This window comes from Sinohyriopsis cumingii, chromosome 3, assembly GCF_028554795.1.
Source record: "Sinohyriopsis cumingii isolate HCF-2022 chromosome 3, ASM2855479v2, whole genome shotgun sequence".
Taxonomy (NCBI): Eukaryota; Metazoa; Mollusca; class Bivalvia; order Unionida; family Unionidae; genus Sinohyriopsis; species Sinohyriopsis cumingii.
This window is the reverse complement of record NC_142963.1, coordinates 147,860,391-148,004,569: the sequence shown is the minus strand read 5'-3', so window position 1 is coordinate 148,004,569 and position 144,179 is coordinate 147,860,391. Positions and strand designations below refer to the sequence as shown.

Here is a 144,179-nt window from a genome sequence, read left to right as displayed (position 1 = left end):
ACTACTACTTCAAAAAGCCTGCAAGGAGGGAAGATCAGGAACTATTTTCCTACAGAGCTTAAAGATACGGAACAAGGAAGGCTGCTATTGGCATACAGATCTTCAGGATGCCAAGTGCTGGACCTGACCAGATTTACAGAGGAAGAAAGGCCAAGACCAGCAGAAATTTTGCAATATCTAATAGCGAGAGGAACTAAGACGGAAAACATTCAAGGTCTGCAAAATGATGGAAGAGGTTTATACTTCTTATTTGCCAAGTGAGATATACCCCTTTACAAGAACAACCAAACAATATAAATTAAAGGAAAGGCGATGAAGATACACGCACCCCCACCACTGATAAAAGTCCTGGGAGATAAAAACGTGGAGGTCCACTTCTCTGGGATTCCGTTAGAAATCTCACTGAAAGAGTTAACAAGTAAAGTGGAAAAGAGATTCGGAGTTAAAGTCACCAGGGCCCAGATGGCGACTTACTGGGTTTTCCCCGCCGTATTCACATGGGTAAGGATCTTGACCCTAGCAGCTGAAGATGCCAAAAAGATTCAGCCATATTTCTATGTCATGGGTTTCATGATTAAATCATTGTATAGAGGGTGTGAGAACCACAGGCAATGTAATAGGTGTGGAAATATAGGTCACCTTCCAAGGGATTGCCAAAACCACAACCAAAACAGCCAGAAAACACAAGACAGCGTCCCAAAATCCTATGCGGCGGCAGCAGGAAAGACTACACAAGAACCCAAAGTTGATGAGGCCACGGAAAAAGCTGTACAACAAGTGCCAGTACCGACAGAAGACAAAATAGGAGAAATGATAAGCTCTCCTATCCAGGATAGCCTGGAAGCGAGCTCAGAAGTGCCATCACAAGATGCATCAGAAAAGTGGGAAGATGCCAGCAAAGCAAGCTCGGCAGAAAAGAAGAAGGCCAAAGCCAGAGCACGGAGAATTCTGAGAAAGAAAAAATGGAGGTAAAAGAATCAAAAATCAAAGCGAAAAACATTGTTCTATGCTACATCATAGAGGAACCGAAATTCGGAGAAGAAAAAGAAACACCGGAAAGCTGTAATATCATAGAAGAATCCATAAATCAAGAAAGATCTACATGTCCAAACTATCAGGAAACTCGGGAATCCCCCGTGCAAATGCAGAAAGATACATCAATTCCTATCATTCTAACGAAGAGGAAAAGGGCAGCCTCCACCCCCAGGACTCCCTCAGAATCAGACATAACGGAATTCATCAGAGAATCTAGAAATGAGAAAAAAAGTTCACGAGCAAGAAAGAGCAGTTTCTCTGAACAGAGACAGGAGAAAAATTAGTATAGAACAGTACAGAGAAAGAGGACTGCCCACTAAACAAACAAAATTATCTTAAATATAATTGCTTTTATAAGTCACAAGACCTTCACTTTGAAATTTACAAATTAATACATAAAGAAACTAAAATACCTGTCCATAGCCAATATGGAGGGATTGAACCTACATATCTTCACTATGGACATAAATGGAATTACAAATAAAATAGATAAAATCATAAAACAATCAAAAGGTTATGACATAATTTTAAAACAAGAAACGCACAAAATGCCTGAGCATGTGGTGAAGAAACTAGAGGAGGAATTAGACGCCTTAGTTATTACCGATAACCAACCGTCCGAAATCTTTTCCAGGGTGGCTACAATTGTTTGGCGTTCTGCCAAGGGATTAAACTTTGAACACTTAAAAACCCCAAATGAATTACAAGTTCGTTTAATTCATATTAAATTGAATAAGTGGAATGTATTTAATATATATGTACCATCTGGAAGCGTAAGTCCTAAAAAAGTAAATTTTATTATGAATGTAAATCATTATATCCAGCACTATGTTACAGACCCTTGTATATTAGGAGGAGATTTCAATTGGATACAAACAGAACTGGACAAAAGTGAACAACTTAATGAGTCAGGTAATAGGCTTCATAAATGGATTAAATTATTTACAAAGACCAATAACATAACGGATGCATACCGATGCTGTAACACAAATGTCAGGCAACATACGTACATGTATGGAAATAACAATGGAAGTAGGCTCGACATTTTCTATATCTGAGATAGCTATATTAATGTAGTTAAAAACTGCAATTTTGGATGAGCGGATTTCAGACCACAGATTGGTTAAACTTGAGATACTGATTGCAAATACAGTAAAATGGGGCTCAGGCGTATGGAAGTTGAATAATACTCACCTTTTAGATGATGATAATGCACATACCATACGCACACATATGAATAATTTTAAAACAAAATATATATAAATCCCAAAATATTGATGTTAACATTATAAACAACTATTTACAGCAAACCACGTACAAACAAATACCTATAGGAGAATGTGAAAAATGTGATATGTTTATCACCGCTGTGGAAATAATAAAAGCTATAAAAAAAATCTTGAAAAAGGGATATCTCCTGGATCCGATGGAATCACCTCGGACATCTATATTAAATTTCAGAACGAACTAGTAGATTGTTTAGAATTACTCTATAACAACATTTTACTAACTGGTGAAATGCCTAAAAGCATGAGGGAAGGAATAATTACATTATTATATAAAGGGAAAGGGGACAGGGAGGAAATAAAAAATTGGAGACCGATAACTTTATTAAACAATGATTATAAGATACTCAGTAAGATAAAAACTAATAGGATAAGGAACTGTTTAAATTTAATTATATATATATATATATATATATATATATATATATATATATATATATATATATATATATATATATATCAAAGCTGTGGTGGGGTAGGAAGGAAAGGTTTAGATAACACACTATCAATATCAGCTATAACAGAATATTTAAATATTAAAAATGAAAAGGGAGTCATGTTTCTATTCGATCAGGAGAAGGCTTTTGATCGAATAGAGCATGACTTCATATTTAAAATCTTAGAGATGTGTGGGGTTTTGGTAGAAACATTATAAATTGGATTAAATCCATATATGCTAATATTACGTCCAAAATAATTATCAACGGAGCGTTCACAGATGATATAAAAATAGAAAGATAGGTAAGGCAAGGCTGTCCTTTATAAATGTTGCTGTATGTGATAGCAATAGAATCCTTGAACATAAATATCAACCAAAACACTAATATTCAAGGAATCAAAATACCAAGTTTGAAACACGATTTTATAATCATATTACATGCAGATGACTGTATAAACTTTACCAGAGATTGATATTCCTTCAAACATTTACAGTATGAATTTCAACAATTTGGAAAAGCCTCTGGTTCCACAATTAACAACGACAAAACAGAAATTTTATTAATAGGAAACTGGAGGGGCAGCCACCCTTTCACCCCCAAACCTAATTAAAGCTCATGTGAAAGCATTAGGGATATTTTACTGAATGAACTCCACTCACAAGAACTACCGTGAGGTATTACTCAAGATAGAAAAGCAGATTTAAGCATGGTCGCACAAAAAGTTTAACTTAATGGACCGTATACAGGTTGCTAAAACATACATGTATAGTCAATTAGATTGAAGAGAAAATACATATGCAGATCCAAAGAAAACGGAGGGCTAGCCTTTCCCAACCTCAATATTAAGCAAAAAGCAATTATTTTAAATACGTTTAGTAAATTAAGTAGTTCTCCCAAGTTATAAGTATTTATATATACAGTTACTTATGCCGTTTTAATAATGATATCTATAAAAATAACAAATTAATTAAAATACTAAACCCCAGGGTCATGTAGAGAAGTTAGTGAACTGTTATACACCTACAGAGACAATACCAAAGTATGGGACAGGAAGAACAATATTTATGAAATCCTGAATGAAATAGTCTCTCAAGATAAACAAGAAATTGAATATCGCTACCCTGACTTCAACTAGAAGGCCATCTGGAAAAACTGGGCAGGTATAAGGCCAGCCTCCGTACAAGGGAGACTATACCTGCATGACAAATGGATAACGGGCGAAGTTGCCTTTATTAGACACTTCATAAATACACTGCCAAAATATAGATTATGTGGAAAATCTATAGATTCAAAAACCCACCTAATTGCCGTATGCCCTAAAAGCTCAACAGAAAGAAAGGCTCTTAAAGATAAAGTTAAGAATAAATATGGGATAATAGATAACAAACAATTACTCTACACAAATAACTATCTTGATAAAGATATATATAGAGAATTAACTTTATATATTAATTCAATCATGAAAACATTAAGAGAAGATACTGAATTCTAGCTTACAACTCCTTCAACTATTTTATTCATTAATTGCAAATTTATAGGTAACGCTATACCTGAGAGCTTTGTGTATCAATGAATAGACATACAAACAATGAACAATTAAGAACATTACGAACACAGAAACACTGTACCTCATGCAGACATACATACACGCAAAAATACAATTGCAAATACATATATCCAAGATATTAATTCTACCAATCTTTCCTCTATATATCACTATCTTACAAAGCACACACATTAAAGTAAAAAAGGTTCTATAAACCGGGAAGAAAGGTACAGATGACAACTACGTCACAGCCGAACTTCCCGAGTTACAAATGAACCAATAAATAATTGACAACTAAACAGGATGACATGCAAACAAATAGCATATGCAAATGCACACAGATGACACTGCTGATCGTGTGCTGAAAAATGGCGTTAAACCTCACAACAACAACAACATCACTACTGATCCCTGGCAAGGATCACTGTATATTAAATAAATTCCAAGACCAGCCAGGGTGGAGGAGAATCTATACACTAGAATAGGAAGGTGTACAAACCCTAGAATCAAAATTATTAAAAATGAAATTGTTCATAATTGCAATACAACATAATCATACATATTGTGGGGAAAACAAACAGACACAAAATCCTTTAACTATTCGGAACATGGGGGTCCGTCAAATGATGATAATTCTGAGACGGACCACACCAATAAAAACTAAGAAGACGATGAATTGGGGTGTGCGGGCCTTGGAGACAAAAAGCGATGGAATTGCATCGACTACCCAAGTCAACCCGGACCTACTTCCAGAAGAGGTTAATTTTAATTGGGATTTTGTCGATGTTCCGAAACCAGTACCTTCACCACCTTTTCCTTCTTTACCACATGTGGAGAATTTTAAACACAGACAGAAAGAAGAATTGGAGGAATTTATACAACAGCAAAAGGAAGTAGAACAAGCTTTTCTCCTTCAACAACAGCAAGAAGAAGAAATAAGAAGAAAACGACAGGAAGGTGCAGCTAAGAAACAAAGTAGTTGTCACGTTATAAGTAAGGAACAATAGCCAAATTGCAACATGTATATGCAAGACCCTGAGGCTAATTGGTCGCTTCATAAATGTTGCGAGAATAAGCCGACATAAAAAAGACGGAGGGGGAGCCAGTTGTGTATAACATGGCCATAGGAACTTGTTACTGGCGCCTTATTCGGCGGCGTGCAATTCACATGTAAGTGGCAGGAATTGCCAGTGTGGGCTCAAAAGAACATCAAGTGAGGGTCGTAAATCCACCCTTGACAGATTGCCGGGGAGGGGGCAATGTCTGTTACTTATGTAGACCATGGGTGAATCGAGATCCACTTGGAACTGAGCAAGGCGTGGCCACCATTGGAATCGCAAGTTTTAAATCTAGTGTCTTGATACTAAACGTCAGTAGTCGCTAAACCATCTTAAAGTAGCTCCCGTCAACAACTGTATGCATTTCTTGTTCAGCTCAGTGAACTTGTACTTGAATAACAAACTGGTCAGCAGTAGTATGGATACTTATCCTTACCGTGCCTACCTGGAAAATCTCGGAATAGACGCCATGAACATCCATCTCAATGCTTGCGTGCTATGGGAAGCTGACGAAGCGGGCGATTTTGACAAAACAGGACTTGGTGACGATCAACAAAAAAAAGCAGACACCATTGAGGGATTTGTAGAGAAAATATTAAATGGACTGAGTTTATAACTGATGGATCGTTTGCATTTGGACATGTGGTTGCAAGAGAAATATTTGCTGAACGGCGTAAATGTTCGCTTGAGCCTGAATCGCATCAGTACCGCTTTCCATTTGTTGGCTGACACTAATGCTACTACTGGTGGCAATCCCAAAAGCAAATTCGAGGACGTCAAACTCTACGTACGACGCGTGGAAGTGTTACCTAAAGTGGGAAATGACATGAGTCACACTTTGAGCAGAACGACCGCCAAGTATCCCATACGACGTGTGGAAGTGAAAACGGTCACCATTCCCGCTAACCATCATTCCATGATCGAAGATCATCTGTTCCAAGGACAGTTACCCAAACGTTTAATCCTTGGAATGGTGAACAATTCAACCTTCAACTGATCCTTCACCCAAAATCCTTTTAACTTTCAACACTTCAACGTGAAGAAAATCGAAGTCAGTCGCGATGGTAAATCCTTGTGTACCAGACCCTTCGAACCTAACTTTGAGAAGAAGAATTACTTGAGATCGTACTTGTCCCTGTACCAAGCCACCGGACAGTTAGGAACCAACACCAGTCACGGTATTACGTACGAAGATTACGCAGGAGGCTATGCTTTGTGTGCTTTTGATTTCATTCCAGACCAAGGCAGCGACGAGGAACATTTTCAGCCTATAAAATCCGACCAGATTCGTGTGGAACTTCAGTTTCCAGAAGAACTGAAAGAGACACTAAACGTCATCATGTATGCCGAATTCGATAATACCCTAGAAATCAACAGTTTGAGTGAAATCATTCTAGACTATTAGAAGACATGGAAGACTGTTATCCCTCTTTACATAGTGGATAATCTTTGGACATGAAATGTGAGGAGACCGTGGAAGGAGAACCCATAGACAAAGATGAAGATGTTATAATGATGAAGTCCCGATGGCCAGAACAAGAACAGCATTTATTCTCCTGTTTTGCTACATACCTGTCAGAAACAATTAAATATTTGATCAAGAAAGATTGCTACGGATGTCAAAAGCGATCATCCCAGTCAAATTCAATACGACAAATGTCTGATGTTGAGGCAAGAAGAAAAATTGGACGAGTATCTGGAAAAAGCTTGGAGTCTCATCACGGAAGAAGACGTGTTTCATCAGTGGTATAAAGGCTTGCGTGAATATTCTTGTCCTCCTATAACACCTCTGGAGATCGAAACTCTCTTGGACCAGCGTACGAAGTCGGAGCTAATACCCATTTACTTGCCAGACATTTTCCAAGAGAAAGTCAGAATTGCCTGTGAAGAAACAACAACACAAAAAATGGATACCTGGGAACTTTATTACTTTTTGAACAACAGTTCGTACACTGCTTCTTGGAATCCTGTCGTGTGTGATAAAGATGAACTACCGCATCGCAAACATCAAGGCCATCAAGCTTATGTCATCAACACGGACGACGGTCATCTCCCAGGAACCCACTGAGTATGGATTGCCCCCTTTGGAAGACGATATCATTGACTTTATGAGAAGAAATGCTCAGACAACACGATTCAATAATGTGAAATTGCAAGGCACAGATTCATTAGTGTGTGGACAATATGGTGTGTATTTTCTACATCAACACAGTCTGGGATATTCTTTAGAACATTTAGTCACTTATTTTGATCGTCATTCTTCTAGAAACGACGAGAAAGTAGATCGATGGTTTTGTGACCATTATGCTTATCTTTTGTTTTTAGCTAGGAAACGTAGTGTACATTAATGGCCCAATGACTTCCAACAGTGGAAATCTCAATTTCATTCACAACGTTGTCAACCTTGTCCAAAATAGATGGTTATTGAAAAAAATGTTGTTAGTTGAATTGAATTGTTAATTTTTTAAAAATTGTTAATTGTTAGTTGTAAGTTATTTGAATAAAAACGTTGTGTTTTGAGAAAATAAAATGCGTTTGTCGTTTGTTTTGCCATGGGTAACATGAACGATTTTCTTTGACTTATCTCTATCACTCACATCCACTAATTTAGCTTTCCGACTCGAAACCGTGTAGGGATGTTTTCCTTCGCGTCCGCGCTTTTACCATAAAAGCGGGGCAGTCTCCAAACAACTCGCTCAAAAGAACCCTTAGATGGATATACTCAAAAGCAGATTGGACAACATTTAATGAAACACTAAGCAAAGTAGAAACCAAAATCCTAGAAAATGACAACCAACATACCCAAAGCTAATGGTAACCAAAATAAGCAAGCTGTCCCATGGTGGAATGATTTATGCAAACAAGCCATCACTGATAAGAAAAAAGCCCTCAATAATTTCAAACGCACTAAAAACTCTATTGACTTCAGGATATATAAACAAAGGGAGGAAAACCTTAAAAACCTAATTAAAAAGGCAAAAGAAACAACTTGGCATAATTACTGCACACAAATCAAAATCACAACTAGTACCAAACAAGCCTGGGATAAGATTAGAACAATTAGAGGGAAGACCACTAACACCACCCCCAAAATAGCTGGAGCCATTACTAATAGAGAAAAAGCTGATCGAGTAGCTCAGCATTTCTCAGAAATGAGTAGTAACACCAACCACACCCCAGCATTTCAATTACATAGGGACAAAGTAGGGAAAAAAAACCCATTATAATCTCTTTAAAGACCTCGGTCCCAAAGTATCGAACCTAAATAAAGACATTGCAACTTACGAATGGGACCTAGCATTGAAAACCAAAAAGGAAACTAGCCCAGGGGAAGATCAAATAGGATACACCATATACAAAAATATCCCAGATTACTTTAAACAAACAATTATCAAATTACTAAACCAAATATGAACCTCAGGCAAACTACTCAGGCATGCAATAGTAATTCCAATACCTAAGCAAGGAAAAGACCCTAACGATATTAGCTCCTACAGACCCATTTCCCTAACAAACAACATTTGTAAGATCATGGAAACCATAGTCACCAACCGACTCAAACACCACGTAGAGAGCAATAATTTAATATCTGATAATCAATGCGGATTTAGAAACAAAAGATCCACCACGGATCAACTAATACGACTGGAAACCGCAATCAAATTAGCGTACAACTCCAGACACAAAGCTGATAGGAATTTAATTGCAGTATTTATTGACCTCGAAAAGGCATTCGACCTTTTATGGACAAAAGGCTTATTAGCAACACTCAACCACTATCCCATCACAGGTCGAATGTTTAACTTCATTGAAAACTTCCTCGCCGGACGTAAAATAACAACCAGAGTTGGCGACACCTGCTCTGAACCACACACACTTGAAAACAGTACACCACAATGGAGCGTACTCAGCCCAATCCTTTTCAACATCATGATTAATGACTTGGACACCAACTTAACAACAAAGTTAATTGAACTTTCACAATTCGCAGATGATAGTATACTATAGAGAGCAGGAAATCCCTCCAACCACAAAGTAATCAGCGAAATTCAAACAAGTTTAAACAAAATAGGGAAATGGGCTGATAAATCGGGGTTTAAATTATCCCATAAAAAAAAAACATAGCAGTGTTGTTCACCGCCAAACGTAAATCCCAAAATCAGTTTCCAAAACTTACCATCCAAAATCAAGAAATTAAATTCGTAAACGTAGCCGATTTTTAGGAATGTACGATGACTCTAACCTAAACTGGGGACACCACATAACGAACTAGTCAAAATGTGCCATAAAGACCTTAACCTCCTTACAACCTTAAAGGAACCACCTGGGAATCCAATCAAGAAACCTTACTAGCATTATATAAATCATTAATTAGATCCAAACTAGATTACGGATGCCAAATTTATAACTCGAAACCCCAAAATAACCTCAAAAAATTAGATAGCATACAAATAAAGGCCCTAATTATCTGTACTGGAACACTACCATCCACATCACTAGTAGAACTTCAAAGGCAAGAACGCACCCTCAGATATGCAACCAGGCTAACAATCAACCCTGATACGCACCCGACAAGGCTAGCAATAAATAAATGCAACAGACCTTCTAAACTAAGCCAACACAAAATATACCAGCAGGGAAACTAATACACCAACTAGCTGAACAACTTCCTATAGATAACCTTCAAGCAGAAATTACAAATCACTATGATACAGAGCCATGGAACAATATCAACCCTTCAAGTAACACCATCATTACGAAATATGGCAACAAAAATGAACAAGAACACAAATTAAAAACAATCAGTATAGAAGAAATCAACACTAAATACTGTAACTTTATTAAGATATACACTGATGGATCCAAAATAACAGAACCACCCAGAACAGCAGCAGCTTACGTAATCCCAGAACTTAACATTAAAATAAGACGAAGATTACTAACCTCTGCTCTATATACACAGCGGAATTCTGGACCATCCTTTAAGCCCTCAAATGGATTGAAGAGAACAAATTACCCCAAGCGGTAATAATAAGTGACTCGCTAAGCGTCATAAACTCAATACTTAATAACAACACTAAGTCAAGAGAAAACTATCTTAGGCAAACCAATCTATTGTTAAAAAAACTAAACAATAATAACTTACAAGTAGAATTTATGTGGATACCATCCCATATTAACATACCAGGTAACGATATGGCAGATATGACAGCTAAACAAAAATTAAACGAAACCACCCACATCAACCTAGATTATAGCATAAGTGAACTCTATAGCATATATAAAACCCTCATTAATAATAAATGGCAGGAACTATGGAACGCAAACACTCAGGGTAGGAAACTAAAAACCATCCTTAAAGAAGTCTGTAGAAACAGGAAACCACCCAAAATAAAAGGCAATGACCAACAAATCATAAATAGAATACTCACAGGCAAAACCATGCTGGCTATCAGATTCGGACAGGACATAGGACCACAACCACACAACCCCAACTGTTATCACTGCCGGGTTCTAGAAGACTGAGAACATATTTTTAACAACCGTCACACACTTTAAAAGGAAAGGGTTATGTTTAAAGACAAACAAAGTAAGATTGGATCCCCCAGCCACTTACCCAGAATTCTTGATGAACACAAACTCCAATATTAACGTAACATTCGAAAACATAATATCGTACCTAAAAGAAACAGGATTATATAAAAAGATTTAAATAACTATAAAACAAGTTTTATACTACAAATCAATAAGATAAGGAATCAAAATAAATAAGGACTAAAATACAAAACTATTAAACCCATAACCCAAGACAGGGACACAAGACAGGGAACCAGGCCAATTAAATAGGGACCGCCCAGAATAGGTAAGTTTGACGCTATTTTCAGGCTCTCGATCTAATCGACAAGGACAACTACCTGAGATAAAACACATGGCCTGGAAAACATAAATTGCAAGACTTAAAATTAAAATTAAAAAAACTTATTACAAATTTAATTACAAATTTAAAAATATTTAAAAAAATATAATAAAAAGAAATTTCTCCTACCTTAACTTCATATATCTCCTTCTCCTTGTCTCTTAAACAACATATGGCATAAAAATTAATACCTCTACGAATTATTTCACTCAAACCCAGGTGACAGCCTTGAACAAATACCTAGAATTACCAGCAGGACCCAAAAATCAGATCGTATAAGGTGGTCTTGAACCCAGACCATCAGGATCGTCCACACTCAAACAGATTAGGAACAAAGCGACCCCAAATTATGAATATATAAGGTGGTCTAAACTCCAAAGACAATCAGATCCCGAAGCACAAGGCTGCAAAACAAAAACTCTTCATTAGGAAGTATAACCCCAAATTAACACGCATAAGTTGGTCTAAAACCCAAAGACCATCAGATCCAGCAGCACAAAGCTGCAACGCAAAACAGCATTATTAGAATACTAAGACCCTAAAACCAATACCAACCAAGGTGGTCCCAAATATCCAAGACCATCAGGGCCCGCTACACAAGGTGGCAACATCAAAACCCATGACTGTCAACCTGGGAATCTATTCTTAACAAATCTAAACAGCACAGAGTTATCCTCCAAATTATGCAGGACGACACTTTTAGAAACTATACCCTGGAGCCTAGAAACGCCAAACTGTGCCACGAACCCCCTCCCGATCCATAAGCCTTTTCCTCCTCTGTCACGACCGGACATCAAACATCACGCGTGCAGTGCACGCCCCCATAGCAATATACACGAGTGCGCGTTGGGTCCAATCCCACTCGTCTCAATCAGCAAAGCAATGCAACCTAAGCAATGAGTGCGTGCTGGGTCCAATATCACTCACCTCGGCCATACATCCAGATCGCTAGGAGCTAATTAGTACCTCGATCTGACGGCCTAATTAATAAGTGTTCCATGAACACATAAAAGCCTGTGGGATGTGGCTCTCCTTCCTTTTCCCAGGAGTAATTAAAGAGCACCCTGTGCGTGCAGAAAACAGCGATATATGCTCCATTGGAGCAAAATCACTTTAATCCAACTAAGTAAGTAAGTATGTCTGACCATCCATTGTTGAGTCATCCTCCTACGAAGAAGTGCTCAAGACCAGCCAAGCTGAATGAAGCCACGTGAATTTGCATCGGGTCATGACAAGTCAGATACCGAGACCTGAAGAGATATACAATGTTAGAATGTTGAAAGTTGCTGAAGACCTGATAGAAGAGCTCTTTAGAGAGGAAATCAAGGCGGAGAAAGAAGAATGGACGGAGAAGTACAAACTTCAGAAACAACAGAGAGAGCAGCAACAAGAGCAGCAGGAACCTGACAGAGGTTTTGTCGACTGCCGTGTCGACACGAAATAGTTATCCTTCTTTTTCCGAAGAAGCAGACCCTATCCTGTGGGAAAGCAGGTCGCCAGACGAGGTCACAATCTTAGATCATAAAAGATTGCCATAGCTCCTCGTTCACACAAAAATTAGCCCTTTTCAGGACTACCCAATACTCTAGCAAAGAAATAGACATTCAATTGCCAATGGTATTTTAGTCCAAAAAAAACAGATGTGCGTCTATAAGCTATAAGCACATGATTTCTTTATCTTGGTTAGAAAGTGTGACTCTAAGTCCTTCGTTTCCGTCGCTTGTCAATTTTGTTTTTAAAATAGTGATTGTCAGCAAAAAAGTGGGTGAGTGTCTCGTGTTAATATGGATAATGTAAAATTAAACAGTGATACATGCTCCATTGGAGCTAAAATCACTTTAATCCAACTAAGTAAGTAAGTAAGTAAGATTTGGGTGTCAGGGAATGTTCTCCTTCAAGCCGTGCTTAAAGTGTTTATAGGAAAACGTCGTCACTCTGGCTACCATTGTCAACGAGACAACACTGAAGATGAGTAATCGAATCGCCAAACTCTTGGAACTTCAGATGCACATGGAGTATGCAGGAAGACTCTTGGACGAGCTGGCTATGGAGGCTGTAGCAGAGGAAGCCATAATAGAGGCAGAGGAGGAGAAGAAAAAAATGAAAGAAGAGGAGGAAAAGAACAGAGGGATCCTGCCTCGCGTAATGATGAGGCCTATATGTGAGGTGAAGCCTATGGTGACGACACCTCCACAGGCCATAGCAGCACCACAGCCAGTAGCTGCACCACAGCCACAGCCACAACCAGTACAACGTACACAGGAGGCGAGGATGCCAATTCATCCTCGAGTTAGAAATATGAGAAGACAGAGGGAAGTCTTCACTATCCCAGAGACAGAAGATTGGGGTGCTGAGGCTAATCATCAAACCTCTGCACTCCCATCTACTGCAGTCAACTGGGATAATGACTGGAGCAGAAGATGCTTTTGTGGAGCAAGACCTGGAAGGTGCCATCACTAACAGGTGGATGTGAAGTTCAGAAAAAAACCCAGCCCTTTTCAGGGCTAACCAAAACTCTAGAAAAGAGACTATTCAAATTGCCAATTACTCCTGACTCCTTACTCCTTTAATAATGTATTTGTGTGTGTGTGTGTGTGTGTGTGTGTGTGTGTGTGTGTGTGTGTGTGTGTGTGTGTGTGTGTTTATATGAGCTCAAGTACGTTTGTGTGGATAGTAGAGTGTGTGGTATTTTAACCTTCCCTTCTGTGCAGATAGTAGATTATGGTTGATTTTGCTTCTTCCCGTGTGTGGATAGTATATTTTTGTTATGTTTTGGCTTCATCGGGTGTGTGGATAGTAGATAATGTGATTAGTTATGGCACCATTCCGTGTGTGGATAGTAGATCATTGGGGTTTGTATGCGCTCATGTACGTTTGTATAGATAGTAGAGTGTGTGGTTTTTAACTTTCCTTCTGCGTGGATAGTAAATTTTGGTTATGATTTTTTTGCTCCTTCCCGTTTGCGGATAGTATATCATGGTTATGTTTTTTCTTCTTCGCGTGTGTGGATAGTATATTTTGGGTTTGTTATGCTTCTCAGCGTGTGTGAATAGTATATTTTGGTTATGTTTTTGCTTCTTTGCGTGTGTGGATAGTAGATTTTAGGTTTGTCATGCTTCTTCGCGTGTGTGGATAGTATATTTGTGGTTAGTTTTTTGTCTCCTTACCTCCGTGGATAGTAGATAATATGTCAAGAGAAAAGTAGGGATGTTTTCCTTCACGTCCATGCTTTAGATATAAAGTAAAAGCGTCCGTCATTCGCGCCATTCTACGGAATAACTGAAAAGAAGATGATGGCAGTATCAGGCTTGTTTAACAATCTGAAGGAGAGTTGGTATTGAATAATAGATGCGGAGTATGTAGTGGAAAGACTTGAAAGAGAATGGAAGTTTCCAGGCAGCTTGGACTTTGCAAACAACCTGAAAATAGCTAGGGAGAACAAAGAAGGGATGATAGAAGAAGAGGTAAAGAAGTTGAGAGGTTTCATCCAGCCTGAATATGTCAGAGTCGGAACATTGAAGCAGTCTCTTGAAATTGTTTTGAAAGTCAGGTGGGTTTTTTTTTGGATGATATATTCAATTTGACAGAGTGGGCTTTTATCAAAAGTGGACGGGACAAACTCCATAAAACCGAAGAAATTATAAAAAGGTCTTGGAAGATGAAGTCAAGAGCATTAAAGAAAAATGGGCAAAAGTTAGGAAAGAACAAGAGAACAGAAAGAAAAAAAGCATTTGAGGGAATCAACAACAACTGGACGAAAGTACAAGAGACATTTAGAGCAATAGGTCATCCAGACTGGATGCCAGAGTAGGAAGAGAAGAAGAAAGGAATTTTTGGAAATTTTAGGAGATGGATGAAGAAATGGAGAAAGTAGAAGAAGAAAAAGCACAAGAAGCCAAAGGCCCTTTTCAGGCCACTCATTTGCCTCGAAAAGAAATTGAATTTCTTGCCTAACCCCCAAACATTGTTTTTTAAAATGTTGTATATGTGTTATGTCAATATAAGTCCCACTCCTTTACTCAATACTGTGCCGTCACCTTCCCTAGTTGCTACATTGTTATCAATCTCCCCTACCGTGACGTCAGACGCTATCTTTCCCTTGAGGCTATATCGTCCCGGGGAGGTGGGGTCTGTAATGCTAATTCCCACTGAGGCTATAAATCTTGAGGCTATATCGTCCCGGGGGGCGGAGGGTCTGTAATGCTAATTCCCATTGAGGCTATGAGGTCCCACTTTACTACTAATGAAGCAATTTTGGATTGCTGCAACCAGGCTGTCTAACGGTAATTTCACCCATCCCGCACAAAACATGAAATGCAAGAATAAATATAGACTTAAATAGAGCCGCACGAAAGGCATTGTGGGTAAATGTCGGCGGAAAAAGCTTTTGTAGCATACATTTATCAATTGGTAGTCTGGCATCTGTGTGTGGTAGATGTTTATGAAGCGTTTGCAATAGTTTTTGAATAGGAAAGAAATTGTTGGATCAGGGATATTTTTTAGCTTGTGCACATAGCCAATAGCCGAGATATGGTAGATATGGTTGATGGTGCATAGTGTTTTTCAAACAGATACGAGAAAAAAAGTGCCAAATTGGTACTTGAAACCTGGAAAGTGCTGTGGAGTTTTAAAGCAGTTGAAAACTCGATGTAATGTTTCCAACTGCGCCGGTAAGATTCTACCGAAGATAGAGAAAGACCACTTTGTACTAACATGGACAATGTTACTCCCAGTCTGTTAATATAGGTAGTTCCAGGACCTGTTCTGGGATCCTCTGCACAAGGTGAGAGCTGGATGAATCTGTGCACCTGTTGGCGAGAAAGAGCATCCGAAAAATCGCTTTGAAGACCAGGGACATGACGAGCACGGAACAAAATATTGTAGTGGAGTAGGTGAGGACCTGTCGCCGAATCAAATACATAATATCGGATTCCCTGAACGAATGCTTATTGATGATACGAACTAAGGCCATGCTATCAGTATGGATATAAATACAATTGTTAGCAAGCAAAGGCCCCCATATTTGAATAGCAGTGACAACTGGGTTAAGTTCAAATATAGTAATGTTCTTCCACTCCTCATTCCAAACCCCATGAAATCATCTAGAAGCCAGAACGGCCACGTAGCCCACAGTACTAGCAGCATCAGTGAAGAGATTCCCTGTGTCTGAGTTCAACCAGCAATCTGGTAAGAAGAAAGAGCGACCACTGAAATGCTGAAGAAACCGATTCCACAAAATCAAATCAGATTTTACTGCTTTATTGAGTCGAATGCAGTGCTGGGTATGTGAAACTCCAATTGTGAGACTAATGAGTCGACGAAGGAATGCTCGTCCTGGAAGCATCACGCCACAATCAAAATTGAGGGTACCAGTTATGGACTAAAGATTATGAAGTGTAATCTTTGCTTTCTGATGACAGTTTTGTATCAGTTCATGACATGTGCCAAGTTTGTCAAGCGGTAGACGCACTTCCATTATTCCTGCATCTACTTCATAAGCTAAGAAAGTCATCACAGGGGCAGGGAGGAAGCTTTTATAGGAATGCCATTGTCTTCACAGAGCCGTAGGAAGTCGTTGAGTTTCCGCAAACATCCATCCTTAGTAGAATCTAATATGAGAAAATTATCCAAGACATGAACCACATGATGAATGACCAAGTTTTTGTTGGCTATACAGTGCAATGTCCTGCAAAAAGTTTCGAAAATATTACAGCTCGAACTGCAGCCCATCGGTGAACATTTATCAAAATAAAATTTGTTTTTCCATTGAAAACCAAGCAAAGGATATTGTGAATGCATGACTGGTATGATTCGAAAAGCACCAGCTATATCAGTTTTAGCAATAGAACACCCTTTTCCTAAGATATAGTATCTTCAACCGAGACACACTACTGACGACTTTTCTGGCGGAATATTATCATTGACAGTGTTCCTGCGGATGTGACAAGTGGTGAATGAGATGGTAAGTGCCCAGAATCTTTTGATCAATCAGGCTTAAGGGAGACATCTGCATTTTTGGAAATGGTCGAGCATAGAAGGGACCCGCAAATTTGCCGTGTCAATTCCTTTTGGAGTTTGGCGTCCACAACTTCTGGTTGTGTTTCAGCCGATGTCAAGTTGTTACAACTCGATGTCGTTAAAAGACCCACTATGACCGATGTCAATGCCCCGAGTGAAACCGTTGATTAGATAGTGTGTTGAGAGGGTGTCGAACCCCTGTAACCAGCATTAAAGGCGATGTGGTACAATTAGCGTAGGTAACGCCTTACTTAAGTTATCGGGGGAGGGGGCTTATGGGGAGCTTTCGATATCCTTTTGAAGGCGGTTTGCCCCAGATTTTGCGATCACACGAAAAATCAAAGGCTTATTTTGTAATTCCAACTTTCGGGAGTAACGTGGCATGACACTGAAAGGCTGCATTACATTATGTTTGCATGATATAAAGGGGTGGTTCCCAGAACTATTGTAACATTGGTGCTGGAATGATCAAGCCAAACCAGCTGTACAGTTTTTACCTTTGTGATAGGGGAAGCAGACCCTCTTGGAAATTTAGCTCTTGGGGAATTTTGATGTTGAGATTGTGCAATTCCTTGCAAGTCTAAAACCGACTGCAGGTACAACTCTAAGTGTGTTGTGACCCATTCGACTTCATGGCGACTGATCAGTTGACGGTACTGCTCGTCATAGTAACGCCAATTGGCTCTCTCGTTGGAAAGAGTCATTACTGTTTCCATTTATTGCAACAAACCTGCAATTGATACTGTTTTAATTTTTGCGAGAATTGCTACGAACCTATTCCAAGCAAAGAGCCAGTGAGTAAGGGAAAGAGGGTTTTTTTCTGACTAGGGACCAATTTAATTTCCGGAGAAGCCTGGTTAATATCAATCTGCATCTTAAAGGTCTCCTCACTCCTATCAGGAAGAAGCATAGCTAAATCAATGTAGTGGCCTTTCAAAATGAGCTGTTTGAACTTTATATGGATAGCAGCTGTGATCTGAGTGGATGCAATAACCAATTTAGATTGGGAACATTTATAGGGGTGCACAAAGTATCATTACCTATAAGTGTATCTCCCACCAATGCTGACGTTGCCATCTCAACGGCCTGTCCACCACCTAATGGTTCCGCTGCTGTGACGATGATTTAGCAGGTGACTGATTATCAGCATGTTGATGTATCTGTTAAAGGATGCTAAAAATGTTGGCCAATCGGTCATCCACGTGGGCCTTGATGGTGTCAGTTACCTCTCTTGATTCGTTTTGTATCGCCTCACCATCAATGGATGAAGAAGGTCCAGGAACTGGAGCTGACGAAGTCCTTCTACGCCTGACATTCCTTTTGTCCACCACCCGCTGTACCCCCTTTAAAGCTGTTCGTAGCGGAGGCGCTCTTTTGCGCGCAGTATTCATATTCTACCACCATATGTACCCCTTGGAGGCTTTTCACTGTGGAGCCGTTCGGAAAATAAAAAGCGGAAACGGAAAGCGGTATTTCCGTATTGTGTGAGTACGAGTGAAAGTGTTACACGGTGTACAAATTGCATAAGTCATGGTAACTAACACAAAATTGAGAACTGAATCGCCCAGTAGATGCAAGTGGAAAGAGATGAATATTAATGATACGATGCAGATGGAAAGAATCAAGTGGTCCGGAGCAACTTGATAAATGAGACAGTCAAGGAGAAGTACCCTCTTGGGAACTAGTAACATTAGCGTGTATGGTTGAGGTGGTTGACTCAAGTGATCTCTAATCAGCTTGATAACCGGTAGAGTGAAGTGGAAATATCTACTTCATAACTTGTAATAATAGATTCAAGTGATCTATGATCCACTTGATAACTGGTAGAGTCAAGTGGAAATATCCTCTTGATAACTTGTAAAAATAGAATCAAGTGATCTATGATGAAACTGATAACTAGAGTCAAGTGGATGTATCCACTTGATAACTTGTAATAATAGTCAAGTGATCTATGATCCCCTTGATAACTGGTAGAGTCAAGTGGAAGTATTCTCTTGATAACTTGTAATAATAGTCAAGTGATCTATGATTCAATTGATAACTGGCAGAGTCAAGTGGAAAACTTCTCTTAATAACTTGTAATAATCGAGTCAAGTGATCTATGGTGAACTTGATAACTGGTAGAGCCAAGAGCTGGCACGATAGTGTACCTTACAAAATACTAGTCTGTGCTCATGTGATCAGCCAGTTCGTCCTGTGCTCTGGACGAGAATAATTTCGATCATGCAAATAACTCAGAGGGAGGAAACTAAATTATCGCCGGGAGCTAGACACTCCTTAATAAACAAATGGTAACATTTTGATGTAAACAGACCGCCATGTTGCAGCATATATTCACTGAACTGTGTAATGCTTTTGAAACCCTTCGTGCGTGAAACTAATTACTTTTAGCTACATACAATGACGCTAAACTGAAAATGTACCGAGCCCAAAAAAGATATTAATCGCGAAGCTGTGCGGAATGGGCTTTAGGTAGCAGCGTCGAAGTTTTTCTCTTAAATCTTGTACTCAAATAATTGCTTATGTGGACATCCTTTGCTTATGTAGACATCGCTTGCTTATGTGGACACCCCAGCATTGTGGCTATTAACTTGGGAATTGTATCACTGACCAATGTATGTATCAGCCAAAGGAATAATACCCTGATCAGCATCATTCTGACGAGTTCTTTTGGCATGACTCGAATAACTCCAGAAACTGAATATTATTCAGGGATTTCAATCGCAACAGGATCTACATTCTGATCGAAGGCTTGTCAGTTAATAACTGATTAACCACAAACTTATATTCAGCTAAGTCACTGCATAGTGATAACTGAATACCCTTGATGCGTAAAGAAGCCACTCTTCCGACTGTCATGTGTCCTGACATTCAGTCTGATAGAAAATTTACACAATGGAGAGGAGCATTAACAAAGTCGAATTCAACTCTCTGAATAGAAACACGTTCACTAGAAGAAAGGCAAAAACCTGAAAACAAGGCTCTGAGAAGTTCCTGTGTCCGCTAATATCATAAAAGAGATAGGCTTGTCATAGTCGCCCAGCAAGTGATAGAGAACCTTTCAACATGAATGATGCAGGCTGGGATTTGTTTGACCCAGCAAATCGACAATTTTCAAAACATGACAATGACCTTGACCTCTAAGAAATAAGAGCATTTGGAATACCTCAGTCTTTACTCTGCTGCTTATGTTTCAATTTCTAAAAATTCCAACATGATGTGCCTTTTTCTAGCAATAAATGCATAAGAAGGAAAAAGGATTTCTGTACAGTCTCATCAGAAACTTGATTCCTAAAATTTGTACCAGATTGCATACTCGTATAAGACTGAGATATGTATTTACCAAAACAATGCTACTAATAGGAAGATTTATTGACAAATGAAACTTTGTGAGCCAAGGAATAGTCATCAGCTAAGCGAGCAGCGTTTTCTAAAATTACAACCATAGCTCTCATTGAGATAGGTCTTTATGGATGCAATTCTTGAACTCAGCCAATATGAGCTAGGATTAATGTAACCTTCTTGACTGAGCACCACCTGTCAAATAGTTATTCTTGTCCCTCGCAAATTCGACATGGGTCTGTCCAGTTTCTTTTGTATAGTTCCTACACCTTTGTTGATATGCCTCAGGTAGCAACTCATATCCCTTCAAGATACATTCGTTAACTGCATCATAATGAACACTTTGTTCAACCAACATAGAAATGTAGACTTCACAAGCTTTGCCAATCAAAACACTTTCCAATACTCTCTTGGCCATTTCAAATTTTCAGCATTTTTTCAAAATGACGAAAATATGTCTCTCCTTGTTTTCTTTAAAAGGGGGTACTAGCTTACTATTGCTGGTAACATCCAACCAGAGCTTATTTGTAAAGGGGGAGTGTATTTCGCTTGATAATTCTAATTCTTTTGGCCAAAATGGCATTTCCCTTTCTTCTTTTTCTCTCTGTGCCTGAATTTGAATCTCTTCTTTTTCTTTTTCTGCCTCGCCTCTTTGTTCAAAAGCAGTTGTCTCAATCTCTTTCCTGCTTCTTATTTGCCATTGTGAAATCTTGTTAATGTCACTAAAGATTTCTAAAAAATGTGAAATTAAATGCGAGGGAGTAAACAGATTCTGAAACAAAGTGAATTTAAATTTCAAAACCAAATTAAGTTTTCGGAAATATTTTAAATAAATTCGTATCCTGGTTGAGCCCTCAATTTTCTGTTAGGACTCTACGGTCTTAACACATTAACCTCCTGTGGTGAGTTAACGTGGCAGGAGGTAGTAGGTCATACATGATACACTAAAGTGGGTGGTATTATAGAAACCAACAAGTTTGTGAAAAACTGAACAACTACTTTTTTCTCTATAATATAAAGTAAAATTTTTTAAAAGAATTACTTTTACAGTAGTATTATGAATTAATTCCCAGATGGTCATACAAGTTCTATCACACACAAAAGAGTAGAGAGTATTCAGAAAGAATTCCAGTTTTGTTCCAAATGAATTCCAGTTTGAATATGCTGATATTCTAATACCTTGGAATAGTGTATGTGCTAGAAGTTTTGATGTATCACATTGATATAATCCAAAACGTCCTTGAATGAATTCACAATAATTCTAAAATAATAATTTGGTCTGAAAATATTAAGCACCTTGTAATTCCAAGGAATAATTTAAATAAATACATCCTCTCATAAAATCTGAACACAACATTAGGACAGACTCCACTCTGAATGTTAAGATAGGAAAGAGTAATTTCAATAGAATCAACCTTCATATAAAAACCGGACACAATTTGAGAACCAGGATGAGGGTCATAATTTCATTTCCAGAACAACCAAAGGTATAAATAATCATATATACTCCCACTACTCAGACATCTTAATTGAATGTTCCATCAAACTATAGAAAGACTTCGTTTCTAGAAACTTGCAATGTCAGAATCAAACTTTATCTTGAGAACATATTATCCGTCATCACATTAGACATGCAGGCCCAACTCCTACCCTCAGTTATGAATAAAGGTAAATTATACAATGCAGTATTGTGCTGCAGCCAACAGTGTGTCTGTCTCCAAATAAGTTTCAAAATATCTGTGCGTCTTCTTTCATTAGCACATTTGTAATTGATTCTTGTAGTCCATTTTCCTTCCATTTGCAAATTTTTGGTCAATTTTATAGTCAATCCAGTAAAAGAAATAACTGAGGTGGTCCATATAAATTGCATTTTCTTTTCCAAAGAAAATTCTGGCAAGCAAATTGTAAGATTTGTATGTAAATTACTGCACTGACACACATTTGAAGCATATTTTGGCTTCCTATATTCCTTTCAGAAGTCAAATTTCTTGAAAATCCTTCAGCGTGAGTATATTTCTCAATGTAATCTCAGGATTTAAGAATTCTAAAATTTTACTTTCCTCTTCCATTCTTTTGTGCATTTTCATGATATAGCAAACATTATTGTCTTGCAGTAAATGGATTATGGAGTGTTCCATAATTATTATCAGACATTCTCTGAGGTTTTTCATTCCGCAGTATTTTGAAAAGTCTGAACCATTGATGTCATAGCTTTATCAAAACTGTCAGTTGGAATATTTTGACTTTGTGTTTTTGTTTTTTAGCCTAACACAATTTTTAAGCACATGATAGGCTATATACACAGCAGCCAGCTACCGGCAAGCTTTCTCACATACCTACATTGGCTGAACCGCAAGACTCAAACCCATGAGGAGGGAGATAAAATGGCACTGATCCTTAAAGACAAGCGCTTTAGAACACTCGGACATGTAAGGCCCCTATTTTAACTTTAAATTCGCGATTTCATTGTCAGCAATAAAAAATATATTCTCCTTTTCAAAATGAACAGACCAATTCTATACTGCAATATGCATTACACCAAACATTATATCAAAGTCAATGTCAGTGATTTATGTGACAAATTTTAACCATAATATCAACATGATGTCAACATATTCTACATTTATTAAATCGGCCACATAATGCTGTATAAAAATAAACCCTTGTTATATCATAATGTATTACCGTACTTATCCCTCACTCACGCAAAATATTTTTCATTCATCTGATGACAAATTATATTAGTATTGGAAGCCAATGTTACTACCAAACCATTAACATCACACTTGCAAATGAAATTATAAAATCCTCTTTGGTAAGACAATCTGCACATTAAGAATGTTGTTGCTGTTGTTGTTGTGGGGTTTAAAGCCATTTTTCAGCATACTATAGGCTATGCATGGTGGCCAGTATTAATGGTGGAGGAAGAACCCAGGAAAACCCCGGGAAGAACCACTGACACAAGAGAAGCTACTGGCAAGCTTTCTCACATACTCACATTGGATGAATCCTAAACTCGAACCCTCACAGACAGAGGTGAGATGGCAGTAATCCGTAACCGAGAGTGCTTGAGACCACTCCGGGACCCCACATTAACAAAACTTGTTTCTTAATCCAGATATAACAATATGTATAACTGCCTTGAAATTGTTCACATAGACATTGGAATAACACATTTATATTTACAGTGATTGTTTGAATATAAACACCCTTGATTGATTGCAAATTAACACCCTTGATTCCTGTTATGTTAGCTGTTGTCATATCCCTGTACAAGTGGATTAGAGTTTTGTATTAGTGTACTGTGAAGTTTAGACTATATTATATTAGGCATGGATGGGTACCTGGCCTGGCCAAGTTTTGCACTGCCTAGTAAAGACTGACCTGGCCAGGTTGTTTCCTGTTGGGATCCAGGACCTGGTATCTGGCAAAATTTTCCTGTCCATCTATAGTTTATATTATTATTATTGTATCCTTAGTGTATGGGTTGGTTGTGAAAATATTAAAATGAACCAATACTACTTACCTAAAACACACATTGCTTATGTAAATACTCTTCTGCCCATCTAATTAATAAAAATAAAACAAGAAACACAAGGGCACCATGAAACTCATGAGAATTTTTAATAGACCATTTCTTCTTTTAGTTTAACATATGATTTAAAAAAACAAAAACAAACAACAACATACAAAGCACAGCCTAAAGATATTTTTTGGAGATTCTGAATAAAAAAGCAAGGTCACCGTTCACAGACACAATATTCATATAACAAAAGCAACACGATGTGACCTTTAAATCATCTTAAAATGGTACTGTAAAGGTTCTAAATGAATCAGCTGAATACCATAGAACAAGAATTCCATGGAATATTATATATCACCTGCTCTGCCACTGCACAATCCTACAATAGGCCAAAGTGGGCATGAGATCACTCACCTATCTGAGAGTTGCCTAGAAGTGATGAAATAAGGGCTAATGACCAGAAATATTGGTTATTGTGCTACAAGATGCTATTAAAAAGTCCTATCTTTAGTTACTGGGGTCATATATCATCATACATCAGTGTGATTTCTACAAAACTGAAAGGCCTACATAAAAACATGCTTCTTCAAAGTGAGTCTAATACCTGCAAATTTTCATGAGTTCTGGTTTGAGTGGTGGTGCCCATATCTGATGATGGATAGTCATCATTTAACAAATCGTAAACACCTTTAAGCCAGAATGCTATCTGTCAAATCTGAGTGAAGTCTGCTGAGCAGAGTTTGAAAAGTCCCTTAGCAGTATTTTCTATTTTTAGTAAGGGAAGCAATATTTCATGACAGATTAGCACCATTTCTATAACTCTGAAAGGTTTTTATGGTTATGGTTCAGTGTTGTTCTCACTTCCTCACATGTATGATGTCTGCATGAAGTTCAATCTGTGCATTGAAAACTGTCTAATAATGTCTTATTATTAAAAAAAAAACATTATCTATCCATCGAGCTGATTGTTCATAATATTTTCATGTCAGAATTAGTCTGCACCCATTTAGATCCAGTTTTTGGAGTGCTTTAACAGATTTGTTTTTTGAATACACAAAGATGGCTGAGATATGGAAGCTAACTGTGATTCTTTTTCACCAGTATTCACGGAAGTTTTGAAAATAAATTGAAACAATGGAACAATATTTAAAGTGATACAATACAGTGCTTCATGCACGGACATCGATGATCCAGCATTGGCAAGAAGATTTTGGAGAAAATAAAATCATGTGATGAATTTGTGAAGGCCAGAAGAGAAGCAGATGATTTCGCCAACAATATGATCATTAACATGCATGAATTTCTAGTGTATATGACCATATCAAAAGCTCACCTGGTGTTAATATACATACATTAACAAAACTTCTTTCAGAACATTAACATAATTAAAAGTTTATCAGAAATGTATTACTTAGAATGACGGGATCTTCATTTCGGATATGAAATAATAAAACCACATTGTTGCAGTGAAACTGCAGCATTCCCCGAAACATTATCAAAGTTAAACGCAACAATGCTAGATTATCCACATAAGACTCATATGCATATTCAATAACTTCATTAGCTTGCAAATTTCAATTTTACAAACTTCCAGAATCACATTCAGTTTTTATTCTGTATTGTGCATACAACATAGGAAGGTGATAGAATATCTTGTATTGCCATGTAAATATATTTAAAAAAAACTTTCATACATGTTGCTGAATTACAACAGCTCAAATTCTCACAGCTCCATAAAGGACTGGAGCTATGTTTATGCTTTGTATTGATTGTTTAAGGTTTGTCTATATATGCAGGATTAAATATAAAGGTGAACTCTGTGTACCTCTCATATATGTGAGTGCCCAGAAACTATAATACATGCATAATACAATGTACAGACCGATAATATGGTGAACTTCATGCATCTCTAATACACGCTATAGCCCTTAATGGTCAAATAAGTATACTTTTAATTATTATAATTTAATTTCCATTTGGTAGGATTTTCGTGATCCTAAATTTTCAGCATACAAAAGGATAATTACAATAATTATTAAAAAAAATTCAGTTTGATTTAAATAGCCTACGTAATTAATAAGTATGTAGATCAAAATCCTTACAAATGTCCATTATCTGTATGATGCATGATAACATTAAATATTACACATTTATTCATAATTTACAATATTACTACTTATCCAAGTTAAATCGCATTGTTACACAATCTCATTCTACACTACACTGCATATCACTTATGCTTTGATAATGGAGAAGGCATGGAAGGCAGCACTGCTATCCAATGAAAATATTTTACTTGCCCCATATACAACTCCTAGTTTCGGACATGTATCAATAAAAGCAAATATTTTATTTTTCTCTTTTTCTTAAAACAAATTAAAGCTGCATTCCGTCCCATGACAAGAGTGATCCTAGTAACACTACTCGTGATTGTGTAATACGATTGTACCTTGCCATCAATAGTGACACTTTGAGAGATCACCAAATTCAGCCTGTTTAAAATCTTGAAGAAATCCTGTTCTAGGGATCAGACATTGTCTAGTTTCCTTTATTTCAATCAGTTTTGGTGCACATTTTCTTAATACTGTTTTAGATATTCCTTGCTGGAATAACCATTAGGTCATGGTGTGCTGTTATCTTCAATACTGTATAAACCCGATTATAAGTTGGAAAGTGCACAGACCCAAATCTGTCATCATATAATGTCCCAGAAATTTGAGTCTATGCAGTTTCTTAGATGTAATCAGTAGAATAAACATCATAGACCCTGATCGGACAGTACATTATGTGACAGCAGATCAAGGTCTGAGTTATCTGAAGTTGAACTTTACTTATAAGTGAGTATATGAAGCAACTAATTTTTTTGAGGGAATGCAACTTTAAAGCAATATGATTGATGGTTAACAATCAAATAAAAATGTTACAACAGCAAACTGACGTGTGTGTATACAAAGAATACATTAAAAATCACTTCAACACCAGCAAACATTCTATTAGTAGATTCAAAACAAACTAAACACCATGGCATACAATAGCAGTACACAGATTTCATTTTATATTTTCTTCAAAAACATAAATGTACCAAACTGCAGTGTTTCAGTCACCTTTGAGATAAAAAGTGGCAAACTTGGCCATCTTCATTTGAACTCAGGCACAAGTTATCTTTAATATTACTTCTAACTGTTTCGCACTTTTGTCAAAGATGTTACATTTTAGCAGCATGCCAAGCTTATTCTCAGACAAGAAATTTTATTGGATAAACTAAGTGCAGGATTATTTCCAGATGATCACATGGTCACCATATATGGGTCTGGAGGAAAAAGAGGCGAAATAAGTCATGCATAGCAACTGGTGCAAAAATCAGAAAGACTGACTGATGGATTTTGTTCATTTTTATATAAACAATCACTGAGGAATTTGGACACGTATTAATTGTTTTGTGCATATATACAATATAAAAAGGTAAAAAAACATGTCTTGTTCATTTAGGTAATGCCAATTTTGGCACATTATAACTTTATGTAGGACTTGGTGTTTATTATGGGCATATGCTGACTGAAACACTTAAAAAAAAATCGATTTACAAACTTCTACCAAAAAGCCATTCATTAAAGTTCTGCAAACCTCACCCAAAATATATTTATTACTTGTTACTTAATATTTTTGACATATACAATTATATATATATATATATATATATATATATATATATATATATATATATATATATATATATATAGAGAGAGAGAGAGAGAGAGAGAGAGAGAGAGAGAGAGAGATGGAAGAAAATTGTGAGACCTGTTAATAATGAATATTTATTTGTTGTTGTAGGAAAACATTTTTGTTAAATATTGGGAAATAAAGATGGGAAGCACTGCTTAAATTCTGAAGGTTCCCTCCCCTTTAGGAACATCAAATGTATCAATTCAAGACGAAAAGTGTGGAGGAAGAAAGAAAATCATTAATGCTTAATATACCTTTTAAGTCACACTGCCGCATTAGTGTAACGTGGTCTGGTCAGAAATATTGCAAGTAATTAGTGATTTATTATGTGTGCACTATATCAATGCACATTCTTTTTGTTTTTGCTTTAGGTTTTGTATCAGGTTCCCTGTGCTCAACTGGTACAGTGCTCCAAGTGTAAATCACTTAAAGCGGACAGCAACAATATGATGACATCGCCATGAAAACCATTCTTCCCTGTGTCAGCATATTCATACCACTGGGACAGTGTCACTAGACTCATACAACTAGGACAATATCACTAGACTCATACCACCGGGAAAGTCTTACTAGACTCATACTACTGGGACAATATCACTAGACTCATACAAGTGGGACAATATCACTAAACTCATACCACCGGGAAAGTCTTACTAGACCCATACCACTGGGACAATATCACTACACTCATAGAAATGGGAAAATATCACTAGACTCATACAACTGGGACAATATCACTAGACTCATACCACCGGGAAAGTCTTACTAGACTCATACCAATGGGACAATATCACTACACTCATAGACATGGGAAAATATCACCATAATCATACAACTGGGACAATATCACTAGACTCATACCATCGGGAAAGTCTTGCCAGACTCATACCACTGGGACAATATCACTAGACTCATAAAACTGGGACAATATCACTAGACTCATACAACTGGGACAATATCACTAGACTCATACCACAGGGTAAGTCTTGCTAGTCTCATACCACTGGGACAACATCACTAGACTCATACAACTGGGACAATATCACTAGACTCATACCACAGGGTAAGTCATGCTAGTCTCATACCACTGGGACAACATCACTAGATTCATACAACTGGGACAATATCACTAGACTCATACAATTGGGACACTATCACTAGACTCATACAACTGGGACAATATCACTAGACTCTTACAAATGGGAAAATATCACTAGACTCATACAAATGGGACAATATCACTAGACTCATACAACTGGGACAATATCACTAGACTCATACCACAGGGTAAGTCTTGCTAGTCTCATACCACTGGGACAACATCACTAGACTCATACAACTGGGACAATATCACTAGACTCATACAACTGGGACAATATCACTAGACTCATACCACCAGGAAAGTCTTACTAGACTCATACCACTGGAACAATGTCGCTGGACTCAAACAACTGGGACAATATCACTAGACGCATACAACTGGGATAATATAAATAGACTCATACCACCGGGAAAGTCTTACTAGTCTCATACAACTGCGACAATATCACTAGACTAATGCAACTGGGACAATATCACTAGACTCATACCACCGGGAAAGTCTTACTAGACTCATACCACTGGGACAATATCACTAGACTCATACCACTGGGAAAGTCTTACTAGACTCATACCACCAGGAAAGTGTCCCTAGACTCATGCCACCAGAACAGTGTCAATAGATGCATACCAGTGGGACAAAATGTCAATAACCCTTGTAACATTTCCTGTTCAATAATACTTAAAAATGTCTTGTATTTGTCATATGATTTAAGCAAATGAAATAGTTTTTTCTTCATTATAATATGAAAAACAAAATTTGGTATTAAGTATAAACATATAGAGTATTTTGTCAAATACATAAATACATAGAATCCAATTAACCCTGCTGAAATTATTCTGTCTAAACATGGATGGGGTAGAGTATTCGCCTCGCTGTGTCATTCTTGTTTTAATGGCTGTGGCACTGAGCACATCTCAATAGGTATTTGATGGTTTCGATAAGGAAGCCTAGCCTCACACTTTTACAATACAGGCCTGTTGGTTTACTAACCCTGTTTTTAAGTTAAGAATGTGCCAGATAATCAGATCTGAAGATATGCACGTGTCAGGGCCCTCTGACCTTGCCAGATGATTAGATCTAAAGATAGCATATATCTCATCTTTAAGAGCTTGCCAGGTGGTTTGAACTGAATATGTGCACATGTTTCGGATTTACAAACTTGACAGATGATTTGAACTGAATATGTGCACATGTTTGGGATTTACAAACTTGACAGATGATTTGAACTGAATAGGTGCACATGTTTGGGATTTACAAACTTGCCAGATGATTTGAACTGAATAGGTGCACATGTTTGGGATTTACAAACTTGCCAGATGATTTGAACTGAATAGGTGCACATGTTTGGGATTTACAAACTTGCCAGGTGATTTGAACTGAATAGGTGCACATGTTTGGGATTTAGAAACTTGCCAGATGATTTGAACTGAATAGGTGCACATGTTGGGACTTTAAGACCTTGCCAGATGACCTTAACTTAATTGTGCACTTGTTTGGTCTTAAACCTTGCCAGATGATTTTAACTTAATTGTGCACATGTTTGGTCTTGAAGACCTTGCCTGAGGATTAGATCTGAAGATATGTACATGTCTAGGTCATGATCATAATATCTACCAAGCTTTAGCGCAATCCTGTACGAGTCATTGTAAGCTCTTCTTTATTCATGTATTTACAGGATTTGATCTATTGATCATAGGGAACATATCTACCAGGTTTAGGTATGACAGGCAAGAAATGAAAAAGATTTCTTGGCAAATGAAGATATTTAAAACACAATTATTATGCAACTTTGTACATTTATGATGACATATCATTGCATAAGCGCGTAAGAAAAATATTAACTAACGACATGCACATCTGTACATCTAAATGAAATGTTTTCAATGTTTTAATTAACCATATTCTTGTCAAGTGTTGAAGTGTCTTCAAAAGCACATAACAGTGAGTAAGGGATGTTCCAGTAAAACATACATGGGACCCAGAGAAGTCACTTTTAATGTCGGGAACTCACCCATAGATCCTATTTAGAATTTTCTTTTCATTTTAATATGAACTCTGTGCAATCAAAGTACACTGACATATAGTTTTAAAAAAGACTTCCTTCCCTGGGTACAATGTATGTTTGAAATTAAATTTCGAAAACATACCAGAATAAATAGTGTTCATGATACTCAACATAACCATATAACAAAATTATACAACTGTCCTTGGAATGTAATCTAAAAAAAATTATACAACTGTCCATTGAATGTAATCTAAAAAATATTATACAATTGTCCTTGGAATGTAATCTAAAAAAAATTATACAACTGTCTTTGGAATGTAATCTAAAACAATAAAGACCTGATTCCATACATCTCTTGTCAGCTTGTCAACAGTTAATATTATTGGTTGTACCTATGAAAAGTTAGTTAGACTGGAATAACTTTATCACAGGTGCCACAAACATTAGTCTCAAGGCACTGTATGGTCAGTTTTCTATCAAACTTTCATCACTAACCTTTTTTCCTGCTAACCTAAACTGGCTTTTAAACGTGAAACATTGAATTTACTCGGATGTCCATTTAAAATTTTCAGTGGATTAACTGAGATCTCTATGCTAAAATATCAATATAACTTAAGACATTGGTACTGCATTAAAATCTATGATATCTGTCCAATCATAATTAATGGAAAACAATCCATCTATATAAAAAAAGAATATCATTTAAATTTAAGGAACATTCAATCAAGCCATTTTCAAAAATTGATTTCTGAAGTTGAAATCAAGTTTCTGTAATGCCTGCAGGAATGGGTTGAAGAATAAATTGTTGTGCTCTTCCTGTAAACTATTGGATTATTTATTTTCATGACATTTAAGTGTATGTATAATGCTTATTTCATTAAACCTGTTTAAAAATTAAATGTTAAACATTTCAGTTTTGAAACAACAGTATCAGAACAATAACAGTAACCATATAATGCTTTCTTATAATTACAGGTGGTTTTTATGCTCTTATGTATGATAAGCATATATAGAAAGCAAAATGTATCATGGACTATTTATGCGGTTTCGATGTCTAGACCAGACTGATGTAGTATGATACTGATGGTGGATTAACATGGCTGCAAGAAACAGAAGGAAGAATGACAACAATACATGTGGATAAAGATAAATTTTAGCAGTTTAACTTATTACTCAGTTAAAAACAGTTAGACAGCCACTCAAGCAGGATTAAACTCATTTTATTTTAAATAGCAAAATTACTGGGGAACCAATATATCATTATTTTGAAAACAGTAACCACAAATTTCAGGATGAATCAGAACATTGTTATGTTTATTTTCAAGGAAATATTTTCTATTTTGCATTGAATTTAATTCTGAATTCAGTAACAACTATATGGAATATATATTTTCAAGCAGTTTCTTGACACTAATTAGCATAGTTATAGGTCATTTCATTCCTTTTTCTCATGTTCTCAATTCCTAATATACAATGGAGGTTTACAATGACCTGTTGATCAGACTGTTACTAAGTACCTATATGGACGTAAGTGAAGGTACAAAGCTTTATCATTGTTTATTGATGTTGACTGTAAATCTGATCCAACAACAAATGCTTCAATCATAAATAACTTTTGTCTACAGTCTTACACTTTTTTTGCCAAAAGGTCAATAAATTATAAAATTAACATGACCTTGAGCTTTTAAAAAGTGATTTTAGCTTATGTACAGCATGGACATTTGAAGAGTTCCCAGAATCCTCGTTTTTCCTTGACTGGAGGGACTTGATTCTGTGCGAAGGCCAGGAATATCTGTTCCAGACTGGTTTGATGTACTGAGTAATCATCCACAACAAACGATTCCATAGATTCTTCCTTACGAGCAAAGATGTGTCCCAGTCGAGTTTGCTGATCTGGAATCTGGAAATGGATGTAACCTTGCCTGTCATCAAAGACCTAGGCTGATGGGAAATTTTCCTTTATGAAATTGATCAAGGGATCCATGGGGACTGATTCACCTTCTGTAGCCATCTTCATTCGACAGATAAGAGAGAATCCCTGACCAAATCTGGTCTTCAGACGCTGGGTACTACCAAAGCAGACAAATTCTGCATTAACCATGATGACAATCTTACTGCAAAGGGCCTCACATTCCTCCATACTAAAAAAATATGCAAAACATTTTGGTAACATGCTGAATGCATGGATAAGACTGTGTTCTACTCAATAGACAGCTGAGGCTAATAACAAGCTATAAACATGCATAATACAAAATAAGACAATGTACTAATCAGAGCATGAACAGCATCCCTGTGATACTTTCAGAATAATGAACTATCTGTGACATCTCATTTTTTTCTCAACGCTGTGATGGAAAACAGAAACTGTCCTTTGGGATACTTTTATAACAAGTCAATAAGCTGCAGATTGTGTAAAATATGCATATAGAGATGTATTGAATATGCAGAGAATCATATGTAGAATAAGCACAAAATCTTGTGTGGAATACATACACAATCATGTTTATACTCTGCACACAATCATGTGTAGACTGCACACAATCATATGTAGACTGCACACAATCATCTGCAGACTTTGTACTCAATCATGTGTAGACTATGCACACAATCATGTGTAGACTATGCACACAATCATCTGTAGACTCTGCACACAATCATCTATAGACTCTGCACACAATCATCTGTAGACTGCACACAATCATGTGTAGACTCTGCACACAATCATGTGTAGACTCTGCACACAATCATCTATAGACTGCACACAATCATGTGTAGACTGCACACAATCATCTGTAGACTTTGCACACAATCATGTGTAGACTCTGCATACAATCATGTGTAGACTATGCACACAGTCATCTGTAGACTCTGCACACAATCATCTGTAGACTGCCCACAATCATCTGTAGACTGCACGCAATCATCTGTAGACTGCAAACAATCATGTGTAGAATATGCACACAATCATCTGTAGACTGTACACAATCATGTGTAGACTCTGCACACAATCATGTGTAGACTTTGCACAGAATTATGTGCAGACTATGAACACATTCATATGTAGACCATGCACACAATCATGTGTAGAATATTTTCACAATCATGTGTGGACTCTGCACAAAGTCATGTTTAGATTCTGCACACAATGATGTGTACACTCTGCAAACAATCATGTGTAGACTGCATACAATTATATGTAGACTATGCATACAATCATATGTAGACTATGCACACCATCTGTAGACTATGCACATGATCATGTGTTTACTGAACACAATAATGTGTAGATTTTGCACACAATCATGAGTAGACTCTGCACACAACCATGTGTATAATATTTACACAATCATCTCTAGATTCTGCACACACTCATATTAAGACTATGCACACAACCATTTGTAGACTCTGCACACAATCATGTGTAGACTATGCAAAATCATGTGATGAGTATGCACATAATAATCTGTATATTCTGCACACAATCATCTGTAGACTGCACATAATCATGTGTAGACTCTGCACACAATAATGTGTACACTTTGCACACAATCATGTGCAGAATATTTAAACAATCATGTGTAGACTCTGCACACAATCATGTGTAGACTCTGCACACAATGATCTGTAGACCCTGCACACAATGATCTGTAGAGTGCGCACAATCATTTGTAGACTATGCACACACTCATCTGAAGACTATGCACACAATCATCTGTAGACTCTGCACACAATCATCTGTTGACTGCGCATAATCATGTGTAGACTATGCACACACTCATGTGTAGACTATGCATATAATCATCTTTGGACTCTGCACACAATCATATGTAGACTGCGCACAATCAATGAAAACAAATGAATAAAAGCCTGATGCGGAAGTAAGTACTTTCAGTGAAAAGAAAAATTACATGTAGTGAAATATAAATTATGGTAAAGAATCACCATTCAGTTTTAGAAAACGTGTAGGTTGGTCACGGCGACATCTGGAAAGAGCTGAAATACCTCTGGATACTTTTTTCTACAGAATCGTGAGCAAATATCAAAACTCTCCGTCCCACAAAATCGGTATAACTGCTGCCTTATTTCCAACTTAACGCCTCTATGAGGTAACGTCTATTCATTTGGGCTCTAGAATTTGTATACTTGACTTATGTTTTAGTCAAAATATCTTTCAAAAATATATGAGATCCTGCAATTCAGGCCAGAGTTTCGGCTCATATGCCCACTCTGCGATGCGATCAACCCAATGATCTGGTGAAGTGAAAAGGAATTCCATTATACCTGCCTTTAATAAAACTAGTCTGATCCTAACGAAATACTTTTTTAATTGCATCAACACTTTCTAAAAACATTTTGCTGTACCTTTATAAGTTGATTTAATGGTTAAATGGTGTTACTGTTTGTTGAATACTTGTGAATTTAAACTTAGGTTTTTTTTTCTTTCTCCTTCAGAATCACTTTTTAAACAAATATAATTTGTATGTTGTTACATTTTGAAATTACGTGTACAATGAATATAAATAATGGTATACTAAACAGTGTTGAATTTCATATTACCCAGCTGTCTCTTGTTTCCTTTCTTTTAATTAGACAAGTAGAAAATTATTTGCATAGCCAAGGTGTGTTGTAAGTAAATAGGAATACAACAAAAAACACAATCTCCTAACGATGTAACACAAACAGTATACCATTATTCTGCTAAATGGTTCGTCAAATGCAGGAATAGGTTGCAATGAGCCTTAGGTATCTTCAAAATGGGTTTCCTACCATTTGACAAGTGTGACAAATCTAGGTTTTAATCCTTTTGAACAACATAGTGGACATATTGTTCGTAGACTACTGCAGTTATATTTCAACCAAAGATTCAGAGATTAATCGTCTTGCTTTGGATTTCAAATGCTAGTTGTCAAAGGTTTATGAACTTGTAAGAAATAATCTTCACTCTACTCAGTCAAAAATGAAATTTAGGCGTGACAGAAATACAACAGAAAGGAGTTTTCAGCCTGGTGATAGAATTCTAGCTCTCTTGCCATACCTCAAAATCCTTCTTAGGCTAATTGTTATGGTCTGTATATCGTTGAAAAGAAAGTAAGTGACTTAATTATATCATTAATTAATGGGAGGTAAAAACAAAACAATTTTGCCATATAAATCTGCTAGAGTGGTATGTCGGTATCCCTGTTAAACATTTAGTCAGTTTAGTTATACTTGTAGGTTTTAAACGATGCCATGCAATCAGACCGTAAAGATTTTGGTACCAGAAATTTTCACATCTACATCCACGAGAAACGAAGGATTTTATTATTATATGAATAAAAGCACTTGTGTTCAACACAAATAAAATCTACCATGACTATGACATTGTGGATTCTAGACCTGTAAAATAGCAACCTGATGGGATGAATCGTCTAAAGCAGAAAGTTTCAAAACAAATTTCAATATTAGCTGGAGAATAATTCACAGAACGAAGTAAAAGTTACCGTAAAGAGACACGTATTCTTGTGCTGAAGCCAGATAATACATTCCGTATGTGTACCAATTTTACAAGTGTGAACAGATTCACTTCCAATGACAAGAATTGATGACTGCATTGACTAAATTGGAAGTGCAAACTATGTGTCAAAGTTTGACCTTTTTAAATGATTATTTTCAAACTTCTCTCACAGAAAGTGTAAAGAAAATTTCGGGATTTATGGCTCCATATGTACTTTATAGGTATAAAGTGATGTCACTTTGCATTAAAGGTTTGCTTTCAACTTTCCAGCATTGAATGAACAAGATTAAATCTCATCTAGACAACTGTGACATCTGGAAAGATTACTTGAAAACCATTCGGAAATTCTTTTATCGACTCAAGGATGCAAATTTGGAAAAAAAAATTGATAGTGATTGTTTTAAATTTGTCGTGTTTGTGTTACATCTTTAGGACATATTGTGGGACACTGTGAAGTTAAACCTATAGAAGTTAAGGTGAAAGCTATCTTAGAATGGGATTATCCATCACTACAGCAAATCTATTTAGAACCATCTATGACAAATTAGGAGGTATTTATCAGCCCATGTTTGTACGAAACCATTAATGCCATACTTGCAAACGAACTCTTCTCTTTATCAAGACAGTCTTCACATCCACTAAACTTGGTTCTTTATCCAGATATATTCCATACAATACAATGTATGCCTCCCTCGACACTGTTCGCTTTGTCATTGTGGTAGCCCAAATATATATTTTAGTGTCTGTCTATAAATTAACACCCTAGACTCCTGTTCAGTTAATGCATGCTATGTTATTTCATTTCATTTTTGTTATATCCATGTAAGAGTGGGTTACAGCTTTGTACTATTGTGTCTAGAAGTTTGCGATTAATTTATATTAGTTTTGCTGTATCCCTTTTTATCTATATAATCTTTTCACAGACGACAATTAAGCAAGAGTAGTGTGGCAATAGCGACAGGTAAGTATTGCATAATTACAATTAATTTTACCCTTCCAGAAGAACTACATTTTAATAGCAGCAATTACTTATCTTTTCGCTATTGCTTAGCTGAATGTGTCAGTAAGGTGGGTAAGCTCATGGCAAACTGATCAAAAACAGAAATTAAGTGTACTCACCGCAGCGGGAGAGGTCCATTTCTATAGAATGTTCATGTCTCTGAGTAACTCGCTGTGCCGTAACATTGGGACCCAGAGATAAAATGCCTGCACTCTGTTATGCTAATGAGCGGAGGTAAAAGGAGGAAAAGGTAATATGTGAGTGCAAAAAACCGGCTTTCATGATATCCTCCATAGAGGAATGATTAAAGTAGGCCCGTGAGCTAGGAACAGCTCAAAACGCATGTGCTTTAAGTTTTAGAAAGGTGAGGTCTCGATCGGTGAGAGACTCGTAGGCTCGTTTGATCGTTTTGACAATCTACTGGGAGATAGTGTCAGCTGAAATGTCTACGGAGCCCTTAGTAAGGAGAGAGAACCGTTTCCTACTCTTTCGTTTTGCTTTGGAGACATTAAGATCGAGGCGAAGAGCAAGCATGGGGCATAAAAGTCTATTTTGATCATCCCCTGCACATATTTTTACTGAGACTGGGAATCTATATGGGTAAGGGTGTTACTGAAGGTAACTGATTTGTTGCAAGAAAACCAGGTTGGCAGATAAGGGAAATGGAGTTATAGTTCCCATTAATCCAATGGGCAAGACATGAATTTCGCTTCTTCGTCTCGCCAAGGCAAGGGCGAGAAGGAACACTGTTCTGAGTGCGAGATCCACAAAGGAAGCTTCACTCAATGATTCATAAGGTGCGTTGGTTTATAGCCAAATAACACAGGCAAGATTCCATCTGGGCACAAGCGAGCGGGAGACAAGTTTCTGAATCTCTAAAACCCTTATAAGATCGGCAAGAAGCGGATCAGAACCGATTTCTGTGCCGTGCGAGAATTAAGTGTATTGGAGATGGCAACTCAGTGGATGCTAAACATCTTTTGGTCTCAAAGAGGAACAAAAGGAAATCATAAATGGATGTTCCAGATGGGCGGACAGGATCAACGTGTTTCCTACTGCAGCAATCAGAGAAGATTCTCCACCTGCATCATAAACTTTGAATGTAGAAGCTTTCCTGGCTTGAATGATGCAACTGGTGACTTTGTCTGAAAACTTGTTCTGGCATTGAGTTGAGCAATGCGTGAAGGTGGAGACTGTCGGCTGTTCTGGAGAAGGGATCCCCGGTGTTGTGACAGAAGATACCTCCTGTGTTGTAGAGATCTGGGTCAATCTATCAAGAGGCCTAGGAGATCGTTGAACCATGGTCGCTGAGGCCACAATGGGGTAATGAGAATGATCCGTGAAGTGGAAGTTCGGACTCTTTGCAAAACTTGTGGTAGCAGTCGGGAAGGTGGGAAGGTATATGCGAATAGGCGATCCCACTGAAAGCTCAATGTATTGACTGACCATGCTTTCTGATACGGGACATGAGACAGGTAAATGGGAAGTTTGTTGTCAAGCTTAGTCGCAAACAGGCCCACTAAAGGTCTTCCCTAAAGTAAGAACTCGATTTCTGTTACTGATTGATGAAGAGACCATTCTGTGAGGATGGCTCAGTCTGTTCTGGACAGACTGTCCGCTAATACGTTCATCTTGCCCAGAATGTGGCGAACTCGGATTGTGACATACGGGTTGTCTGAAGAGACCATGACACATTTGACCCTTATTAGGTCTATGCACCCTTGCAATGCTAGAAATACTGCTTTCATTGCTAAGTTGTCGATGTGGAGGGACAATCTGATCCGAGTCCAGGAACCGTGGAGAATTATGCAATCCAGTTCTACTTGGGCTCCCCAGCCTGAATCTGACACATCTGCGAACATATAGGAATAGTGAGAGGGTGCATGCATGAGAACATCCATCAGAAATATGTCTCCATTTATCCACCAGCGCAAATGATGGTAAAAAACTGGTCCTAGCTGGATCGGGGTTATAGAGAATCTGTTTGAGGTTTCTACCTTGCCCGAAGGAGGAACTGTAGAGGACGGATATGAAGACGTCCCAAAGGAACCAATGTGGCAGAGGCGTTCAAGATTCATAGTATGGAAAGATAAAGAAGACCAGATAAAACGAGTTCCAACTTCTCAAGGTTCGATACGTGACCCATTTGTGTTATGGAGGACCAAGAATGGAACGGATCCCGATGACGGGACTCAACATGGACATGGTGAATCAGCCACTCGTCGATGTACTGAAGAATCAATGTTCCCTGTATTCAAAGGTGCCACTCCCATAATCCGGGTGAAAATTCTCTGTTTTAAAGAGATTCCGAACGGCAGAATCCGAAATTGAAAAACTTCCTGGTCTAGACTAAAACGAAGATATTTGCGGTGCGGAGGAAATATGGGGATGTGCAAATAAGCATCCTGAAAGTGGATGGAGACTACCCAGTCGGATCGACGAAGAGTGTTCCGGATTGAGGAGGTCGTCTCCATCTTAAAGGTTTCCTCCGACAGAAACTGGTTGAGCGGAGATAGATCGATAGTGATTCAAAATTTCCCGCTTTACTTGGTGACCAGGCAGATTCGGGAGTGGAAGGCGTGAGACTGATCGTTTAAAACCTCTTGACTGCCCCATTCTGCAAAAGGGTGTGCATCTCTTCCCTTAATTCCACCAGATTGAACTGAGGAAAGAAAACGGGGGTCCTTGATAGTGAGAGCTGTTCCTAAAACTGGGGTCGATAACCGTCATTTACAATGGAGAGGACCCAACCATCGTCCTTGATCTTTGACCAATCCTCTAAGAAAAGGTCTAGGCGATCACCTACTGAACATTTGGGAAAGGATTCACAGCAGGATGGGGGTAATTTGTTAGGGCTGTCACCTCCCCCTTCCTGCCCTAATAGAAAAGGAAGGTGGGTTATACAAATTCTGCCTGAATCTGCGCAGCCCTTGACGCCGCGGACCTGGTGATGGAGGAGGTGGTCTAGCAAGAATTTGTGGATTAGACTAGGGTTGTACCTTCTTGAAAATTCGGCAGATAGTCCGTGAGGATGATTTGCCTGATCTAGTTTCTTGGATGATTGCGACGGACCAGGAGGATAGGTATTATATCAATGTAGATGATCAAGCAAGTCTTGAGAAGCCACGGAAGGAATAAGGTCCCCAGATAGGGTCTTGGCTTCTAGAGGAGCAGTCCTTAGAAGGTCTTTACTCTGTTTAAACAAGACCTTCGACGAGTTTAATGCAGCATCATGGCGGATGTGCAGACATACCGCCGATAATGCCATGGAAGATAGTGCATGCCGGGATGTTTTGGACAGTCTCCAGCACAAGTTTCAAAGCGGCTAGATTCAAGAAGGCCTCTCTCAGCATACTAAAGGAGGTAACTGAGAACAGGTCAGCATGCGGGGCTATAGTTACATGTAACCGGATTTTCTGTTAGATGGCATCAGTTGTTGTGATGGGAAGGCGTGCCCAGGAAAGGTGTGCCCAGGAAATACCCAGTTTGACCGCATCAGATTCCAAAGACGGAGGTTTAATAGGCCACTTCGGGGAATGTACCTGGTAGCTTGAAGAAGAGTAACGGAATGTCAACGTAGAGGGAGGAAAAAACGACCCTCTACGATGTCGAGCAATATTTTGGTCTTGTAAAACGTTTCTGAAATTTCCTCAAGAAACTGTAAACCTCGCTTACAAACTTATCAAAGGACCAGACCTCTTCTTCTTCATCATGCACCTGAGATAAAGGAGTGGGCCTGAGATGAGTTGTCATTGCCACAGCTTCTGTCTCAAACTCGTTGGAGTCGACGACGATGGAGTGAGCATCGTCATAATAATAGTCAAGGACACTCTGAGTTGGAGAGTGGCTGGGCATCACTATGTTCCTTGATGGAGGGGGCATAGTAGCACTATGTGTCGCAGTCCCTGGTTTATCAGGAGACGAGGAGGGGAGATGAGAACGTCTATCTTTCCTCGATGATGTAACATCTTTAACCTTCCGAAAGGAAATTACTTGGTGAGGTGATGGTGGGGCATGAGCCGCAGCATCACTTGGACTGGTATGGCAAGGTCTAGTAGTCCATGGGGGCATAATGGACTAAGGTCCTTGAGGTGGATGGCCCCAAAACCCAAGAGAGTTCATATATATAATTGGGTAGAGGGAGGGGACACCGAAGTAGTCTCCATCCCTAGCTTCATTCCTGTGTATGGATTGTAAAGCCTTCACAGATTGGGGTGGTGGAGGAGGAGAGGAAAAAGATCGGTGCTGGTCCCAACCCTATCCCCATACCATGAGGTCAATGAGTGATACATGGAGAAGACCTCATCCCTCACTCTGTACATCATGGGTGTGCTGTGGTATCTCTCAAACTGAAGGGGCCAACACCTTGAAAAAGGCATAAAATGTATTGCGCTGCTCAAACTCTTTGATGGGAGGAAGCAACCCACTAAAGTGATGCTCAATCTCTCAAAGGGAGGGTGCTATCAATGGTTTTGGTGCTCGGCCTCCTTTAAGGCAGTGCTCTACTTCGTCGGCGGGAGGGCAAAACCAGCCATCGCGGTGTTCTATGCCCCTAATGACAGAATTCAACCTGCGGTTGCAATCTTGTCAATTTTTGAACAGTGACCATTAATGGTTGAGCCCATACAAATCTTGTCAATTTTTGAACAGTGACCATTAATGGTTGAGCCCATACAAATCTTGTCAATTTTTGAACAGTGACCATTAATGGTTGAGACTATACAAATGTTGAAATTTGTCAACAGTAACCATTAATGTTTGACCTATATAAATCTTGTTAATTTGTCAACAGTGACCATTAATGGTGTAGCCTATACAAATCTTGTCAATTTGTCAACAGTGACCATTAATGGTGGAGCCAATACAAATCTTGTTAATTGGTCAACAGTGACCATTAATAGTGGAGCCAATACAAATCTTGTCAATTTGTCAACAGTGAAAATTAATGGTGGAGCCAATACAAATCTTGTCAATTTGTCAACAGTGACCATTAAAGGTAGAGCCTATACAAATCTTGTCAATTTGTCAACAGTGGCCATTAATGGTTGGGCCTATACTAATGCCCTCACATTATTTTCATGACATTTAAGTGCATGTAAAAATAGCCTTTCATAAAAATGTTTAAAATTAAAATGTAAATCATTTCCATTTTTTTTTTGTATACTATAAAATGAAGACAATGATCATATAATACTTTCTTGCAAGTTGTAGGTTGTATGCCCTTATTTATGTTATGCACATGTTGGAAGAAAAAAGTCTCCGTAACTATCTATGAGGTTTACATGTCCAGATTTATTAAATATATTGAACAGTACATTGCTTATGATGGATAAAAACAGAGCAATAATAAGTAGAAGGTTGAATGAGAACATTGCAAATCGATGCATGTAAGTAATTGGACTTATTACACAATTAAACATACAACAATTACCACACAAGCAGGATTAAATTTACATCCCTCATTTTCAAGGTACACATAGATGTGCTTATTTTGCTACATAATATACAGGAGTGACTATATATATATATATATATATATATATATATATATATATATATATATATATATATATGTGTGTGTGTCTGTGTGTGTGTATGTGTGTGTGTGATTATTTCAATGTAAGTGTTCCCATTTAGATTTTCCAATATATTATAATTTTAAACTACTAATTTGATGCCTCCATCCATACCAGTAAGGAATTATAGGTCATTTATTTAGTTATATACTTGGACCATATGATAACCTAGTGTTAAAGCACATGCTTGCCATGCATATACGAACTTTTGTCTTCATTTTTTCTGACTCTGATAATGCAAAAGATCAAACATAAAAGTTTGTATAATATTTAAATTGTGTCTACAATGTAATGCTTGTTGGTCAAAGTTAAATAAATTATAAAATCAACAGGAGATTTTATTTCCAGTGGTGATTTCATCTCATGTACAGCATTGGCATTTGAAGCACGTCCAGAATCCTCGTTTTTCCTGGACTGGAGGGACTTGATTCCGTGTGAAGGCCAGGAATATCTGTTCCAGACTGGTTTGATGTACTGAGTAATCATCTACACCAAATGATTCCTTAGATTCTTCCATACGAGCAAAGATGTGTCCCAGTCGAGTATTCTGATCTGGAATCTGGAAATGGATGTAACCTTGCTTGTCATCAAAGACATGGGCTGATGGGAAATTTTGCTGTATGAAACTGATCAAGGGCTGCACGGGAGCTGGTTCACCTTCTGTAGTCATCTTCATTCGACAGAGCAAAGAGAATCCCTGACCAAATTTTGTCTTTAGACGCTGGGTACTACCAAAGCAGACAAACTCTGCATTGACCATGATGACTATCCTAGTGCAAAGGGCCTCACATTCCTCCATACTGAAAAATGTGCAAAACATTTTGGTGACATGTTCATACCATAGAAATTAAGATTAGTTTCTACTCAAAAGATGGTTCAGGTTAATAACAAACTGTAATATGTACATTATAGAGACTGAACAGTCTACCAAACATATGTTAAAATGATGTTGACTGTGTGGAAAATGCGCACAATCATGTTTGGAATCAACACAGAAACATGTGTAGAATATGCACACAATCATGTGTAGACTATTTGCACAATCATTTGCAAAATATCCAAATAGTCACAGATGGAATAAGCAGAAAATAAAGTGTGACATTTGAAAACAACCGTATTTAGAATAGGTACACATTCAGATTATGCAGATTAGCATGACCTACATGATAATTGTTACATTCCATCTTCATATTAGCTCAAACATGCAATTTACAAATCACCTCTCTGGCATGTTCTTCTTGTTCAAAATGTCGCCAGAAAAATCTAAGTCAGAGACATTTAATATTCCAGAGATAAATATAACTTGGGGAACGAGACTGTTAGATTTTTTCCCACGTTGTGAGATAGTACTGTAAAGGAAAACGAAAATACAAGAACTGTGTTAAATTCAGTTAATTGCTTTTATTTACATACTTAATGGTCTCTTTTGGACAATTCATTATTTCAGCACTGTGTTCAAAAGGGCTGGGGATCTCGTAATATTCTTCACCTGTTAATCGATCATTCTGTACACCTCCATGTAACTATCTTGTTAATAGATCATTATGTATACCTCCATGTACGCCTGAGTGTTAACTATCTCATCCTTAGCTGCAAGGAAGAAACTTACTAAATACGGTGGTTTACTTGCATGAGATGATCATGTGCAAACATTTTGCAACCTTGTTTTACTAAACTTCAAATACAGTGACATTTCTGAGTAATGTTCAACACAATATTTAATTTATGTACTGTCATAGCAGTGTCAAGGTCAGAGGAAAAAGTGTATGGGGCTTAAATTGACCAGTTTCAAATGAAGTAATTGCAGGAAAGTATATGGATTTAATTGGCAAGACACCGACGTTACTCGTGTTGTCATATTTATTGACATTTAATGGTTTAGTTTGAGATAAGTTAACATTAGAATTAAAAATACCAAATTAGTTTGACCTTAACAAAGAATTACATGATTATTTGCATTTAATTACATTAAATACAAAGTTTATCTCATATTTTTTGCTGAAGGATAAATCTCATAATAAGCTGTTCACTAGGCTTAGATTGGTATTAATAGAGCATGGCAACACCAGTCAGGTATTCAGGTTTGGTTTGGTGTTTCTTAACGCATAGCAACACCAATCAGGTATTCAGGTTTGTTTTTTTTTGTTTTTTTTAAGTATAGCAACACCAGTCAGGTATTCAGGTTTGGTTTGGTGTTTTTTTTTAAGTATAGCAACACCAGTCAGGTATTCAGGTTTGGTTTGGTGTTTTTTAAAGCATAGAAACACCAGTCACGTATTCAGGTATGGTTTGGTGTTTTTTAAAGTATAGCAACCTTATTCAGGTGTTCAGGTTTGGTTTGGTGTTTTTTAAAGTATAGCAACACTAGTCATTTATTCTGTTCTATGGCAAGTAAAGTGCTTTGCACAAGGACATTTGAACATGCACTCTTTAGGCTGTTTGTCCGCTATGATTAAAACCGACTCAACATGGCTACATTTGAGATAATCTTTCTACAACATTTTTAGAACGTGGCAAATAAGACTTAGTTTTGTTCAACATCATGTAACTAAACATGTCTTAGCCCACCCACCAAAACAATGTCACTTGGAAATAAAATCAACATTAGCTACGTTTTATTGAATTTTGTTATATTCACCCTCTGTATGAAACACAGCTGCCCATAAAGAATAATATTCAACAGTCAGATTTGGTCTTGAATAGCTATATTTTACTGTAAATTAACAGTGTTGTTTTTGCTACAATCATACCCATGACATGATGTCAGCTTACTATCTTTAATTGATCTCTCCTCATATTTGCAAATGAGTTCCCCAACGGTCTTAGGTTTGCACATTGCCATAATTTTGATTTATCAACATAGATAGATCAGAATAAAAACTACTTGTATGCTTTTTTCAAATGTTTGGCAGCATGACACGTGACATCAATGATGATGTTATGAGGAGATGAAAATGAGATTTTACATCTGACTCAAACAGTTTGAATTCACTCTATTTGTACTGATATTGAGAAAAATGGTTTGAAGTTTGGTCACATTTTAGTCACTCTGGAGCAATATTATTATGGAAAAGTTTCAATAGATTCAATGTCAGATATATACCATGAAGAACAAGGGTCCCTTAAAGGAACTGACACTGTTCTGGCTAAAATGAACTTGTGGGTCTTAGAAAGATGTGCATTTTCTTCCTTCTTTTGTTATTGCCGAATAATGAAGCCATGTCTTGTGCCTAAGAAAAACTCTGTCATACTTAATCATCAAGACTGCTTCAGTGGCCTGGTAGGTACAGCATCTGTCTCAGATGTGGGATGTAACAGATTTGAACCCCGGTCAAGTCATACCAAAGACTTATCCAATGGTTCTAACATCTCCTTCGTTTGGTGCTCAGCATTAAGAGGTTACTGTTACATCTGGTCGGCCTGGTGTCAGGATAACGTGACTGGGTGGGACATCATGTGTATAAGTCATTATATTTTTTGTAATGAGTAACAGCATTTAACTTTGAATTCAGTGTATAAGTGACAAGATTATTGAATTGCAATTAAATGTAAAATCCGGAGAATAGATCTTAGCAGATGTACTGGAGGTGAGATTTTCAGGTGTGTATGGGACCCACACCACTTTCTTAAATATCAGTCACTGAAAAGTCTGTGATCAAATCACAAACTCTTTTGGATATCTGCAAAGGTAATAACGTGGTTTTTAAAGTGGCCAACATATCAGATTCAAACCATTTTCATCAAAGGCCATCTACAAAGCAGAAGTAATAAAAACTATCAAGAGGAGTAGTAATAACAAGATTTTCAAAATAGCTCCTGCTGATTCCATGTTCAGATAGACTTTCTCTTTTTTAGGATTCTACAGCATTACACAAGTATTCAGTGATAACCTAGTACCAATATTACTATTCATTATACCAATATTACTATTCGTTCAAGTGGACTAGACATAGCAACAATTTTAATATGGCAGCCTTGGCAACCATCCTGACAATAAGAATCAACTTTTATTTGGGACCAGCTACATATTGGAATGAGTGTATTAGTGAAAACCCTCATAACAATATGATCATCAACTCAATAGGAGAAGTAGTGATGAATTTAAAAATGGCTGGCATGGTGCTCATGTTATAGGTGGTAGGCATCATCTTCATTTAAGCCCAACAAAATACTAAAATAAATGATGTAGTAAAAATCTCATGTAAATGATATCATCAGATGAGGAAAAGTAGTATAGTCAGTTCAATGTCGCTGCCATGACAGTAATCTTTGAGCTGAGATCAGCATGTTATAAATTTAGGACCAGCTACGCAATGCAAAAAAGACTTTAAGTGAAAATCCAATGTAAATTTATTCATGAGGAGTAGCAATGACGAAATTTTCAAAATGGCTGCTGTTGCAGCTACGTTAAATGTCAGACTGGCATCATTTTAATTTAAGACCCACTTAAGATCATAAGTGTATTAATAGCATTATCCATTATTGAGCTGTAGAGATAGCATGATGTTCAAGATGCCTGACGTACACAGCATGTTGGAGGTCAAACATTTTAAATTAGGACCAACTTCAATTTAATCAAAATTCCATTTCAATGAGACTATCCTGGCAAAACAAAAAGCCTTCAGTTTTTTTTTTTACAAGATCTCTGCCATGTTGCAAGAAAAGTTTGATTGAAACCTTCATGTAACAATGACATGATTTTCAAAGTGGCAAATAGTATGACAGTAATGTTTGATGGGCACCATTTTCGTCTTCTACGAACTCAAGATCCTCCTCAAAGTAATCTACACTGAGTAACAATAACAAATACTTTTGTTATGGATGCCTGGGACTTGACAACAAATGCAAAATCATTACTTATGCACTTACAGTCTTAAATCAGTAGTCCTCAAATCAAAGACATATTTTTAACAAGTCATTCTATGTGACCTTAGTAGCAACATTTCACATTATAGTAGCATGCAAAATACTATATTCCAGCGGTATATCCCATTTAATGCAAAAAGCATCAATAAAATTAGTCCTGTCCCCATGTCCAACTACTGTTGATCATTTCCTTCAAAATTGTTCCAGTTAAATCATACCTGTGAGAGGTGAGAATAATGGTGCGACCACTGGCCCGGATTTGGGATAGGACATTCCAGATCTGTCTCCTGGCACTAGGATCTACTCCAGTAGTGGGTTCATCCAGGAATATAAAGTGTGGGTCTCCAATAATAGCGATAGCAGTACTCAACTTCCTCTTGTTTCCTCCACTGAAAATGGAAATTTTTCTTGTCTCGTAAACAGCAATGTCCCAATAATGCTGTAGACCAATGAATATGTAAGCTTTTTCTATTTCACCGTGAGATATTATACCTTTCTTTGTTCATTGCATCTGTTTCCTTGAGCACTATCGTCATGTACCAATATCAGCTAACGTCATATTACATCATGTGAGATAATAAAATATATAGTGTGTGTGTTCATTAGTACTTTCAAGACTGGACTATTGTAACTCAATTCTGTCTGGTTCATCTCAATATCTACTCCAGAAACTTCAAAAAGTTCAAAACACAGCTGCTCGGATCATACTTAGAGTACCACGATCAGAGCACACCTCCCCGCTGCTCTGTACCCTAAACTGGCTATCCATTCCATCCAGAATCAAACACAAAATTTGTTCTCTGTGCTACGTTTCACTGTCGGACTCTAGTCTGACATACCTATCCGATCTCACCCATGTGTGCACACCAGCAAGATACTTACGCTCCTCTTCTGACAATCGTATACTCATTATTCCAAGTATGAAAACAAAGTCATATGGACAGCGTTCTTTTGCATACTAAGGCCCAGCAACGTGAAATGAATTGCCCACTGAACTTAGACACAAAGACACAGTGATCACATTCAAGAGAGCTCTCAAAACTCACTTATTTCAATTGCAAGATCAAACTTAAAGATCTAATAGTTTCCTACCTGAAATATTCTCAGAATGTTTTTTGTTTATTTTTTAATGTTTGTTCTAATTGCATGATGTTTGTTTTTGTAATAATATTATTATATGTTTTTTATCTTATAGGTGTTGTCTAATGTTGTTAAGCACTTAGAGCTTCTAAAGATTAGGCGCTATACAAAGTCCTCATAATAATAATAATAATAATATTATTATTATTATTATTATTATTATTATTATTATTATGTCATTGCCTTTACTCTTGAAAACTGTTCACCTAAAGCAGAGTCTAGCGACGTACAGTGCTCTGTCCTTGGTCATGGGAACCATAGCCATCACTAGACATTACAGAAGAAAAGCTCCTTCAGGTGAAGGCAACATTATAATTATAAAATCATAATCACAGAATACAATGGCTAGACCTGTCAGATCATGAAAAATACTTCTAAACTGTATTTTGCAGGATCATTCCATAAGCATTTACAACCTTCAACCTTAAAATCGTTTATTCCAGGGAATATTATGAAACAACGATAGACAATTGATGGCACAATTATACATGCCCATAACCTGTAATCTCTCTTAAGAATAAACATATGTGATTTACGTAGATTCATACTTAATGCTATGGAATACTATCACCATTGTACAGTTTATGTGGTTAATAGGCAATTATATAAAGGTTAAGGCAATAAACAAATAACATTCCACCAACTACTAAACCGACTGACAATAGCTTATGTGATTTGCTATACCTTTGTGCATCACTGTCAGAGAATCAATTTGTCTAATTTGTATCAGTACATTCACTGGACATTAAGTAAATAGAAAATGAGTTTTGACAAAACACAAGTTTCATTGACTTAAAGTTAAATATTTAAGCAATTTTTATAAAATTTATTAATTAGTCTGAGATCAGAAGCAATGTGTTTAAGTCTGGTTTTACTAATTACATAAAATGCATAAACATTTTTAGTTCAGTAGTTGTTGTGTTAATGCTAGGAGCAGTGTGGAAGTATTCTTTATGAATTTTTAAGTCAAAATGTCAAAACGCAAAATGTGATTCAAGGAAGGATGTGCAAGCCGTGAAGTGAGCAAGCCCAGAAAACACTAAATTTCTGAAATTTTGGTTGTTGGAGTTAGACTGTTTGAAGCTCAGCAAGAAGGGGAGAATTTTTTCATTTCTGCACCATACAAAAAATATATCTACATTAGTCCTTCCATAGGATGTGACTTCCATTTACATAGTGACACCACCATGTATCGGAGTAGATGCAGAAATAGCGTTTATTAATGTTCAGATATTATCAACAAGATCTTTAGTGGAATCTAAACAACAATATTATCCATTAAGAGTGCAATGATGAATACAAATGACACTTGCATGACCTTCACACCCTCCAATGACCTGCTGAGAACAAGAAAGTATGCAACTACAAGTTAATACTGTATCCAACAGTCCAATGGATGTTTACAACAGAAGCTTTCTTTCTGTTGTTCTTATGTTGGGTTTAGCGCCATTTTTAGCACACAATAGTTATACATGGCGGTTATTATAATAGCTGGAGGAAGAAACCAGGGAAATCGAAATATGAATCACCGATCCACTGGAAACTACTGGCTGCTTATATCAATAGGTAACAATTATTCCTAATTGTATTAGACTGCTTACTTTGGTCACTTGCACTGACACTTCAGCCTACTCCAACTTCCACCACACCTACATCCACTAGGGACCCCATCAGAACCCACTAACAACATGTCTGGTTGCTTGGCAGGTATGAATGAAATCTAAGGCAACAAATTCTGCAACAGAACTAGGAACATAACAATACCGAAAGAGCTACTTACAGTTCATAAAATTGTTTAAACTTGAAGTATAATCGTTTAATTTACGTAGCTTTTATATTCCTGGCACAGTTATATTTACCTATAAAAGCCAGTCTGCTTGTCTGCATGTTCTCTAAGCATCATGACATCTATTAGTTCTGTCACAACATCGCTGATTTGACCCTCGGAGACTCCTCTTAGGCGGCCAAACATCGTAAGAGTCTCACGGCCAGTCATCTGATCTATCAGACCATCAAACTGGGGACAGTAACCGAGTTTCTTGTGAACCTGGAATGTATTAATACAATAACTTTGGTTCTAATTTAGGGTTGTAAGTAACAGCTTATCACATAATATCCATGGAAAGATTTTTCATCAAACGTCTCAAATTATTTGCACAATACCTAATGTTACCAACTTTTGGATCACAGATAAAAAATAGTTTGTCACAAGATGTCATGTATATGATATGTCATAAACCAGCTTCATATTTTCTGATAACAAGAATCACTTTATGTAAGCACAATATCATAGCTTATCACCTTACATCATTGGTACGATTTTTCATAACAGAATTATCATATTTTTCAACAGTATATTGGATACCATCAGCTTATGACATCGCCGACAGTATCCTGGCAACTAGTAGAATTGTCAGTACACCTGAATCAACATAAATGATTATCACATGATTTTGAAAGCCATTGAATATAGTAAAAAATTTCTTCCTATGAACAACAGAGTCATGAGAGTTATATTCATTTTGTTTCCAAAAGTTATATTTATTAACCTAGGTTCTTAAACAGGACAGGTGAAAACAAAGAGCATGTCCTGCAATGTGTAACTACCTGATAGCTAACAAGGGTGTATATGGAAGGGACTAAAGTTCTACTGTCGGTCAGAAAAGAATGTCAGAATTATCTATTGTCTGTCAGGAAAGAATGTCCAGGAACTCAAGATAAGCTTATTTTGCTTTTTAACCAAAGAAAGCTGAAACAATCATTGATATTCTTGAACTGTTGATTTTCAAATTAGCTGCTGTGCCAGCCTCTGGATAGAATACTTTTGGCAAACAACTCACGTACATATGAACATTCATTCAAGAGAATTTCAGGTATGACCCAGAAGAGCTAAAATCGATTTAATAAATGCGAACAGGAATGTTACATGTGCTAAATAAATGTTTATTTTACATCAGTGAAATACTTTCTCATAATTATAAAATTCTTGTTAATAGATATTAATTATATTGTATATAAGTAAAGCAATTAATTTATTTCACATATAAATGTTTTCACAAAGAGGAAATTATTTTCATGCATGTAAGAAACATATTTCAACTGAATGAAAAATATAATTTCATACTAATAAAACTATTTACACATCTTCCATAAGTAAAATAAACTCATATTTGAAAAACATGTGTCCAAAAAAACTTAAGTGCCACATATTACTGCTTGTAAGTTGAGTAGAACTGCACACTATATAGATCCTGATTTACCGTTCCATAGTACACCAGTATATCTTGGCCAATGCAGTTTGGTTGGCGCAATCAGCAGAAAAACACTGACACTAATCTGCTGACATTTTATGTGATGGCAGATTAGGGTTTATGTTGTTTTCAGTTGAACACAGCTTATAAGATTATATTTCTGGTACGTTTATTTTTCCTTTTTAACTGGTAATGTCAGAATTAACACCCGATTGGCTGTGTGGTCTAAAGTGCTCACCTTGAAAGATCACTGTCATCATTCCTTGTTCGATTCTTATGATTGGCCCATGTGGGTATGTGAGAAAGTTGCCAGTAGCTTCCAGCTAGTCAGTTGTTCTCATGGGTTTTCTTTCATTTTTGGGGTGGGTGTCCTTAGTCTAATATTTATAGTAGCCGCCGTGTATAGCGTGTCTTCAATTGAGGAATGGCATTAAATACAAAAATGATTTTGTCATCAAATAATCACAATATAGACCAATTGTGTATTTCATGGCTTTAACGAATCAGGATGAAGGTCAAACTTCAGTAAGTATTGCTGGTGTTAGCTTAAAGTATACCAACAAATTATGTTTCTCTCTCCCTCTCTTATAATTAATCGTTATGAAATATTCAAACATGCTTATCATCATACTAATTTCTCATACATCATGTGACAAGGACAATGTTTTATCAAATAACCAACTTCTGCATGCAAAAAGAAGACTTTTGGTACGGATTGTGGTGGAGATGTAGATACGGTGCGCAATTAAGTTTAATTATGTAATACCTACCTATCACTTTTGACTTACTTGATCTCCAGGACAAAAGAATCCTCATTCTCCCATTAGACGGAAAGATCCAGACAATCTAGACCATAAAGAACACAGACACAACATGGCTCCTGTGCCACAGGCCCATGAGAGATATACTCCAGTTTTGGGGCTTAGATCACAAATATTATTACATCAAAATAAGCTGAAAGGATAGAACCTTGTAATAGTAAGTATTGCACAAAATTAAGCTTACACCCCCATCATGGAACTAATTAATGGACATACTCACTACTATGGTAAAATGAGCTCACTACTATAACTTGGCAGCCGATTGTGCCACTTAGTTTGCTGTAAGTAATAGGGCTAAAAAAAAAGATGCCTTTATTCTGATGCATCAAAGACAGAATGTAAAAAAGGAGAAGAGTGTGCACCTGCCAATATGTGGCTCTCATATCATCCTCCGATAAAGAATGATTAAAGGGCACAAGTACAGCCTCCCTAGGGGAACCAGGTCTTCTGCAGAGTTCAAATAACATGTGTATGTGAGCCGATCAAGACATGGCAATAATTGCGGCCAAATGAGATATGATTTTGTCTATATTGTCCAGTGGAATAAAAACTCACCATAAGTTAGCAGGGATGTTCATCCCCACATAAACAAATCCTGAGAAGTGATAAGATATGAATTCTCAAGGTTTTGACCAAGTCCAGACCTGTTCACCATAAATCATCAGCGGGACAGGCCTTGTACGAAGGACGGGTAACTGTCGAGCTCGCAAGTGAGCATAAGACGATTGTATAGCCTTTAAAAACTTTCTTCAAGAGAAGTCTAGATAAACGACTGAACTCAAAGTTTAACAAAGATCTCCCAACTCGGAAGGTATTTACTGTATGGAGGAAACTTAAAATATGTCTTTATCCATCCTGAAGATTGAATGAGACTGCCCAATTGCCAGGCCTTAATGCATTGGAGAGTAGAAAGCCAGAGACTGGTCGCTTATCACCTTCTCTACTGCGCTCTTCTGCAGAAGGTGTGCAATTCTTTACTTTAATGAACCAGTTTCGACTGGTGAGAAAGAAGGGGGAGGGGCGGCTTAAGAGACCCGGTCGAAGAGTGATCCCTGTAGTTTGAGGCTGAATCCAATAGTCACAAGGTAGATGGAGAAACAATAAAACATTGCGAAAGCACATACACCATAGTGGAATGCACCAGCAAAAAGAGATTAGTATTCTATAACAAAGAGATAGAGAGCCCATTCCCCCCGGGATCGAAACGTCATACTCCGAGTGATTTGTTTCCCTGCAATGGAAAATATCTCACTGAATTATCAGACAAACCTATCGAAGACCATAGATGATTTCAGACATCCAAAGGGTGTCGTACTAATACATCATATTATATTAGTCAATACACAAACTGATAACGATAGGAGGCAGCAAAATTACCATTGTGTAACGGTAGTCAATATTAACCATAAAAGTCCAGAAATATCCATCATATTGATGAAAATAAGAATTTCTTTCTCTACACATAAGAAAAGGGGTGGGTAGAGCCTAACTAGATAAAACGGCACAAATAATGCCCCAAATCGAACAAGAAAGTTTGTACAGGCACTCAAATTTGCAAGGACCGAGGTTATTATCGTTTAATAAACATGTAAGATAGATTACAATGCATAAATATTTCTTTGGGACACAAACAATGTAATTTTTCCCCTAGCGAATTGCACATGTCTGAGTTGAACAGTGCTCTAAGAAAAGATGAAGTTTATACTGCATGGGCCCATGACATGAGAGTCATGCTGAGTCTGTGTTTTTTATGTTCTGGAAATTTCCATATAATGGGAGGAAGAAATTATGAATTCGAGAATGGTTATATTCATCCAGCAAGAGGAATTTGAGGCAATTGTGATAGGTTGTATTGCTGATATTTAAACTGTGCATCTACACTTACAACTATAAGAAAGACAGTGATATTACCCGTGTGTAAACAGACCAAATTCTGTCTATTTTCTAGCATGTCCAGTAACTTTAAACATGCTGTTCATTCCGTCCATGATTTATAGGGCCATTTTCAACATATTATAATTCACCCAATCAATCAAAGTTACAAAGCATGTGACAGTTTTCTTTGTGACCCTTTGAGACTAGTGCCTCATTCCAAATGAAACTAAGTAAAAGTACACACTTGCTAACAAACTGGATCAAAATAATTTACTTCTTTCAATTATTTTACAATCATCCTACCATATTACAAACACTGATTCCATTTGATTCAGAGTGATTGACTTTCCTAGTGTTATTAGTTCTGGTGATACATTGATTATCATGATCCCTTGTACATCTCTGTTTTGGATAAGACCCCCATTTTGAGCTTGCAGACAATTTAGTTCTTTCATGCTGGTGATTTAAATATTTATAACTTTAAATATTTTTGTACATGGATGTATTGTAGATATATAATATATATAACATTTATACATACAATGATACTCGTCATCCAAGTTTAATTTGACTTTTAAATACCTTGTCAAGTTTTCGTGTAAAACTCAACAAGACATGTTGGTGGTATCAAAAGATTTGCTTTTGCGCATGCTATATAATGTGCACGCCTCTTAGATGACTGAATGGTCTCGGGAAAAACATTTGACAAAGCCATTAAATCTACATCAAGTTCAAATGTGATAAGGTAAATATTCACATCAAAACACCTGATTTTACTGGTTAGCAGACAAAGACATATATATATATATTGTAAACAAGAGACAATTATCCGCTTTGAAAATATTATAGCAATGCTAATGCAGGGAGTCAATTCACAAACTTTACGGATTATGAATAATGGCATCTACTGATATGAAGATGACCAGAAGTCATACAATAAAGTATCACGCTGAACACAGCATGTAAAAATGATACCAAGTGGTTAACTCTTTTTCAGATGTCCATTCAAGTGCTACATAATTAAACTGGGAATGATGGTTTATGTTAATGTACTCGAGTCACATGATTAGGTATAATGATGTGGAACAAATTAAACCTTCCAACAACAACAACATGCTTGGAAAAGATTTTTAAGTAGTTTGAAAGGTGTCATCATGTAATGCAGCTCAAATATTAGCCAGACATGATAACTGGTAACTTTATTTACTGACTGATCCAACATGAATTATCTTGTCTTTGACTGATGAGATTTTTGACGTAATCCTGCAAAATGTAATTTACCACATTTTTTTCAAAATTCAAAATAGTTCTTATGACCTATATTTTGGATTGTATTTGATTTAAAAATACACACATGAACACTTGTGAAAATAACTAACCAGATTTCAAAGCGTCAACATCTAATTATGATATATGCATTTAATATAACTCTTTTGTACGAATTTATCTGAAAGGGCTCATCAGCTGCCTGAATTTTCCCAAATCTATCGAACATAGAAAAACTGTTTTCATGAAGATCACACTCATTTTGTTTGCACGGTAAAGAGAGTCATATAGATAATTTCTAGAATAAGTATTTAGTTACAGAACATTTTGAAATTTTACTTAGATTATGTGTTATGCTGGATCTCTCCCTCTAATGCATTTAATTATAATTCCAAAATGTAAATCTCTTCCATTCAGTACATATTATACAAAAGTGACTACTGTATATTTAATGCAGAGATATTAATGACTACGTTCAAAGTTTTCTCCATATTAGCATCCATTTAACCTCTTCATTTCCGTTATTAGTAATACTCTCTGCAGATATTCAGAAGTCGTCCAAAAGACCATATTGGATGCTGTTGATATAGTGCACTTGGAAAGTGTCAGAGTAAAGGAAAGTCATATCTTGTACACACACAAAAAAAATAGGTTGCTCCTCTTTTTCATCGGTCAGGAATACTTCCATAACTATTAAGTATCTGTCGCATGACTGAAATGCAAACCAAACAACTGTAATCTGAAGAAAAATAGACACTGAACAGACTGACCCAACCTCCAATTATTTACATGTACGTACCTACTGGGACTTATATTTAAGACCCTACCATTTGTCATCAGTTTTGCATAAACCATAACTGGAAGATTATTACTTTCTTGTGTGTCTCTTTCAGAATTCAATATAAGAATATCCACCATCCAAAACTAGAATTTGTGTCTCATCCATTTGATGTGTTAGTGTATCCCTCCTTCTGACTTGCCAAAAAGTCTACAATAAAACCTGAACTTTGGTGCCACTGCCAGTTTACTAGAGTTCTTTACAATCGATACAAGTGGAACATATACCATACTGACATGCGTTTGATGCCAAATGTCATGATATAATATTAGCTTGGACCTGGGTCTATCCTCTTGAATATACTTACAGCTTCAAGCAAACAAAAGTGATTATGATCTGCCATTATTTCATGCAACAGTTGACCTAGGTCTATACAGTTATTTTTGAAACTTATAATTTGAAATGACAGTAGCAACCCCGATCTCACGGTATAATATGTCCGTTCAGACATGGGATGCAACTGTTTCCAGAGAGATACACATTACAAATGAACACATTTAGTATCACACCCATACCTCTCTAATGTTGTCATTGATGGAACAGCCCTGCAGATAGGCCTCTCCAACAGTTGTCTTCTCATATCCGGTCAAAATTTTGAAGGTTGTAGTTTTTCCAGCTCCATTTTGCCCAAGCAAACCAAAGCATTCATTTGCTGGGATACCCACGCTGATGTTATTCACAGCTCGGAAGTTACCATAGCACTTCGTCAAATTCTAAATTAGATAGACAAGGTATAGGAAAAAGACTTTATCACACTTCGTCAAATTCTAAATTAGATAGACAAGGTATAGGAAAGAGACTTTATCACACTTCGTCAAATTCTAAATTAGATAGACAAGGTATAGGAAAGAGACTTTATCATACTTCGTCAAATTCTAAAATAGATAGACAAGGTATAGGAAAGAGACTTTATCACACTTCGTCAAATTCTAAATTAGATAGGCAAGGTATAGGAAAGAAACTTTATCACACTTCGTCAAATTCAAAAATTAGATAGACCAGGTATAGGAAAAAGACTTTATCCTTTTTCTTTGGAACATTCATGATACAACAACATTTAGATGGCAATGTTTCATGATATAACAACAGCGTTTTAGTAAACATTTCTTCATGTGAAAACACCGTTGTATGTATAATGTTACCATATCTATTGTTCCATATATATTGTTCAGACTTGCACTTCTGCTTAATGGAAATGAACCAACACAAAATGAAATATAAATTCAATTCTCTGTGCAGACAGTCTCAGTGTAATCTTAGAGCAATGTGTAAGGAACTGAAAATACTGTTGGCTACATTTACCAAATTTAGTTATTGGACAAATTGGCATCAATAAATGCACTCATACAATCGGTTTGATGGCATACATACTATAAATAAACCCTGCACAAATACTTTGGACAGAACAAAATCTTCCAGGACTAATAGTATAAACAATGGTTAAAGACCCCTATTTGCCATCAGATCAAACAAATTCTAAGAGAGCAAAACATATGGGCCTTATATCTTTCGCATGTCTGTTGTAACTTAACAAATGACCATTTCACTAGCCAACTTTATATATTATTATAAGAACACAACATGTCAGTTTTACTATACTCTGATAAGAACTCTTTCCAAGGATAAAGCCATAATGTCGACACAGCGATATCATTCATGTTCAGACTAATAATATTAGGTCTAGATGATATAAATGTATTTAGAAAGTACATTAGATGAAAACATATAGTCTCTACTGAGGAGATATGGTCAACCAATCAGATGCTAACGAACATATTAATATCCACATATCTCATTTATTATACTACCTACCAAAGACTATGATAAACAAGTAAGAGTAAAATCCAATAGAAATGAACCTTCTGTAAAGGTCACTGATTCATCCAATCAGATACAAAATTATATATATATATATATATATATATATATATATATATATATATATATATATATATATATATATATATATATAGTTGAACACGACTATGTAACTGCTATGGGTGTGAGTGTGAATGCATAATGGAGTCGTCCAGCTGATGCTAAGTCAAATATGCATGTCAATTAATGAATTACCAAGATAGCCCCCACTGCAACCTGCCCAATAGCAGTCATATTCATGAAAAAATCAAGCATGTTACAAAGCAAAAAATTATAAAAGTACTACGAATTGTCAATATATCCTGATTATTTTATACAATTTGGATTGGAAATGTTAAAGTCACATGTGGGACTATTATAATTTCTATATATTATGAAGTGACAACCACGATAGTTACGGTAAGCTATGATAAACCAGTCGACATAACACTCACACGATTAAATAGCACCTGTCAGAGCCACATCAGTAATGGCAATTGGCTAACACTTGACAAACAGGTGGGAGGATCCAATGATTCATCAATTGCTATGACAGACAAGAGATCACTAAAATGGTTCTTTTTATATTGTACATAGCTTGACCACTTTAACAAAATCTCACAGAATATTTTACTATATTACATTTGCACTCTTCATATCAATTTCTCACAGAAGAGCATCTTTACTTGCTTAAAAGTCGAAGTAAATTTCAAACTGTACAGATCCAGAACAGATATTTCACAACACTCTGGCAATATGTGTCTGTGAAGTTTGGTAGGAATAATATACAAAATTTAATAAAACAGACCCTGCTCTGCAGTCACTTTAGGCACGGGTTGATCAGGGTATATGATATTTGTAGTTGGAATCGGACATATACTGTAAGATATTTGTTATCAGATGATTTTTCTTTCTTGTGATATAATGAACCAAAAGAGAGATCTTTAAAAATTTTCATAAAAAGCTGCATGTTTGAGAAAACCAGTCATGATTGTGCATATATTCTGCATATCTGCACCTTACTAAAATATTGTCAAAGTAGATCAAAATTCAACTTTTTATATTTTGTATCAGTGCAAATGGAAGAAAACAAAACACAATCTCGCAGAATTTATTAAAATCTCTCAAAATTTGATTATTAAATATCGCATTACTGTTATTTCAAAGAGTTACACTTATCTCTGTGTAATTACTAGTGATGTGTACTTACTGCACTGTTTTCCATGTATGTGTCACAGGTGGTCAATTTATCTGCCTAACCTCACCTGGCCAGTATATGGAGTCAGTGCATGAATTACACTCACACAGCATGGTCACTGACTAACACTTAGTTTCATTTAGCATCTGCAACATTGTTGGATGATCAAAAGACTTTGCAGGTACTGTACTTTATTCATGATGTAAATAACTGGCCATTTAATTGATACCTTACCTTTATTAGTAATGAGTCTGTCTCCATTAGTGATGCAAGGGTTGTCTCATTAATTCTATCCTTCTCTGCCTCCACATCATCATCTGTGGCATCAAAATTGCTGACAATCTGATAACCAGCTCTTGTTGGAATAGAGTTCCTGACAAGGCAAGTAATTCTGACATTCATACCATATTCAATGAGGAATACCAATGAAAAATAGAAGAATCCTTGAAGGAACATGAAGATTAGTAATCTGCCAATTCCTGGTGATTCCCAAGCCAGGTAGCTGTCCTGATACTTAAAACAAGCTATGCCTTTACACGAGTCTGTAAATGAGAAAAAGCCACATTGATTACAAAAGAATTGAAAATGTATTTCTTATACAGTGCTTATCTGCTGGGAAAATCCGTTGAAAATGCCTTTAAATTAAGTAAGCAACTGTTCCATGACTTAAATAACCACAGAATAATGAGTCACGATTAAAAACATTTTGTTTACATAATTACACATTATTATATCAGTACAGTCTTGTGGGTGGATAAATGTCCTTTTATGCAACGTTTACTTTCGTAATCCCCATTATGTTGCATATTGAAACTGATATCAAATATGAAATAATGTTAATCTGAAGAAACTAAGCCTGCATATCTTTCTGGATTTATATACTCATTGACGTGTAACGTGATGGGATTTGGCGTTCTGTCTGGCATTGTCCCTTGAATAGTTCAGTAAAATCATTTAAATTTTCACCGCAATGACTGTGAGATATGTGTGTGTGTGTGTGTGTGTGTACATACGTACTTATTTATCATATTTTGCATTTAAAATCTAATTTTTACTTTAATCATTTGAGACTAAGAAGTTCTATTTTATATCCATTAATTCAATAGTTAGTAATATCGTAAATGTACATGTATATTTTGTTATAGGAATTCCATTCATGAGACTGTTGATTTAAGGTGAAATCAATAACTAAGCCGGTCAAGATTGCACACGAGTAATGAATGTGGGACGTGGAAACAAGCGAGAGAATGTGGTGTGCAGTTGCCCTGACACGCAAGTTCAGGCATTATAAATTTATAGATTTATAAATCTATTATTATAAATGTATAGATTTATAGGTCAGAACATTGACTGTTTTGTTTGCCACAGATCTGAGTTTTGTTGAATAATAAGATTCAATTACTGATGATTTCAAGTGAATCGTATTTATTTATTGGAGATGCATAAGGACACTATGTAATATAGCTACGTGTACCATGCTTCTTCATCAAGTTATACACGGCGTTAGTAAGAGTCCGAGAGAGGAATTTGGGATTTACATGATGTTGGATATAGCACAGCAGATAAAATTTGATTTAAACATATTACTTCTTGGAGTAAGTGAATATATTCAAGGATGTGAATATCTAACTTATTGTTTGGATAATGTGAAAATAAGGGCTTCACTGATATTCCTCATTTACTAGTTTACATTGAACTTACAATATTTCAATTAATAACTGATCAATTAAATCCAGTGGGGTTATCACAGTAATGCATAAGCACTATAAAAACTTCGTTTTGAATACTTCAGAATGGTTTCCCGATTATTGAGAAATTGATAGTACAATTAAGATTATTAAGATTACATTCTAGGAATTCATATAGTGTAATTTAATTTTAATTCTTTCACTAGGATTTTTTATTTTATTTGAATAAATGTATATTTTGGAAACTTTAATGTTTGTTGGGTTGATGTCCTCTTTACAGAAGTTTTAACCCCTAGATGTTTTCAACATGAAATGAGTATTCCCCTTCTTACGGACACAAAGTGGGCATAAAAAAATAATACCATTTACATTAGTTATTTGATGCCATTTAATCTGCTTTTCATCTTATCATGAAATGTGAAAATTGATATTACAGTGGAAGATTTTTTCGTGTGTTATTCAGTGTGAATGCATTTGAGAGGTTATTACAAGTTCATTCTAATATAATAGGGGTCAGTACAAGGTGATTCAATAAAATAGGGTTCAATGCCAGGTGATTCTAATACAACAGGGGTCAATACAAGTTGATTCTAATACAATAGGGGTCAAGACGAGGTGATTCAATACAATAGGGTTCAATGTCAGGTGATTCTAATGCTATAGGGGTCAATACAACTTGATTCTAATACAATAGGGGTCAATATAAGATTTATTCAATGCAACAGGGGTCAAAACCAGATGATTCAATATACCAAGGGGCAATACCAGGTGATTCAATACAATAGGGGTCAAAATAAGGTGACTAAATACAAAAGGGATCAATGCCAGGTGATTGTATACACTATGTCTCCATATCAGGTGATTCAATACAATAGGGGTAAATACCAGGTGATTCAATACAATTGGGGTCAATACAAGGTGATTCCATAAAATTAATTTACCAGTAATACGTTTTATGCTTCAGATTTACTGTAGACATGTGTACTGATATACAAAGAAAAGTAATGGAAGACAACCCCAATCTGTTTTAATTTCTAGTTAATTTTCCATTCCCCAAATGCCTCTGTATAATAAAAAAGGAGATGACCATTAAAACCCAACAGCAGACTAGAAGCAGAGAGGAATTAAAATACCTTGACACACAGACGCATACGATTTCTGCGCACAGTATCCTCTGTAATCATAGTTGACATGTATGTTTTTGATGGCCTCTCCTACGTTATAGAGTGGAATAACGATTAGACAACACCACTCTACAATGTCATTGACATCACTATTGACGAATTTTAGAATATATGTTGACACCAAAGCAGCAACACCTGTAAATTTAAAAAAAAATATAAATTATTTCTGAGTGATTGCCACTCTTAAGAACAAAAAAAAGAAAAGTTGCAGTGAGATGTTAGGTCCTCAACTGACTCAATGAAAATTATGTTGAAAGATACAAAACCATAGCAACTGGAACACAATATACTAAAATACCAAAATGACCCTCATATTTTATATGCACAATACTGTAAACTGCACAGACCCAGATCTGCCATGAAGACAGAGTACTGTCTGATGAGATTGCCATATGTATCTTATCATAAGCCCATTCTTGACAATAAGCACACCAAATCTCCTCATTTACACAATTCGTACATGCATTTACTAATGATAATTTTGTATGAAAACAAGCATATCTCCTACATTTTGACACATTCTTAAGACTTAGTGATGCCGCCATGAATTAGCTGGAGAGAGTCAGCTCCCCAATGACTTCCACAAAACGGAGAGTCAGGAAAATCAACAGGGTGGTATACATTGTTCCCTTAACATATGAACATGTGTCTTTCCTTTTCCCTTTCCATCTATCCAATGCACTGTTGCTGATTAAATCTTCATATAAACCATGCTATATCTGCATTAACATTAGTCTGTTAACATTTTTAGCAGTTAATATGTTTCTGGTTGTCGTGTAAATGTTCATGTGCACACAGAAACCAATTCAAAATCTGCGATTGTGAGAGGCATGTGTGCGGCTTTTATTTCTATGAATTATTTTGAAGTTTTTTTAAATAAAAAAATTCGGGAATGGGGTAGGGGTTTAGTCACATGGAGTCCAAGTCCTTGCTGACTCCGATTCTTAGAAACATAAATTGTTATAATTCACTGAGAGAGGTGTCCTAAGTATTTAGAGTATCACGGACACATTTATCATACTGATCCTAGTCAGATGTTCTGTCAGAAGAACTTTTTCACAATCCCTTATTAGCAATGTTTGTATGAGAGAAAGCTGGCCAGTAGCTTCTCATGGGTCAGTAAATCTTTAGGGGGGTTTTCCCGGGTTCTTCCTCCACCATTTATACTGGCCGTTATGTATAGACTATCCTCTGCTGAAAAACGGTGTTAAACGCTAAAACAACAACAACAACAACAACTTATGACCAACCATTATCTTGACCACACATGTATGGTTTTAAAAGTTGTTTGCAGTCTTGCTGTGCTGAAGAAACATGGAAATGAATCCCATTCACAACACCCTGGTAATCACTACTGAAACACAGCTTTACACAGTGCAAGGCACAGCCAAACTTCCCTGAGATTATTTGTGAATTATATGGTTTTATTTGTGGGAGTTCATGCTTTATTGCCATAGATAAATTTCAAATCGTGTGATAGATGGTAAATTTCATGTGGTCTGGCAGCATCACTGTAGACTGTTCCCCTAGTCTTAACTTAGTAGAAATAATGCGCATACTATTTGCTTGTTAGTGAAAAGTAAAATGAAACGTTAAACATAATGTACCAGCTGATCTAAGTCTATAGCATTCATACCTAAGCAAATGTAATATTATTTTTAAAAATATCCTGAATCTGATATAAATATACAATTTGCACCTGAAGTACTATCATTATATTACTAATATTGATGAAGGAAATTGTGCAACTTATTCATCTGTTGGTGTCACTATGTTTTGTAACCATTTGTGTATTATATTGCAAAATTGTAGTTTATTTATTTATTTATTCCAATGATGCAGTACATACTTATTTATATTGTGTTACTTACCTTTCCACCCTCCCTTTATACTGAAGTTCTAAAAGTCTAGCTGGAGAAAGAACACAGACAAGGCAAGTTCCCCTCACATTCATTGTTAGGGTCAATGACTACTTGTGGGACATCAGAATGGGGTGGGAGGTGGAAATCTGGCAATAGCTACAGGTATGTTTTTCATAACTGGCATTTTAGCATCAATAATACAAACCAATCACCTACGTAGAATGTGACTCCTAAAACGCACGTTTCATAACATCATCTAAATACAAATGAGATAAATCAGTCCATGGGGTGGCAATAATTCAAATTTACTTTCATAACATCACCTAATTACAAACGAGTTAAATTAGTCCATGGGGTAGCAATAATTCAAATTTACTTTCATAACATCATCTAATTACAAACGAGTTAAATCAGTCCATGGGGTAGCAATATTTCAATGAAAAGAACAGATAAAGCCTTCAAATTTATGAGGATAATCCACAACAAACAGTGTATGCCAAAATATCAGCAGAGCCCTCAATATGGAGGGAAAGAGACTTATCCTTCTTTCGATTCTTTGAAGTGGTCAAATACAACTGCAATGCATATCTGGGCATACAAGTCTATCATGATCATGCTTAGTGCAAATATGACTCAGAGAGGATACCTCGATAGGGTGCATAGCTACACAAAAGAAGGAATATTTTACTTAAAAACAGGTTGACAAAAAAGTAACCGACTCACAATTGCCGTAAACAACCTGTTATATATATCAGGCATAAAGCTCACGCCGATGTCTCAGAGATGATAAAGAGAGTAGGAAAAGAGTTGTCAGGGTAAGGGTCGCTTAAAAGAAGCTAGCTTGACAAAGACCACAAGACACATGAAAGTTTTCATCTAGGCATTAGTGAGTTAGTAACAGGTGTCTGCAACTCAAAGTACTTAATACGATCAAAAACATAAGGACCCGAATCAACGGCTTGGCCTTTAGAGAAATTGAGCATGTTAGAAAGGCTTGCATTATATCCCCTATCAGCAGAAACTTGGCATTCTCTCTCAATCTTTCTCTCTCTCTCTCTCTCCGAACAGAAAAAGAAGAATGTTTGTCACAGCCCTCATATGGATAAAGCATTTCCTCCTATTCCAATCACAGAAGATTTTCCATTTCACACCAAAGACTTTGGACGTGGGTCATCTCCTGACCTGAAAGGAGGAATTGGCAACCTTAGCTCAGAACATGTCCCAGTCAATAAATTGCATGATATCAAGAAAGCATGAAGGTGGAGAACTTACTGCGACACCAGGTATTTCCTTTGATGCAATGGCCTGGGCTGGTCTTCCATGTCGAGAAGGTCATTGAATCACATTTGTTGAATCCACAGATGGCCTATGAAAATGAGAAAAAAACGTCCAATGCCAAGGTCACTGATCTGAGACTGGGGAAGCTTACAAGGTTATCTTGTGATTGAATCTTGCTGTGAACAAGGCTACCAAAGGTTTCCCCTTCAGTCTGAACAGGAGCTCTTCTGTGAATTGGCATAGAGACCATGCTATGATGATTACCTTGCAAATCTAAACTGACTGTCCATCAAAATATTTGTCTTGCTTAGAAAATGATGACCCATGATGGTGATTCCCTCCAAGTTGCTGACATAGGAAGTTCAAACTCTCCACACACAGAAACGAGCATGTTTGTCTCCCTGTTGCCTTGATGTACGCAATGACAGGCGTGTTACTGTGAATATATGAGTAGGGTTAGTGGCTGTGAATAGGGTCATAGGGACTTCCCAATTGACCCAACAACTCATGTGTTGATAAAATTCTAATCACAAACAAATCTGAGCTGTCCAGAGTTCCATGTTGTCAGTGTGCCAGGAGAAATATGTCTGCCCAGGGGAACCAGGTCCACCATGAAATTCAAATTCAAGGTCCACAGTACGGATAGAAAAAAGCAAGCAGACCATGAAGAATTGCTTTCCAGCACCTCTAAAAATCTAAAGATTATGTCTATTCAATCTTGAGAACATGGCCTAATCTCCCGTTGATGAGTTAATTAATCTTCGTGTACATAAAATCCTGAGATGGAGCAAGATCTGATTGATGTAGGTTTGGAATGAGTCCCAGTGCGTAGCTACAGACAGCATCTGGGCTGGTAAGTTTGAGGGACTCGAAGAGGCCAGTGAGGGTCAAAAACACATCGAAATACTGGAGGATAGAGATCAATTGTGACCTCAAGTGGGCAGCATCTGTTCATATCACACTTGTAATGACTCAAGGTAGATACAACAACAAAACATGTCATGTCAAAGTATGCATCCTTAGAATCAACGGAAACTGCCCAGTCACTTGGTCTTATGATCTACTGGACTTAAGGTGTAGTCTCTATAATGAATGGCTTGTCCCAAAGAAACATGTTTTAAGTGGTGAGATATATGATCAGCCAAAATGTCCCACACATTTTGGGTACCAGATAAATCCAGAAGTAGAAGGTCGGAGACTGGTCGTTTAATATCCTCTCCATCTACTCTATATTTTACTGATGGTAAACAATATGGGATTTTCCCTGAGAAGGATGTTTCACTAACTAACATCGGCATCATTAATTTGTTACAGAGAGGGCATACTATATATCTGTTATATATTTGCTGTAATATTTGAACATGTCTCTGAAAAGAAGACTAGTCAATCAACCATGGAAATCCTTGGAAGAGGGAGCAAGTCCTTAGGGCTACACCCTTCTGGTAAGAGCTGTGTGCCTGCTAACTTAATCCGTGAATCTCTCCAGCAGCTGCATCTAGTTACAAATAGGTGACAGAGAGGCTTAAATTAGAATTGCTTACTGGACTGGGGTTGGATATTTTGACTGAAGTTTTTTATGACGTAAACAAAGAAAGGGCTTGCAAATATATTGTTTCATATTTCATTACTTTCTATAAGTTTTTTTAAATTAGCATGACTGATGAGCTCAGGCGCTTTCATTGGACCCTCGAATTTAATTGTACATAATCTGGTAAATTCACATTAATGCCAATATGTTCATTAATGTTCCCAGATTTACAACTATTTGCCTACCTAGAATAACATTATCATGCTAACAACTACCATACTAGTAGCATTAAATGCAAAGCTGAACCTGTGGGCAAATGGTAATTGCCTCTATCCAAAGAGAATAAGTACCAAGAACAGCACAACAAAGTTATTATTGGTAATATAAGACGTTGTCTGGAATGCAGCAAATATGATTATAATGGCAATTACTGGCATCAGGTAGTTGACAAAATCCCAGATGACATTTCCAAACCAGAATGAAAGGTAACCAACTCCCCCTACAATCTGAAGTTGCTTTGATCCATTAGATCTCTCCTTGATTAAAGAGATGATAAAGGTAGACAACATGAAGGCCATTCTCATTATAAAGAAAACAAAAACTGGCATCAGGTAGTTGACAAAATCTCAGATGAAATTTAAAAACCAGAATGAAAGGTAATCAACTCCACTAACAACGTGAAGAACATCCACATTATAAGGGAAAAAAAACAACTTAAAAGCCAGTCAGATCCATAATTATAGTAAAGATGCAACTCATTTTCAAATAGAAAACTTCCAAACTGCTTGTATGGATTTTGTTAGACCTCTATCTTTCCGGAGAGTATGTTACTCGGAGCGGAAGTAGTAACTGGCGATTTCACTGATTTGCCACCAATCCCACTAGCAAGAGGACATCACTATATCTATCTGCCACTTAGGTGGGCAGATAACTTTTAGCTCATGACTAATATGTTTTACTCTGGAAGAGCTGAATTTGCGAGGTAGTTGTAGTTCTCCTAAGTTCTTATGTTTAGATAACTGACTTGAAGCAGAGCTAATTGATACGATCTTTGTGTGTTGTAAAAATGAGTACGAAAAGTGAAACGCTATTGCATCAGCAGATCGGAGTCAATATATTTTATACATAAGCAAATATAGTATCAGTCTAAAATGTTTTCAGGATCTGATATCAATATTATATTGATCTGAAAAACTTTTAACATGACATGGAGAAAGGAGGGGACAATTACACTTTCGTTGTTAAAATATATTTAACCATTCCTGTGCCATATATACACGCTTAAAAGTCAAGCACAGCTGCATACTACACAGAATCAGATCTGCTATCGCATAATGTGCCAGCAGATCTGGATCTATACAGTTTGTCATAAGTAATCAATAAAACAACTAACATGGACAATGATCTACTGCCAAATTGTGTGATAGCAGATCAGGGTCTATGCTGTTTGTTAGAAGTAATCAATAGAACAACCAACCTAGACAGTGATCTACTGCCACATTGTGTGAGAGCAGATCAGGGTCTATGCTGTTTGTTAGAAGTAATCAATAGAACAACCAACATAGACGATGATCTACTGCCACACTGTGTGATAGCAGATCAGGGTCTATGCTGTTTGTTAGAAGTAATCAACAGAACAACCAACATAGACAATGATCAACTGCCACATTGAGTGATAGCAGATCAGGGTCTATGCTGTTTGTTAGAAGTAATCAACAGAACAACCAACACAGACAATGATCAACTGCCACATTGAGTGATAGCAGATCAGGGTCTATGCTGTTTGCAGTTGGACTCAAGTTATAAGATAGCCTGTACGGTATTGCTTTAAAAGAGACCATTTATGGAGGAGGGATAGGATATTCCACTTAAATTTGAAAAATATAGAAGTTTGTAAATATAGGGGAAAGTTAATGAAATAAACAAAATAGGGCTTGCGGATATGATGCATATTATTTCAGATTTTAGAATTGTTTGATATTCTTTGAGAAGTTGTGATGAATTCTGCAATCTTGCGCCTTCAATGGATACATGACTTTGACCGGACATAATCTTGTAAATTCATTTTAATGTCAATAATTTCATTAATTTTCTTGGAATTAGAAGAGTTATGTACCTACCTAAAAGAATGTTGACCACGCTAACAACTACCATTCCAGTGGCAGCAGTTTTAAATGCAAAGTTGAACATGTAGACAAATGGTAACTGACTCCATCCAAAGAGTACAAATACCAAGAATACGATTCCAAGGTTGTTGTTAGTAATATAAGCTGTAGTCTGAAATGCTGCAAATACAATCAAAATGGCAATCACTGTCACCAGATAGTTGACAAAATCCCAGATAAAATTTCCAAACCAGAATGGCAGGTAACCAACTCCACTAACAACCTGGAGATGCTTTGATCCATTAGCTCTCTCCTTGATTAAAGAGATGATAAAGGTAGACAAAGTGAAGGCCATTCCCAATATAAGGAAAAGTCCAACTAAAAATCCAGTCAAGTCCACAATGAATATGCTTTCATTGTAATTATTGCTTTCTTGTGAAATTCTCTTAGGAAATGGGTGATTGATTGTTGAGATGGAGTGATTTTCATCTGTATAGTATTTCAGAAGACTGTCCATGATCTTAGCCAAAGCAACTGCTATTGCATGTAGTGGCTGTCCATTGTATAGGACTTGCGAAATAGTCTTTGTCATTCCATCCACCGCAGAAGACTGGGATAAAAAATTTGCACCAATGATGTATTTCTTATTAAATGTTCCAATCCCTATTCTATTGATTTCTGACAGGAAAAAGTTGTCAATGTTATGAAATTTAGTGTAGTCCCAGTATGTAACATCCTGCCCTTGTAGGGTGTTCTTGTATGTCATTATTAAAGAGTTTTCAAAGGCACTGCCATTGTTTCCATCTCCATAAGTCACCACAGTTCTTCCAAAAGGGCTGAGGTCAAGTTTCAGAGGGGGTTCATCTCTAGATGATGGCAGGAACTTTTCAATTGAAAGAGCTAGGGCTGTGAACACGACAGGCAAAATAAGCTGAAAGAATATGACAATTTTATTCCTCAAGGTGTGAACCATCTTCTTGACTACCATTGCTCTAAGTTGCTGAAGAAACAACCAAACTCCTGTGTTTTTTGCAAGGTCCTTGTTGAAATCTGCAAAAGATGAAGATGAACAGAATAATGGAGTGTATATGTCTGTGAATCTACTATATTAAGTGTGGATGCCATTAATGACATCTGTAATTATTATGCTGACCAGAAAAACAAGAGGTGACACATACATCCACAGGGGCTCGTTACAAAGAAAATCAAGGGATAGGATTCTAACCGTGTTATATTATTACAGGTTAGAACCCCCATCCCTTGATTTTCTTTGTAACGAGCCCCTGTGCATAAATCCATTCCAGTCATAAGAATTGAAAATAAATTAGACTTTTATACTTACCGTTTACATTAGAAAATTACTCACTGCTCCCTTAGAATCCAGCTCTCTTTGAATTACGAAAACACTCTGCGTCTGAATACAATATAGAACAAAGGAAGTAACTCTCACAGATTAACTCCCCTAATTGACCAGCAATATACCGGATATGGCCAGTATAATATAACAGGATTCTCACATTTGTGGGGAGATTGACATTAATGTGATTGTGTAAATATATTTCAGAGACAACTAAATGCAATTCCTTTTTCTGGCAAATATCTTACACGTTCACATAAGCTTTTTCAGAATAGGTAAGGGCGATGGTACTTGAGCTGTGAGTCAGCGTTTACCTACCTCATCCTGTGGAAGCACGATGGATGCTAAACTGCAAGGAGAAATGTGTCCTAATAAGAGGTTTGCACAACCAAAGAGAATGCGCTTATACATATGCAAAGGTTACCTCTGTGATCCCACACCCGGATAAAGCTTTAGATTCAAATGTATACCAGGAAAATACATTGAAATTTGCATGTTCAGAACAGGGACTACGGTTGTGCTGTAGTTGCGGTTCATGATAACCGTCTGGGCAGATAACAGTGGTATGACAAAATTTTACTTTGCAACACCATGTCACACAAATAAACTGCAGAAAATAGACTGAGTGTGTCCACTAGGTCTCGAATTTAGACATTATATTCAAAGTCCAAATTTATGAAAATCGTTTGTATTTTGAAATTGGCATGCATCATACCTGATAATGGGAGAATTCAGAGTTTGGCAATTTAATAGCCAGCTTTATTCAAGCAGCTATCACTTATGAGGTTATTTCTTTCTTAACTGACACTGCTGCTATTGTCCGTGTTCCACAGAAAGCGTATACTCTGTTCTGTTATTTGCATTTCTCGAAGAATCAATTGAAGAGAAAGAGCAGACAATTTACAAAATGTCCATCAATGGAAACTTGTTTTTAGAAGTGAAACCAGGTTAGGTCATTAGCCACTGAAGCATGAAGTTCAATGGTTGTGGTTGAGATCTTAATCTAGTGATCTAAACAACCCAAGATCGGATGCTAGTAACTGTGCCAGACAGGTCATCAGCAGATGGGGACTGTAAAGGCATCCAAGCGATAAGAAACTCCTTAACCAAAGGAATGTCCTGACCCACAAAAAACACATTCAGGACGAAGTCCAACCAGGCTGATATGAGTTTAACCTCCATACCTAGATAAACAAAAAGCTGAGAAGGAACGACTTCCGACTTGTTCACATTGACTATTGACTCGAAACTGCGAATAAAGTAGAGATGATTTTGCTGATATTATGCACCAGAATTGAACTAACCAAACATTTAGTTAGTGTTGTTCCACTGTGCTACTGTGGCTCAGTCTGACGTTTTGCTGACGGTCCAATGGCTGAGAATGAGATTGAATAGAAGGATTGAGAATTATTTCAATGCCCTGAGGTAGCCAAAGGGAAGATATCTGCATGAAACTGTGAATAGATACATGAAAATACATGCCATATATTTCGAGACTGAGGACAGTAATAAACTTGTCAGTTAACGTCTATGACATACCCTCAATTTTATGTTGGGTTTTGAAGCCAGAAAGGTTTTCTAATATTTAAACCGGCTATTCTGGTGTTTGGATTACCACCACTACCTGCTTCTGTAAATGGTCTGCCATCATCGGTTCACTTATGAACCCTATCATGAATGTGGAGGGGCTCACTAAACAAGATCTGGAACCCCTCTGAAATGCCTCAGAAGGTCTAATAATTTGTCAGAATTAGGGTCATTTATTCAAGTCTGGCAGAACATAAGGAGTATGATACCACAATGGAATGTCAGCAGCAGGTAGGAAAGACAGAAAGTCAATGAGGTAGGAGAAAACAAGGTTTCTTGTTTTCTCATCCTCCCTGCTACTGGCCTACCTGCAAATGTCAGGGGCATTTAGCAACCTATAAATCACCTGGTCATGTACATTTTGTCGATGTTGCTGAGAATTATCCCTGTGATGTGTCTATCTCCGATCATCTCTTCTCTGCTATGCTTCAAGATAGAGTCATAGGGACAGCCAAGGAAGCAAATACTGGACTGGTAGATTTGGTTAAAGATGATCACAGTTTTGTCCAACTCGCTCGTTGACATTCTAGAAGACAACAGTTTATGTGATGTACATAATATATGCAGTTCCAATATAGCTTGAGTGGCTTCCACTGGATCTGAAATAATCATCAAAGTAGTCGATCTTGTTCATATCTTCGTGGAAATGAGAGCAGTATCTCGATATCCCTCATATAATAGTCAACAATTCCAAAATTCTGATGAATTATCTTAGTACTTCGTGTTCAGAAGCTTTAGAGCATGCCATATTTTTAATTGCTATAATTGCATTTCCAAGACAATGAACAAGATATATCCTGCACTTATTGCACACATCCTAGATGAGCATAAGGAAGAACCTTTTGTGCAGGCCATGCATCATCCGCAATTCATGCACTTGATTAACATATCTACAAAGAAAGAGAAAAGAAAAAACAAACAAGTGTATATATATGCAAACGTGCATTACCTCAATGAACTAAGAAGTGTGTAATTAAGCATAATTTGACAGTTCAATACATTTACACCTGTCTGGTGTAAACTTGAGTTTACTATTGGAAATAAAATAGACAATAACAATAGGCAAATATCAATAAATTCACCAAAAAAGATGAATATGGTGTATCAGGTATATCAAACTTTTGAACTGCTATACCACTGAAAATAAATGTTGCGATGTAAACAATTTATATAAATTGCAATAGATTTTTCGGAAGCAAGTATCAAATTTGCAAGCGATTGTTTAAGCTGGTTACATCTGGGATATGGTTGGCCACATAACGGAACAAATCAAGTCAACTTGCACGAGCTACTAACCTTCATCTATATGATATATAACTGGAGAGATGCTTTTTCTTCTGCCAGGAGAGCTGACGTTTTAGGTAGCAGAGAGCATGTTACCAATGTTAACATGATTAGGTAATGTATTTCACGGTTAATCAATCTTTAAAACACAAGCATTTTGTGCATTGTATGTCAGTTTTGAAAACACTTTAATGTGTTTTGGCGAATGTAGTAAAAGTAAAGGTCACAAATTTATATTTTGCATTTCTTTATTTGCATACAACTTCATCATTCTGATAAAAAATAATTTTCAGTGTTGAAAAGAAAAGGAGAAATAATATGTGCGATTGCCAATGAGTTTTGGTGCATGAATCAGTTGAACATATTCAATTACAGTGGAACCCCGCTATAACGCGATAATTGGGGTCCACAAAATTGGATCGCGTTAATATCGTGGTCGCGTTAAAGTGGGGTTTTAAAGTATTTTACTTTTTTCAGAGAAGAACTCACTGTATTCATGCCTAATGAATATAATGAATAGGGTATCAACACCGTTTACTATCGTGCCGTCGTGGCATTCGGTTCATCTATAATGCATATAATTCCATTGAAAAATGCCACACAGACTTACAATATTCAAAATTTTGTTCCCAGATCATTGTGTCTGAATTCAACGTTTAATATATAGCATTAACAGAGTATCAACACCGTTTACTTGCCGTCTGATATCGTACCGTCGGGGCTTGAAATTAATCCATAAAATATGTAATTCCATTGTAAAAATTGCATACATATGTAAACTATTCAATATATTTTTCACACGTCATTGTATGTCTGGATTCAATGGGAAAAATTAACAGCAAAATTAGGTTAAGAAATTCGAAGCACGTGTACTGTTCATTACGTTCCTGGGTCTATGAACGATGTCAGTACAAATTTCATACTGCTAAAGTTTTCTCATATGCGTTTCCATGTACATTTATCTTTTGCAAATTTCCAATAATTAACGCTTGTACGCCTATTCGTTTGAACGACTACAACAAGAATAATTAACAATCAACACATGCTTTCAGCGTGTAGATAACTTTTGCATCAGATTTTGTGAATAAAGTAAGAAACGTATGAAAACTACTATACTAATCATTGCGCAAAGTGCAGAGAATGACTTGCGTTTGTGAACTAGCTTTCCCATAACGGTAAAATATTTTTAAAAAATAAATAAATAGGAAATTAATAACGAGTTCATGAACAAGCACCATACCCATGTAAAACCCGAGAACTAAGTGTAGTATGCCTGCAATGATCGCGAATCACTTTTATATATAAACAAATTTAAAGCTGAACGCAGGTACAATTTCATTCCCTTTCAATGTCCAGTTAATAAAGCGGACATTATTTACTAGTCAACTGATTGCGTCTAATAACATCGCCAAGCCCAGCAAACATGTTGGTAGCTTTCGTTTTTTGATGTTTATTAATTTGTGAGAATCTTTTATCAACCACTGCATTGGCTGCTGATTGTTTGTGTACGCAGTTAAAGAAGAAACACATGTAGGCTATTGTTTGAGGAACGATTGTATACAGAATTAATTGAAGACAATCACAAAGACGACTTACTGGCTTTACTCATGGATCAGTAACAAGCAACATTTCCGATAATGTTTATTTTGGCATAACACTTCAAGGACCTGGTGAAATTGTTAAATTTCAGGAGCCAAGTCACGATCTTATTATATTTGAATTCATACTCGAACTCTTCCCAAAATGATAATAAACGTTTTACTCACTATTTCTCGTACCTTTAAAAAAAAGTGTTTTCCCAGGTACGAGAAAAATACACGTACATTATTTAAAATTTCAGGAACCACGCTACGATCGTATTCTATATAGTATTATACTCGAATTCATACACGATCTCTTCCCCAAAATGATAATAATTTGTTGCGCAGTAACGAGTTCATAAGTAAACCCAAATGGCCACGAGTTTTTATTGGTGATTATTAAAACACATTAAGATATTCTAAAAATTACAAAAGCAAGAATATAAACAAAATTAAGCATATCAAGTCTGATGAAAAATATTTGCTTATATGCTCACAAGGTAATTGTTCAGTACATACATATCTTGTCCTTCGACCTTGAATACATTATATAACTCATTCCAAATGCTGTCAGGAAAATATCCATTAACTAAAATTAAAGTATATCCACGAACTAGGTTTGATAAAACTCAATTCATTTATATCAAGCAAATAAGACATTGCAGATTAAAAACAAAAGACCTTCCACCATAAAAGCAATGTCAGAGTGCCAATTATCAGAGCCTTAATTATCAATTTGTTTATTTTAAAAACGATGAAATACATTTGTATATGTATGTATGTTTCTTTTGTTCATCAGCTCAATGAAGCACCAAAAATGCAAACAGTGACCATTGACTTAATCCCAATATCATGTATGTTTCATTTTTGAACTTTTTCACAATAGCACATATGTGCCAGTTGTGAAATCTGTACAGGGACCAATAGCATATCATCAAATCAGTACAGGGACCAATAGCATACTGTCAAATCTGTACAGGGACCAATAGTATACTGTCAAATCTGTACAGGGACCAATACCATATTGTCAATGCTACCACTATTTGACGAGGAGCAGTGATAACAAGATTATCAAGATGACTGCCATTGTTGCCATGATGGAGGTCAGCTAAACATTTGTACATTCTGGTCCTGCTTTTCTGAAACAGTCACACACACACACACACACACACACATATATATATATATATATATATATATATATATATATATATATATATATATATATATATACACACAACCATTTATTCAGTGGAAGCACCTGTATGAAACTTTTAAAGTAACTGGTTCAATTAAAATAGCCGATATAACAGTCAGTATCAAGATTTTGATGGTAACACTGTAACAAACATATGTACAATTTTCATTCAAGACCAGCTACATGGCATAAATTGTTGTGAAGATCCCATGTCAATGTCACCATCTGTGCATGATAAGTAGTGCAAACCCCATGTCAATCACGCCATCTGTGCATGAAAAGTAGTTCAAACTACATGTCAATATTGCCATCTATGCATGAAAAGTAGTGCAAACCACATGTCAATATTGCCATCTGTGCATGAAAAGTAGTGCAAACCGCATGTCAATATCACCCTGGAAAAACAGTGATAATAAAATATTAAGGATGGTCGTGATGACAGCCAGATCAGTTTCAGACCAGACACATGCCATAAAAAGTCTTTTAATGAAAACCCCATATCAATAGGACCATCCATTTAGAGGCTGAATTCACAAGATTTGCAAAACACTTACAATATGGGCAGCAAGACTAAATGCTTGAGGGACGTCATTTTTATTTAGTACTAATTGAAACTCACGACGAAAATGTATGTCAAGTTTCATCACTTTTCTAAAAGTAGTTTGGGACGAGTAGCAATAACAAATAACCGCCTATTGAAACCAGACATGAAACTATGGACAAAGAACTCAAGCCATCGCTTATTTTTGACCAACAGAAAAAGAAGAACAGAAAATACAGGATGAAAATGTCCTATGCTTTTGATCGACCCAGATCTGCTCTACTATATTGCATACTCAGATATGAATCTGTGCACTTTGGGAGAAGTAATACACAGAAAAATGAAACAAACAACATTGACTCGGATATACCATCGCATAATATACCTACAGATCAGGGTATATGTTGTTTTGCACTTCATTAAGATGCATTTTGAAGGCAAAGGTCAATGTTATTAAATGATATATCTTTAAAAAATCTTATAGCTCCTAGTTATTACAAAAAAAAGTTCCAAAATGTATTAAAAGTCTTAATGTTATAATTTAGTGTTCCAATTCAAGTTCATTGATTCAATACTTCATTGTGGTGCCATTTGAGTTTAAAGCTAGTAAAATCTCACATGACAACATAAAAATACTCATAAAATGACACACAAGGAATATTGATTGATTGACTATTGACCATTAGAAATCTGCTTCTAAGTGGCGTATTTAAGAAAAGCTGCATTTTTGTGCCATTACAAAGTTTTCTTTGCTCCTCTACAGTCAATGGTTTGATCCCTGTTTCCAGCATTGAATTTGTATATATGTGCTTGCCTTTCTGAGGTTGGTTGCTTTCTCCAGAATCTACCGAACCTCTACAACAAGTAATGGGCTCAAGCCAACACCTTACCCACTAACATTAAATTGTATTAATTGTTGTCCCCAAGATTTGCGAAAAAAATGGAAATCACGTAATTCTGTCCATTCCTTGCTGCGTGCGCAGAGTTGTGCACTATTCCCGCATCATTCAAGATTGAGAATTCTAACTGTTGGAATAGACAAGAGATTGTCTACAGACATCCACAATGCTTTCATAATTTCATTCCACCCATGGGATAGATCTTGGGAAAACAGCAGGTTGACACTTTTCTAATTATTTCTAAAATATGTGGTGATTTCAGGGCTTGTATAATGACACTGAACTCCTCCAGTCAGTTAATATGGCTTAAGATAAAGTCAAACACTTTGTTGTTAGTGTGTATATGTACACAATGGATTCAGAATTTAGATGGTCATCCTCGGGACAGAGCTGTGTGGGGTTGAAACACTGGTGTGTGTATGCAGTATGACAAAGGGTAGAAATAGGTCTGAAGAGTATGGATAAAATAGTTCTTTACTGCAGTTTTCTAGTCTGAACTTGTACTGTTTTGGACCTTCATTATACGTCAAGAGAAGTTTGACACAGCCTTACAAGGTACCATTACCATCAGCAACAAATCCCCCCGGTTCAAACCTCCTAAAATACATTGTATGGTTCAAACCTTTTAGTGAGCATCACATTCTGGCAATTTAGTAATAGCTGTATTCACTAAAATATTGTTCACATAAAATGAGATAGAGAGTATTAGACATACATTACAAGCTACACAATGGGTGTCTAATATGTTATACTGATTTTTTTATGATAAATTAATAATGCTAATATATTCTTATTTACTGTATGTTACACACACTAAACTAAAATAGCGAGTTTCACAGAATGTAAGGATGCATATCCTTTCCTCCGATAAAAACACAAATGCTCCTATGGATGTTTTTCAAATTTATATACAAATTTATACAAATGTCTAAGCAGAAGATGCCCCTTAACGTGATTGCACAACCTACTTTGGCTGTATAATTCTATTTCATGAACCATCCTGATCTATTACTTGTTAAAACTTAGCATACATATTACATAATATAAATCAAATTGAAACTTACTTATAGAGACTGATCTATTGATATCTCTAGGAGAGACTCCAACTGGGTTACCGTTGCTAAGTCCCTCCTCGACTGAGCTACAAGTACCTAATTCATTGCCTGAAGAGCCATTCCTTCTGTCCAGTTTTGGCGAGTCATTTTTAAAGGAGAATGGAAGGTCTTTCAGTGTAAGGTTATGGAGTGCTTTCTTCTCATCAGCCTCTTTGCCTACTCTAAAATGTACAAGTAAAGGATTAGTCCATGATCTCTGAAGCTATGTAATTTTGCTGATTTAGATGAAACAAGGTCAGATTTGTGCTACATGTGTATGGAAAATAATCAGATATTGTAATTATCTACACACATTGAAATATTTTGTAAACTTTCTAGAAACTTAAATGTTCCCAAAGCTATGGTGTCTACATCAGAATGCAAACTGTTTTCTTAAGATCTAAAAATGTATACATAATAAGCCAGCCTGTCACATGTAGAAGACATGAAATGTTTTGCATGTTGGTAAATTTACTGTGTATCCTTGGAAAAGTCATTTCGCTCCCAATTCTTCTGCATGATATAGATATTAATGTATTAAAACTGTTTTTCAAACCTCAAAAATGAATCTTCTCCTGAAAATTGAACATATGAACCCTTCCTAGTTATAATTTTCAACACTTGTTGCCAAAGTATCATAAATTAAATGATTCAGACATTATTACTGAAGCTGCTGAAAACTGTGTTACTGACACTGTTGAAAACTGTATTACTGACGCTGTTGAAAACTGTATTACTCATGCTGCTGAAAGCTGTATTACTGACGCTGTTGAAAACTATTACTGACGCTGATGAAAACTGTATTACTGACGCTGTTGAAAACTGTATTACTGATGCTGCTGAAAACTATATTACTGATGCGCTGAAAATTCAATAGGCATGACTCACTCTCTGCTAATGCAGACAAGACAAGAAGAAAAGGCAACTTACTTCAGGAAAACCTCCTCCATTGTTGTTGGAGAAATACCAAAACTGGTAACTCCAAGCCTCTCCATTGAAATCTCTACAGTCTCGAAGAGCTTTGCAAATTTGGGACTCTCATCAAATGGCAAAAGATAGGAAAGTTCTGCGCTGATTTGACTCTCAAGTGTTGCCATGGGGACGTGAGTCTGTATCAGCTGAGTCAAAGCCTCAACATCACAGCCTGGATGCTTTTCAATGATCATGTGGTATCCGGCACCTGTACCAATAGAGCAAAATACATGTAGGTTAAAGTATACTCAATACAATCTTACCATAAATATCAGAAGCTTCATAATCATTATAAACTCAAAGGACAATATTGAAAAATGACTATTATATACTCTCTCTTGAATGTATATATATATATATATATATATATATATATATATATATATATATATATATATATATATATATATGTTACATGAGTGAGGTACTGATATTTCATTTCTGACAGATCAGAAGGTGTATCCGTTTTACTAAACAGGCGAAGTATGACCTCAATGAATTCTTCAAAACTCAAGCTATTCACAAAATGTGACAAGAAAAAGGAAATGTTCTGAATTTGATTGAATATATTTCTTTCTTTGCAAAGGATGTAAATACAGATGTGATGAGCAACTGTGGATCATTTTTTTAAAGGCTGAGGATCACCGACTCCTAGGTGTATACCATATTTAGTACCTATAGGATATTATCAGAAGTCTTTTGCTGAACACACAATGTTGATAGTACCAGAGATCTAGGGGAAGAAAAGATAAAATGGATTTCAAAATGGCCTTTGCAGCCGATAGTTTAGGTGTCATATCGGCATCATTTTCATTTACTATAAACCAGATATTATCAATAGTTTTTCAGTGAAAGCCATAAACTATATAGGAACATTTAAAGAGTACATGATCCCAGTCTAACTTATTAGTCATACCCATCATGATCTCAGTCTAACTTATTAGTCATAGCCAATAAGATCCCAGTCTAACTTATTAGTCATACCCAACAAGATCCCAGTCTAATTTATTAGTCATACCCATCATGATCCCAGTCTAACTTGTTATTCATACCCAACATGATCCCAGTCTAACTTATTAGTCATAGCCAACATTCAGATAACCTTCCTCTTTTCTCCGTATGCTATATGCATACAATTATGTAAAATGTCTCACGTGCAAATGGGAATAACGATTTCTTTTTGGTGGAGGGAGATAGTCCGATACAAAATTTTGCTTTGATTTTTAAAATGTTCTATATTTTTGATCAAGAAGAAAAATCAAAACACAATAACATAGATAATAAAATAGTAAAGGAAAGAAACAAAAACCATTTTTTAAAATTATTTTTCATTTTGGCAACCATGGTAGCTCAGCAGAGCAGTGGATATATTAAATACCCCAATCTGAGTGGCCCTGGGTGACTCCATTGTTGTCTCTGGGAAAGGCACAGAGGTCTGATTTCTTTGACATAAGATAACTAATACTACATTAGAAGTAGAAAGTAACAGAAAGCTAATTCTGAGAGGATGTGTAGTAATTGTGAAATTGCTTAATACGATATCTCTCATCCAATTCAATATGGAATCAGACATCACTAGATATAAGATTCTTGTGGGTCGGTGGTTCTTTCCGCGGGTTTTCCTCTGGTTCTTCCTCCACCATTAATAATGGCCACAATGTATAGCCTATCGTGCGCTGAAAAATGGCGTTAAACCACACAACAACAACAACACTAGTTATAAGCAAATGTAAATAACATAGTGAAATGTATTTCTATTGTAACAGTTGTGACGAATCTGCCTGTCTGCTGAAGAAGAAAAAAAAGAAGCAAATAACCTGCAGAACTTGATCAATATAACTGAAGTACATTTCTTTAGGGTTCTAGTTTTCCCTAAATCTCTTTGGAGATGATTATAATACTCAGATATAATGTGATCTCTACTGAGACATTAATATCTCATGCGTTTACTCTATACATGTTACAAAAGAGTATTATGTGTGCATATAATCTATTATGTTGGTATTGGAATTTTCAGAATGTACATTTCCATACAGGACATTGTGGCTATATGTGGTGGACACATGTAAACATTGTATAAATACATCATATCATTAAGTAGAAACTGAAAATAGTTTGATGAAAAGTAGAAGATGCAGACCATGTGACACATTGTGATGGCTCCCAGAAATGCTCAGTCCTGTATTCTGTATCAAACATGGACTCTTTTATAATACCAGATCCAAAATAGGGGATTAAATGTACATATACAACATTTTTAAATACGTGTCTAAAGTGTGGTAGCATTCTGTAGTATTTAAAAAGATATCAAGTTGTCATAAGACTCTATTGATTAGTTGCCTTGTTTCTCGCTGAATCAATTGCCTGAACATATCGATTACAATCTCATATATATATATATATATATATATATATATATATATATATATATATATATATATATATATATATATACATATATATATATATCATTTCATCTTAAATCACTGTTTAGTTGTCCTTCAGAAAATGTATTGCTGGTGGATGGAGATAAGACGGAAAAAAAAACATTAAAATGACTGAAAATGGGGAGTAATTTACACTTCCAGTTTGATGTGTAAACCAGATTTCACTGAGTTACCTTCAACAACTTTGGAATATTACCCTGGAAACTAAAATGCACTGATAAACAAACCTAAACATTAAATATATTAAATTGAAGAACCATGACTATCGAAAGGCACATCTGGATCACTAATGTAATTTGTGTAAGAAGTTTTATGAACTATTTTGGACTTACACTTGAGAAAAATAACTGTTAAGAAGAGACACGAAGAATGATTAAATTATTTTATTATATTCACATGAATTATGACTTCGACGAGTTTAGGATAATTAAGGGAATCTTTAATATAGGATTTTTGCTAAGGTATAAAAACGATTTAAACATTCCTAAAATAGTTTGATGTAAATATGAGAAATTAGCTGTGATAATCGACAAGTGCAACTGTTTCCTAAATATGGAAACATTCCACGTTTGGTGAAAAAGATTAGATGATATTTTTTATTCCCATGGCAACATTTTTGGTTACTAACCATATAGTTTTTTTAGGAACATGGATGTCCCACAACATCTGACAACTCCTTCAGCCATAATTGCAATCCTGTCACTCAGGATATCCGCTTCATCCATAGAATGTGTGGTAAAAATAATAGTTCTGCCCTGGCGGAACTGCTGTAATATGTCCCAGAGCTGTCGTCTGGCAGAGGGATCCATTCCTGAAGTAGGTTCATCTAGAATTATCACCTGAAATGATATATCACAAAATATCCAACATAAATGAACAGCTTGTAAAATGCTGACTTGATGAGGATTCCTTTTCACCACTGTTTTTTAGAGCTTAATTGAAAAGTATGAGTCTCATCCCATCCGAAGAATTTTCGATACTCTTTTAGTCTGAGTATTTGTTTCATGACTTTCTTCCAAGCAAGAAAGAAAACATTTGCATAAAATATCAGCTTTATTCATCTCAATTCATTATCGCTCTAAGGGTCTGCAAGTTCGAGTAACGCAAAAGCTTAAACATATTTTCTGGTATAAAGCACTATCTAAATTTAAAGCCGAATCAACCACCGCAAGTTGGTCAGAGGGACTATTCTTTTCTCTAACATATTTGCATCCAAAGATGGACGCAATGCAATTTTTGGAGGCGTTTGGAGAGAGGGTAATAAAATAAGAACTCCGCACAAAATTTGAATGATACTGAATAAAACCTGGAACAAAGGTTGCAGTGTCTTATCATTGATGAGCGCTACATTTTATCATCATATACACACACAGTAATGGCTTGGGGCAAAAAGCATAGAAATTAGGGCCAACCATGATTTTCTTTAACAACGTTAAATAAATACCGGAAAGTAAGTCAAATGACCAGTTTTGATGTATGACACATGTTAATCCTATGAATGTTCCCTCAGTGTATGTCTTGTGTCCATAGTTGTAAATGCATTGACAATACAACCTGAACAGTATGTGGGGAAGCTGTCAAAACGCCCAGAACAAAAGTCACATCATCATCGTTTCGGTGTACTAAACACTACATCCCAAAATCCATGCATCGTGCATCTTTGATGACTATAGGTGAGGTAAATAGGATTTTTGATTCAGTGCTCATTTCAGATGAAATTTAAGAAATCAGTTAAATGGTTGTGAACCTTCATATGCATGCATACAAAAAAGTATCTAGGAGGATTTTTAAAAATAATGTCCATCTTAAACTGAAATTAATGATCACAGTCATTCCAAAATGTATAATATTAGCCAAACATTGATCTTTGCTTTCATAAAAGAATGTCTCAATAGTTTGATTGTCTGGTACATAATGCGAATACAGGATCAAAATTGAAATGACTTAGTGTTGTTTCTAATTTCTACTGTAAATAAACATTTTTGTTGTTGATATCAGTGTCTGTAATTTTGTGAGAAGTACAATAGAACAAAATCCCACCTTTGAACCAGCAATAAGAGATATCCCCACCGACAATTTTCGCTTTTGCCCCCCAGAGAGTGTATGTGACTGGGCATCTCGCTTAGCCTGGAGTCCAAGAATCCTTAACATCTTTTTCACCTCTTTGTTTACATCGCCCCATGAACAGCCCTTCAACTGAAATTCAAGGAAACATATATAACAAATAATTTTTTTTATTTGTATCTGAATTAATTTCTGTAATTTTGCTTTAAATATTTAATTTTCATCAGCACTTAAATTTATTGATGAGGAAAAGGTCCTTTATTACCACAACTCTACTGCAAGAACATAATTACAAAAGGTGGTGGGGCCCCGAGTGGCCGAGTGGTCTAAAGCGCTCTCCGTTACGGATCATTGCCATCTCACCTCTGTCAAAAAGTGGTGTAAATCATCCACAGGTATCCTTCCAACTTTAGTTCTTAAGAAGAAAATATATTTCTGGCTTACATGTGTTTCATCAACGATCACGTTATGAGTAGCCATTTGACTCATCGGGTTAAAGTAGAAAATTACTTTCTGCATCACATCTTGGACTAGAATTCCTATTGAAGTCTTTCAACTAAACCTCAAGAAAAAAATTTTTTTAACATGTGCTTTATCTTTTAGTCAACACCAGTGCATCCTTGTAAGAAGTTGGCTGGTAATAACCAATTTACTTTTCTGTGTATGTTGATTAAATTATTACCAAATAGAACAACTGAAACTAGATATGTGTTGATGGAATGCAACAATCCTTTTACAGTCATCTATGAATGCAAAACGTAGTCAAACAGACTTGCTAGAAAACTTTTGAGTTCTGCATTCATAACAGGTCAAACAAAATTATAATCTCTATAGAAGATTTATGTATAAAATTACATGGTTCTCCATTTCTCTGATCTGAGCAATATAACATGTTTCCAGCATGAGTATTAATGCAGTTTAGTCATGTTATTCCATCACTAGTTTTCTTTGAGTATATATTAACTAAATCTGATTGTTAAACACATTTATAAGACATTCAATGACCCGACACAAAGAAACTGTACCCATTATGGATCTGAAAAAGCAGGATAACCAGAAATGAATATATACTAGGATCAAACTTCCCCACTGATGGAGCCAATAAAGATGCACGGTAAATGTAGAATATGGTTCCACGTTCTATAGGAAATATTGCAAATGTACAATTCCATTATACATGTAAACCTTACACAGTATCTGAAGGTATTAAATTGAATCACATTATGCTGTTTGTGTGATTTTTATAATATCTCAACATCAAGTCAGTGATCTAATGGCATTTGATAAACTTTAGTAGTTGGAAGAAAACAGACAAGAAGTGTGTCACCTATTCATACTAGGATGAAGATTTACCATTACTAAATACTTTTAAATCATATGATTTGTGTATTCATAGCTATACTTTTACTCACCATTAGCCAAATACCCCACAAAATGTTAGAAACTTATTCTTCTTTTCCCATAATTCAATTACTAGTAAAATGCAGTACAGTAAATCAAGTATTCATTAGAGTTATATCTAAATGCTTTGCCATCTTTTTATTTTTTAAAAACCTGAAAAAGTCACTGAATGTGAAAAACAGTTCAGCATCACATAATTTTAGCAGCAATTTGGACATCTTGCCTGAAGATGAATGGATTCAGGGAGTTCATTATTGATCTTCCACACTGTGCAAGTCTGATAATTAAGGTTCAATGCACAAATTTACAGCATTTAATGTAGCATGAAAAACTGCAAGATGCTTTGGATATTGTAAGAAATACTGCCAAATAAAAATTGACTAAATAAAGGTTCATGGTTACACATGTGACTGTGTCTGTGAAGTAGATTACAATAAAAAAGGTATATAATTAAGGGATAGTTCTACACTGGTGACGTTGACTTTGCTCTGGTCAGATAGATCCTTTAACAAATAAAACTTAAAAGTGGACACAGGATAAAAGAGTCCCTTCCTATAATTATGTTGAATTCTTTTGTGGGCTTGCATATAAATGAAACGATTTTGCTTATTGCATACATGGCAGATAAAATATTTGGTTCTGTCCTATAGGTATGTTGACCGGAACCATACAAGTGTACATAAGATATAGTATTCCCTTGCTATAGCTATGTTGTGTGGAACCATGAAAGTGTACTGTATATTGAGGTCACTTTAATATCAAAACTGCATTCATCCCAAAAAGGTGATCAATGTCTATACCCATATTTATATGAGGAACTGCATAAAAAACAGGACACTCTGTAGAGAGGGACTGCTGTATTAAACAGAGTAAAAAACGGGACACTTTGTAGAAAGGGACTGCTGTATTAAACAGAGTTAAATACAATTCTGATTAATTTCTCCTTATTATGAAGCTACCTCCTCTGCAATGGAAAGCTGGCTTTTCAAAAGTGATTCCCTCTTTCATAGGAATAAACTGATAGACATTCATACCTTTATGTAACTTCATAACAAGGGTGGCCTCTCTTGAAATAGGCCTCTGAAAAAGAACACTACTGTCCAAATGTAGACAACAACTCTAGCAAAACAGACATTGCCACAAAACAAAAGTAATGATGGTATCAACAAATTTACGGATAATAATTATCTTACCAGAGCAAAGAATTTGAGATGTTCCTCAACTGTCATGGAGTCAAAAAGGATGTTGTGCTGTGGACACATACCCAGATTTTCACGAACCTTGGAAATGTTAGTTCTTATATCGTAACCGTTGACTATAGCTGTGCCGCTTGTTGGGGAGATAAAACCTGGGTGGGGGGTACAAAGAAACATACTTATATTTAAATGATACTTTCAGTGCTGATGAGCATAGACTCTTTTGTCAAATATGTGTCTCTCTAAGCACACTTCCACAGATGGTTTCTATGTAATGAAGTTAGATGCCGTTGTATGGAAACTTCAACAATTTGGGCAAGAGAAACGTAGTCAAAACATCAACATTTCTACTGGTGCAATAACGTATAGAAACAATGTAGAAAAAATAGCTGCAAAATTATATATTTTCTTCATTAATAGTATGATTATGTGAATGTTTGTCATTTGCGTTATTACATACAATGAATGGCAGAATAAACAATATCATAGACATTTGCCACCCACCCAGCTTGTGGTGTGATGTTATTCTGGCCGACAATGAAATTCCTGATACAAATGTAAATGTTTGCAAAGTTATTCTGTGATTCTGTTACTCACAAAGTGCAAATGTTAAATATGTAATGTCTTCATAATAGCTTCAGTCAGAAATGCTACTAGCAGGGTGCTATCCGTTGACAAGCTTTCTTATTATATATGGCACCTCTATATGATTTTCCATGGGATGTTTGAATGTATCCTTTGTATACCGTAATTAGCCTTTATAATGAGTTTCTTTTAACACAGATTTCACCATCATTTGTTACTCACGGCTGGTAAATGTTTCTACATTTGTGACCACTAGCAACAATAAAATGTGCACATATAAGTTGCTGAAATCATGATTACACGTGTTTTGACTGAATCTGATACGAAAATGATTATGCCCCTGTGAACACATTGTGACAATATAATGAGATGAGGGACAAAATTAGCAACCCTAACTAGTTTTTTAAAAACCACTTTAACTGCATACTCTACTATATTGTTGCATCTAATGACACCTGCATTTCCTAATGAAAAAAGAGTACCAAATGTGTCATCACAAATTTTGATGGCTTGATAATTTTGTACATCCTTTGATGATACAGTATTATCCAAACCGAGTCTAGCACATAAAATGAACACAGGACAGATGAATACACCTGTTCATAGTAATGTGTGTACAAAAATGTCAAAATATATAGAATATAGAGAACCCAAATTGTTGCAGTACTCCTGAAAAATTAAAAATCTGGTGTTTACCAGCTGTGAAACGGGAACGTTCAGAAAGAGAGTGAGATATAGAGAGAACAGGAATAAATGGCTGAATGCTTGTCTTATAATCATGTTTAGAATAACTGAATAAATATCTTCTTCCTAGTTGTTTCCTTGTCTGTGTGAATTATATTTACTTTCAAAAGGACAAATCTTTGAAATATTGCTAAAATAAAAATCCCATATGGTTTAATTGATCATTACCTGCCTACCAACAAAGTCTTTACTTATTATGCAACTGCCTTTAGCATATTGCCGTGTTACCATTGTTTCAGAACAGAATTATATTCTTTTTTTAAAAACAGGAAACAACAAAAGATGATTATTTATTTTGAGAAATAAAATGGTTGACACTTTGCTTTTGTTGTTCAAGTAGTAATGTATTTATGTAGTCATTTGTGGAATCAATTGCAGAAAGATTCCATAATCTTTGAAAATAAAAAATTGAAATGCCAGTTAGGGAATTATAAGATCCCTATAAACTTTTAATTTAGCATCTCTGTAATGATGTCCTATTTATGAAATTAACCTATTCTTGCAACTAGTATGCCTATCACTTGGTTCCCTTCCTATTCATGATCATGTTTGCAAATGATTAGGACAATCCACTAATTAATGTTAAATGATTTAATTATGTTACACAAGTAATGCTATTTAAAACTGGCCAATTGAAATGTGTGGAGCTACACCTTAATGTGACTGCCAGCTCACATTAGTGGGATATGCATGCCTTTTAACTTTTTTCATTCTATCCAATTTACTTGATTTGATACAAAAGATATAACATTGTAAGTTAGATCTGCTTTAAGTGATTGTAATGATGGAAATCACACCTCAAAATACAGTTATGATCACCTAAAATAGAATACATAAACATTCTGCAATTATAAACAGATCACAAATTAAACACCAACCTGTCAACATGCTCATAGTGGTGGTTTTTCCAGCTCCGTTATGACCCAAAAGTGATGTTATTTGACCTTCATACATGTTCAGGGACAAATCATTAACAGCCACAGTCCTGTTTTCTCCAGATCCAAATTCCTACAAAATATGTTTCATAAAATATCTTTGCATAATGGCTTCTTTTGATGAATTAGTGATATAAAGTAATTAGAGGGCTAAATTAATAAAAGCTGGCAAAGTCTGGTTAGCAAGTGCAGAGGTCTTATTCCACAGATGTCTAACATTCCACAGATGTCTAACATTCCACAGATGTCTAACATTGCATTGTGGAATATCAGCCATATGAGGGTCTGATAAACTTAATCTGAATTTTGTCTTGGAAAAAACCAGAAGGAGGTTTTTACAAATTTGAATAGTTATTGTATTGGCCATTGAGATTAGATGATATAATACATCATTGAAAACATGTACATTTGTGTGGACTTATTGAGGAACACCTCCATCATCTTTGTGTCTGTAATAATGTGGCCAAAATATATTAATATGTTGGCAAAGAAATCCATAGAAAATATTAACCATCCATCTTCTTTTGAATGCAGTGTAGTTATACATGCCAGTGTTCTCCCTAGGACCTTTTCCCTTAACAGTCCCACAAAACTATTGTTTTGTGCTGTTACACCTTATAACTTATTGCCATGCTATCTGCTTCTGCCATTATGCTTCAGAACTCACTATCTGATTGGACTGTTAACATTTAGACCTTGCCGCAATGCTATCCTCTTGTGCCGTTACACTTTTATTTCCTTGCTATCAAAATAACATCAATCTGTTAAATGAATGTCATGTCACCTACATAAAAAGCCTGTTAACAACACCAGTTCTTGGATATTTAATTAAGACAAACCAGGATAGTCACTCATTCACTTAGTCATTATCCATTGTTCCTTGCTGAAGTGATTGCAAGTAAGCAGTCTTTATTCTGAATATTTCTTTACACTGACATAGTCATGTGATCACTCAGTGATGCTGGAGTCTGCTGGTGGTTTGTGATCAATAGGTTTTATTTCCATCGAAAAGTTATACATATTATGTTTTAAGTTAATTCTTGTGAAAAATGGACACACAGCCATCGAACATACCTAAAATTAACTAGCCTGATGTTGGACTGGTTCTGAAGATTTCAAATTGGTTGCATTAACAGTGATTTATAATTTAGATATAGTGATTTACCAAAAAAAGAGCTCGTGAAACAACGGACATGGCCCACCACTGAATGAAAGACAATGTAAGTTTGCAATAGGAATGTATTACATTATACTTTTGGTGGTTTCATTTCTTTTAATAGGGTTGACTAACCACTTTCAGGTGAGTGTAAAATGTGACTATGTGAAGGTAAAATGGCACGTGTTAAGACAGCTCTTGGTACATATCAAGGAACCAATGACCTTTAGAAAGTAATTGAAACAAAATGCCTTTCTTGAACAATAACATTGAAGAAATGAAGGATAATATTATGTAAATTCAAGGACAAATGACTATGACATGAAACCATGTTATAGCTAAGGGAAATAAAGAATTATATTTCAATACATGAACTTCTCTGATATATCATTGATACAAATTTTTGTAACTGTTATGATGATAGTGCTCACATTTTAAAATATTTGCTCACACTAAATACGTGCTAACCCAGATGCTCTCAGAAATCACTGCTGTAGACATTCTGTGAATTCTTTGTTCAAATCGATGCAGTCACCAGAATGCAGGTGGCTTTCAAAGGTACAGAGGGTATTTTGTCTTTAAAAAGAACTCATTCACACAATCTAACATCAGTCATTTCATAAAACAATATATATATATATATATATATATATATATATATATATATATATATATATATATATATATATATATCTTGTTTCATACGATAAAATATAAAATACTTTTACATTCTTCCATTTGTTTCTGTAACAAGTATTGTCACAACGTTACTTTAACAAAATGCTTATTTTCAAGTTCAGCATATGTGATTGATTACCTCCCAAAAGCTTTCATAATTAATGATGGACTAACTGTGCACTAACTTATATAATAAAACATCCATAAGAGTAAAATTTCCATGAGAAATTTCCGAACATTTTTCTGCTCACATTTTGTTATTTACCATACTCAAGGAATAATGGGAAAGGACCATTTTGTCGGAAAAAGTACCCTTAGTTTCAAAGAATTATCAATATATTTGGAGTGTTTTCTCTTGGATTTCTAAGCATAGGGTAAATTTCTGTACAACTGTGATACCAGTTTTAATCTTAAATGAGAAAAGGTTTCATAGCTTAGTGGCAGATCCCAAGTTTATGTAAATTGTGCTAAATTTTAAACACAAAAACTTTTTAACTGGATAGTTTTCACTTTTGTTACCAATCTATGGACTTAAACTAAAAAACAGAAATTAGTGAAAACATGCAAGATTTGTCAATATAACAAATAATATATGTTCCCATAATAGAAAGTGAAAATTTAAAAAGAACTTACAGCCCCTCATAGTAAAAAGCTCAATAACAAGTCCAAATGTATAGAGTTCCTAAGGACTTCCAGTGGTGTTCTGCGTGAATTCAAATTTTGAAAATGCTAATAGCCTCATATGCTAATGTGTCAAAAGTCTTGATGTATCACAATGATATAATCCAAACTGTTCTTGAATGAATTCACAATAATCCCAAAATAGTGTTTTAGTCCAAAAATATTCAGCACTTTGTCCAATGAATACATTAAATAAGTAAATACTCTCAAATTAAAAACTAAACACATCAATACGACTGATTCCACTTTGGATGTTAAAATAAGAATGAGGAATTGCGTAGTAAACAAAATGAACAACAAAACAGAGCTTGGAAACATTAATGGAACCAGGATAAGGGTCATTTTCTTATTGCATTTGTAAACATCTTGCTTCTAGAACATTCTTAATTCCTGATATTGAAAACTAGACCTTGAACTCAACATCTGGAAATATGTTTACCTCCAATTAAAAATGACCTTAATATATAACTGAAAATCATGGAGAAATATTAGCTATGTAATATATGCTTATTTTGTAAGCAACAAGACATTAGTCAGATAGGACCCAAACTCAGTTACTAACCAAGGTCAACCACACAGTATGACATATATTCATGAAGCAAACCCAACACAAAATACAAACTAAATATACATAACAACTTTTCATAACCAGCTATAAATCAAATTTTGAATTGTAAGGGGTACAATATTCAACTTTAAAGTGCAATAAAGTGCCAGCTTGATTTTTTCAATTGCCTCAAAAAGAGACCGCAATAATTAGGTGGATGACAAATGTCTCCATGTCAATCAAAAACCGTTCCTTAATTTACAATAATTTGACCAAGAGCCTCAGATAAAACTCTATATTTAAGAATTAGAAAGTTTATAAGCAGGTGTCTTTTTATTTTCACTTGAAAAGTATGATACAATTTATTGGCAGATCGCACATAACAAATTTGAATACCTAATGTGATATAAAAGTTATGCAACTATTTGAGTAATACACACGATTGCTGCAAATGGGTCATGGCATATAATGTTATTCAGTATACTCATGAAAGATTATTTATGCAACTGACCTTTTTGAGGTTCTTGATAGATATTCCACACTTCATATCTGTTCGCTCTCTTTCAAAATACTCAGGGTCATGACCCATGTCATTGTTACTGAAAACTCTCTGGTCTATCTTTTTACTGCACCAGTAGGATGGCTACAAAAAAATAAACTTTTCATTCATCCAATGTTCAGCATGGTAGCTCATTTCAGCTAGTGATGGAGACCTGATAGATATTAATCGCTCTGACATCTTAAAACGTTTTTTGTAGTCTTTGCGTTTCAACTTTTAATCATGTAATGTAGTATGGCATTGATTTCTAATGCTACATTTTGCCTCATTAGTATAAATTTATGTTACGTAAACGATAAATAAAAGGAGAACCTAATAACCACATTATGCCAACAATGTGTTGCCATGTAATGAATACATACCTGACAACAATGTGTTGCCATGTAATGAATACATACCTGACAACAATGTGTTGCTATGTGATGAATACATACCTGACTAATAATTTTAAGCAAATGATGAATGATTCTCATTACAGTGTAAGTGCATTTTGATGATGTTTTTTATTTCTTAGTTTTAAACTCGTTTACATATAATATTTATGAAATTATATTTGCATTAATGAAAAAAACGTCTGTAATGGAATGTTGTTTTATTTATTCTGATTGATTTTTACCTATGGAAACTTGCAATCTATACAATTCATATATTCTTCCAACAATGGATTATTGTCCTAATGTATGGGGAAACTGTGCTAGATCTGAGCTTGATAGGATTTATAAACTTCAGAAACAAGCAGCACATGTAATTTTAGATGCATCTATTGATCATCCCTCAAAAGTATTATTCATAGAACTCAAATGCTTCAAAATATATGACAGGACAGATTTTCACAAGGTAGTTCTTTTATATAAATGTCTACATGGAACTGCACCAGAGTATCTTCAGGACTTATTCAGGCCTCTTCCAACACAATGCCAGTTGAGATCAATATCACATGGAAACCTTCTAGTACCAAAACCAAGAACAGAACAATTTAAAAAGAGTTTCCAGTACTTTGGTATAGTTCTGTGGAATAAGCTTCCACTACATGTAAAATCTGCTGAAAATACTAGAGTATTTAAGAATAGATATCATGAGCATGTATGTGTTTCTAATAGATAATTGAATTTAGTATTGTAACACTAAACATCTTAAAATAAACAGTAATTATTGCTATCTTCATATAATGTGCATTGTTATACTCTCCTTAAGAGGGCCTCAAGGGACAATAGTCCTTAATAGTTCTTGACTAATGAGTCACCCTCTATAAATACAGCGTTATTATTATTATTATTATTATTGGTCTTGTTGCTGCTAATGGGGTTTTATATGTTTCATCATTCGTTCCCCCAATAAATTGAACACATCAATTTTATTCTTACCAGGAAAGGAAAATAGAAAGGCTGCGCTACACCAAATTCCCCTGGGTGGACACTGTCCACATACATTGCAACAATCATGTAGATTGCTGTGTCCACAAGCAGCATGATAATGGCTAACAGTAGGGTGAAGTTGTCGTCCACTACTCCTGGCTCATGGAAATTACTCCATTGCGCTCCTGATCCTGGTGAAAAATACTTTAATAGATCAGCCATTACACCTACCATAATTACTTGCTTCTAAGACAGATCCAACTGTAAAGAACATAGAACTAATCTACTAATACAAGCTGCACTGTCAGATCAGGATCAACGTTGTTTGTTCAACCAATTACTCCTAATGAACTGCACAAATCCATATATGAAGGAGCATTATGCAACAGCAAATATGAGTCTATGCAATATGCAGTTTGACCCGATTTACAGGTGAGTACATACAGTACTCACAAGAATAATGTGTAGTTTTCAGTTTGACCTGATTTACAAGTGAGTACATACAGTACTCACAAGAATAATGTGTAGTTTGCAGTTTGACCTGATTTACAAGTGAGTACATACAGTACTCACAAAAATAATGTGCGGTCTAAGGTCAAAGTATTGTTTCCTCTGGGAAATGTTTTTTTCTACAAGCAGTCATTTTATTATTAAAGGTCTTATCAAATAATACTTGCTGTCCAGTTCTTCGCATAAATTCAGTGTTAAAAAGTGCAGCCTAAAAGTAATCTAGGCTCAGTTTATGACCCATATAGCATGCAAGTTGCCTGCCAGGCTCCTACGACGTTGGCATGATCGTGAGGCAAATATTTGAATAAACGTCATAGTATAAGATGTTTAACAGTTTAACATAAATAAATTTGACTCCAAATTGAAAATTTTAATGATGAAACAAACACTACAAAACATACAATTTAAATGAAAATGGAAGATGAAAAACAAAGCAAAGCTATTAATATCTATCAGGTCTGAGAGAATATATGAAATACTAATTTAATTTCAGTCTGCCAAACAAATGTCTGATGTTTACTCACAAACCTAATATCAGTCAAGTAGATATATCTGTGTTTAGTGAGGATGGGACAATGCTTTTCAAGATTGGTTTTAAAGATGGGAATGGCAATGTTTTATCCTGACTGATCCATTTCATGAAAATGCATGCGTCTCGTCACACTCAAATTCACAAGTCACTTTTGGGTTGAAGCTGAAGAAACAAGAAAGGCCTGCAAAATATTTCACTATCCTTTGTGTCTGACACAAAATAAACAAGAAATCTGTTCAGATTACAATCAGGTCCTATCTTATGAGGTCAGGTTGAAGAAACTGACTGCAATCACCTATTTACTTTTTTGTTCTGTTTCTAAGCACATTAGATTTACAAAAGCATGTTACACATGAACCAGATACAAGGATGAGTGAAGGACCACTTTAGCAACATGTTTAGCATGAAACAGTTTATTTGTTACCTATGAGGGATAACATGCAACAAAGTTTGACAGATAACTATATGGCATTACTCAGACAACTATATGGTATTACCCAGACAACTATATGGTGTTACTCAGACACCTATATGGTATTACTCAGACAACTATATGGTATTACTCAGATAACTATATGGTATTACTCAGACAGCTATATGGTTTTACTCAGACAACTATATGGTTTTACTCAGACAACTATATGGTATTGCTCAGAAAACTATATGGTATTATTCAGACAACTATATGGTATTACTCAAACAACTATATGGTGTTACTCAGATTCTGAACAGTAATTTGACTAATACAAAATAAAGATATAAAATACTTGTGCATTTAGATGAACAAGATGCAATGACAAGTGCTTTGATTTATTTTCCTTCATAGATTGTCCACTTTCTGTGTAACATGACTGGATATAATATCAGTTCATGCTTTCAGCCATTATGCACGAGATGAATATCAGATTCGTTTTTATTGGTGCACATTGGATAAATATAAAACATATGAGCATGAAAGATGATAACTTTCTAAGACATGCACTCAGACAATTCATGAACTCCAATGTTGACACATGGATAGTTCACGCAGTTCATCCAACAATTCTACACACCATTTATGTAAGAATTCATTTAAAGCAATTTCAGTAAGATGATACTGAGGACAAATAACATAATTTGTGTCACATGCTACAGGGTATGGTATAGAAACTGACAAACTTGTTTACGTTATGCCTTAACTTGAATGAAAATCTATTTACCAAGATGTGAAATAGAACACTGCAATATTTACCTATTCCCTCATAGATGGCGATGGCCTTGACCCCAAATGCCATGGCAATATTGGACAACAGGCAAGCAGCTAATTTCTGACTTTGGGTCATTGTACTGTAGTATTGATCCAGAATGTAGAACACACAGAAAGTCAAAAAGAACAAAATGCCAGCAGAGAAGGCAGCAGTGTTAGCTGTAACATGAAAATAAGGTGATTCAGCATTATATCAAGTGAGTAGTACATTAATGTATAATAAACCTGAATTATCTGTGAAAAATCAAAGAAGTGCAAAGTTTTCCGTAACATAAATCAAGGATAATAACACAATGTCTAAATACTCTGAGAAAGGCCAATTGTGAATCTACTGCATCTCTGCCTTTCATGAAAACTGAAAACAAATCTAATTTAACTCAAAACTTAACCACAGGTTATAAGTGGCCTTTAAGTAAAATAAGGTAAATACAAGGCATTCAAATGTAAGAAATAAAAAAGTGCATTTCTTCTCTGTATTTCATAAAAAGTAATGCATTACTTTTGAAAGGTACCACATTTGAAATTAGGATAAGGTTTTTCATTGTCATTCTGATACCAAATGCTTTCTGTTACACAATGTCTACTTTTTTCCAAGGTAATGCATTACTTTTGGCAAAAGCAATGCATCACAATAATGTAATGAACATGTTTCGACCTATAAAAATTTAGATAACAAATCATTTTATTGATTTTGTCTCGTATATTTACTGCCATTATTTTGAGACCTAAGGTTCCACAAGATAATAACATTTTCAGAGAATATAGATTAGTTTCAATAGGCTTTCTCAATTTCAGTCAAGAGTAGAAATGAAATATAAACGTTAATGAAGTTAATATTTATTGATTGGGGGTATATAACACAAAACGAGCAACGTGGTCCTTTTCTTCTGATTATAACTAACATTCATAAGAGGTTCGAGGTAAAATCAAATCCATTCCTTCTGATATGTAAATGGATGCAAGCCCAGATTTACCTGAATGGAGTGGAGCTGGATTATTAGTGCCTCTCTTTTATGTGATTTTCTAACTATTGTATTTCTCTTTTAAGGTCATGCTGAAAATGATGGATTAATGGTGTCACGGTCGTTAACACTTCTTGTCAATAAAAACAATTGTTGGTTTACAAATGTCATGCCTGCTATTAGGTTAGGCATACGGAGGAAATGGACTTAACATGCTTCAAAATTATAGTTGAAAATATCTATGTAATTACAATATTTATGTTGGACTATAATACACAGATGACATTTTTGTATTGTACATCTGTTTTGCTTCTTTGTGTCTAGTATAACGCAGAATAATCATCTATGCGGATGAGATAATATTTAATACATACCTTTAAACAAGAAATAAGTTTTCCGAAACAAATAAAAATGTTTCTCTATACGGCATCTTCGAATAAGGTGTGTATGTTAGATCAATATGTCATTGCTCCTAATTTTATTTTCAAACCGGGTGGTGGGCAGACAGTTTCGGGTGTGGGTGGTGGCTGGATTGGGATTTAATTGATAATGTCTCTGCTCCGTTGCAGTTCAGTTGAAGGTGGCGCTAATTACAATTCAGTTAACTGTGTGCAGTTGCAAGCCCCTATACATGATTGCCCAATGAAACCAGTATCTGACCACTAAGGGGCAATTCAGTTGACCCTTTTGGCCTCAGCTCATTATCATAAAAGAGTAAGGTAGAAAGCAGACCCAACTTCATTACACCATTCATAAATGTACTTGCACATGCATGAGTAGTTTCTTTTTGCTTGTTTTCAAAGGGGTTGGTGTGTATGTCAGATCTTTATGTCATTGCTCCTAATATTATTTTGAAAGTTGTTGGTGGGTGGACAATTGTGGGAGTGTGAGGTGGTTGGATTGGGATTTAATTGATAATGTAATCCTCTCCATTTATATATCCGTGTGCTAGAATACAATATGCTTAAGATTAAACTTGATTCATAGTGCATTTTGTGTGCATATTCAAACTAGGAGTAAACTTCAATGAGCACTTGAAGTTAAAATTGTAATGAAGAATAGGAAATCAAATGTGAAGTTAAAGAGCACTCCAATTTACCTATATATACAAATTATCTGCCATTTGTAAAAATGATGATAATATTTAATTCCTAATATCATTCTGTGCTGTAGGTTCCAATATCTTCTTGTTTGTTTATTTCAGTATAATCATTTAATAATTGTTTGTTCCTTCCTTGTTTGGTTTATTCATTCATAGAATCAAGTAGCAATAATAATGGTAGAGAGGACATAGGTCCCATATATACCAGCTCATAAGATGAGTCCAGCTGCAAACAACATAGACCCTGATCTGCGTATTGCATCATACGCAGGCAGATTACGTTTTTTTTGTATATTCTAGTATTTACTACTTACAAACCAGATCGACCCAGATGTGCTGGCCCATTGTGCGATAGGCAGTTGCAAGCATGTGCAGTTTTAAATTGGATTCAACACATCAGCAAGAAAATACAATAAATATGAATAAAAAATATGCTTTCATAAAATGAGCAGCCATATGTAAAAATTTATGTAATGTATATATAATTATATGTCAATTTTGATTAAGTGAACACCAAGCTCAGTCTGAAAGAACTTTCTTTCCATATGTATTTCATGTGCATTCCATATGTATTCCATGTGTATTCCATGTGTATTCAATTCGTATTCCATGTGCATTCTGTGTATTACATATGTATTACATATGTATTATAGAATGTATTTTACAGCTTTGGTCATAGATACATTTATTTACTGAAATGGGAACCCAAATCTAGCATTTTTGTAAACCCATATTATTATCTCCTTAACTACATTTAGTCAAAATCGAAATTTGTTGAACACACTCCAAACATTTTCAATTATAAATATAGTTATCCCTCATTATAATGGAGTACCTGGGACTGCTGACCATGACATCCACCAAATCGCAGCACGCCAAGAACAGTAGTGTGTACTGAACTGAGGTCTAGTGAGAGTCAAAGCATAGCGGATATGCTTGAATGTGTTTTGAAAACTGTTTCAACAGAAATGTTTCAATCTATATTGTCATACATTTTATAGATCAGTTCAAATATAATGACTTCATGTTTTGCATGGAATCTATAGCAGTACCATTATATCCAGAATAGTATTATAATGAAAGGCATTATGAGGTAGAGCTTAATAATAATATTTGTCCACCTGCTTTACAATGGAACATTTTTCCCTGTACAAATTATACAGCTTAAGATATCAAAAGTGTACCTTTATGTTCAAAATTTTATTTAAGAAGCAACTACTCACATAAAACTTTGTTTTACTGGTGTATGAAAAGCACACCCTTAATATGTAGGCTGCCTAATGAGTTGATAATACAGTTAATGACAGAGGGAACAATACATGGATAAATAGATGTGTGTATCCACAAAATTGTCTTCCTTATCTGTGCTTTTAGTATATATAGACCATTTCATGAGTTAAGTGGAAACTTAGTCTTGACATGAATGGCGAGATTGACATAGTCAATATCGTGGAATTAGGAGTGAGCACATGAACTTGATCTTAGTTATAGTCTGTGGGCTTTATATAGATGGTAGTCAGAACAGAATAGGTAAGCACTATCTAATTCCGGGCTCTTGTGGATTATTGTAGATCATTACTTAGTTGTTGTATCTGAACAACACCAGACAATAATATCTTATGAGAAAATTTTAAACAAATGGATCATTGTGTCTTTAGCTATCATGATTTTATGTTGATTTCTGAACTCCGACGTGAATTTTGTGGTCTTGGCAAGTTTGCAGTCTTACTGGGTAACATTCACTGCACCCAAACTTCAAAAGCAACATTTTTTCAGTTTTCTACCAATGCTAGTATGTCTGCATGTTCTCTACCATTTTCAAAGATGGTGATGAATGTGATGAGAGATAAAACTGCTATTGAAAAAATGTAAAATCCTTATATTGAATCAAGAGGTTTGTCTTTAACCTCTATCTGTTTGTTGTAGAGTGTACTAGGCTCTGTATGTATGATATATATACTGAGTATCAAAATAGAAATAGGTCAAGTAATTTTAGCCACAATGATTTGCAAAATTGAAATAGGTCATGTAAATTTAGTCACAATGATTTGCAAAATTCATTGTAGAAAACTATTCAAACAAGTTAATATCTTAAACTATTTGTTATTGTTTGGAGTTTAATGTTTTAGGCATTTTGGATGGCGACAACTTTTTCTCACACTTATGCAATTATTTATCTCATTATGAAATAATACGTAATAAAATGTACGTCTGCATATCTGTGATATCGTTTCAATATTGATTTCCAACTGTGCAAGATATTCTTTAAGCTTTGGCTTTTAGGTTAGGGATTCATGGAACATAATTTATGTCAGTCCTCTTTCACTTGTTTCGCATGTATTCAATGTTACAATTTCGTTATAAAATCTAAGTTTCAAAACTGTTAGCTGCACTTGGTCTATATGTTCATTTGTTTGTCGCATTGGGAGATCAGGGAACACATGTAACGTCAATCCTCTTTCACCTTTTTTGCATGTATTCAATTTTACAATTCAGTTATTAAATTTAAGTTTCAAAACCATCAGAGTTAGTTTGCAACATATTGTAACAATTTAGTGCTCAAAATAATAAAAGTTCATATTTTTATATCTGCCATTTTGTATACTGATTCCAAATAAAGAGTAAAAATATATCCATGTTAGTTGTCCACCTTTGATCCCAGCAACCTTTCATACATAAACCATAAATTGAACCTGTCGCAAAGCAAGAGCAGAAATAAATCCATACTGATACAACTGCATATCCACATTACTAGTTTATTTTCATAAATAATGAAAGAACACACATACATGAACAGGACAATGCGACATTGTGTTCGAAAGGTAATAATAACATATTAAAATTGTCAGCCAATGTGCAAGATTAAATAAGACTCACCTTTCTTGAAAAAGGTGCTCACCATAAAACTGAAGGCAATGACGGACAGGCTGTAGCAGAAGAGAAACATGTAGAACAATGTGGGATCTGTGAAAGAAAGAACCTTCCCTTTCTCGGTGAACTTGATGGAGAGCAGCATCGTATAGAAAAGCATGGCAACAGCCAGGTAGATGAGACACTTCACAAACCATGACAGCCAGTAGACAGCATTGCTTAGACCCATCATTTTCATTGATTCCTGTTTTTGCAAAAGAAACGATTAGAGTTGTTGGAAGTTTTTCTTAAAAACCACTATAACTTGTAGAAATATATTGCAATCAAACATGAATAAGAAACACTTATGTTGATATGGGAACAGTGAGTCATTATTCCACTAGTAACTAAGAAAACATTGTGTTACAATTCAAATGCACAATTTGATAGAATGATATACTTTATCGCATACAATGTGACTGTAGTATATAATGTCAGTTCATGCTTGATTAACTGATACGATCTGAAAACTCTCTATCTCTAACGCTACATGTTTTATCTTTCATCATACATTGATGAACAATTAATGTCACAACTATTGTACCAGTATAATATGCATATATAATTTTCTGTCAAGAGACACAAATTCGTAATGATGAGAAGAAGAAAAATGAAAAGTAACAAGATTTGCATAAATTAAATAGTTTCTAAGGACTCATTATAGGTATGGAGTTTTCGATATCGTGGATGACTTATTCCTTTTGTCATGGAACAAGAGCCACCTTTAGTATATTTACATGAATAATACTTGTCTAACTGTTCCAGGCAATGATTCAGATATAATGACTGATAAAATACTGACATGTGATAGTGTAACTTCTTAATTGCATTTTTATTTTAAAGAGCAATGCTTAAATTGATTTGCTTAAGCATCATACCGTACCAGAATTCAGATCAACATTTGTGTGTGTGTGTGTGTGTGTGTGTGTGATTAGGATTTTTAATGTAGCTTTAACAATTTTTCAGTCATATCGCTATGATGTCTGCATTGTAGCAGTTTATTGTGATGTCTAGCACCGGGGTATCATGCCGCAGACATGTAGCATGTCCCACCAAGTCACATTATCCTGACACTAGTCTGACCAGTCCTAACACTAACCTCTTAATGCTGAGTGCCTAGCGAGGCAGCTGTTAGTACCAATTTTAAAAGTCTTTGGTATGACTCTGCCAGGGTTTGAACCCACAACCTCTCACTTGTGTGGCAGGTGCTCTAACCACTAGGCCACTGGAGCAGTCTGATGAACATTTTTGATTATGGTTTAGCATTTATACTGGTAAATGCGACTGTCTTGATGTGCATGATGAAATGTTTATAATATGCAAGCTTGACCAAGTAACCAGATTTAGTAAATAGTTTCAGTATTGACTGCAAGTTCACATTTCTTGATTACTTACAATCGGAATATAAAGGTTGTACTCCAACAATTTTACAACTTGAATAACTGTGATGGATCACAAATACAATTCACAATACATCCTAATAATTCTTAACTGTAACTATTAGTAATAGCAGCATCGCCAATTGCTCTTAAGCTGCTTTAATTTGCTCAGCATGGCCAATTACAGGAAAACAATGTATAAAGAAAACAGGATATGCACAGCAATAAAGGTGAATTATAAAAATGTCAATGTTTAAGCACTTACAATCAACTTAGGCAAGATTCTAAGAATTTAAAAATATACACGAAATCTGTCCGAAATCCTGGATGATCCAGGTGATGTGCCATTTGAATCCGAATATGGAGCACATGCAATCCAGACAGACACGTTGAATGAGCCACACAAATTTACATAGTGGATTCCAAGTTGAGTGAGCCATACTAAATTTAAGTAGTTGATTCCAAGTTGAAGGAGCCATACAAATTTACATAGTGGATTCCAAGTTGAATGAGCGTACTAAATTTAAGTAGTTGATTCCAATGTGAGTGATCCATACTAAATTTAAGTAGTGGATTCCAAGTTTAATGAGCCTTACAAATTTGCGTAGTGGATTCCAAGTTGAATGAGCGTACTAAATTTAAGTAGTGGATTCCAAGTTGAATGAGATACTAAATTTAAGTAGTGGATTCCAAGTTGAATGAGCCATACTAAATTTAAGTAGTCTATTCCAAGTTGAATGAGTTAAATTTAAATAGTGGCTGCCGAGTACGGACAGTAAATCATGTACAAACTCATTCATGGTCTCATAAAAACCAAACTTCATCCAAACTCTGAATTTGAACAAGGTAAGTATGTGGAAGAAACCAAAACTATGAAAAAGAGTAACCAGGATCTGCAACAGTTCCTAATCAGTGCTTAAAAGATGAATATAGAACTTATATGAGGTCTCATCAGCATAAAAACATTGCATCTTGCCTATAACATGTTCTTCATCAAAGGTAAAGATATGATTTCTAATTATTATAACTTTTCTAACTATTTGCCATTCATTGGTGCATTAATTCATTAATCAGAAATATTCCTTGATCTTATTGCATGTCTGATGATACATTGCTGATGTAGATCCTGAACAGAGAGCTCAACAGCATGACAGTGTGACATATGTACCTTGTGTCTACTATGCATACTTTTGTGCACCATTGACTGCCGACAGGAAAGTAGTAATTTAATATGTATACGAATATGAGGGAATTTTAAATTTGATGGCATGAACCATGAGATATAATTATGCTCCTTCAGATTAAACGACAGCAAGAGTGCATTGTTTGCAATATCGTCATAAAATGGTCTAAATGTGTCATAATGTGGATAACACATTTGCATTGGATAAGGATAGTTAAAACATTGCAACATGTCTCCTTTACTGGCCCCAATGATACCAGAATAACAGTAAAGCCAACAATAATGTCATCACACCCTCAGATACACAATGTTTTCAATATACTCGTACCTTCAACATTTTTTCCTTTTCATATGCAATGTTTTTGGATATTTGAAGTGCATTCAGCAGGACGCTAAGGACAATGAACAGGGGCAAATTAGACTGTAGTATCGACGCAAGCGGATCTTCAATATATGGTGGGTAGGGCATTCTCTTCAACTTCATGTCAAAGTCTTTTGTAAAGTTCACCGAACGATTGAACTGCTCTATGATGGTCTTGTCAAGGATGTACTGGATGAACAGGAACCCATCATACGTGTATTCTGGAATGAAATATTGAAATATGTTTTGTATTACAAGCTACCCTGTACTGCAGTGGAAGGTTGCTAGTGGTGTAGGAAATGCATTTTCTCCCATGTGTAGAATTCTAAAGAATTTAATGATATATTTCATCTTGTCTGCTAAGTCTGAAATACACCTAGTGTAAGAGGTATTGAAAGCAATGTATTGTAAAATTCTCATCTGAGAAGACATTATGAAAATTTAGTGCAACTAAGCCAGTCTCTTTAGTTTCCTACAGTGGATAAAGTGCTAATTTGGGTGCATGTTTCAAAACCTGGCAGTATATCAACGTGTGTCTTTAAAGTATTATCAAGGTAGATAAGCTGGGTCCATATCTTGGATTCTGTGAAGGTTCCCAATTATGTAAACGAGTCATTTTAGATTCATAAACTTAATCATGTGCCAGTCCTTAAACTTGATACGAATCTCTCTAATTTACTCTCCATGAAGTGTTATGTCTTCTCATTTTGTGCATCCATTTATTTAATGTGTCCTGTTAGCATTATCAAACCTGCTGCATGTCCCAGTGGAAAGAAAAAAGAAACAATTAAACATTTTAATTTACTAATAAATTGATACCTTTATATCACAACAGTTATAAAACATGGTAACCTTCATATTCTATTTAGATCCAGTGCTACATCACAAATGCCTGACGTATGGTGCACATAAAGACAAACATGTATTTTGAAGATTCGATTATTCACGACACACTATGTACAGTTATGTCCATTAATGAGGACAAAATCATCTTCGAGTTAGTTACTGCACAAATTACATTTTATTCAGAAATATTAACAAGAGTGCCATGAATGGCACAAAATACGACAGACCACTATGTAATGCCCCCTATGTAGAAAGATGAATATTTGGTTACACATGTACACATGTTGAACAATCTGTATATTGTGTTTTATTTTTATTTTTTGTCCAATGCTGTTTTAGACAACGTAAACTTACTTCTTTTTAATAGCAGGTAGCTTATGAGTATGTATTTATTGCCATTGTAATGGGTGCTAGTGTTGTCTTTAGTTACATGTCTTCACGTGTTAGGTAAATAAATAGTGGTAGCACACATTTATGGCAACATAAGGAAAATACATAGCTTTTCACATGTCTTATTAGTAATAAACCTGAACCAGATCTGAATGTGGTGGACATAACCATTCCCAACGGTAGCAGATAGAATGCAATGCAACAATGACATGTTCAGAAATGTGTGGTGTCTGTTATAACAAGCAATATATGGCAAGTTATTATTATTTAAAAATTGTATAGTTGAGATCAGGATCAGTTTTCTTTTGCATGAAATTGTACCAGTGTCTACATAGAACTCGTACCAGTGTCTACATAGAACTCGTACCAGTGTCTACATAGTACTCGCGATTTGATGTAGCCTTATATTTGGTATTAATCCAATTTATATCCTAGTAACTCATTCAATCTGCAGGAACACAGACTGTAAATAATTTTAATTCGGCTTTAACTAAATTAGCATCATAAACATGTCCGGGTGCATTAAGTTAATGCGCGTGATTTAGTTTGTATATATTCATACTTATATACCTAAACTCATAAAACATCTCACGTAGTAATCATGTAAATCACCAAGAGAATTCAATGTAGCGTGTTTCAAAACATCTTTGCACACTGACAATCGTGATCTACGTTTCTTGATTCGTTTGCAATTTAGTTTCATCGAAGATGCTTTGAAGCGTCATCCGTGTACCGTAAGCATTCATTCATATAGTTCAATATTTGGATTAAACATGAACAATACGTTGAGTGGTTTCAGTAAATTAGTCTTCATTGCGGTTCTTTGAAAGCGGTTTTAATGATCGTCTAATGAACCCAAAGTTATATTGAAATATGATTGTAATCTTCATGACAACTTCATTTTCATCTTTTACAAATGCATCATCTATAAAATAATTATGAAACGAAATGTATTTATTTTCGTTATTGTGGTATTAGGATCACTTCTTGATCGGGATAGTTTTCACTATAATGCTGACAATCAAATTAGATCAATGATGTAGTAGTAGAATTATATTAGGACATTGTGCATTATATTGGTTTGTTTGGTAATAAAAGATGAGTCGAATCTAACGAAAATTATTATTCCACAGTACTGATAGTTGTCTCGATATATATATATATATATATATATATATATATATATATATATATATATATATATATATATATATATATATATATATATGACTGTCCCTTTCTCTTCCTTTTCTTCAACTTATCTTATGTGTCAATCAAAAATTTATATGCTTTCTCATATGTATTTTCTTCATGAAAAATGTCACCAGCGACTTTAGCTTTTAATGAATGGATCTTTCGTGAGTGTTCATAAATAATGCACCGTAACAGAACCATCTGTTGATTCATTTTTGAATGTTGACACATGCGTATATATTTAATAACTTACGTAGTAATGTTAAGTCGTCGGTATCTAATAGTAACCTTTCTTTATTTACAAGTTTGGCTGGTGTAAAGTTTGGTTTAATATAGTCGTCGTAAAAATGTCATGCGAGAGGCCGTCTTGAAATATAATACGCGATAGATTATAAGCATCATTCTGCTTATATCTAACATCAAGAAATCTATTATTCCAGACTTAAAAAAGCAGCAGAATGGCATATTAACTTAAATGTAAATCGCATGAACATTAGTAGCTCTTTTAATTGTTGCCAGTTAGCAAAAATATAGTTTCCAGAAATCAAAGGCAAAACCATTCCTTGGTTTTAACTGCTAGGTGTTGTAATCACCTGGCAGTAATATTTGTCATAAGATTGCCAATATTTTCATTTAGTGTCAACAAGCCTATAAGATGTCTATTGGTGAGAACCCGATGTCGATATTGACATCCATTCAGGAGGAGCAGCGATAACAAAATTGTCAAGATGGCTGGATGTCAGATCGGCGCCTTTATATTTAGGACCAACTAGGCATCATAAGAAGTCTTTTAGTGAAATTCTGCATGACAACAACCTTTCGTTGATTAGTGCTGATTACAAAATTTTCAAGATCATTGCCGTGGAGGCCATATTTGATATCTGAAGGGCTCATTTCTATTGAAGACAAAATGATCATTATTATAAACGCGCTTATAAAGTTTGTTGGCAACTCATCCAGTGAGTTGGAAGGAGTATCAGAAAAATAGCTACAAATTGTGAGCCATAATGCATGTATAGTTTTTTATTTGACACAAATTCAAAAATGAATTTTCAGATGTTTATATATTACAAATACAGGATATTTTAACAGGCAAAGAATTCATTGCTCTTCCCTACTATGACGATGGGATGGGGTGGGGTTATAGCATGTTTGTTATGTCAAATCACCTCAGTCATTTAAATTACACGGCCCCTTATTTTAAATGCTTTAAGCATAGGGAGGAAAATCAAACTGCTTGCATACTTTTTAAAATAATACACAGTTAGATGCTAACAAATTCCCTTGTCACACATTCATCAAGCGCAGTAAAAACTGATTTAACAGGTCACCTTTGAGAAAATAAGAAACGTAGAGTTTGAACTCCCGTGTCTACTTAATATAGATTAATTGCAACAGTTTGTAATTGCTATAAGGGACTTTTATGGATGGCTTAATACAGTAACACGTGCTTTGTATGACAATTTCAGTTTATTTGATTTTTCATTTTTTTTAATGGGTAAGACAAACCTTTTAAACAATTTTAATTATCTATAAATTGTGCCAATAAAGTTGTATTCTTTGATGCATAGACCGTGCCCTGTAGGAACCTGTTGCGTGGGGAGGGATTGGGTGCGGTAGAAGACTGTAATAATTTGGGTAGAAATCTTACGTCCATGGTTTGAAAAAGGTGCCTAACCAGCTACAACAGAAATTATTAGTTCACATAAATATTCATGTGATAGTCCTTGAACTATATGCCAATATGTCTAACTTATTTTAGAATGCACCTCCATGTCATGTGATGATGTCTTCTCATTTTGTGTATAATTCAATTATTGCGATTTAAATGTGTCCCAGTAGCATTATGAAACCCAGTGCAACACAATTACAATATAACGCAAAATAAAACTAAATATATCGACTAAAAATACATTATTAAAAGATACACCTCTGCAAGGTAGACTAGCCGATGTCTAGAGTTATGTCCCTTAATGACGATGCTAACACGGCTTAATTAGTGCACAAATAAACATTTCTTATGTTTCGAATTTTTAGCAATTATTGTGAGATAGCTACTTTGCAATAAAAACTGAAATCGAAAAGGAAATGAAATGAAAAGAAAACCATATTAGGACCCGACAATATTCATTGATTTTTTTTAAAGTCAGCCATTGACGCGTCGTCAGGTTAAAAAGCATTGCCTACAAATGCGCAGCATATCCTTATGATTTCTTTCACCATGCATTATTATTTCGTTGGTTTTTTTTGAGAAATATAAATGACAAAAACCCTTGTAGGAAAAAATACCATAAAAGGGGTCTAAGCCCAACTAAACCATTTATTAAGTGTGTGACTTGGACGCGCGCGCGCGCGCGCACACACACACACACACACACACCAATAAACCCCTTGGAAAACTCAAGAACCTGGCCTCAGATTCATTAAATTTTCCAAATTTCTGATCAATTCAGCATTTTGCATTAGTGTGTGTTTAGAATACCTCTGTCTTTATGTGCCCTTCAGATACAGCATAAAAGATGAAATATAGCCAAAATCATTTTAAATTTTACACCTGGGTATATTTCTTTTTTTCTTTAAATAAGGATAAATAATTTTTCAGCTATTAATCAATCTTAAAATTTTATGTACAGAGGTAATGTTAAACTCTTTCTTGAGAATTTAAAATATTGTGCCAAAAGTGCGATCCATTAAGTTGGTCAAAAATTCACTTACGTAAACTAACAATAGAAAAGATCTTTCAAAATATAAATCGGAGATAAATTGCTCCAGTTTCGTTTCATATACGCGTAAGGGGAACGTCATTTAAATTTCAAGAATGAATTGCCGCATGCTAAGATTTCAAGAATGAATTGCCCCATGCTAAGATTTACTTACAGTGCCGAACTGATATACCCTCGCACAGAATCAACAAGCCCCGTGGGAAAGTAGCTCCCAGAGGAAGCGGAACTATGAGAGTTTAGTTGTCCTTTTCTGAGAAAGTGGGGTCCCGAGGAAATAATCATCATTGGATAGGGTGTTAAAAACTCATTCACATGCTGTACAGGGTATAAAAGTAGGACAAAATAACAGTGAAGCAAACAAATTACCATTTCACTATCAAGATTAATGTCACAACTGTGAGTACACAATGTACGTTTCTCGAACTTCAATCAGTTATTGTTTGTCAATTGCAGTAGAAAACGTTGAAAGTCACATACCTTTTTGAGTAGGATTATCGTCTGGGTGACAAACGGGAATTACCACATATGCCCTAACTAGAATTTAACGCTGAGGCTACATTTGCACATTGTTAGAAGTGGTTGACTTCGAACTGGAACACATGCTTAAAGTTAAAGTTAGGTCGTAGATTTACATTGGTGGCTGCTATGCTGACAAACGTGATATATATATATATATATATATATATATATATATATATATATATATATATATATATATATATATATATATATATGAGACTTCCCGCCCTTTGTCCGTATACATTTTACATTCTGGAAGTATCAACGTGCAATAATGAATTTAACACTAAGCCTTCATGTTAAAAGAAAGACAAGCAAAGCAATTAAAGGGACTATTGGACATGTAATGTTAAAATTGTTAGATACTATTCCACTCCCACGTTTGGAGAATAATATAACACCCATTCTTTGAGGACTATCCAGAACCGCATGCATGCTATCCAACACGCAATATATAATGATAAAGATAGGAATGCTTACAAACATCATACATCCAAACATGCAATCATACTAACACATAAAATAGTGGTATACACTATAAAACGGGGATGAAATATATCACACACAAGGAAGCGACGGTCGGATTGTTTATAGACACATCCACAATTGTATTTTCACACACAAGAGGCAGGTTTTACGACTTAGTTTGGTTGTCAACATAGACAAAGGTCTATATACATGAAATACATTTTGGACAGTACATAAATAGAATCCCACGTTTATAGAGAGCCTGATGACCAATTGTAGTTGCTAACCAAAGAGGTCTAGGTTGAAAGGCATGCTTAAACACTAGTCGACGACTCCACGCTTCACCAAATCGTGTCGGTTTGTCTTAAGAATAGATGACACACTGCAGAATAAATAAGGTATCATTGCATGTCAATCATCTTTCGTCGACTCCCCTAGATACTCTACCAAGGCTTTGTTCTGACCATATTACTTGTGTAAAATTCAGACAACTGGGTATGGCATGCTAGAAACAGTAGAGAAAAGAAAATTGAATAGATCGTTGTAAACCCCAATCATTTACGAATTTCAAGGATATGTATGTGATTGATTTTCTATTGAACCCAACGAGACCTGAAGAATCCTTTCTTTGACCTCACCATGAAAACATGCTGGAATTAAAAATGTAAATGATATCAAGTGACAGAATTGTGGGAACAAGACTACGATCGAAGCTTCAAAACAGATCCAGAATTTAGACTTATTGCCAAAGTGTATGACGTAATGGCCCTCAAACATTTAAATGCACACTATAGTTTAGTTGCATGACGGGTAATTGGTACACGCTTGCTATACTAAGTGGACGTGTCTCAAGGAGAGCAAATAAAATACATAGATGTGTGTTCCTTGTATCCTTGTGTATGTCAGTATCTTCTATTCTCCACCGGTGATCTTGTAATGTTGACAGAACACATCGACGTAGAACAAATTCGCCAATACAACGGTTTGATAAATAAATAGTGTTACAATCGACCAACTTAAACCATCATGTTTTATCCACATCATTGTCATTGAAACGTCTAATCTAGATCAACCCTTTTGCCACGATGTGCAAGAACGAGTATTGATATAAACCTAGGTGAGCGCCAAAATGTTTCATACTTTCGACACTGGATACCAAAGGTTACAAGTATACAAAATGTGCTCTTTTCTATCACAGAAGAATACCAACAAGATGACGATCCCTAGAATGAAGGGATTTTTATCAAGCTGCGTCAGGGAACTTCGAGATCAAAGAAGAAGGTTAGCGGCAATTCTTCTTGGTGTCATACCTCATGAGACCAAGAGGCTTCCAAAGGCATGAGTATAGAACAATTGGAACGGAATAAAAGAGAAGATCGTTTAAAGACTACAAGCTAAAGTGTTTGTGGGTACATTGGTTCAACGTTAAATGAAATCATGCATTATCATTTGATCTATATGAAGTGCGCAGAAGACACAGAGTTTTCACCTGGTGCACATGGTATTGTCATCATTTCTGCTTATATGTCAGTCAATTCCCGTTTAAAATTGTAATCAGTCTTGGAACCTTTAGCACATGGAGTTGCATATATATTGTTCGCACTGCAAGCTATCATCCACGCATCTAAGACAAGCGTTTAACAACTTGGAACGATGAAACTCTTGAAAGCATGCTTTTAATTTTTGCTAGTACTGGATCTAAAACTGATGGCTAGAGTATCGAGACAAAGAAGAACATCGCCATGGCAACTGCAAAATGAATGGACCGACACTCTCAGGACAAGATCAAGACAAAATTGTGCATTTGCAAGATACTCATATTGTCAGTCGACGCTTGGAAAAACTGTATCAGATTGTCACGGAAGTCAGACTCAACGTGCAACGCATTGAAGTCTTACCTAAAGTGGGAAAGGACATCCGAAAAACTCTAAACAGAACGACAGTCAGGTTTCATTTAGCTGAATGGAAATGAAAACCTTTATCATTGCTTGTGGACTGCGATTAAAATCAAGGGTTATGTTTTTTGCAGGTCATCTACCAAATCGTTTGCTCATCGGCATCGTCAGAGGCCCTCAACGGAACAATCGATCAAAATCATTTCTAGTTCCACCTATTCAACATATCCAAGAGAGAAGTCATTTAAGATGGTCAGACATTTTCTACCATACCCTTTAAGCCTAATTTTGCCAAGAATTTTCACTTGAAATTTTAATTGACATTGTTTAAAACCACAGATAATAAGGAACTAACAGTTGCCACGATATTTCATACGATGATTTTGCAAAAGGATATCCTTTCTGGATTGAGATTTCACTCCAGAAAAATTCAGCAAAAGAAAACATTTCAAACCTATAAAATTTGTGGACTTCCCTTTGCACTAGCTCTACTGAACACAGTGGACATCATTTTATGTCAAATTCAACAATACTGTGGAAATCAGTAATGAGAGTAGTGATCACTGACTATTAGAATTAAGATGTAACCTATGGAAAGAGGTAAAGAAATGGAAAACCTAACTCCAAGGGCCAAAACCACTTTTGCCCAATACATACACTCCAGATATGGATGAAATCCAAATAAGATAAAGAATTCATATCGTAACAATCAATGGAGTAAAACTATAGTAAAGAGGTATTAGGGAGACCTCAAACGGGGGAGGAAAGGCCAGTTAAAATGAGAGCGGGTAAGGTTGTATCAGCCCCACTCAGGTGCTTGGTACTCAGGGTGAGAGCCAATCGTCTACTCAAGAATGCGAGAAATTACACCCCCTAAAAGGAACCAGGCAGAAATATACCTAAAATGATTTATACATAGAAATATAAATTACACTCCAAAACTATAACAAAATATATCACGGATCTAAACTTCACCAAGCAATCATCGTAATCCATCACTAAGTAATCATCGTCATCCATCATTAAGCAATCATAGTAGTGTATGTGGATACCTTAGCGTCAAAGGGGCTTTAATGTTAAACTGGGGGTGTTGTACCCTGGCGTCAAGGGGAATTTAACATGGGGAAATTTAACGTGGAGTGAATGGGGAATGGAACCTATCGACAAGGATTGGGATACCCTGGCGTCAAGGGGAATTTATCATGGGAATATATCGTGGGACTGTCTAGCGTGAAGGGGAATTTAACATGGGAATATATCGTGGGACTGTCTAGCGTCAAGGGGAAATTAAGACGGGAATATATCGTGGATTATAAACATTGATACAACATGAAAGAAACAACATTGAGGCAAGAAAGCCATTTCTTTTCGAGGCCTATGAATGACCTTTACATTCACTTCACCTATTATATAATATTTACACACGCCTAGACGCAAAATCATAACCATAATCTGCCATTCACATACGCGAAGAAGCAAAATAACATACCCATAATATACTAATCCACACACACGAAGAAGCAAACTTAAACCCAAACTCTACTATCCACACACGCGAAGAAGCAAAATCAAACACAAAATCTACTATCCACACACACGAAGCAGCACAATCATAACCATAATCTATTATCCACACACGTGAAGAAGCAAGCTTAAACCCAAACTCTACTATCCACACACACGAAGAAGCAAAATCAAACACAAAATATACTATAAACACACGCCAAGAAGCCACATTAAACCCTAACTATACTATCCACACACGCCAAGAAGCCAAAACATAACCACAATCTACTATCCACACACGGAAAGAAGCAAACAACTAACCCCTATCTACTATCCACACAAGGGAAGAATAGAAAGAACTAAACACCAATCTACTATTCACACACGCGAAGAAGCCAAAACATAACCACAATCTACTATCCACACACGGGAAGGAGAAAAACAAACCCTTATCATATTATCCACAAACCCATATATATATATATATATATATATATATATATATATATATATATATATATATATATATATATACTATCCACACACGCGAAGGAGCCAAAACATAACCAAAATCTACAATCCACACACTCGAAGAAGCCAAATCAAACCCAAACTATACTATCCACACACGGGGAGAAGCCAAAACATAACCAATTTCTACTATCCTCACACGCGAAGAAGCAAACCCAAACTCAAAATATACTCTCCACACACGCCGAGAAGCAGAAACAACCCCCAAAATCTACTATTCACACACGCTGAGAAGCAAAATCAAACCCAAACTATACTATCCACACACGGGAAGAAGTCAAAACATAACCAAAATCTACTATTCACACACGCTAAGAAGCAAAACCAAACTCGAAATATACTATCCACACACGCCGAGAAGCAGAAACAAGTGACTTTTAACATTCTGACATTCTCTATCTCTTCAGCCTTCGGTATCAGGCTTTGCCTGACACGATGCAAATTCACGTAAGCTTCGTTCAGCTTGGATAATCTTGAGCACATCTTCGTAGGAGGATGAGTCGACAGTGGATGGTCAGATTGGATACTACTCCGCTTTTATGGTAAAAGCGCGAACGCAAAGGAAATCATCCCTACATTCGAGTCGGAACGCTCAAATAGTTTGATGTGAGGGATAGAGAGAAGTCAAAGAGCATGGTTCATGATACCCATAGCAAAAACAAACGACAAACGCATTTTTGATCAAAACACAACATTTTTATTCAAATAACTTACAACTAACAATTAACAATTTTTTTAAATTAACCATTCAATTCAATAACAAACAATTTTTCAATTAGCTATCTATTTTGGACAAGGTTGACAACGTTGTGAATGAAATTGTGATTTCCACTGTTGGAAGTCATTGGACCATTGATGTACACTACGTTTCCTAGCTAAAGACAAAAGATAAGCATAATGGTCACAAAACCATCGATCTACTTTCACATCGTTTCTAGAAGAATGACGATCAAAATAAGTCACTAAATGTTCTAAAGAATATCCCAGACTGCGTTGATGTAGACAATAAACACACAATATTGTCCACACACCAATGAAACTGTGCCCTGTAATTTCACATTATTGAATCGTGTGGTCTGAGCATTTCTTCTCATAAAGTCAATGATATCATCTTCCAAAGGGGGCAATCCATACGAATCAAAATATTCCACACATCCTTCTTGAGGAAAGTAGACGGCTACCCAGTGGGTTCCTGGGAGATTACTGTCGTCCGTGTTGATCACATAAGCTTGATGGTCTTGAGGTTTGCGATGAGGTAGTTCATATTTTCCACTTACGACAGGATTCTAAGAAGCAGTGTACGAACTGTGATTCAAAAGGTAATAAAGTTCCCATGTATCCATGTTTGTATTGTTTTCTTTTTCTTGTTTTTCCTTCTCAGGCAATAATAAGTGATCAATTCGATCCTGACTTTTGTCTCAGCACCGCGATTGTAGGTGGCCAAATGAGAGATATCGGCTAAATCGGCTTGCCATTGATGATCGATGCCTTCCACTTGCGTGCGACTTCTGGAAAACTTGCGTCGAATGGGTTTGTGTAGGTAGTTTGTTCTCGTAACCATTGTAACACTTAAGGTAAACGGAGACTTTTCAGTCGAGCTTTGGCAGCACGATACAATTTCTGAACTCCTCCGTAACCTGCAGGATGGGATGGATCGTAGTAAATGCTGGCTAACACCTTCCCCATTTTTTGTTTGTTAATAAGTTACCCACTCTTCGCTGATGCTGCTTTGCATGGGGTGAAAGGGTGGCTTGGAAACGGATTTACGTGTCCGATGGGCCACGGGAGTAGAAGTCGAAGCTAGTGATGGAGGTGTTAATGGAATGGCTTTGGACTTCTTTTCTTTTTTCACTTCTGGTTTCCCTTCTTTCTTTTTCACTTATGTCGAAGGAGGAGTGGACACCATCTTTTAAACCCAAGCTTTCATTTCGTCTCGTTGGGGTTTGGGGGAAGGGGTCAACAAGGATGCTGGAATCTTACTGGAAATGGGAGCTGCTGACGGTGTTTGAACAACTTCTCGTATATCTTCTTCCTCAGGCTTTCGTGCGGTAGCGTCTCTCATGACCCCTGGGGATGGTAGTGGTGGTGGTGGTGTGGGGAATGGACTTTTCATCAAGATCTTAAAATCTTTCAGAGTGGGTAGAGCTGTTTCGTCTAAAGCTTTCTGGTGAAAGAGTTGCAGTCGTTGCAAGAGTTGACCGTACTTTTGCGATTTTTTCTGTTTCGGACAAATCGTGGCGATCCATCAACGACTGCAACTCGTGTTGTAACTGGGACATCTCGCTCAAATGGGGATTGGGAGGCAAATGCGGGGTTCGTTGTTCTTGCCAACGATGGTATTCCATCCATCGTGTGTAAGGCACTAAATCTAGTTTTCGTCTTTCCATTTGATGTCAAGGGTTACGTCTGAGATCTTGGGACTCCAGAGGTCCTTTTTATCTTGCTCCCACGAGTCCTCCCAACATGGTTTCCAAGACTCCTTTCAGCTAAGGTCGTAACAATAGAGGCAAAATTCCTCCACGTTGGACCAACATCTTCTTCTTTTGACGAATGGGGATTTTCTTTTGAACTATTTGGCGAAGAATGTGACGATGTTTGCCTAAGCATTGTTTCTGGTGCTTCGACAAAGGGATCGTACCTTTCAACACGTTCAAACAAGATTCGCACACGGTATCGATGACATCTTTGGAGGCTGTTTGAATGAGTGTTTTCGCATGGGTGGAGAAGCTTTGGACAGGACAGACAACATGTCCCCATGTTTGACCTAACGAGGAGGCAGTCCTTTCCTTTTCTTTCCTTGGGGTTTAGAAGAGGGATGTTTTCTAGGGGGTGACATCTTTGCTTGTTGGTTCCGGGACACACACCAAAAATACACTGGTGTCAATGACTTAGCACCCGCCCTTTTATCTTTTTTTTTTACTATCGCTTCGTCAAAAAGGTGACAATGTGTTTTCCAAAATTGCCAAAGAATCCTCCCCTTTGGTGACTCCTCTTTTTCTTTGGACTACGGTGTCTTTTCTTGGGGAAATGTCAATGCTTGCCTAAGCGTTTTGTCAGATGACGAGACTGTCCTTGTCTCTTTCCTTTTTTGGATAGGAGAATGACGATCGTGACGGTGTGCACTTCTTTGAGGTGACATCTTTGGGAGTTCAGGAGCACAAAAAAAGCACTGATACCCATGTTTTGCCTCAGGCCGTTTTATACTGGAACGCGTCGCCACTGATTGTCTTTACGTCGTATCAACTTGAGGACAGGCATTACGCTTTGTGAAGAGGTTCGCAACGGACTAAATCGAATCAGTTCTTGCTTGGACAAATCCAGTAAACTCTGTAACATGCCCGATCTCACATGGACTTTGATTTTGGAGCAGGTACTTTGTGAGTAGCTGCCACTGTAGCTAAAGAGGAGGAGGGTGTCACCACTGGAGAAGAAGTTCTTGGAGACACGGGCTCCCATGGGGTCATCAACAGAGAAGTGGATGAACCTGAGGCTACCGGAGACGCGGTCGCTGACGCTGCAGTTCGTGGTTGGCGAATGTAAGGTTGCGTCCTTGCTGAAGTGCCAATCTTGCGAGTAGAAGCTGTTTTCTGTGGGCTTCACTGTTTCTTTTTCTGGGGGCTTTTCTTTTTCTGGGGTTGTGACCTGGTCTTGACACAGTTGCTTTTTTTCTTCTTGGGGCTTGGTTTGGCTTTTTTGGGAGTGGCTTTTTTCTTGGGGAGAACTTTGGGAGCATTAGGATCCCACTTTAAGAGCGAATGATGACACCTCCTGGAGTACCGCTCCCTCCCTTATTCAAAATGATTTGCTTTTTGGTTTGAGTGTCGATGCGGGGATCGGCCAGTTGGGTCACAGCTACTTTGTTTCTATCAAAAAAGCGTTTGGTTTGATGAGGAATCTGAATGATGCCTTGCAGTAGTTGACGTGTTGTCACCGTGAACCATCGTAAGACTTCTTTGAGACTGGCTGATGCCCTTGTCCCTTTTTATATGCTGACCAATATCGATGTGACCGTACGATAAAGTGAAGTGGTTGGGAAGCTTCACTCGCTTCTGGTACACGATTTAATAGACTTTTTCCAAGGGTCGACTGACGATTTGCTGAGTGGGTAAACGTACAATCTTGTTCGGTTTGTAGGTGGTCACTTTAAAGTTTTCATCCTCTCCAGACTGCAAGGCTTCTTTTAATACCACAAAGTTTACCACTCGACTGGTGCGATAATTGAGAGCCAATCCTTTCAGTTTACACTCCGTGTGCACTTCTTGTTTGTCCCGGTATTCGTAGCCGTAATTTTTAGGACCGCCACTAGCGAAACTTAGAATCTTCTCGTCGGGGTGTTCGTCTGTCCAGGCTCCTAAACGGTCTCCTTCGATGTCAGGGTGACGTTGACCAGGGCGATTGATGTAGATGCAACTGTCCGTGTCAAAGTACAGAACACGATCCCCTAAAGGATCTAAAGCTTCATATCAATTTTAAGCGAGCATGGGCTGTCACGTAAACCGCAATGATGACATTTCCAAATTCGTCGGCTTGTACAAAGTCCAGATCTTCTTCGTAATTGACTAAGATCAAATCCTGACGAACGACGTCCACGTGTTTCATGTATTTGGTTTTGTCGTGAATCATCTGGAAGTAACGGGAACGTTCCGTCAAATACTCCGTCTTGGGTAAACACGGTCGTTGTGCTATTTTGCCCACAAGCAATATAACATCACTTTGGCAAACGATCGCCTGCCTTCGTTTTTCTCGATGTGGTCTAAAGTGATGCCTTCTTGTTCCCAGTATTTCTCTTTGAATGTCTTTTCATCTTCGGGAGTGTGACACCAGGAAGGATAGCCACTGGCTTCTTGTTTCAGTTTCAAAAAGGCATCCACGTAGTCTGCGAAAATGCCTTTCTGATTTGTTTCACCCTTGTGGTATTGTTGTGTCTTGAGAAAGTGGTAAATTTCGTACACTTCTAACAGATGTTATCCCATGTCCAGAGCCTTGAACAATTCCACGCTGACCCAAGTTTTCACATCAGTTTGCCTTGGCAAAGGTGAGGTTACACGGGATTGTACAAGTCGGTGGGAGGCAAAACTTTGCACTTGATCAAGCCTTCGTATTGTCGAATGTGGTCAAAGTCGATGTGTTCCGTCAGCAATTGTGGGTGCCCTGCAGGAAAGCGACAACATTTGCACACGTAGGGATACAGTGAGCACACGTCCAAGTATTTGATTTCTTCTCCTTTCTCTTCATCAGCGTGGTACAGCAAACAGGTGGCATTTGTTCTTCCTCCGTACAAACTGTCCCTCGGGTTCAGGGGGTCCATCAACTTGTAACTTTCTACGATACGTTTAAACCCGGGATCGGTTTTCAAACTGTGATCGAATTCGTATTCCCACATTTCCACCACTTGGTATCCTTGCTGTTCTAACTTTAAGCATCGCTGACAAGTGGCCTGGTACAAGTCTTCCATGGTTCGTTGTAAAAACGGATTTTTAGTGCCACGTTCAGGGTAACAGACGGGACATCCGTGAAATAAGCAACCGTTAAACTTGTACACGATCTTGGAGTTTTCTAAGTCCCAGCCATCTACCGAATACGTTCCGATGGTCTGTTCGCCCCCTTCGTTGCGGGCGTGCTGAATCCATTTGTCTTCCTTGTCGCACAAGTAATGTAACCAGCGTAGGGCTTTGACCGAGTATTGACGTTTCACAAAGTTGGCCGTTTGAGGAATGATAACAGCCAGGGTGTTTTCAGGCATGAATCGTTGGCGATACACTCAGAAACACGCTTTGGCAATGGTGCAGGCTTATTTCAAAGGATCAACCCCTCCGTATTCCATGAACAGTTCTCGATATTTTCCACAGCAAAGCCGTAAAATGTCTACGTCAGAACGACAATACTTTAACATTTCTTCCTGAAAGTCGAAAGGGTCAGAGGCATGGGCCTGGTACCAAGCGTAGAAAGCTTCTCGTTGTTCGGTACGCATGTTGTCGGGGTCGTAGTCTTTAGCCTCAGGCAAATGGGGTAGGACGGCATGTTGATTGGCTTCGGTATTGAAAAAGTGAGGAAAGTAGCCTTTGGACATTTCTGTCATTCCAAACGTTTTAGGCATTCGACTCAAAGGCATGGCCAAGTAACTCATCGAATCTTTAAACTGTACTTGTCCCACCTGCATGAAAATCATTTTGGCTCCGTTCAGAGTGACTTTAGGACGTGCGTTGCCTTGTTCCGTATAGTATCTGAGAAGAAACTGTCCATCGTATCCCGAGAAATTGTGAGCCATCACCGTGGCATGGCGATGACAATCTTCTTATCGTTCGATGTCCTCTTGGTTCCACGTCTCGTCGATGGGGTCTAAGATCCATTGGGCGAATTCGGCTAATGTGTTCGGTCCCCGAAAGATTGTTTCATGTCCTCCAGGAATCTTACTGCAGTGAGGGCAATGACTAAAGATAGGTTCTTGGATGCACTTTTCGCACGCTCGATGAGCCACATAGAAATTAGGAATGTGAATGCCAGTCTCTTGCATGCATTCGAAATCGAAAAAGATGAAATTCCCTTTCTTCTTGTGGTCCTCATCTTCCTCTTGTTGGGGCTGGTATTTTTGAATGTAACATTGGTGTTCTAATTCCACGATTTGGTGACAAATGTGACATTTTGTCTTTTCTGAACATACGTGTGCCTCGGCACTGTTAGTACGTATGCCTTGTCCACACGTAGGACACAATATCAGCAGTTGACAAGCACATTTCTACTGTGAACCTTGCGTTTTTAGATGTTGTTGGTAGCAGGCAGGGCTGACAAAAGTGCGCTGACAAGCAGGACAATGCACTCGTTCTTGTCCTTCTTCCAGACAGAGTTGAGAGGCCAAACATCATGAGCATTTCGATCCACAATGCTTGTGTTGCTCTCGATTGTTATAGCCATAGTCACATTTCTCACAGTAATAACCGTATCCCAGGAATCCGGTGATACTGGTAATGGTATCGAAATGCTCGTCGGGATGATAGACATGAATGTATTTTCCATCCTTAAAGTCTTTCCCTCGAAACAACAGAGGCCCGTGCACTTCTTGAGGGTGCACTTTCAAGGTATATCGTGGAGCTATCACACCTTGCAATTTTTGCATTTCAGGAATGCCACAGGGTGTGTCTTTGGACAGGCCCGCTTGTTGTAACAGGAGTTCTGCTTCATTTCGTTGTTTGGCTCGGTCCGATTGCTGAATAGTTTTCCAGGCTCTTTTCCATTCTGCCATGTCATTCTTGTTGGCATACGTTCGTCCCACCACGATGACTCGGGCTCAACACATCTGGTCTTGAGGGTTGTTAATTCGGACGAGGCTTGTTTTGGTGTCACGAAGGTCGTCCACCAATAAGACCTTTTTGCGTCCAGTCCCTTTGGGAAGAGAGACGCGGGTCATGGACAGTGTCGCTTTTCCATCGGTGATGTCAAACTGGTCTTTGGATTGTTGCACGTGTTGTATCTTGTCGATGACTTTGGAAGGTGTCAGTTCTGCTGGGCCGCTAAACTCGATCCAAACAGGGGTCTTTAAATTGTCGTGATGTTAGGAAAGTCTCAACCGATCGTCTTCTTTGGCTTGACATTGTCGTTTCAGAGTGGTTAACAAAGAATCCCACACCTCGGTGATGAACACTTCTGCTTTCTCCAACGGTACGTCGGACTTGAAATCTTTAAACTTCACCGTGTAGGTGTAAGCTGTGATTCTAAATTTTCTAGAGGAGCGCTTTTCCGTCTCTCGAATGGAATAGTACTTTTCAGGGTTTACTGGTGAACTTTGGCTAGGTGAAGACTCTCTGGGTCTGGATTCTGGTTCACTCATTTCATCTTCAAAATCACTGGCATGAATTTGTACCAAGACTTCAGCTATTGTACGAGGCGATACATCACGTTTCTGCCTCTTACTTTCTTCTTCTCCTTTCTTCACGAGTTGATGCGATCGTTTCATCTTGATAGCAAAAAGTCAAATGACTAAAGTTTAAACACCATGGAGTCCTTTCTAACCATGGCAGACCAGCTTATATATAAGGGTGTGTGTCTTGCCCTTCCACTATTCATTTCACTCTCATTGGATCAGAATAGACCTGGCATAAAACGTAAGTGTCTTTTGGTTGTAGAATAAGAACATATGGGCAAACCAAAACTCTAGAAAAGAAACACTATTCAATTTGCCAATGTGAAAATGTGGAGTAGTGTAATTATAAACACTCACTCTTTTCCTGATGTAATTGTGTGTGTGTTTGTAAGCGCTCACGTACGTTTGTGTGGATGGTAGATTATTGGGGTTTGTAAGTGATCACGTACTTTTGTGCGGATAGTAGATTATGGTTGATTTTGCTTCTTCGCGTGTGTGGATAGTAGATTTTGGGGTTTGTTTCTGCTTCTCGGCGTGTGTAGATAGTATATTTTGAGTTTGGTTTTGCTTCTTCGCGTGTGTGGATAGTAGATTTTGGTTATGTTTTGGTTTCTCCCCGTGTGTGGATAGTATAGTTTGGTTATGTTTCTGCTTCTCTGTGTGTGTAGATACTATAGTTTGGGTTTGATTTGGCTTCTTCGCGAACGTAGATTGTAGATTTTGGTTATGTTTTGGCTCCTTCGCGTGTGTGGATAGTATATATTTGGGTTTGTGGATAGTATAATAAGGGTTTGTTTTTCTCCTTCCCGTGTGTGGATAGTAGATTGTGGTTGTGTTTGATATTGCTTCTTCGCGTGTGCGGATAGTAGAGTTTGGGTTTAAGTTTGCTTCTTCGCGTGTGTGGATGATAGATTACGGTTATGATTGTGCTGCTTCGCGTGAGTGGATAGTAGAGTTTGAGTCTATGTTTGTTTCTTCGCGTGTGTGGATTAGTATATTATGGTTATGCTTCTTCGCGTATGTGAATGGCAGATTATGGTTATGATTTTGCGTCTAGGCGTGTGTGAATATTATATAATAGGTGAAGTGAATGTAAAGGTCATTCATAGGCCTCGAAAAGAAATGGCTTTCTTGCCTCAAATTTGTTTTCTTTCATGCTGTATCAGTGTTAATAATCCACGATATATTCCCCTGTTAATTTTCCCTTGACGCTAGACAGACCCACGATATATTCCCATGTTAAATTCCCCTTCACGCTAGACAGTCCCACGATATATTCCCATGTTAAATTCCCCTTGACGCCAGGGTATCACAATCTTTGTCGATATGTTCCATTCCCCATTCACTCCATGTTAAATTCCCCTTGACGCCAGGGTACAACCCCCCTAGTTTAACATTAAAGTCCCCTTCACGCTAGGGTATCCCCATACACTAATACCCATCGTAATCCATCACAAAGTAAGCATCGTAATCCATCACTAAGCAAGCATCGTAATCCATCACTAAGCTATCATCGTAATCCATCACTAAGTAATCATCATAATCCGTCACTAAGTAATCATCGTAATCCATCACTAAGCAATCATCGTAATCCATACTAACAACATTGCATAGCATCCTCGCATTTAAGCAATAAACTCTATTCTCATTGTCTCTACAATACCTTTTTGTGATGGGTCACTCTACTAACAGTACAGCGGATATGAGGAGTTAGAAACCTTGTAGGCGACCTGTAAAAGTTCACCTCCATAAAATTAAGAAATATAAGATGGTCCTAAGGCCAGACTGTCATGGCCGGCCGCACAAGGCGCAACATTGGCAATGAACATTGAGAACTGTCCCACACCCAGTTAAACATAAGAAGTGGTCATAATATCAGGGCCAGCTGTACAATGCAGTAATTTGATGCTAAACAAAAAGAAAACTCGCAATACCGACAAATACCGCTGCAAAAGCTCTGCCCCAATAATAATCAAGATTAACCTTAAATTTAGCCGTCAGTACAGTGATATTTCAACCTTTTATCTTTAGCGAACCTACAAGACCATTTTATACCGTTCGGCACGCCAACCAAATTATATATTATGCACCTGATGGAGACCCCTGCACGGCTTTACAACCCTTGCCGGGCTCCTTGCCTCTGTTGCCACCAGAGGAATACAACCATAAGGATAAAATAATCAAAACGTTTTAACTAGACTTCTATAACAGAGGGGCCGAACATGTCTTTAATTTAACAAATTATAACAATGTCGATGAGATCACCTTAAAATAGAACCATTTCAATAAAACAATCCTTTACAAACCACAAAATATGTAAGTACCAAGATAACCCCCAAAAAATAATTACCCGAAACATCTGCGCACTAAGGTGTACGACAACTAAACACATGGACCATCCATAAACAGACTAAAAAATATGCAGCAAAATTAAAAACGAATAAGATAGAAAACCCCAAGTCCGCCCACAAACGTATCCCCAAAACTTAGTGCACTAACGTGCACAGCAGCCAAGACCTGGACATTGAAACAAGGAGACAAACCCAGTCAAAGTAATTCAATAAAAATGTAGAACAACTCAAAACGCTCCCGTCCTCCATTAAAACATCATATATCACAACAGATAGGGTGAAACTAGTCCGATAAATCAACCCCACAAATCTGTGTAGATACTGATGGACGATATGTAGGTATGATGTCACCTCTTCATTAAAATTTACAATTTTTTTTGCTGCGTGCAGATCTTTACGGAACAAACCTGCGTACACTTTAGACACATACCGGTAACTTGTAACAGCCACATCTAGCGCGAAATTCAAAATGGCCACATACCAGAGGTTTGTGCTATTCGACGTGGATTTACAGGTCACCAAACATAGGATGTGCTCCGGAAATGTAATGTAGATGCCACCAAAAGATCCATTCAACCGACGATAGCTTCACAGCCACGAGTAATACAGGTAAGTGTATAAAATGTACACCAATGTATGCAGCCAACATTTTCTGCAGATGTGTACATGTTTTAATGAATAGGTGATATCAATCCCTAAAACCGCCCATCAATATCATCACGGGTGAGGGGACTGTTTATCACCTTAAGGTGAAAAAACGTTTTAAAAGCTTTTAAAATAAGCCTACCGAAAGCGAAAAAACAAAACAAACTAAAAACAGTATGGTAAATGAAACTAGCCACAGTCAAACGGTGACAATGAAACCCCTGATCAAAATGATTTAAACTACAACAACAGATCCAACAATATCAAGGTAGCAGCTAAGAGATTATAAACAGTAACGATATAAATAGGTCAAAAGACCAACCAGTTCAAATACAAATCACGAAACCAAAACAAATTCTACCCTAAGTAGTTAGTCATTTTAATAGCAAAGCAAGCAAATAAACTAACATTAAATCAATTGGAGACAGAAGCATCAATAGCCAGCTTCTCAAAGTCCAAGAAGGAGACTTACAACTTATTCATACCAATACAATTATTCTTGATGTTAGGTGTGCCACCACCAAACAGTGTGCCAAATATACTTAGACTATACAGAGTGACTTCCACTCGACGTAACTCCATATTCATTCAAAAAACAACTAGAACAACATAAACACGCACAACACTAATTAACAAAAAAACTTATTCAAATAAGGACATACATGGACACTCAATAAATAAGTAAGGAACAAAGGGGATAGAGATAGAAAGGGCAAACTGGCTCACAAAACATAAAGGGGGAAAAATCAACTGCAGTACTACTGGAGTTTAAGCATTAGTCCTACCAGGAAAAGTCAACGTCCGCGACAGAATCCAAGAATATGAAGGGAAAAAAACAAAGTTGGTTGTTCCAAACAAATTACAAAGGATGGAGGCACATTTCCTCCGGACAAAATCTTAGACTCAGATGTGATCATTGTGGGGGATCACATGTAGGGAAGTGCAACTAAGTAGCGCAGAAATGAGATAACTGTAGGAGCCCTCGTCATCCTAAATCAAATGAATGCCCTTATCGCCCTAAATCAAATGAATGCCCTCATCCCCTAAATCAAAGGATTGCCCTCATCACCCTAAACCAAATGAATTCCCCTCATCCCCTTAAATCAAATGAATGTCCCTCCTCACCCTAAACCAAATGAATTCCCCTCCTCACCCTAAATCAAATGAATGCCCCTCATCCCCTTAAATCAAATGAATGCCCCTCATCTCCCTAAATCAAATGAATGCCCCTCCTCATCCTAAATCAAATGAATTCCCTCCTCACCCTAAATCAAATGAATGCCCCTCATCCCCCTAAATCAAATGAATGCCCCTCCTCCCCCTAAATCAAATGAATGCCCCTCATCTCCCTAAATCAAATGAATGCCTCTCCTCATCCTAAATCAAATGAATGCCCCTCATCTCCCTAAATCAAATGAATGCCCCTCATCCCCCTAAATCAAATGAATGCCCCTCCTCACCCTAAATCAAATGAATGCCCCTAATCACCCTGAATCAAATGAATGCCCTTTACCCCCCTAAATCAAATGAATACCCCTCCTCACCCTAAATCAAACGAATATCCCTCATTCCCCTAAATCAAATGAATGCCCCTCATCACCCTAAATCAAATGAATGCCCCTCATCACCCTAAATCAAATGAATGCCCCTCCTTATCCTAAATCAAATGAATGCCCCTCATCACCCTAAATCAAATGAATTCCCCTCCTCACCCTAAATCAAATGAATGCCCCTCATCTCCCTAAATCAAATGAATGCCCCTCATCACCCTGAATCAAATGAATGCCCTTTATCCCCCTAAATCAAATGAATGCCCCTCCTCACCCTAAATCAAATGAATATCCCTCATTCCCCTAAATCAAATGAATGCCCCTCATCACCCTAAATCAAATGAATGCCCGTTCACGATTAGGGAAAACATCATAATAAAGTACATGGAATAGCATAATGTTTCATATTGTCATTTAAAAAGACAAGTATTGTCATTCAGCAAGACAAGTATTGTCATTCAGCAAGACAAGTATTGTCATTCAGCAAGACAAGTATTGTCACTCAGCAAGACAAGTATTGTCATTCAAAAAGATAAGTATTGTCATTCAACAAGACAAGTACTGCCATTCATCGTTGACTAATTCATAAGGAAGGTCATGTTAGCCATTTCTGAATGAAATAGAAAATTGACGGAAGTCATCCTATAAAGCAGATGATTGGTAGACGAAGTTACCAGCCAAATTTAGCCTCGGTTCTTTCCGTCAGCCGTATGACAGAGTACATGGACGAGATGGACGAGCATTGCACCTGTTCCAAGGCCCAGCCCTGGCTATGCAATTGTTCTGGATATATATAAACATCGGCCATCCAGGACAAAATCCAACTGCCATTTTTCGGGTCACCCAGATCTATAGAAAAGAGAGTTAATATTCAAACTACAAGTATGTGTTTTCCATTTGCGTGTGTTGAGCGTGACCCGATACTCAGTGTTTCCTTTTTCTCGTTTCAACTAAGCTAACCCTACCGCCATAAGCACAGATCCTGTATTTTTAAATCTCTAGTGCTAAGACGGCAACGTTAGGAAAAAGCTGACCCTACCGCCATAAGCACAGATCCTGTATTTTCAAATCTCTAGTGCTTAGACGGCAACGTTAGGAAAAAGCTAACCCTACCGCCATAAGCACAGATCCTGTATTTTCAAATCTCTAGTGCTTAGACGGCAACGTTAGGAAAAAGCTGACCCTGGATTTCAATGTTTATGTTCACAACCACACTAAGTCATACAGTCTCCTTCCCGTGTGTGTTAGTACATTTGTGGGCATAAACACTCATATCCTTACTTGTTTGGGTGTGATAGCGTTTGTATATTTCATCCCCTTCTACAGCATTCTACTCCACCTCTCTTATATGATTCTATATTTTTGTGTTTGTAGTTATCAAGACTGCAAGCAATCCTACCAATTTCGTTGGGCAGCCGATGTGGGGCTTTAAGTTACTAAATACGGTATGTTGGATAGTATATATATATATATATATATATATATATATATATATATATATATATATATATATATATATATATATATATATATATATATATATATATATATAAGGGGTGCTGGATAGTAATCAACAACGTGTGTTGGTCAGTATTCAAGTAGTAGGCATTTGAACAGTATGTAAAACGTGTTTGGTAGTGGATGATGGATAATACTGAAAAAGCAAGGGTGCTATAGTATCTAAAACTTTTAACATTATATTTTCACCGTTCCTGTAAACAAGAATCTCGGTGGAGAACGGATTAAAAAGTATTTGACCTGTATGACAATATTATTTATTCAATTCGTATTTCTTAATATCCAGTTAGTATTATCAAGCATACTCAAGTTGTGCCTCTCTCTCACTCTCACTCTCTTTATATATATATATATATATATATATATATATATATATATATATATATATATATATATATATATATATATATATATATATATATATATATATATATATATGTATGTATGTATATCGTATAGGAGGACAGAATTAGGGCATGTATTGAACTACAGGTGTTTTACATGTGTGAATCCAGTCATGTAAAGGAAACTTACGATAAGATTCAGGTCTGGGTCCTGGTAGCTGGGATAGTCCATAAGTTTCTGCAGTGTTCCACTCGTTGTAGCTGTCTATCCGAAGGGAGTATTCTATATTTTGAGGTAACTGAGGGCCGTCGTAGTTGTCACCATAGAAAACCACTGCGACTGCTACATTTTTATCTCTCTGATATTCTGCTAACAGGTCATCTTCAGTGCTAAACCCTGTCACTGGAATAAATATATGATATAATTATAAATATAAAAATCTACTTGTCTAGCGATAAGGACAAACTCAGAATGTCAAGTCTTGATTTACCACGAGTCATGTTATCTGTGTAAAACAGGGATATGGTAAAAAAAATATCTTTTGGTATGTATTTTTTAAATTGATAAAAGCAGTGAATATTCATTTGTATTGTTGTTTTTGTTATTATTATTATTATTATTATTAGTATAGTAGTAGTAGTAGTAGTATTGATGATGATGTTGATAATAATAATAATAATAATAATAATAATAAATAATAATAAAAAATAACAGGTCTTGATTATTAATCACCAAACCCCATCCCCCACAACCATGTCATGTATGCCCGTCCTTTTAGGTGGAATGGGATGAGTTTTGTATGTATGTATGTATGTATGTTTGCATGCATGCATGCATTCATGTATGTATGTATGTAGGTATGTATGTGTGTGTGTGCGTGCGTGTGTGTGTGCTTACGTACGTGTGTGCCTGCGTATGTAGGTATGTGTGTGTGCGTGTGTACGTGCGTGTATGCCTACGTACGTACGTATATGTGTGTGCGTGCTTGAGTGCGTATGTATGTATGTAAGCACAATCCTGTCTATATGGTGCTTTTTAAAGTAAAAGTGTTTTTGTATTTTTTAAATATCTTGGAAGATAAACCATTTCAAATAAACATGAACATATAAAAGGGATACGATGAAATTCTAGTACTGTTTCTTGGTCTTAAATTCATTTGAACCAACACGTAAACACCTAATTGCAAGGGTATTAGGTCTCACTGGATAGTTTCGTATTTTGACACCACCACCCACCTAATTTTTAAGGTAGAAGGCATGAACCTAATTATCACAAGCCTAGCATTTATAAATTCACACATAAGCTAAATCTATAATGTGGTTCAGATTTACTTTGAGTTAGGCTTGGAAATAGGTTGGCTTGTTGGTGACTGCCTGTCACAGATTTGCACTGGAGATCAAATGCGTAACTTATGCTGCAAATGAGCTGTCGACTTGGCTTACGTATTTATGTGTGTCTGCTACAGAGGTAAATATCTAAAAATCCATATGGGTTGAGGGGTGCTGAAAAGTATGCTAATTTGTTATAGTACTAGTGAACTTTATTCATGCATAAGGCACATACTGATTCTTTTAGCTGCCTTGTCACAGAAAAATATTCAAAATAGCTATTTCTTGTCAAAAATGAATGTAAAATTTAGGGGTTGGGGGCAGTGTTGGTTCAGTATAAAAACCACCAGTTGCATCAGGAATTAACCTGATTACTGCAGTCAAAATCTCACATGTATGCTTTCTACAAAAATCATTAGTTTGTTTTTATTTGTATCTTCAGTGTAAAATTATTCTCATTTTTCTGTAATTGGTCATCGTCGGATGAAAATTCACCAGATAAACTGTCCAGTGAGACATAAGGTATTTATCTTAGAAAGCATAGAAGGTTCGGGCTATGTACAGTAATAGTCCACACAGCAAGGAAGTATATATCTATATATATAGTCACCCACAAGATGTTAGGTAGAGAGCGGAGACTTTAACGACTGTTCTCATTAAATGCAATCAATGGGACAAATAATATTGAAATACATATAGCCACATCCTTTAAACCGCTGGCGTAAATTCTCCAAACTTCTTACATATGTTACCCATGCGATGATCATCAGCAAGAGTAGTTACGACGGGACCTACCTTTGGGATTCAAAGGAGGGAATCGTATATTAAATGCACATACGTTTCATGTATATAATGCCATCTTTTAATATTACTTGACCAATTAAACTCTGTACACGCACTGGGGCCGGTGCACTGTTATAAAACTCAAAGGGATTTGCCTTGGTAGGACGCAAAAGTAGTTCATTTTTGTTTTATTTGTTTCTTGACTATTTACACGCTTCCCATATTTTCTTACAAAATCCTTTCATTTACTCACAGCTTTGTTTTCCCGACAACCTAATTCGACGCAGTGTTGTTCCCGTTTAAACATTAAACAATTCAGATATTCTTACCTGTGTATTCCTTGTTCATGGAATTAATAACAGACTGACACAGGTTTCTCGTCAAAGTAGTGTCCGGCGTAAACACCAATCTTTTATGACGGTCATGTGGAGGCTGAAAACTAGTATCAGGGTAAATAGTACTGTTTGTAATGTTAGTACTTTCTCCTGCCAGACGAATCGAAACCAACAATGTAGCGAAGAAAAGAGGAAGAAGGATTTCAAACACAGATACACAGACTTTTCTCTTTTGTAAAACAAAATTCTTCCACATCAGTAAAATGAACTGTCTTCCAAGTGATGCCATGCTATATTATGTTTTAGTCACCAACGTAGTCCTGCATGTAAGACCTAGACGCTGATATTTATGTTGTAGGAGCACTAAAACAAAAACATGTGCTATGTCTTCTTACATTGTAGGACTAGTCACTAACGCTGAATGAATCTGGATCAACCTTTCTAATTACTGGCCAGGGCCTAGGTGTGTCCACTTAGCTCCCATCTACTCAGCATAATACAGTTCTTAATTTGTTAAATGTTGATACAACTAGCAACACTGATTGCCTGACATTAAAGTTCACTGTTCCACTTCCTGTTTAATCTTGAATAAATTTGCAGCGTAAGTCTACAGCGCAACCTTATCACGTGTTCCCTGAGTCATGTTATACAATGGTATCAGATAAATTACATCATGTTAGTTTTTAGTATTCAAAAGGGAACTAGAACGTGACTCTGAAAATGTATATCTGTAAATAAATGGAGCACAAACTGTTACAGGTCTGCAAATATAAATTATTTGAAGCCATACACCGGCTTCCTGGTGCACTACAGATAAAATATTTGTGCTGTTACTAATCAATATTCTTACACAAGATAGGGAAATTGATAAACCACAACTCCGAACATCGGCATGACGTACGGCCCAAGTCAATTTGTTAAATAATGTTTACATAAGTGATTGCATTTTACATAGTAAGGCCTTATGCGTTCTTCTTAAGTGGATGATAAACTGGCACGATAGTGTACTTTATGGTTAGGTGTTTGTTTATTGCCCGAGGGACAGCAAGACTGAGGAGACAGATAATATAATCAAGAATGACGCTGCAAGGTGAGCGTTGTTAGAGATCAGCATCAGGGAAGAAATAATAACATACTCCATGATTGTTGCTGCAAGCAACTTTTAGTGACTTCAGTATAGATTTTTTACGAAGAGTTTTGCTTCGTAAACTCTAAGTTAATCCGTTTCTCAATTCCGAGAGAGAGAGAGAGAGAAGAAAGGAAGGAAGTTCAAGTCATTTGATGTAGTGTCACTCGATGATGAAGACGTGACTACATTCTTGGGGAATTGAAGGTACTCGGGATCGAGCTGTAAAGACAAAAGTCTATTTGAGCTTCTGGCCAGCAAAACTTTATTGAAATACTCAACATGTAAACTTACATTTCAATATCAAACTACAACAAGCTCAATTTTCGAATATAAGAAATACATATAAAACTACGATATTCTTTCACTTACCAACATCATACTTGTATAATATCTGCCATTTAGAATGTAATACAGATAATTAAATATCGAATAAATTCACGACAGCAAAAGAATCTAAAATTCAATATTTCAGACTAATACCGTAATTGAAATATATTTTACTGAATTTATTCTAAAAAGTCAACATATTAAACTTTATTATATAAAGAGTATTTTATTTCTAAATTAACTATTACTGAGTATGAAGTTGGTAGCGAACGTTGCTTTTACTAAAATCAATAATATAGTTATAAGTAAATATAAGTTGTTCAAACAATTAAACTTTCCGATACATTATATTAAGGAATAGCAAGAAAATATTTAAATAATCTAATGTTTAAACATACTGATGTTAGGTTAACATCTTAACACTAAAAATTCTTATACTATGAAAAATTATACATAGATCATAATCCTACCTGTAAAGACAAAAGTCTATTTGAGCTTCTGGCCAGCAAAACTGGTGTCGGCCCGTGGCTGGGGCTTTTATACCAGTTCTTAAGACAACCCCAAATATGGCGCGCTCCTAGCTCTTTGCCATGGCCAGAACCTCAAGTGAAGCTTCGTAGTCTCTTACAAGCTATCGTCTGGATCTATGTATGTCATTAGACAGATAATTCTACAACGTCAGCGCGATTAGTAATAGCTTATGATTTTTCTAGGTTTCCGCAATGCGGTGCTTACATGTATTTTTTTTCTTTGTGTGCCGACTTTAGGATACAAGGGAAATGTATGTATAGACAGTTCGTACTTGATCATAAGAGCGCAATCTGTATTAAATAGTATATAATTGCAATACCGAAATAAATGGATTCAATCTCAATATATTTTAATAGAAATTTACTTTCAATATAATTTATCAACTTACTTTTAATACCATTTAGAGAAAATTTCAATCTTGTTACTTGTACTAAAAATTTCTGTCCTAATAATACCCTCCGGTTCATTTGAGCCGAGTCCTCGAGGCTCGAGAAAAAGAAAAAAATATTACATTCATAAATAGAAGGTAAAAGATGACAGATCAAGACATTCAATAATAAAACATTGTGAGATATATTGTAAATTCAAAAATACATGAGAAAAACACTGCAAATATAGAGTAAAATACAAAATATACAATGAGAAAAACAATGCAACTATTCATAAAATATCGAAAGGTACAATGAGAGAAGAACAAAAACACTGCAAAATATTCAGTAAAATACAAAATTGCAATGAGAAAACAAATCACTGCAAGGTACTCAGTAAAATTGAAAAATACAATAAGAAAAATCACTGCAGAATACTCGGTAAAGTACATCAAATGCAATGAGAAAGGTCACTGCAACATACTCAGCATAGTTTGAAGAAATACAATAAGAAAAATCACTGTAAAAATCACTGTACAATATTCATTAAAATTGAAAATACACTGAAACAAATCACTGCAAAATACTTAGTAAAATACAAAATTTACCATGAGAAAAATCATTGCAACGTACTTAGTAAAATACATAGATACAGTGAGTAATTTAAAATACTCACAAAAAAAGCATCAAACAACAAAAACGCAATAAGGAGTATTTTGTTTTTCTTCCTTCAAAATATTTAATAAGATTCTCAATATAATGGATGGAACATTTGACAATATCGGTTAGAAATCACCTTTTATTTTCTTATTTTTTTGTTCTTAAAATAAATGCAATAAGGAGGTCATGGCACGACATTAAATAAAATTTCAAATAACGCTGACCAATATTAGTAGAAATTCTACGCAAACTACTTCTACCACGAGGCTTATTAAATAATTATAACACTAATATCAGCATGCAGTTCTTGTTATCTTTAATCTTTCTTTTTTGTATGTTATTTTACTCTTTTTTTGTTATTTTTTTTTTATAAAGAAGTTACTCTGTGCAACATCAGCATAACATATTTTTGGGTGACTACGGTTATTATTTTGCTTCAGCCAAGTGTGGTGAAAAGAATTCCCGTTCTCATGGATAGTACTAGTGAGCCGATATTGAGTGCATCTTCCTATTGCATAGATAATATCAACAATGAAATACCAGCAACAATGAAGTAAAAATGGTTGCGAAGAGAATGTCATAAGAATTTGGTATTAACCAAGAATAAGGAAAGTAACAATTTTAATGTTGTGTTATGTCCTACCTTATAACCATAACGTCTATTCACTTGAACTGCGTATGTATGAAATAGAAATCGTATCTAACATAAGAGCAAAAGTGAAAATATCATTATACTCGTAACACTGGTTGGTGTGGTCTAGTACAACTTTGAAATGGGCGTGTATTACCGAAGTTACCTGTGACGTAGCAAAGAGAATGTATCGCCGTTATCGTTTCAAACAAAGTAGACGCAGAAGTTGGCCGTATGTAGGCCAATAGCTGCTCATGTCTTACGAGAGCTATGCAACGCGGAAAACTCGGTTTCGAGTAATCGCTCCGACACTTTGACTAATTTATCGTTTTAGCATACATATATAATGAACAACACGACAACATCAATCGATGTTGCCTAACCAGGGAAGGTAGCACCTCTTCTGACTCGTTTGAAGGCATTAGAGCCGTTTCTATGGCGTTATCGCCGTGACACAATACCATAAGGTATATATTCATACGATTCGTATAAAAACATAAGAGAAAACTCTCAATAACATTATCGAACCCCATTGGGCTGACACAATAAACATCTGCATCAATATGTTTGAGACGGCTAGCCGGAAATTACAATTCTCCCTAAGATATGCGAATACGGTAAGACATTATTATATGTGTAGACTACGAAACGTGTATACGGTGGTTTCAGATTTCAGTACAACAGGTTTGATGTAAAAGCTTAGTCTGGAATGCAAGTTAAAGTCGGTAGGTTCATTCACTCTCTGTAGTGGAAACCTTAGCTAACGCGATGAATGTTACTGAAGTAGGTATATAGAAAGTATTACTGTTACTAAATAAGACATTAAATACAGCATAAATTAGATCATTTTGTTTGGAAATATTTTGAAATTAACGGACTGACCTTGTATTGTTTTGTAATTCAAGATACAAAATATGGTATAGCAAAAACACACCTGTGTGAGAATTACCACAGTCCAGAAATACTCTCCTTATGAAACGAATTCTATATTAAATGAATAGTAAACAATACACTTATTGTCTTTAATATAGAAAGAGTTCAAATTGTAAAAGTTCGAGTCACTATTACTGGAAAGGAATCTGTCGTTGCTACTGTCGTTGGCTTGGGGCCTGGCGGAGATGTCGCTGTTGGACCCGTGAAAATCTGTTTTTGGCATGGATATATGTATTTCAGACTGGGTTGTAGGTAGCTGGAATTCGGGGCTGGACTATGAATAGTATACATTCGACATGTCTGGAACTTCAGGTGTTACTGCAAGAAGAATTCTCACCGGCAATGTATACATTGTATACTTGTAATATGTTCGTTGCCTTTGTAATGTTTCTGGCGCTGATGTTTCAGAACAAACCCTTCTTGTGTGCGAAAAGTACGAAAATCACAGAAGAGTTGTCAAATCGTTCCGGAGTTCATGTAGCGTAGCTGGGCGGCGTGACATCTGATGGTCGCAAAAGTTTTGGCGCGAGTCTCTCTCGTGAATCCTCATTATGCGGGGTGACACTTTATCCATGTTATCTTCACTTCGTTCTATTCTCCTCCAACTTTTACGAATTGTTTTGTTCTTTCTCCACCAGCTTTTACGAAGAGTTTTGCTTCGTAAACTCTAAGTTAATCCGTTTCTCAATTCCGAGAGAGAGAGAGAGAAGAAAGGAAGGAAGTTCAAGTCATTTGATGTAGTGTCACTCGATGATGAAGACGTGACTACATTCTTGGGGAATTGAAGGTACTCGGGATCGAGCTGTAAAGACAAAAGTCTATTTGAGCTTCTGGCCAGCAAAACTTTATTGAAATACTCAACATGTAAACTTACATTTCAATATCAAACTACAACAAGCTCAATTTTCGAATATAAGAAATACATATAAAACTACGATATTCTTTCACTTACCAACATCATACTTGTATAATATCTGCCGTTTAGAATGTAATACAGATAATTAAATATCGAATAAATTCACGATAGCAAAAGAATCTAAAATTCAATATTTCAGACTAATACCGTAATTGAAATATATTTTACTGAATTTATTCTAAAAAGTCAACATATTAAACTCTATTATATAAAGAGTATTTTATTTCTAAATCAACTATTACTGAGTATGAAGTTGGTAGCAAACGTTGCTTTTACTAAAATCAATAATATAGTTATAAGTAAATATAAGTTCTTCAAACAATTAAACTTTCCGATACTTTATATTAAGGAATAGCAAGAAAATATTTAAATAATCTAATGTTTAAACATACTGATGTTAGGTTAACATCTTAACACTAAAAATTCTTATGCTATGAAAAATTATACATAGATCATAATCCTACCTGTAAAGACAAAAGTCTATTTGAACTTCTGGCCAGCAAAACTGGTGTCGGCCCGTGGCTGGGGCTTTTATACCAGTTCTTAAGACAACCCCAAATATGGCGCGCTCCTAGCTCTTTGCCATGGCCAGAACCTCAAGTGAAGCTTCGTAGTCTCTTACAGGCTATCGTCTGGATCTATGTATGTCATTAGACAGATAATTCTACAACGTCAGCGCGATTAGTAATAGCTTATGATTTTTCTAGGTTTCCGCAATGCGGTGCTTACATGTATTTTTTTTCTTTGTGTGCCGACTTTAGGATACAAGGGAAATGTATGTATAGACAGTTCGTACTTGATCATAAGAGCGCAATCTGTATTAAATAGTATATAATTGCAATACCGAAATAAATGGATTCAATCTCAATATATTTTAATAGAAATTTACTTTCAATATAATTTATCAACTTACTTTTAATACCATTTAGAGAAAATTTCAATCTTGTTATTTGTACTAAAAATTTCTGTCCTAATAGATTATATAAAGAAATAAAACATAACACAAGTCAAAAGGTATACAGATGTATATCAAAGTTATTGCTATAATGGCATAGCGTCTCTATGCACACTTCGTACATTCTTTAGCCTTACTTTACACACGTAATGAAGTTCAAATGCTTGAAATTTTGGGCTCCGACCGCCACCACACAGAGAGGTCCCGACACATCTAGCGCTCTCTTTGTAGCCCAAAATGAAAAATGGGAGAATACCTTCAGCACTCAAGCGAAGCAAACAAACATGGAACGAATAGGAAGCATAATACGATAAGATAAGAATTCTTTATTTCAGACTACATAGTCCTTACATCTAAATTAAAATATAAATAAAAACAATGTAAACATAAATGAACATATATATCATACGTACAAATATGCAGATAATGCCGAATTGTGCACCCCATATCGCGAAAAGGGTGTATTACATGTCGCAGAACGCCACTGGAAGAATGTTTTGAAAGATGGTCACACCTTCAATGAACCCATGTGAAGTGTAATGCTCTTCAATGAACCCATATGAAGAGCAGTGCCCGTATGATGTGGACAGCTGTATCGGTCTGTGCACCCACGAGACCTGGAAGAAGAAGAACTTGAAAGCAGAACAAGGCAGTAGGAAGTGATGTGATGTGTTCAACAACGGAAGCCCATACAGCTAAATTAAAATATAAAATAAAAACATTGTAAACATAAAAGAACATACAACAACGTGTACAACAAATGACAGGCTGAAAATTATATCGCTCAGGCGTATATATTTCTTAAAGGCATCGGACCTCCATCGACCCAAGACCTGAATAAAACTGTCTGAGAAACCCACCCTCTGTGGCTGCCCCTATCCTAAAACTATGAGTGTTGAATAATTGAGGATTAAAACCGCATTTTAGAAGCGCTTTGCGCAGGGCTTGGTTGAAATCTTGCCTAGTAATGGGCACCACCACCGAGGTAAGGAAGACTGGTCCCGCCTGACAAATCCGCAGTTGCAAATAATGGCGCAGTGCGTGCACAGGGCAATGGTCTTGTACTTTTGAGGGCACGACACTTAGGCGAAAAAGGGTACCATTGGAGTTTTTGTAATGTGTAAACTGAAAAACTAAACCATCGTCACTGATCCGAACTTGAATGTTGCTGCAACTATGCTATCTAACGATCATTTCCCCTACCCGCAGGAAAACATGAAATGCAAGAAAAAACATAGACTTAAATAGAGCCGCACGAAATGTATTGTGAGTAAATGTTGGCAGGACTAGAACGAGTTTTTGTAGCATACATTTATCAATTGGTAGTCTGGCATCTGAGTGCAGTAGATGTTTAAGAAGCGTTTGCAGTAGTTTTTGAATAAGAAAGGAATTGGTTGGATCAGGGATATTTTTAGTGTGTGCACATAGCCAATAGCCGAGACATCGGTAGTTATGGTTGATGGTGCATAGCGTTTTCCAAAAAGATATGAGATAACATGTGCCAAATTAGTGCTTGAAACCGGGAAAGTGCTATTGAGTTTTAAAGCGGTTGAAAAATCAATGCAATGTTTCCAACTTCGCCTGTAAGATTCTACCGAAGGTAGAGAAAGACTACTAACATGGACAGTATCACTCCCAGTCTGTTAATGTTGGTAGTTATGGGACCTGTTATGGGATCCTCTGCACGAGGTGAGAGCTGGAGGAATCTGTGCACCTGTTGGCGATAAAGAGCACCCGCTAAATCGCTTTGAAGACCAGGGACGTGACGAGTACGGAACAAAATAGTGTAGTGGAGGAAGGTGAGGACCAGTCGCCGAATCAAATACATAATGTCGGTTTCCCTGAAAGAGTGCGTATTGATGATATGAACTAAGGCCATGTTATCAGAATGGATATAAATACAATTGTTAGCAAGCAAAGGCCCCCATATTTGAATAGCAATGACAATCGGGTAAAGTTCAAGTATAGTAATGCTCTTCTCTTTCCACTCCTCATTCCAAACCCCATGAAATCATCTAGAAGCCAGAACGGCCACATAGCCCACAGTACTAGTAGCGTCAGTGAAGAGATTCAGTGTGTCCGAGTTTAACCAGCGATCTGGTAAGAATAAAGAGCGACCACTGAAATGCTGAAGAAACCGACTCCACAAAATCAAATCAGATTTTACTGCTTTTCTGAGTCGAATGCGGTGTTGGGTATGTGAAACTCCAATTGTGAGACTAATGAGTCGCCGAAGGAATGCTCGTCCTGGAAGCACCACGACACAAGCAAAATTGAGGGTACCAGTTAAGGACTGCAGATTATGAAGTGTAATCTTTGCTTTCTGATGGTAGTTTTGTATCAGTTCATGACATGTGCCAAGTTTATCAAGCGGTAGACGTACTCCCATTATTCCTGCATCCAATTCATAACCCAAGAAAGTCATCACAGGGGCAGGGAGGAAGGTATTATGCTCCGCCATATGAATAACAATGTCTTCACAGAGCCGTAGGAAGTCTTTGAGTTTCTGCAAACATCCATCCTTAGTATAATTTGATATGAGAAAATTATCCAAGACATGAACCGTATGATGAATGCCCAAGTTCTTGTTGGCTATCCAGTGCAATGCCCTGCTAAAAGTTTCGAAAATATTACAGCTCGAAGTGCAGCCCCTCAGTGAACACTTCTCAAAATAGAATTTGTTTTTCCATTGAAAACCAAGCAAAAGATATTGTGAATGCATGACTGGTATGATTCGAAAAGCACAAGCTATATCAGTTTTAGCAATAGAACACCCTTTTCCTAACTGCTTAATGGAAGATATAGCATCTTCAACAGAGGCACAATGTACTGACGACTTTTCTGGTGGAATATTATCATTGACAGAGTGTTCCTCCGGATGTGACAAGTGGTGAATGAGACGGTAAGTGCCCCGAGTCTTTATCTCAATCAGGCTTAAGGGAGACATCTGCATTTTTGGAAACGGTCGAGAATAGAAGGGACCCGCAAATTTGCTGTGTCGATTCCTTTTGGAGTTTGGCGTCCACAACTTCTCGTTGTGCTTCAGCCGATGGCATGTTGTTACAACCCCATGTCGATAAGGACCCACTATGACCGATGTCAAAGCCCCGAGTGAAACCGTTGATTAGATAGTGTGTTGAGAGGGTGTCGAGCCCGTGTAACCAAAATTAAAGGCGATGTGATGCAATTAGCGTAGGTAACGCCTTACTTAAGTTGTCCGGGGGGGGGGGGGACTGATGGGGAGCTTTCATTATCCTTTTGTAGGCGGTTTGTTCCAGATTTTGTGATCCCACGAAAAAGCAAAGGCTTATTTTGTAATTCCAACTTTCGGGAGTAATGTGGCATGACCCTGAAAGGCTGCATTCCATTATGTTTGCATGAGATAAAGGGGTGGTTCCCAGGACTGTCGTAACGTTGGTGTTGGAATGAGCAGGCCAAACCAGCTTTTCAGTTTTTACCTTTGTGATAAGGGAAGCAGACCCCTCTTGGAAATTTAGCTCTTGAGATTTTGCAATTCCTTGCAAGTCTAAAACCGACTGCAGGTACAACTCTAAGTGTGTTGTGCTCCATTCGACTTCATGGTGACTGACCAGTTGAGAAACTGCTCGTCATAGTAACGCCAGTTGGCTCTTTTGTTGGAAAGAGTCATTACTGTTTCCATATGTTGCGACAAAACTGCAATTGGTACTGTTTTTGCTTTCTGCAAGAATTGCTACGAACCTATTCCAAGCAAAGAGCCAGTGAGTAAGGGGAATAGGGGTTTTCTTCTGACTAGGGACCCGTTTAATTTCCGGAGAAGCCTGGTTAATATCAATCTGCATCTTAAACATCTCCTCACTCCTATCAGGAAGAAGCATAGCTAAACCAATGTAGTGGCCTTCCAAAAATGAGCTGTTTGAACTTTATATGAATAGCGGCTGTGATCTGAGTGGATGCACTAACAAATTTAGATTGGCTTTGACATGGTAGTGCCGACTGACTGAGAACATTTATAGGGGTACACAAAGTATCATTACCTATCAGTGTATCTTCCACCAATGCTGACGTTGCCATCTGTACGGTCTGGTCCACCACCTCATGATTCCGCTGCTGTGACGTAGATTCAGCAGGTGACGGATTATCAGCTGGTTGATGTATCTGTTACAGGGTGCAAAAACTGTTGGTCAATCGGTCATCCACGTGGACCTTGATGGTGCAGTTACCTCTCTTGATTTGTTTTTTATCGCCTCACTATAAATGTATGTAGAAGTTCCAGGAACTGGAGCTGAGGGAGTTCTTCTACGCCTGACCTTCCTGTTGTCCAACACCCGCTGTACCCCCTTTGAAGCTGTTCATCGCGGAGGTGCTCGTTTGCGTGCAGTATTCATAGTCTACCACCATCTGTACCCCTTGGAGACATTTCTCTGTGGAGCCCTTCTGAAAATAAAAAGGGAAGCGGAAAACAGTATTTCCGTATTGTGTGAGTATGAGTGAAAGTGTTACATGGTGTACAAATTGCATAAGTCATGGTAACTAACACAAAATTGAGAACAGAATCGCCCAGTAGATGCAATTGGAAAGAGATGAATATTAGTGATACGATGCAGATGGAAAGAATCAAGTGGTCAGGAGCTACTTGATAAATGACAGCGTCAAGGAGAAGGACCCTCTTTGGAACTAGTAACATTAGCGTGTATAGTTGATGTGTTTGACTCAAGTGATCTCTAATCAACTTGATCACTGGTAGAGTGAAGTGGACATATCTACTTCATAACCTGTAATAACAGATTCAAGTGATCTATGATCCACTTGATAACTGGTATATTCAAGTGGAAGTATCCATTTGATAACTTGTAATAATAGAATCAAGTGATCTATGATGAACTTGATAACTGGTAGAGTCAAGTAGAAGTATTCACTTGATAAGTTGTAATAATAGAGTCAAGTGATCTATGATGAACTTGATAACTGGTAGAGTCAAGTAGAAGTATCCATTTGATAACTTGTAATAACAGTCAAGTGATATATGATCCCCTAAATAAATGGTAGAGTCAAGTGGAAGTATTCACTTGAGAACTTGTAATAACGGTCAAGTGATCTATGATGAACTTGATAACTGGTAGAGTCAAGTAGAAGTATTCACTTGATAACTTGTAATAATAGAGTCAAGTGATCTATGATCAACTTGATAACTGGTACAGTCAAGAGCTGGCACGACAGTGTACCTTACAAAATATTAGTCTGTGCACATGTGATCAGCAAGTTCGTCCTGAGTTCTGGACGAGAACATTTTTGATAATGCAAAGAACTCAAAGGGATGAAACTAAATTATCGCCATGAGCTGGACACTCCTTAATAAACTAATCGTAAAATCTGATGTACACAGACCGCCCTGTTGCAGTATGTATTCAATGAACTGTGTAATGCTGTTGAAATCCTTCGTGCGTGAAACGAACTAATTACTTTTAGCTACATATAATGACTCTAACCTAAACATTCACAGAGCCCAAAAAAGATATAAATCGCGAAGCTGTGCAGATTGGGCTTTAGGTAGCAGGTTTTTTTCTTAAATATTGTATTCAAATAATTGCTTATATGGACACCCTTTGCTTATGTAGACACCGCATGCTTATGTGGACACCCCAGCATTGTGGCTATTATCTTGGGTAATGTATCACTTATATGTATCAGCCAAAGAAATAAGTTCGTGATCAACATCATTCTGAAGAGCTCTTTTTGCCATAGCTCTAATAACTGCAGAAGCAGAATATTATTCAGGGATTTCAATCGCAACAGGACCAACATTCTGATCCAAGGCTTGTCAGTTACTAGCTGATTAACCACAAACTTATCTCCAGCTAAGTCACTGCATAGTGATAACTGAATACCCTTGATGCGTAAAGAAGCTACTGTTCCGACTCTCATGAGATGAGATTCAGTCTGATGGAAAATGTACACAATAGAGAGGAGCATTAACAAAGTCGAATTCAACTATCTGAATGAAAACACTTTCACTAGAAGAAAGGCAAAATACCTGATAACAAGGCTCTGAGAAGCTCCTGTGTCCCTTAATATTTGTAAAGAGATAGGCTTGTCAG

The 144,179-nt window shown here is 36.5% G+C and overlaps 2 protein-coding genes across 3 annotated transcripts; both read right to left on the bottom strand.

Moving 5' to 3' along the window:
• Window positions 1-42,761: 42,761 nt before the first annotated feature.
• LOC149804110 (phospholipid-transporting ATPase ABCA3-like) lies at window positions 42,762-132,482 on the bottom strand. Of its 2 annotated transcripts, none has more exons than XM_089954075.1 (20): window positions 131,647-132,482; window positions 129,396-129,608; window positions 104,835-105,088; window positions 101,912-102,149; window positions 96,956-97,129; window positions 94,692-94,873; window positions 93,280-93,411; window positions 89,650-89,779; window positions 87,440-87,594; window positions 84,822-84,977; window positions 83,410-83,620; window positions 80,293-80,542; window positions 79,420-79,544; window positions 69,838-70,872; window positions 62,999-63,184; window positions 60,412-60,719; window positions 57,638-57,835; window positions 50,931-51,118; window positions 48,150-48,320; window positions 42,762-43,865 (listed from the first exon to the last, which is right to left on the bottom strand). In XM_089954075.1, the coding sequence occupies exons 1-20, from the start codon at window positions 131,939-131,941 to the stop codon at window positions 43,427-43,429; spliced, it is 5,040 nt and encodes a 1,679-aa protein (XP_089810201.1). In that variant the 5' UTR covers window positions 131,942-132,482; the 3' UTR covers window positions 42,762-43,426. The 2 variants fall into 2 exon arrangements, with proteins under 2 accessions (XP_089810201.1, XP_089810200.1); XM_089954074.1 differs by having other exon boundaries at window positions 79,333-79,544; window positions 131,647-132,480.
• Window positions 132,483-140,113: 7,631 nt separating this feature from the next.
• On the bottom strand, window positions 140,114-141,055 carry LOC149804109 (uncharacterized). Its single transcript, XM_089954041.1, has one exon. The coding sequence runs from the start codon at window positions 141,053-141,055 to the stop codon at window positions 140,114-140,116; it is 942 nt and encodes a 313-aa protein (XP_089810167.1).
• Window positions 141,056-144,179: the final 3,124 nt, after the last annotated feature.

Bases quoted from the DNA above. Each gene is read 5' to 3' on its own strand.
- LOC149804109 (XM_089954041.1), bottom strand. From the start codon at position 141,055: ATGCAGATGTCTCCCTTAAGCCTGATTGAGATAAAGACTCGGGGCACT.
- LOC149804110 (XM_089954074.1), bottom strand. From the start codon at position 131,941: ATGGCATCACTTGGAAGACAGTTCATTTTACTGATGTGGAAGAATTTT. The intron at 105,089-129,395 runs GTAAGTTTCCTT...ATTTCATTCCAG, and splicing joins ACCCAGACCTGAATCTTATC to AATACACGTATGATGGGTTC. The intron at 94,874-96,955 runs GTAAATATTGCA...ATTTTTCACCAG, and splicing joins CGCCATCTATGAGGGAATAG to GATCAGGAGCGCAATGGAGT.